This window comes from Maniola hyperantus, chromosome 15, assembly GCF_902806685.2.
Source record: "Maniola hyperantus chromosome 15, iAphHyp1.2, whole genome shotgun sequence".
NCBI lineage: Eukaryota > Metazoa > Arthropoda > Insecta > Lepidoptera > Nymphalidae > Maniola > Maniola hyperantus.
Genome location: NC_048550.1, coordinates 9,370,469 through 9,496,565, shown reverse-complemented (window position 1 = coordinate 9,496,565; position 126,097 = coordinate 9,370,469). Strand labels below are relative to the sequence as shown.

Here is a 126,097-nt window from a genome sequence, read left to right as displayed (position 1 = left end):
AATTGTTACTGACTCGGCTGCTACGACTTTTTGCGGAGTCTGATCATTCACTCTTTGTTTAGTGTTGGGTGTAGTATCGTCAGCCCAGCTCCGTCAATGGGTGCGCGGCAAGGCAGATTGTAAGCTGGAGCGGGTGATCCTAGCGGGCCAGGGCCACCGGCTGCTGGCGGAGGCGGAAGCCCTGCCTCTGTCGCGATACCTGACCAACTTGATCATCAAGTGTGATGCCCTGCATGCTGCCGTTGAAAAAGGTTCACTTCTGGAACTCCAGGTGGCATTGGTAGGTAACATTTTTTTAATTATTTTGTAGTTAAGTATAAGAAGTGGTAATAGTCTAGTGGTCAAGACATCGATCTCCTATTTAGAGGGTTAGGGGGTTCAATTACGGGCACGCACTTCTAACTTTTCGAAGTTATATGCTTTTAAGAAAATATTCACTTGAAAGAAAACATCAGGAGGAAAGCCGCATGGTGGAGTTCGTCATAATGTTCTCAAAGGTGTGATGTCTGCCAATCCGCACTTGGCCAGCGTAGTTGGGCTGTGGCCTAAACAGTTCAATAGTGGATCGGCGCTCTATACTCTCCGCAATTCACAGTAGCATTACATCTAAATTGCAACAGCATCAATTTACGTCTTAGGTTAGAACTTGTGTAGGCGTTCTGATTACTGAATGTTCTAACTTCTAACACTAGGGTTGTCATATTTTTTGAAAATATGTCAACATAATTTGCAAGAGGAACCTACAAGTTTTTTAAATTTCAACATCCAGCGGTTTGAGGTGCACGTTGATTTTTCAGTCTCAGTTAGTTTACCCATTAATATTATAATATTGAAAAGCGTCTATTGTAAATCATCATCACCGTCGTCATCGTCGTCATTGTTGTCAACTGGTTACTTACTAGTCGCTTCGTACGACACCCACTGGAAGAGGAGGTTTGGTGACAACTAATATTGTGATCTGCCGTCATCACACGGCACTTAAAATAATACTTAAGTAATATTGTAATGTTTTTCAATAAGCAATGTTATTAAATTTTATTTGGCAATACAGGAGCTGTTAGACCACGATCATAATCGCCACAAGTACGTGGCGTGCTTCGATGAAGCTGGCGTCGGTGTTCTCCACAAAGCGGTGTTCTACAGTTACATGGATATCGTGACGTGGCTCGTCGACAACTACCCTCAGTTGGTGCATCAAAGGGACTCTGTGAGGATTCTTCTGTAATGTCTATATATATAAAACGAAAAGGTGACTGACTGACTGACTGACTGATCTATCAACGCCCAGCTCAAACTACTGGACGGATTGGGCTAAAATTTGGCATGTAACACGACGCTGTGTCGCTTGTGTCCAGCGACTCCATTATCATATCAGTTAAGACGTCTCGGCAGCTTTTCGAGATTTCTTGATTCTGGGGACGCGCCTAAAACTTTTCGAAGCATTTTAACTTTTAAGCACTTGTTTTAACGAAGAAGGAAAAATCGAGAGGAATCCTCATTGTCTGAGAGTTCGCCATAATGTTCTGAAAAGTGTGTGAAGTCTACCAATCCGCACTTAGCCAGCGTGATAGGCTTTAGCCAAACCTTTTCTCATTCTGAGAGGAGACACGTGTTCAATAGTGTAGTAGATTGGTTGATGGTGATGAAATGGTAGGAGGGTCGCACTCCACTCCATTACACCGCCGCTTGCCGCGACGAGGCGGCGGCGGCAGCCCTGCTGGAGGGCGCGGGCGCGGCGCGGGGCGCGCGGGACGCGGGCGGACGCACGCTGGCCCACTACCGCGCCACGCGCACTCTGCTCGCGCTGCCCACAGTGCCCCGTGACGCCGACATGCCCGCCCGACCCAACGCCAACCCGCCCGGTGAGTGCTTAACTTAACTGTTTACTTACATATTTTAATTTATGTCTTTAAAATTCTAATTATTCTACACAAAAGGCATTATTCCAAATTTTAGTGAAAATAAATAAATTAATAGAAGTTTGTCTCCAGCAACAAAGTCTTATATAACAAAATAACTTAGGTAACAAAATAAACTAAACTAAACTTATTTACCATGTTCACCATAAGCTATATTTACATATTGTATTAGGCATGATTATATACAAGACATATATTAATTCTCAATGATTATAATAGAGTTTGTATTTTGTAATAGTAGTAGAGCCTGATAGAGTTTAGGTAGTTCCCTCTTTTTTATGTATGTACAGTACATACCATACCTACCATAGAATATATTTCTGAAGTTGAGTCTTTCTTTTTGATTTTTTTAATAGATTTTTTTGAAACAATAATACTTAAATTGTTTTTATTTCTTTCAGTGGTCATTTATTGTATGACATATAGATCATTTAACTATTCGCTTTTCCCCATTTTTCCCTCGCATGAAAAGTTAGAGGGCATAGGCGATGCATAGTGCTACGTCGCGTAGCCCGCGTAGCCAATTTTTACTTTTTCTGTGAATTTTCCTGGAACTTTTCATTACACGCAGATACCTACATATTTCGGTATAATATGTTACCAATATGCTTTTTTATTGACGGGTATTTTTAAAATCCCGTGGGAATCCTTTAATTTTCCAGAATAAGTGTAGCTACAAGTTAGGTAGGTACACTTATTTACATATTTTTTCAAAATCGGTTAGCACATAGACAGATAGACACACTATCGTAATTATAATATTACTTAGTAAGTATGGGTTATTTATCTTTGTGTCATGTAAAAGGCTTGGCTTTCAAAGGCTTGGTCAAATGTTGCGTGGTCATGAATATTATACTTTACGGCCTTTCACGGAATTGACGCCACGCCCATTATCGTGTCATATTAACTGACTTTTCATTTCGGACAATGATTTACTTTACTACGTAGGTGCTTATACCTTCAAGGTTGATTCCGAACCACGGAATTACAAATTTTCTTTTACAAACATACGTACCAACCTAAATATTTCTTCTTTCGATTTGAAGCTAGTTTTAGCTTAGAAAGTTCATTTGTTCATTCGTCTCAACCGATGTCACAGTTGGACATAATATCTTGTAGAGATTTCCACAATCCACATTTTTGTATCCTTGACTTGATGTAGACTTGAGTGACTCTTCTCCGTGTTTGATACCGTCTGTCAACCTAGTGGGGGTTACATTGCAACGTCGTGTCTCCTAATCTAGTTGTCCTCCCTTCTTTCTGTCTTCCTTGTAGGATCGCTATTTCAGTATCTAACCTCATTTCATTTACACGTACGAAACGTTTTGGTTCACCATTCCTCATACGCATGGCTAAGGTTTGGAATACTTTCCCGCGATTAATCCGGGTATCTTTAAAACAAGGGTGAATAGGCATCTCTAGGTAAACGCGCCAAATCCTAGGCCATATCATCACTTTCCATCTGCAGGTGTTGTGGTCAAACGTGTGCCTATAATGAATTAAAAAAATATAAGATTTAAGAATCCCAACATCCTCTGGCTCTCTAAGCTGCCGCTTCCATATCTACTCGTAATGCAAGTGCAACGCCGCCACCCTGCAATCCCTGGTCACCACCCTACCTTAAAGATCAGTTTAAATTCTTTAGCTCCTTTGAACGTAATCGCGGCCTGCGTTCCTGTTACGACTTAAGGTGACGCAGGACGCTCGACCGAAATTGGCAGCGCACGTGGATAACATGTTTGCTTTTCACTTGACATTGTATGAGAAAGTTGAGAGGCACGATGATTTTCACCGAAATCAAGCGCGCGAAAAGGGTTTAGGAAAAGCATTTTTGAGAAAAAACTGCTGAATTTATGTTTGCAAAGTAAAGTTATTTCAACTAATGAATAAATAAACTACGTCTATTGATAAATTGTTTTAGAATTTTCATATCCCTAATCTTATTTATTTACGCCCAAAGTTGTCATTAATTTAGTGTTAAAATAGGAATCTTTTGAGCGTCGTAACTTTTAAATCAATATTTTTTTCAATGTTTTATATATCAATAAACCTAGATAATGACGAGATAAATCGATATAATTCTTAGTTTTGTGCGTACAATATCGAATATTGTTGTAATTTCCCTCCTACGTTTGTATGAAGAAAGCACCGAACTGAGTCCCCTTAAAGCGACCAAATGTAATACGCATAGCTACGCGGAATCATTCACTGTAAAAGCAGCTTCGCTGTGGAATGCACTTCCGGTCGAAATAAGACGCTCCAAATCGCTGGCGATCTTTAAAAACCGTGTTAAGAAACACTATCTGTCACTGTAGATTTTCTGCGATAAGAATATGTACAGTTAGCTATGTATTATTGTTTAATTACATTACATTGATTTTATATATTATTTATATATATGTATATATTATATTATACTATATAACATTATATTGTATAGTATGTACCTATTAGAGTGTATGTTTATGTATGCCTATATATCTATTTATATATATAGGCATACATATTTATCTATTTATATATATATTTATAACTACATTGCGACTCCCCGTCTTACAGTTCTATAAGTTCTTAAGTATGGGTTGCCTGGAAGAGATCACTTTAGTGATAAGGTCGCCCTTTGTTTTTAAGTGTATCCTGTATTCTTACTCTCTGTAATTTTAGTAACAATAAAGTTGTTTTAAATTAAATTAAATTAAACGCCGCGTTGCAACTCATTGGCCTCTCCTTGTCGATTTTGTCTGTGACTCTGGTTCTACTACGTTGTTTTCTTTATTAAAACTACTAACACTCAGGTAATAAGTAGGTATACCTTATTAACTAAGACTAACCTAATAACCCCAACGGGGTGCTATTCATCACTACCCATATTATAAATGCGAAAGTGTGTAATTTGTATGTTGGATTGTTTGTTTATCCTTCGTCATCGCAACGGAGCAACCGATTGACGTGATTTTTGCATTGTTATAGTTAAAAATATGGAGAGTTATATTAAACTACTTGGTATCGCGAAAAATCAAAGAGTTCCCCGACTAACGACTAAAAACTAAAAACCTAAATCCATGTGGACGAAGTCGCGGGCATCAGCTAATATCCAGCATAAGTCAAAATTAAAAATAATAGGTAATTAAAATAAAGTAGGTACCGAAGTAATCATGTTGACCTTCACTGCTGTAAGTATTGAGCTACGTGATTATAAAATTCAATTTAGCCCAGTACCTATATTACCTCAATTTAATAAGAAAGTGATAACATTGTTAGTTATTTTCAATCCAATATAGCATTTGATCAGATCTTGATGGATAGCACATTTTCGATTGTTTTGGGTGTTTTAGAAAACCGCTTATGCTAATCGCGGTAATAATTCCGACCGCCAAACACGCGAACTTGTTGCTTCATTCAGCAATGTTTTTGAAAGTTCTGAAAATATTATTCAACACCAAAATAATATAATTTGTCTATATCTAAAAAGCTTTTTCATCATGATCAACCCATCGCCAGCTCACTATAGAGCACGGGTCTCCTCTCAGAGTGAGAAGGGTTTTGGCCATAGTCTACCACGCTGGCCAAGTGCGGATTGGGATTGGCAGACTACACACACAGAGACCATTATGGAGAACTCTCAGGCATGCAGTTTCCTCACGATGTTTTCCTTCACCGTTAAAGCAAGTGATATTTTTTTTAAAAAGCTTTTTACAAGTAGGTACGAGTATATCTAGCTTTAATTGTCTAACTTGTTATAAAACAAAAAATATTGCTGCTGAGTACTAATTCAGATTTTCAGATTCAGAACTTTCATTTGGTACTGTCGGCTACAGTTGAAGGCCTCATGGCCTATTAACTTCCATAAATTAATAGTCAATACCCAGATAATAAATGTCTATCGTGTAGGTCTGTTGGGTATGTGCGATCGATCCGTGGCGCGTCATTAAATATTAACAACGTGTCTGTCTGAACACCAGGTAACCTGACTGCGACCTTCATTGCACAACAATTTGGCCTTAATAATATAGTAAAGATAATGTTCTCTTAACCGAATTACAGCCACGACAGCCAATCGAAGACTAGTCAACTCCGCAGAAGATATAGTGCACAAGTATTTGAGCAAACACAGGTGTACCTACTCGATATTCTCTCCTAGTCAAATGGGATGGCAATCCGACACGATCGGAGAGAGATCTCTGAGGCGCGGTGGTGTAACTCCGTCAACTTTTTAACACCGGGTTTTGAATACATATTTTTTTTGAAGTTTTTGTGCAATAGTGGATTGCAGTATATTAATCCACAATAGCCGAAGCGAATGTAAAATAGAAGGAATAACATTTCACAACCAAGTACATCTGCTTGAGCGAGAGGGACTATAGTGGCCACGTTAGTTCCATATCTGTAGGTATACATATATCTGTGCTTTGTAGAGTATAATCAAAGAGGTTAATAATAGACCTAACCTTGAGCTTAAGTTCACTCGGGTTTAGTTAGATGAAATGACCCTTCAAAGTTTAGATTCAAATCTCTAATTGTATAGAACACGCATCTAAAAAGCAAACATGAGTGTGACATGATTCTGATAAAAAAATTAAAAAGCCATTGGCTTTCTTTTGGTTTTTATGATTTTATTTTTTTAATTCCTTTATGTAGGTACCCTAATAAAATTTACGAATGGCTGCCCTTCTTAGAATAGGGACAGTCAAACTTACATTATGAATAAAAAACCGGCCAAGTGCGAATCAGACTCGCGCACCGACTATTTGAGTATTTTATTCGACATTTTGCACGATAAATCAAAAACTATTAAAAAGCATAAAAATCTGTTGGAATGTACTACAGGTAAAGAGCTTATTTGTTCATGAACACATTGTAATTTTTTTTCAGATGTAACCACAAAATTTACTTGTGCTATAAGAACTAACTACCTGCCTCATGATTTTAGGTTAACGGGAAGTACCCTATAGGTTTTCTTGACAGACATGACAGACGGACAGGCAGACAGACAGACAGACAACGAAGTGATCCTATAAGGGTACCTTTTTCCGTTTGAGTTACGGATTCCCTAATAAGTATAATATAATTTATTTTTTGCATTGATACAAGTATTCGTAAGCCTTACACTATAAACTACGAAGCCAATCGGATTATTAGGAATTACAGGATTTACAGGTCATCATAGTAGTGTACTTCTATAGTTGCATCAACGATGCATTTGTTTTATTCTATCAAGGCTAAGTACCTATGCAAATTGTTTTTTTTTGTTTTCTTACCTAAAAACCTAACCTAACCTAAAAAAAATCCTCTCCAGAAAGACATTTGAATTATTTTACTTTTTGTCATAACACTATAATATAATATCATAACCCGGTTCCACCTCAGTGTACTTAGACCTAAAAACTCTGCCCACATAGATAATATAAAAGTGATACTTACTCGAGTTCGTCTTTCGGGGCCTACTTTTGCGGTTTCTACCAGAAGGGAAGGGAAGGCTACTGGCTATCTACTAGTTTTTTTTGAGCTGTACCTCATATAGCTGGATATTGACTTGTACCGTTAGTTTGTAATGTACCATTAGGGGCGATCAACGTACAATACGGCGACACAGACTGACTTGTAGCGTATGTTTGTAACTTATCATTCGTGCTCTTGGCTCAATTGTGCTCCATTTTTACTCAAAATGGCAGACCGTACTGTAACACTCAAAGGGAACACGCGAAACAACCGACAGTCGAGTGGACCACAAAATGATACATTACAAACTAACGTTAGAAATCAGTCTTCGGTTTGAGTTACAAAAACTCGATACATACCAAAATGTTAAAGTCAATCTCCAGCTTTATACAATAACTGTAACATGAATCGATTTGAATATCGAGGACAATCAACTAATCGTATGTGTCGAGAGTGACGCGGACCAAATTGACGGAAATCAATGGCGTCGATGAGCGTCGATGCTGAAAATACGTACCTACAACTACTTTCGATGAAAAATTAGTATAGTTCGTAAAAAATTACTCCTTCAGTAATTAGACCTACGTAAAAGATTATGGAGCCCACCGCATTATTCCCCCAAGAAATCCTCCATCATTATGTGAAAGGGGTCATGACCTTCAGCAATGTTATAGGACGCAGAAACACTAGACAGATGTGCTGACTAAGTTAACATTTACAAAGCGTAAAAATTTAACTTAATAAATTATTTTACTTTGCTTAAAAATTAGTAGATACCTACTTGGTAACTATGATCATTTGTGCCTAATACCTACCTAATTTTCGGAAAATTAAAGTCTATCGAGACGATTAGAAAATCTGTAATGTTTGCTATATTTACTTATCACCTGTTTCCCCTATTGTTGGCCACTTTACCTTGAACTTTTTAATCGATTGATAGTACCTACCAGGAAAACACAGGTCTGCCCGGTACAGAATACAGAATGATGGAAAACATCATTAGTTGATTGAACATCTGTTGATTTTAAAAGAAAAAAAAACCCGGCCGGGTGCGAGTCAGGCTCGCGCACCGAGGGTTCCGTACTACATAACTACAGTCGTAATTTTTCGACATTTTGCACGATAATTCAAAAACTATAATGCATAAAAATAAATAAAAATCTGTTTTAGATTGCAAAGGTGAAGCCCTTTCATAAAATATGATACCCCACTTAACATAGTTATCTTACTTCGAAAATAGAAAATTCTAATTATTAGTTCATGACCACAATTTAATTTTTTTTGTGTGATGTAACCACAAATTCACGGTTTTCACATTTTTCCCCTAATGTCTGCTATAAGACCTACCTATGTGCCAAATTTCATGATTCTAGGTCAACGGGAAGTACCCTGTAGGTTTCTTGACAGACCGACAGATAGACAGACAACAAAGTGATCCTATAAGGTTTCCGTTTTACCTTTTCAGGTACGGAACCCTAAAAATTGCGTAGACCGCGAATTTATTGTTAAGATAATATCTCAGTCTGTCCCTACTGTTATCTACACCAACGGGCCCTACATTGCGATGTCATCATCGATAGGCGATAGCTGTTCACAGCTGCAAAAGTGCACACATTAAGTATGTCTCGTAGCGACTTCTATGCACAATAGTCTTGCGCGTGTCACTTGAATCTATTGGTTCCCTGCAACTCGTTTGATTTCATCTAGAATTATATACACTGCCGGTATACTTTTTATGTTGTTTATGCATATTTATTTTGTAGGGTTGGTAATCAAGCGGCACAACATTCGGATATGGTGCCATGAGTGCGACATGGGCCGCTTGCAGCGAGTGGTGTGGGAGGGACAGGGAGCCAGGCTGCTCAGTGAAGTATCTAGCCAGCCCGTAGTCAAGAAGTTCCTTGAAGCTGTGCCTTATATTATGGTAAGAGCTTCCACTAAATTCATTGTGGTCTTTAGGGTTCTGACTAAAATGGTAACAAGGAACCGTAGTGATCTGTCTGTCTATCTCAGCTGCTTATTTCAATAATAACTTATGCTATCGACTTAGGAATTGTTTTGAATCATGCTTGTCCACCTGTCGCAAACAAAATTATTTTGATATTAAAGTGGTCGAATCATAACACGATACATGGTGCAAAGCTTATTTTTTTTACTAGAATTTCACCAAGTCTTCTAGTCTGAGTAAATCATTCATTTAAGAAATAACTATTTTTATATTAACTGCCCCATGATAAGAGAAGTTGAATAAAAAGGGAATTCCTAGTGCACGTTCCTTTTATTGATTGAATAAGGAGGAGGTTCTCAATTCGTCGGAATCTCTGTTTTTTTAATTTAATTTTTATGTATGTTCCCCGATTACTCGAAGACGCCTGGACCGAATGGATATAATATATTTTTTGGTTTGAAATGGTATACTTCCCAGGTAATATAAATTTGGTAAAAACCTGGATGAACATCTTCGAAGATAGATAGTGGAACTCCTCAACGGATAAGAGCAAATTGCGCGCGATCAGGTGTTAGTCATAAGTCAACAGGGCTTTTAACCAGGCATAGCATAGCATATTTTAATACATGGGGCCACTAAAAATACATTTTTTTTATATAAAAAAACCGACTTCAATAACTTACTAAAATTTTTGATTAATATAATTTATAACCGAATATATTATGTATACAAGAGTTAATATACTTAGTTCTATATATAATAATATTTTTTGGGGTCGGTGCCAATAAGGTGCGCCATTGTGGAGTCTAAAAAAAATATGAAGTATAGATGATTTGCGTAGCTAATAAGCTAATTGGCACCGACTCCAAAATATATTATTATAGAAGTAGGTATTTAACATGTATACATAATAATATTCGGTAATAAATTAAATTATTTTTAATTTTTAGTGTTTGTGGTACGGCGTTGGAGTCGGTTTTTATTGTTTTGTTTAAAAAAATTACATTTTAGTGTGTACTTACCTTACCTACTGTAGTTTTCAATATCCACTCGGTTTTACAGAATACGATACGCGACATCCACAGTGCTGTTATTCAAAACGATTTGGAAGGACTTTTGAAATTAACCAGCGATCCGGTACCACCTCAGGCTCTATCCAGCAGGGATGCTAACAACATGACAGCTATGCACAAAGTATGTTGTATTACAAAAATAATATCTAATTATTTAGTTCATAGATTCTTAATAAACACTTTAAGGTTCCTCCTGAATACCAGTAGCGCAGCAGCTTGCTGCGGCTTCGTGCTGAGTGGGAAACCCTATTTATTTGACGATTAATCGTACTTTTTTTTTAATTGTAAAAGGTTCGTCAACAAATATTTTTTTTATCTATCTATCATCATCATCTCAAATGAAGAATTGCACTATTATTATATTAGCACTTGGTATTAAATTATAAATTAATTAATTATTATGACTATTGTGAGATAAATAAGAATTAACATCCTAGTGTACGTAGTTGGTCTGCGTAAACATATTGTAACAAACAGCACCCTATATTAGGCAAAAATTCTAACAAAAACGATTTTTTACAATATGTTCTTGTTTTCTTTTTGACTCTTGACCATGGACTCCTACATGCGTGTCATATTGCCACAGACCACTATATATGACACACTTTACCAGTTTTCGTTAATTTTTATATACCTTCTGGCACTAGATGGTTAAGTAGATATGCCAAATTTACAATGCAGCATGATATTGTATAGGTACGCTATATTTACTTCATGTAAAAATAAATAATTCATGTTCATATTGACTATCATTTATCGACTATCAGCTGATGTCGTTTCTTCCTAACCTTCTGTTTTGCCCGACTTATCCTGTCTGTTCATAAAAAAATATGAGTAGGCTTTAGGTGTTATTCCCAAATCGATTAACCATTATTTTCTCAGGCTGCCGGCCTGGGTCATGGTGGTATTTTGAAGTATATCATAGAAAGATACCCCCAAGGGATCAGCGATGTTGATAACGATGGACGAACACCTTTGCATTATGCTGCGGTCGTAAAGGACGACCAACATACTTACAATACTCTTATTGGCGCAGGAGCTGACGAAAGCGCTGTTGATAATGTAAGTGTATTAGTGTTTAATACATCTAGGCATACATTTTTCATAATCCACACTCTATAATAAAAAAAATCCACACTCTTCTTTATCGTCGCTTATGATTGATTCTAACGATATTTATTACGTAAAAATGTTACGCACTTCACTTAAGTATTTTTAAGAAATAATTGGGCATTTAGGTTGAGGTAACAATACTTTTTATTTTATAGAAAAATAAAACCCCAGCTTATTATATCAATAGGACTCAAGATATTGATAAAAATCTAATGAAAGTATTGCCTGAGGCGCCAAGAACTCCTTCGAGTACGTACCCACCTTCATGGGACTGGAAAATATTAGATACCGAATTCATAGGAGAACTAAATACTAAAAAGATTAGAAAGAAAAATTTAAAGGTTTCGAGTGAAAATATTTCCTCAAAAAACAACACAAGTACAATAACGGATAGCGTAGAAAATAATAAAATAGCATCACTGAAAAATAGTAGCACGCATGAGTTGATTAGAGATTTACCAGATTTGAATGATAGTGAAAAACAAAATGTAAGCAATAACGAACCTAGGGAAGATCATACACAAAATACTAAGGTGAGCTTCGCATGTTACACTATTGCGGATGTCGTTTTAATTGATTTGCATTGCTTTCAAGCAAAAAGCATTTGCATGAATCATATTTTTACTTTTAGGAAACCACTGAGCCTAACGAAGCAAGTTACGAAGAAGAGGAGACGAAAAAGGTTAAGGAGAAAATTGAAGATGCTAAACACGTGTCCACTGATAACGGTGACGTAGAAAATGTATCACATGAACTTTTCCCTGAAGAAACTTCAAACGAGAATGTTGAGACAGAAAAAGAGGGAAACGAGATTGAAAATGCTGTGCAAGATCAGGAGAAAAATGAAAATAATGAGCAAAATAGGGTTTTAAAAGAAAACATTCACAAGAATTCAAAAGGAAACGCTGAAGAGACAGCACTAGAGAGTACTGAAACTGAGGAAATGAAAGAAAATGATATCCTAAACAGTAAACTTGCAGAAAATACAGATGAAAATAAAAGTGAAGACAATCATGAAGAAAATGAAAACGGTAATCCAATCGAAGAAGAAAATATTGATAAAACAGAAACACCACATGGAAGTATACATAATAGTCCATTAAAAATATCAGATGAAGAGAACTTGAAAGAAAGTGATTCAAAAGAGGAAAAATTAGAAAGCAATAACCATGATGATCATAATAGTAAACAAATGAATGGTCAAAATGATGAAGTTAAACTCGAGGATTCAAACGACCATGACAAAAGTACAAACGGAAATGAAATAGCCAATATTACATGTACAAAGCAAGAAGAAGGAGATACATCTGAAGGTAATACTAATCATGATAACAGTGAAGACGATGACGATGTACAAATACAAGGAATTTGTCAACCTGAGCATAGTGACATTTACACTAAAAGCGCTACATTAGAAAAAAATAACGGCAGTGCCAAAAGAGGTAGCCCTAATGCCTCTTCTGGCTCTACACATGAAATATAACCACTACATTTTAATTAATATAAAATAATGTGTATGGGGGTCCCTAACTAGTTCAATATTTTTGGTTGTTTTGCTAATTAAGGAAACGTCGCCAACAGCAGAAATATTCCAGAAAATCTAATAGAAGGTATTATTAGCAGTGAAGCTGAACAAGAAACACAAGACGCTAGTATAACTCAAAGAAACAACTCAGTTCACAGCAATAATGTTGTAGTAAGTACACAATAATATGTCATAAAAAATCAAAATTCGTCATGAATTTAAAGGTAATAAGTCAACTCAATAAAAACCTTCCTTGTGGTGTTATTAGTTTAGAACGAACAAAGCACCTCAAATACCTCACGTACACCTCAACACTCAAAGTCTTAGATTAATTTGCTAGCTTCTTAGAGTACATGTTGACATAGTCCGCGAATGCCTCACACGACTTTCCTAAATATTTAGAATTTTAATAACTTAACACATGTTTACCTACACAGGATAATGAAATCGATCCGGAAGTCACAGACTTAATAAATACAGCAAATATGGAAATGTTAGCTACGTTAGTATTAAACGGAGAAGGAGCTAGATTGATTGGCAGACGATCTGGCAATGTTGAGTTACAAGCTTTTTTAGATAATGTACCAAATTACATGGTAATATTTCATGTACCTAAAAATAATATAAAATTCTTAAAAATGAAATCATATATTCATACTCGATTTAATTTCGATTGCAGCAAAAAATAAATAGAGTTCACATAGCAGCCAGAGATGGTAACATAAGAGATTTGCAAGCAGCTTTAGACCGCAGAAAATTCGCAATCGCTCGAGACCCCATTTCAGCCAATGGCGCTACTCCCTTACATGTAGCTACGATACATGGAAAAACGAGTATAATTAAATATTTAGGAGGAAGGTAACTAGTTACAATGAAGTTGAATTATATCATGCCATATTTAGAATTATTTGTTTAATTATAAACGTCCTTTTAGATTTCCTGAAACATTATCTGCAGTAGACTTCGAAGGAAGAACAGCTTTACATTTTGCAGCAGTATTACCAGACAACGGGCACTATTACAACTTGTTACAACAATTGGGGGCTAATTCTAAAGATTTGGATGATGTAAGATCATGTTTGTCATTTCCCATTTGTTATAATTCCATTATTTACAGTAATTATAGATAAATAAATATATAATGTTGCAACTGCAAATGTTTATTTTAAGATTGGACGCTCTGCTGAAGATTATTACAAAAACCCGTCTCTACTACCATTCAGACAATTATTATCAGATTTCGGAATAAGTGAAGAGAAGGCTCAGACAATGTTCTCCGATCAGGGTAAGTACTTCATAGAATAATTAATTTTATTAAAGTGATGTAAAATTATTTAGTTTTAATGTCTAAAAAGTTATTGAAAATTACGTAAAGATCTTTTTATTATAATGTAATATGTACAGTACCAGAAGATCACGTCTCGTCCCGGCGTGTCTTGGATATACCTGAGGCACTAGACACTTTGGAACGGTGCTACAGGCTACTTGCATCAGCTAGACCGACACGAACGCCGCTATCTGCATCATCGAACAAAGCAACACCATCTCATGTTTTAGGAAGATTCCTTAAAAGACAGATATTTGATTTGATCAAATTTAGAATTACAAAACTTGACCATAATCTATTCGATGTGATATGGCCAGCTGTTAAAAAAATTCCGGATAACAAAAACGTTGTACAGATTGTAGAGGAAGATTTCCCCGGTGGAGTTACAGCTCCAGATTACTACGTGTATGAAGTGTTTACAGAGTTTATGACACCGCTAATAAAAGATCTTCACAATATTAATATTCAATCAGACTTGCCACAACATCCTGTTTCAGATTTTGTAAAAAACCCACCATTGTCAGAATCATCTGAACCATTAATTGAATTAAATATTGATACAAGCGATGAGTTTGTACTATCAGGTACAATGGAGTGTTCGAGGAATTTAGATGGATTTGAATTGCCGTTAAACCTTAAGATTGGAAAACTAGAGAATATTGAAAGAATAATAACAACAGTTTTGATGAGAGAAGAGTTTTCTGGAATTATTGAACAATTAAGCCCCGAATCTGACCAAAAAGGAGGCTCCTATTATACTCTTAATGAAATATTGGAAAAACCATCTGAAATAGGCGCTGCTTTAGCTGCATCGGGTGTATTAATTCCTCTCTGTGACAGAGATGAAATCGATGATTGCAATCGTCTTCACGGAAAGCAATGGCCTTATGGTCGCGGAGTATTTGTGAGCGACGATAAAACTGTGGCGGTTTGGATTAACGTTCACGATCATTTACGGGTCGTAACATCGACGCCGGCTGATGCTCCGGGAGAAATTGGTCTCACATATAGCAAATTATCGTACATTATGACGTATCTACATGAAAAACTTGATTTTGTGTTTCATGACAAGCTCGGTCATTTATCGAACAGGCCAACATTCTTAGGAGCTGGTATACGTTTTAGTCTAATAGTAAACTTTCCAGGGCTGGCGAAGGATACAGATAATATAAAGCACTTGTGTGCTGTGAGGGGATTGCAGTACAGAGAAACGTTAAGTACGGATATAGCTAGAATAAGCAACTACCAGTGCTTAAGCTTAACCGAATCAAGTTGTTTCAACGATTTTGCTACGGCAAGTTCTAATCTTTTACACCTAGAAAAAGATTTATCCATGCAAAGTTCCGCTCACATAACGACCATGCTGAGCAATATATTCCGAAGAAAAAGAAGCAGCTTGGCTGATATTCATGACGTAGAAAAGATAAAAAATTAAAAACGAATAGTTCCTTTAAACAATATTTATATAAGTATAGTATGTAGTAATAGTTGTAAAAGCACTATATATATTTTTTCTTTTTCTTTTCCTACTTTTTGATGAAATATTGACAAGACAAAGGTGCTCTGTGAGGAATATGCGGCCAAAGGATATCTTTTGTTTAAATAAAATATTCAACAAAAGCTTAGGTCAGTATCTACTAAATGTTACGTGTTCGTAGAAAGCTACCGTGTTCGTGTGAACATTTCTATTGAGTGACGTGTTTACTAAGCAATCGCTTCATCACCGTCAATTTTATAACAGCTAACGCTTTTGTAAATTCTAAAGCACTATGCAGCACAAGGCACCTTTGTCTCTCAATTGTACGTAGCTGTTTCACCTTATTAAGTTTTATTGTTTTAAGTCTTGCTTTTATTTTGTTCAGGTCTGTATAGGCATTTACAGGTAGTTTATACGGAGTTGGTAAAGTACGCTACGATTTTTTTCTTTTTTTCAGCAAAATTCAACAGTATTTACCTATTAGGTAGGATTTTTTTCGTTATTTCCGTTATCGGAAGATGATTTTTTCTATATTTCTTTTTTCTTGAAGGGCACAAGTAATATACGTACGCGTAGCAATCCGTAGATAAATGATATAAAACTCCGATGGTAATGATAATATAGTAGGGAATCCCATACACAGTGTAAATAAAATATAATGAATTTATTTTTAGGGGTTTTTAATATCCACTTCATTCGAGCCGTGCAGGTGTTAGCTATACGTACCTGCAAACACGAGCTTTCTTTTGAACGTCTCGCGTTATTACCTACGTCGAAGGCCAGCTTAATGAATAATTAAATAGTTTCAGGTATGAACCACGTCGCTAACGGCCATATGGACATTCCCATCTTTCACACCGAAGAAGGCAGATACCTCGCTCAGTGTAAGCAGTTTTTACCAAGTAAAATGGAAAACAATATATTTCAGTACGAGAGCGATGAACCGAATTCTATTTTTGCAGCACTCGGCGATCCTTTGATCAAAGGTCTGACCGAAGTGGCTAACGTTAAACCAAAGGATCCAGTTGCTTTCCTCGCGACGTTTCTTCATAATTTTCCCGAACAAGAGAAAACTCGATTGGGAACACAGGTGACCGCTTTATTACCTATATATATATTTTGTTGTTATTGTAAATTATTTATTCATTGTTTTCTGGTTATTATTAGTTTGAAAGTTGTCAAAAGTTCTACTAATATTAGCGTATGTTTATTTAATATGTCTTTTCTTTACATAATATGGGGGATAACGATCGTGTCGAACTAAGGTCAAATATTTATTGAATGATCGATATCAGATCGGCATCCGATATTGTAATAATTAGACCGCCTATCAGCCGAACTACTGACTTTAAATATTTTAAATAGGAAACGAGTATAATAGTAACAAAAGAGACGCCCGAAGCGGACAACGAACAACTCCCACTGGATCACGAGGATGTGGAAGAACCATCTATGGAAAAGGCAATAGATGATAGAGCTCGCACGGCCGCACGCACTGTCACACGAACTGCCACGCGTCCACGGCGGCCCATAGAGGTGATTGCTGTGGACTCGAACCAGGATACCAGCCCCGATGCGCCAGAAGCAGCATTCAGCAGTGCTAACAGGGTAAGATAGCAAAATTGATTAAAAGGCAAAATTGAAGATAGCTATAACATGGACCGTGGCACAGCCTTCTTTATTGTCTTACATAAAGAAGGCTGTGACCGTGGACAACATGTCGTACCCATTTGACATTTTTGGGCTCTTTGGGCGTTCAATACCAAAAGAAATTTTTATTTCAGTAGTACTTAATACCAATAATTAATCTATGAGTAGCCCTTTCATAGCATAACGAGTTACGAGACAAATTACACAAGAAAGTCGAATTGTCTCCCCGTGCGCGTTTATCGTAACAAATGTTGACCCTCCACAAGTGTTGACAAGAACTATCTAGTTAGCTCTTAGCATCTATCGTTGATCATCTATAGGTAGTGTTTCCATTACCAACAGATTAGCTAGGCGACTGGCTTCTATCATCGAGGTTGATTCCAAATGACACTTCATCTTGTATATTTTATCCATAATAATATTGCGTGCAAAAAGGAAAATAACCTAATTTCAACATCGTTCAACAACTTATCCTCTTTTCTATGCAGGATGAACATGGACAATCCATGCTACATTTCGCAGCAGCAAGAACTCACACCAACAATGCGTTATTCCAACTGTTGCAAGAATCAGACGTAAGCCTTGGGTATAGAGATGAATTGTACCGCACTGCTCGAGATGTCTCCATACAAGCCAATGTGTTGGAAAACACTACTGAAATCGACCGATGGGTTTTGCATCTGGCTGCTAGAGGTACCTACAAGTAACAAGAGTCCTACGGATATTTCCGTCACGTCAATATTGTACTTAGCTCCAAGTTTCAAGTTCTCTGTACTACTAAGTATACCTCATTGTATGAATTGGGATGATGACTGTGTCAAAAATAAATTATTTCTTAGAAACTATTAAATAGAAGGTCTTCCAAAATTCGTGAAATCCACGTCCGCTGTTAGTTTTTTTGCTAAGCATTTTAATATATATTTAATATAATAAGCACGATGGACCGACGATATAAAGAGGCTGGCGGGAAGTGGCTGGATGAGGAAGGCTGAGGACCGGGTGTGGTGGCGCTCTTTAGGGAAGGCCTATGTCCAACAGTGGACCTCCACAGGCTGATGATGATGATGATGATGATGATGATGATGATGATGATACTTTTGTTACATACGCTTAATTTTGGCAAAAATTATACGCGACGTCTCAAAATTCTGGTTACAATTCCAGTCGATGAATGCCCAATATGTTACAGGGAAAACTGATAAGATAATGGAGCTGCTTCTTCAAGGATACGACCATATTCTCGATGTGGTAGACGAAGAAGGCGTACCGATATCAGAAGTGGTAGCGCAGCGCGGTGACGACGAAATGATCAACTTGCTAACATCGATACCTTCTTTTGAAGTAATTAAAAGTAACCCAATTATCTTTTGACTTTTATCATCATGAAAGTTGTAAAATCTATCCTAATTCTCGAATCCCCGTTTTTTTGCTTGAAATGGAATATTCCTTAGAATAACGATATTCTAAAGGAACTCCATTATGATGAGATTGAGCGTATAAGAGCTCGTTAGCAGAATGCATGAACTTTATTTAAAACCCATTTTAAATAAATGATGAGGACCAGAGACGATAAATTGTAAACCACAGCAGCCATCTGCAGTAACCTACCTTAAAATACCGTATAAGGAGGTACCTACTCTAAGAGTTGAAACTAAGTATATGTGTGAAAAGATATAATGTGTAGAATGAAATACTGACCAGACGTTAAAAACTACGCAACTACGTATCATTGTAATAGTTTGTGTACTTTGTATAACCCAGGAGTCAAGAGAAACTCTTCACGGCGCAGTTCGTCGAGGAGACCTGGCCGCAGTGCAGGACTTGGTGAAAGCTGAAGGTGGTCGCACGCTCGCTCGAGCACAGAACACGTTCGGCAGAAACGCGCTCCATGTAGCTGTACTAGCCCAGCATGAAGACATCGTGGCTTACTTGGCTGAAAACTGCGTTGAGCTGCTTCGACTCGGGGATAATGTAAGTGTTATGTACACATGTACAGTAGGTACGCGGCCGAAAGTAATGTACATCGACCTTTAGAAGGAGATAGTAGGTTTGTATAGCATTGTCCTTGTCGTTGAGACCGACAAAACGTCATATAGGTATGAGCGACAGAGACAACACTTTACAAAGCCGAAATGTCATTCTAAAGGCCAATGTACATTACTTTCGGCCGCGTACTTTACAACCTTAAGCTCCAGGGCACAGATATCTGCAGAATATGTCAGGATTCTGTCGAGACTCCGATGCACATAATCTGCTATTGAATCGCTGAGATGCATAAACGTAGCATCCACCTAGGAACCTACTCTAATTCCAGTCAGGAAAGTCCTGTTGTATCTGGCAGTCACAAGTAATAGCACGGAACTGTAAAATTTGTACCTATCACAATATATCGGGGACTGTCGCATTGATACGGGGAATCCAAGGACCTGTATAGGTGCAAAGAACAAGATATATTTTTAAGAGTTTATTTGATCATCAACATCTCAACCCATAACCGTCCCACCATTCTGACCAAGTCTTTCCCAGAATGAGAAGGGTTTAGACCTGCTAGTCCACCAGACCACCACGCTGGCCAAGTGCGGATTTGCATACTTACTTCACACATCTTTGAGAACATTATGGAGAACTCTAATGCATGTAGCTTTCCTCACGATATATTCCTTCACCGTTAAAGCAACTGATAAGACTGAAAAGGCATTATTTCGAAGTCTCTAAACCTTTAGCCATGAAAGTATAAATTAAGTTATTATTTCCGTTACAGCTGGAACGTACTCCTCTACACTACGCAATGGGAGTCAATAAGATGGAATCATTAAGTCACTTGCTGATCCAAGCGGGCGCTAAGCGAGTCCTTAAAGACCTCAAAGGGCGTCAACCATCATATTATTTCATGAATAAATCCGATATACTACGTCTGAAGGAAGAAGAAGAAGCTTATTAGAGAAGGTTTAAATACAAAGAGTTAGGGCGGTTACGCACTCATCCGATCCGAGTCCGTGAAAATACATTCCGAAGTAGTCATAGAACTATTTGTATGGTAGCTTATGACATAATGACGTAGATATTTTTATATCCGTATTTTCACGCTTTCGGATCGGAAGAGTGCGTGATCGCTCTTAAAGATTTCGATGAAGAAAGAGTTCTTGTTACGTACCTACTAAACTCTAGACAAATGGTGTACGATTTAGTTCTTTCATTGAAGATCCTTAGTTTGGTACCGCAGTCTATAAAGTAGACAGGTAGGTACAATTAGACGGTGCATTTTTAGTGACGATAATAATATTAGCAAAATTAGCATTCTAAAAGAATATGAATAAAAAGATTTATAAAATTCACATAATACGGAATCAAAAAATAATGTAGGTAGGTATAACGGATAATATAATAATGGATCGTTTAATTGTGCCAAAACAGACGGCTATTGCTGGTGTAACATAAAATTCCAGCGTGATGTTTCATGCTAGAATAGGAAAAGTTCGGCAGTATATAAAAATAAATATACGCATACCTAAAACTTCTGAACCAACGTAGAATGTTAAATAATTAGGTAAAACGTAGCTCAATTTTTTTCTAAAAATTGTTATAGAAAGTAACTTTGGTGGTAGCTAAGTAGGCTTCAATACCAGACGTTATAAGTAACTACTTAACCAGAATTTAAAAAGAACCGTTAAGAATACTTTTATCAAACCCCAAAAACTTTCGAAAACTTTCGAGTGATCGTGAAACCAGAAGAGTATTTTTCACCAATTTTGTAAAATTAATACTTATTCATTAGCTTTAAATTAATATTATGTACTTGTAGGGACCCTTATAGTACACCGATATTTTATCTCTTGAATGTTTTCGTAAATAAAATAATAAAAAATATTTAATGTGTTTTATTGTAAGTATTATTTCTAAGTAAATCGACAAGGCACATTATTAAAAATTATATTTATTATTCTTCAAAAATAACATGATAAGAGAAAGATGGTACTCTCTAGGTAATAATAGTTAGGTACAAAACGCTGTTCTAAAAATTCAAAATTTAATCTAAAATAATAAATTTAAAAAGTTATAGAGTTTACCTCGTAAGTTTCATGCCAGAATCGTAATTTCGATTGGCGATATTAGTAATTATTGTGTCTACACTCAATGGTGAAATACAACTCTCCTAAAATGCCAAATCCTACAGAATTTCAGAATTTCAGAAATTACAGAATTTTGTTTACAATTATAAAGTTTTGGTAACATTTTACAAAGTGAAAATAATAATTTATGCAAGTACCTAATGCAAAACCGGTGCCGACATTTTTGAATCTGTATGGGAGATTCATAGTTGAGCTTCTTATCTTCATGTTGGAGACTGCCATGGGACCGGGTTTATATACATTTGAGAAACTGAACCACGCAGACCTTAAAAATAAATTTTATCATTTAGTTTTCTTGGCGCAAGACCACAATGTTGGCCCCTCTAATGTGTTGATTAGGTTGCTATTAAGTAAAAGTTAAATATACAGCTAGGTGTTTTTCAGTATTCGGGCGCAAATGTTCAAACCTAAAAAAATAGGATAACTAGCGAGTAGCGACTGTCAAAGGCTTCGCTCGGCAAAAAATATAAATCTTCTTTATTCCATATCCCGCAAAAATGTCGAAAAATCGGGCCGTATCTACAATAGAAGGGGAACCTCCATGCAAAATTTCAGTTTTCTAAGCCCAAAAGTTTGAGCTTGACGTTGATATAGGTCAACCTAGGTCTGATAGGTCTGACCTATCTATTAGTCAGTGAGTCAGGACTTTTCGTATCAGTACCTCAGTAGGTACCTACCCATATTATAAATGTGAAAGTGTGTTTGTTGATTTGTCCTTCAATCACGTTGTAACAGAATAACGGAGCAACGTGATTTTTTGCATGGGTATAGTTAAAGACTTGGAGAGTGACATAGCTACTTTTTATCCCGGGAAATCAAAGAGTTCCCACGGGATTTTAAAAATCCAAATCCAAAGTCGCGGGCATCAGCTAGTCATATAAGTATATTTAGATGGCAAAGATTTTACAAGATGGTTCAACAGCTGTTATCGATACTCAGTACTCACTAAGTTCTCCCTGGTTCAAAGGCACTGGTAGCGGTTTATTTTTGCTGGTTCGCAGCCAGTCGCGATACGCTCGCTCGCCCGCCACCCGGCGACGCTCTTCCTCTATGGCTGCGCGTGCAGCCTTGCGTTCGGCTCGAGTTTTCATTACTAGGCATTAACAAATAAGCAATTAGATATCACAGGAAAAGAGTTAAATAGATGTTTACTTATATTTTCATATTATCTGCCGACCGAGCCGACCTATTCTCGCTCCGCTCTGGTGTGGAATAGGTGGAATTTCTGAAAATTCTTTAGTGGAAATCTCCGATAGATAAAACCTACAAGCAATCTCAAGTTCCTAGCGGCCGATCAAGTCAGTAAGTATAGAGCTTAGATTAAGATCGTACAGCTTCTCCAAATATTCTAAACTGTGGAACCAACTCCCTTCGGCGTTCCCACTAGATTTCAACGGATTTATTCAAGGGACGGATCAACAAATTCCTGAAAGGTCGCGGCGGTTCCTCTGGTAGGTACTGCAAATGTTCATGGGCGGCGGTAATCACTTGGCCTGCTCGTTTTTTTTTTATTAAAAATTAAAACCATACAATCGCAAATTGCCGAGTCGTAGATGGACAAACCTATCTTATGGTCAGATGGTTTGACAGTGGTCGACTACCTACATAAACTACAGAACTCAGTAGGTAGCATGTTTGTGAGTGAATTAAATGTTCTAGCTGGTTTTTGAGGAAAATACACTATTTTTGTTTAAAACTACGGTTTAACTGAGTAGCATACCTGCCTACCTCACGAACCTTATTCTCAGATACACGGTAGGCCAGAGGCCTATGCTTAGGCCACAACGAACGATACTACAGTGAACATACATTTCATCTCCTCTTCTTTTTTCTTAATCCACTCTGCCAATTTCGCTTCTTTCTCCCTATGTCGTTTCTTGCATTCTTGCTCGCGTTGTTCATTGGAACGGTACTGCCGCATGATATCTTCTGCCTTGCGTCTCTCCATTTGCGTTCGCTTCTGCTCCAACCACTTCTTGAACGACTCCTCCCGTTGTTCGGGCGTTGTTGATGCCGCCACTTGCAGCTTCATCTTCTCGAGACGTGCTCTTTCTCGTTTCTAGATCAATAACTGTATGCTGAGACTAATGAAAAGCTTAGTCCAATATACCTATGCAACAGTTTCTAAAATTGGTCTTTAATTACAACTTTAAGATCATTTACTAAACTGTAGTTTCGCGTCACAAAGTTCCGTCCATTTACATAACTCAAAGTTTGAGTTTCAACAATCGTGACGCGAGCTGCACTCAATAATTGATTTTATCAAATCGTATAATGATACTTATTAGATATTTTCGACGAGGTCTATATATTTTATAGGAGAGATACCTACACGGTCTTATCATTATCATCATCATCAACAACACATGCACGGTTCACTACTTGAACGGCTCTCCTCTTAGAATGAGAAGAGTTGGGCTATAGTCTGCCATTTGAGAACATTAGGTTTTCTCACGATGTTTTCTTCAGCGTTATGCCAAGTGACATTTAACGCGATAACTCCGAAAAGTTGGAGATGTGTGCCCGGGATTGAACCCCCGACCTCCCGAATAGCAGACCGACGATTGAAAAATAAAATCGTACAAAATAGATAATAACCTCATGTTCTTTTCGTGCCAACCACTGCTCAAACGCTTCTCGTTTCTTCCTCTCATTTCGCTCGCGTTCTTCCTTAGCCGTGGCCGTAGTCGAAGCTGAGGCGACGGACAAGCGAAACGTGTCCGAACCATCTTCGCGATACGTGCGATATTCGCGCGGCGTCGCTTCTTCGCAACACGCTTCTTGACAAGCGAGACGACACGACTTGCGCTTCACGCTCCCAGATGAAGCACTAGATATACGCCCAGTCAGGAAAGGGGTGGAAAAACTCCTGTAAGAACTATGCGGATGCGGCGTGACTTCATCGAGGAAAGAAGAATCAGTTTGCAAAGATGTCGCGGAATGAGTAGATTCAACTGTTTCGATACAAATTGCTGGGTTGATGTACCGTGTTTTACTCTTCTTAGACCCTTGAGACTCAGTGTCGCTGTGGTAGTGCACATTTTCGCCAGCACCATCGAATACGTGGTTCGATTTTCTCACGTGCAATTCGTACTTTGACCGATTGCGAGCGCTATCGCCAAAGTTATCGATGTCGCTGCCCATAGCGTCAAAAATAAAAACGCATGCCTATTTTTAAAAATGAAGTCAATAAATTAAAATAGAAATAGCTATAAAATGGCTTCCAAAACAACTCAATTATTTTAACTTGAAAGTAGGTAATGAGTCATTCACATCATTCGTCATCAAAATCTCAATGGTCACTTATTATAAAAGTGGCCAGTATAACTCAAGAATTGTGTATACTATCTCTATGGTTTTAATCTTTAATCGCATACCTAGACAGTAGGATTCGTCTGCCAATGGTGCCACTAACTTATTTGTTCATGTGGGCAAAATTGGAACTAGGGCTGCGTCAACCGCCATTTCAAAATCCAAGCGAGAGAAGTCGTGGGTATAAGCTAGTATTGGAATACAATTTCTTAAAAATAACACTAACAAATTCTCCACTAGAGACGCTGCGCGCTGTCACGAACAGATCAGTTGGTGGCACTGTATGTACGTAGGTATTTAGTCCTATTCCTGTTCTTTACTTTAATGAACCATTTCAGTTTTCAGACTGTAATTTATACAAAGTTTTAGTTTTAAGTAGATATCCTCAGGAATAAATAATGAAATATATAAGTACATCCATTCGAATAAAACAACACCATTCATAGAAATGTAATTATTTTATTGATTATTATATCATAAATTATAATGGTATGAACATCTGATGCCAATCACATGTAACGATACGGGGAGAAATATTGTATCGCCTTTGTAGGCACGTCTCAAATGAAACTGGGAGTACAATAAATTAATTTTAATCAAATGTAAATACGATGCACTAAGCACTTAGGTACAGTAATGGTATAATGCATACCTACATTTTGAGATCTCACTCGCCATTTTAGCTCAGCTACGCGATTGAGGTAGAATGACAGCTACAATGTCACGATAGCAATCATCTCTGATAGATTGACGCTCGCTCACTATTGGCTACAATGCATTGTTGCAACAAGAGTAGCACAAATTCAGCCAATCACAACAATTGAGATTGTAATAATGATTGATGCCGGTTTTACGAAATCGCCCTAGTCAACATGTCATGTCAAAAGTAGACCATCTTTAAAATAACGACTAAAATAGTACTTATGACTAATGACATGACATGACAGTTGACACAGAGCCAAAATGTGAAATCTCAAAATGGTCGCAATATAAGGATTTTTTGGGTTCAACATGTAGTATTGTGATAGTACAATGTAGATACTAATAATAATCACAGTTCTGTAGCAAGATTAATTGCAAAATAATCTTTTTACTCAAATAAACCAAAAAAACCCTAGTAGGGTTCGCACACATCATATCGGTTTCGATATTACATCAAAGTAACCAACATACAGATTACAGAGCTATACAAGTCAGTAAAATAACCGAATTTTTAGGGTTCCGTATCTCCAGAGAAAAAGAAGATCCATTATAGGATCACTATGTTGTGTGTCTGTCAAGATCGGTCATGGGAATCAAAACCTATAAGGTATATATAATAGAATCATGAAACTTGGCAGGTAGCACTGTCTTAGGGATGATTTATGCCAGTATGTGGCGGGCGCGGACCCGCATACGAGGCTCGGATTCAAAACATCACGAACTTTTTGTAGGAAGCAGTTTATGCTTCACCGTGTAACGGCGCTTACTTATAGCCAAGTAAAAGGAAAAATCCGAAAACAGTCAAAAGTCAATTAGTGTTTTCTTGTACGGTGGTACGGAACCCTTCCTTTGCGAGTCCGATCGCACTTGACCGGTTTTCAGAACTATAAGTATAATGCATACATTTCGTGTTCTCACGTGCCATTTTAGCTTTGTGTCAAATTTTATGTAAAAAGTAAGAGAAGACGATTAATCCTTATTTTAAAGGTGAACCGTACTTTTGACATGACAGTTGACCCATAGAGTTAAAATGGCGCGTGAAAAGTCATTTTATATGGACTATATTCGTACTAGTCGTACATGTCAAGAAATATACATACCTACAATGTCAACAGATGAAAATAATAATTCTACAATTTTTGCATTAAAAATGTCGGAACCGTACCCGTTAAACGTAGGTTTAAAACAAACACACGTTTATCAGATAGCACTTGCTTAAATTATTTTTAATATCCAAGGTCCAATTACAATTTGTATTACTTATAGATATGTCAATAAATCATAATATGAAACTATCACAAAACGATAATAATGAATGATGTTTATGATGATGGTTGGGTTGATGTCGTCGGCCGTGCGTGATAATCGTGCGTAAAATGTAGGTGGAATCTAGGCTTTATACTTCTGATACTGTCAGTCTCACAGGATAATACAAATAATAGAAGTGTCGTCACTTTGGGTCGTATTGCCGTAGACTTGCTGGTTAGAGTGCCGATGCCGAGCGATAATTGCATGGGTAAAATACAAAAATCAAATCCATACTTATATTATAAATGCGAAAGTGTGTCTGTCTGTCTGTCTGTCTGCTAGCATTTCACGGCCCGACCGCTCAACCGATTTTGATGAAATTTGGTACAAAGTTACCTTATATCCCGGGGAAGGATATAGGCTACTTTTTATCCCGGAAAATTTAAGAGATCCCACCGGAATTTTAAAAACCTAAATCCACACGTACAAAGTCGCGGGCATTAGCTAGTAAATAAATAAATCATCAAATAGTTCATATATTATGTAGAAAATTAGATCGAATCTGGTCCAGAACGGATCTCCACCAATCAGTCTTGTCTGCCAGTGCCACCAAAGCCAGAAGCTCAAGGAGCTGAATGAAGCTGTAATGTATTAGTTATGTTTGGTGAAGCTGAATGAAGGGATGACAGAGCGAGTCTTCTAGCCGTTAAAAACTTAATACCCTTGAGTCCCCTGCTAATGACACTTGCAGTAGAATAGCAATGAAATACGCTATTTTGACTTTTTAGCGCGAACTATTTTTGTACCGAGCGGCATCCTATACAGTGCCTAGAGATGTGTAGGACGCCGATAATACCGGCAACGCAAACCAAAGTGATAGAATACCGAGTACCTATTGCTAAAGGCACCTCATACACTACCTACAATAATAGTCTTGCTACAAGACTGCAATAAGATGGATGCAAATTTTTTACTCACTAGTATGGGGGAAAAATCTAGCTATTCCTAATTTCAGATTCGACAGTCGCCTTTAATTGCTTATTACTTGTTAATTCTGACAAAATACATTTTATCTGTTAAGGATGAAACAAGCAAAGCGTGACGGCAGCGCAGCCAGAGTCACTTCGTAAGAGTTCGTCGAACATGTGCATAGCCCATACGCCGCGATAATTTTAAAAAAAAATGTCGGTTTTTTTTTTGAAATTTTTTTATTTCACAATTTTTAGTGGCCCCATCGTACTAAAATATGATATGGCTGGTTAAAAACCTACTGTTTACTAAGCTGTTACACTGATCACGAGCAATTTACTCTTATCTATTGAGGAGTTCTGTTCTCCATGTCCGAAGATATTCATCAGATCTTCACCAAAGTAAAATAGAACCACCTCTCAAGTACGATCTACCAAACAAAAAAAGAATCATTAAAATCGGTTCATATTTGGCGAAGAAATCGCGTAACAAACATACAAAAAGACATACATTCGAATTGAGAACCTCCTCCTTTTTTCAAGTCGGTTAAAAATATGCTATGCCTGGTTAAAACCCTACTGTTTGCAAAGCTATTACACTAATCGCGAGCAATTTACTCTTATTAATTGAGGAGTTCCGTTCTCCATCTCCGAAGATATTTATCAGATCTTTACCAAATTAAAATGAGACCACCTCTGAAGTATGTCCTACAGAACAAAAAAAGAATTATCAAAATCGGTTCATAATTGACGGAGTAATCGCGTAACAAACATACAAAAAAAAACAGTCGAATTGAGAACCTCCTCCTTTTTTTGAAGTCGGTTAAAAATTAAAAAACAATCGAAAATAATTTAAAAAAAACAATCGCAAACTATTTGATTTTTTTTTTATTGATACAAAAAATAATTTCAAATAGTTCGCGATTGTATAATACAATATATAGTATGTTGTATAGTACTTAACGCTGCGCCAGCGTCGCGTAGGAGCGGCTCTGCACTGCGCATAATATGTTCGACGATCGCCTACGTTGGACATTATTATTTTGTCCATATATAGGGGCGCTCCTAAGAGGCCCTTCACACTGGCGTTCAGTTCCTTGTATTACGACTTTTAAGAGCCGCGTGGTACACTTCCGTCACGCGTTGTAAGTGTTTCAGGCCCTAATCTGAATCAGTCTAAAAATATTCAGTTGAAATTGAGAACGCTAAACAAATAGCACTTGTGTTTGTGCTTGTACTAATATCTATGGAATACGATATCTCGACTTCAGATAAATATGTACAGTGAAATGAACTAGTGAATAAAAAACAAGATATAGTTAATGACCAAACTGTATAGCCGCTCGACAGTTGTGCAAACATTTGCAAACTATAAGGTTGTCACTGACTTTCCTCTTAAAAACAACTATAGTGTGTACAGTACAAGGCAGTAAATAATGTACATCGGCGTTTAGAATGACTTTTTTTTTAAAATTCAGATACAAGTTAGCCCTTGACTGCAATCTCACCTGGTGGTAAGTGATGATGCAGTCTAAGATGATAGCGGGCTAACCTGGAAGGGGTATGGCAGTTTTTATTAAACCCATACCCCTTTGGTTTCTACACGGCATCGTACCGGAACGCTAAATCGCTTGGCGGCACGGCTTTGCCGGTAGGGTGGTAACTAGCCACGGCCGAAGCCTCCCACCAGAAAATCTCATTTCGGCTTTGTAGAGCGTTGTCTCTCTCACTCATGCTTATATGACGTTTTGTCGGTCTCAACGACAGAGACAATGCTCTACAAATCCACTATCTCCTTTTAAAGGTCGATGTACATTATTTTCTGCCACGTACTGTACATTTTTTTTTTTTGGGATCTCAATCGCCATTTAAACTCGATGCGTCAACTGTCATTTCAAAACCACGGTTCACCTTTAAATGAAGGACTTAAATCGTACTTTTAACACGACAGGTGACACGTAGAGCTAAAATGGCGAGTGAGATCTTAAAATGTATGCATTATACACTGCATGATATTAAAACGAAATAGCTGATGTTCAATTACAGTACACGGCAGAAAATAATGTACATAGACCTTTAGAAGATAGCGGATTTATAGGGCATTGTCTGTCGTTGAGACCGACAAAACGTCATATTATAGGTATGAGTGAGAGACAACGCTCTACAAAGCAAAAATGTTATTCTAAGGACTGATGTACATTATTTTCTGCCGCGTACTGTACTTGTGTTGCCAGATATACGTATATACAGCAGCCCTAGCACCGTAATTTGCAAGCGCCAGTGTGATGATCACAATCGCCTATCAGATCAGTGACTACCTTAATTTTTGACCGGCCATTAAGTTTGGTGTGACCTATAAATTTCGGTAGATAACCTTTTAAAATTCACAAGGTCTAAGATTACTAGTTGAGATTAAGATTAGGACCTAGTATAGTGATTCTGTATTGGAGGAACGTGGCTTTTTAATTTTCTCTAGATTCTTGATCACAATGTCGTGTAGCGAGCAGTAGCGGTTGCGGATCTCGCACATCACAAGCCAAAGAGAAAGATATTCCTTCTCATCCAGTTCCTGAAACAAATAAAAATTCTCATTATAAGTCCAAATTGATATTGCGCTGGAACTATGTCTCATTATCATCGAAATGAAGTCAGCCGAAATAAAAATATACCATCAGCTCGAAACTTCAGCCTAGTGCTGACGTCACAAAACTGGCGGCCGCGCGCATTAGCAATTTGCGGGACTTATACTACCATGTTTTCACTATACTTTATTCAGGTTTAGTAAATAGTGAGTCACAGTTGTACACCGGCCTAGCTACGCACCCCGAGTAGTGATGTAACGAATGTCATATTTTGGACATTCGCGGATGCGAATGCGAATATCTACTGCCAACATTCGCGAATGCGAATGCGAATATTGAGTTTTTGTTTAAATTTGGCGCCATTTGTCTATTGCTTGGTGACCTTAGCGGCATAGTACCGTTACCAAATGATACAGAGAAGACTGATAATGTGATTACGAGTTTAAGTTTTTTTTACAATATTACATCAATTTTTTTTATATTCGCAAAACATTCGTATTAATTTCGCGGAATGCGAATATGCAAAAATATGCGAATATCCGCGAATGCGAATATTCATTACATCACTACTCCGACCAATCAGATCGCCTAAAATTATAAAGGCAAGTTTACGGTGAGTTATTTATTTAATGCGAAAGTGTGGTTGTTAGTTGGTTTGTCCTTCAATCTAGTAAATAATAATAGTAGAGATTATACTCACTCTCACTGCTCTCCTATAGTCGTCAATGTGTGGGTACTTAGCAACCTTTGAGACAATCTTGGCCCGTGATATGAAATACCGTGAGATCTGATCAAAGAATGCGGCAGCCTCCGACTCCACCGACTGTATCTCTGCGAGGGTGTCCTCTTGTATTGACACACCAAAGTTGTTGCCGTCTTCAATTTTAGGGATCATGAATGAAATCCACATTTTAAGCTGTAATTCAGAATCGCATTTAAAGTTTATCTGATACTAGTATAGCAACCCACAACCCACTTAGGCTTCGCGCGTGCCTAGTCACTCGGCAAGAATGTACACTACGCGGCCGAAAGTAATGTACATTGGCCTTTAGAATGACATTTCGGCTTTGTAGAGCGTTGTCTCTGTCACTCATACCTATATGACGTTTTGTCAGTCTCAACGACAGGGACAACGCTCTACAAATCTGCTATCTCCTTCAATGTCGACGTACATTTCTTTCGGCCGCGTACTGTAGCTTTCTATTGGTGAAAGAATTTACAAAATCCCTTCAGTAGTTCCAGAGATTACTTCCTACAAACAAACTTACCTCTTTATAATATTAATTAATAATTCATATAGATATGTGTTGCAGCCAGGGAAATGAGAATTCAGGTCTTTCGCAAATTCTCTCAGAATTACTTCATTTCACTAGACAAGTCTAGTTATATGACAAAATACTGAGCATAGTTTAAATAGGCTATGCCAGAAGACTTGTTCCAAAAAAAGAAGGTCAAGTAAGTGAAGCTGAATGAAGGGATGGCTTCACCTAATCACTAGAGGTTGCCAGTTCACTTTGCTGGCTACCATCCTCCTTCGATCTGGGCCTGCTTCATTCAACACCTCCTTTATGAGCTTTTAGCTTCATGCAACACTAAAACACTTCCATTAAAAATTGAACCTTATCAATTTTTATTTTATTAAGGAAAAAATTTAAACTACACTAAACTAGCGGCACGCTATGATGGCCGGTTTGACGTTTGTCCGCTCATGAAGTTCCGTATTAATTGATAACGACTTTGAAGGAAATAATTGTATTACTTTATTGACGATAGTGATGTGCAGAGATTCATAAATTTTATCGAATGTAGTTTTAGGTTTAGGACTCAAAATTTATTTATTAAATTGATTTCTTAAATGTATACAAGTGTAGAAAAATCAGTTTGCACCATTTAAGGGGTGAATGTACTTGTGAATATGAACAATTTTCACTATGTGGACAAACCTCTGAAATCGCAAAAAAATATCAATAAATTTTTAAAAATGGAATCTAATACGATCGTCACATAGGATCGCTGGCTAGCACAACTACTACCTCCGGCAAACTCGCGTCAATGCTCAATGCAAAACAAAGCAGTTTCGAATTGACGTTGCTTCGAAAAGTATAAACTGTCAGTGCAATGCGATTGTGATATAGTTTTGACCTGGCTTTGGATTTCAAATATTGATACTGCATTACTGTTGACCCTTGCTCGTTAATTTGGACTCTGTTCAAGCCCTTTGTTGTGGATTTCGTCGATATGACCGAACGTACGCAGAGAACTGTTCTAAATAGTCAGACACGTGAGTTCCTAATACGCCTTCGTAACTATTTCGATCGTGAAGCTCAAAATGGAGGGCCAATTTTACCTATAACGTCAGTGGTTGAACGCGTAGCTGATGCGCTTAATATTGGACAACGAACTGTTAGACGGATAACTAAAAAAAAATATGGCGAGACTGGCACAGAAGAAAATAAACTTCACACACCAAAAAAGAGAAAACGAGCAAAACCAGTCGTAGGCATCGATAGCTTTGATGCCGATGCTATCCGAAGACATGTTTACGGCTACTATTTACAGAAGGAGTATCCAACAAGAAAAAAGTTGGTGCATTCACTGAAGGAAGCTGGATTATTCTTCGGTGGGGAAAGTTCTTTAACGAAGATTTTGAAGACCATTGGATTTCGATACAAAAAATGTAACAAACGCAAAATATTGATGGAAAGATTTGATATAGCGATGGCAAGGTATACTTTTTTACGGCAAGTGAAAGAAATCAAAAATTGGCAAAATGTTGTGTTCTTGGATGAAACATGGCTTAATGCTAACCATACTGTAGGCCGTTCTTGGAACGATGACACAGCAGCATCTACTTCCAAAGTTCCTGTAGGAAAAGGATCGCGACTTATAATTTGTCACGCCGGAACCATCAACGGGTTTGTCGAAGGTTCTCTCATGGCTTTTGCGTCAAAAACCACTGGAGACTATCATGAAGACATGAATGGAGAAAAGTTTACTGAATGGTTTACCTCAATGTTGTGTAGCCTCCCTGAACCATCTATTATAATTATGGACAACGCCCCATACCACTCGATGCAAATTGACAAGCCACCTGCCCAATCCCAAAAGAAAGCTGATATCGTCGCATGGCTTCGTAAAAATGGCGTAGATGCAAACATGAATATGTTAAAAGCGGAATTAGTACGTCTTTTAAAAGAAAACAAACCAACCAAGATCCGATACGTCATTGACGAAATAGCATTAGAACATGGGCACAGAGTTATACGGTTACCGCCTTACCATTGTGAGTATAATGCGATTGAGTTGGTGTGGGCTCAAATTAAGGGATATGCTGCAAGACACAATACAGAACCCCCATTTACCACAAAAAAAATGCTAAAATTATTAGAAGAAGCTTGTGAACATGTGACTAAAGGAGACTGGGAAAAGGTTGTGAATAGAACTGTTAAATTAATAAGGGAAGATTATGAAAGAGATGTGAAAATAGATAATATTATAGAAAACGAACATATAATTATTAATGTATGTGATGATAGCAGTGACGACAGTGAAAATAGTAGTATGGACGAATCTGATTAATTATGGCCTTTTGTGGCACCTTTTTCGGTATCTTTTGTATTCATATGTTTCTTGTGTGCATATAAAGTATGTATATTCATTTTCGTTCAAATATTCAGTTCGTTCAAATAAATTAAATAAACATATACATTTTTGTTTTATTAAACCTATTTAATCAGGTACAAAAACAAAACTTAATTGTTTTTTGTTCGAGAATAAATTGACATTCCACATCACTATTGTAATGTGTCAAACCGGCCATCATAGCGTGCCGCTAGTGTAGTGGCAGATCTTTTTTTAAATTACTAAACAACCATTGTGTGTCCACACACTTCCTTGAAAAATCAGCTCTATATTTAAAAAAAACTTTAAAATATTGTACATATCAAGAGTTAGACAAGTAGAATGGGAATTTCCACCTTAATAACACCTTACCAAGTTTGAATCCTCAACAAGCTCTCTAATATGAGGTTTGACAAGATGAATCAGATCACTGAGTGGCTTGTTGCATGGCACAGTCCCATTCGGCAGGGCGTACACCTTCGTGCCTTCTACAGATGTGTTGCTCGATGCCTCCGATGAATCTACGCGTTGTCTTTTTGCATTGGGTTCATAAGAGAGCTGAGTTGGTGGGGGCACTGGAATGTTTAAGTCCTGAAATAATTTATAATTGGATTATATATAAACAAAAACTAAATTATGTAGAATCTGCAACATGTTGGGATGGCAATTGGAGTATGAGGCGGGGGAGCACCCCACAGACCTACACATCACCCACTCTATCCTGCACCAGTTTAGTGCGGGGCATCCGGACCCTGATTGCTATCTCGACCTATCGCATACTATGTATTTCCTTCATAGAAAACATTTTAAGCAGGCTATGAGAATCAGAGAAGTCTAACTATTTTTTTCAAATGTGACTTTAAAATAACTGTAAATTTAAAGTCATAGCCACTCAAAATTACTGTAAATACTGGCCTAAAACTAAATTATCATTTTTTTCCAGAGTAACATAGGTAGTAAATTAATTTAAAGTCAGTATGGTCAATGAGCTGTAAACTTACTGTTTACACTTGATTTACAGCAATCTTAATTCATAATATTACTTCTATAATAATTGAGTTTAGCCACTCTGGAGCTCATGGCCTTTATTTATCTCAAACACAAGACAAGTGGAAATATGAGAAATGATAAATTTTAATCAAATGTAGTGATCCACTTAAACAGCTTATTACATTTATGTTAAATTAGCCCCATTGAATTAATTCAAGTATCAAGGATAATGTCGTGAACATCGCGAGGAAACCTGCATGCCTGAGAGTTCTCCATAATGTTCTCAAAGGTGTGTGAAGTCTACCAATCCGCACATGGCCAGCATGGTAGACTATGGCCTTCTCACTCTGACAGGAGACCTGTGCTCCGTAATGAGCCAGAGATGGGTTGATCATGATGATCAAGGATAATAGTATATGACTGAATTGGAATTGAATATTTTACTTTACAAGTTATCCATACTCCAATAGACTTGGAGCATCTATTGAATAATAAAACTAAGTGAAATATTCACCTGATGAACATCTGAAAGATCTCGATTTTGGAAATTTGATGTTTCTAGAAGCTCATTCAACTTTACTATCTTCTCTGGAAAGCCTTTTATAATTAAGTGTTCTGCCTTCTGTTTTAGGGAATCCTTGTAGTCCTGAACCTAGAACAAAGGGATCTCCCTAAGAATAGCTCTTAATGACATTAGAAGCTAGAACCGACCGCCGAGTACATCATCGACGGTCGACCCCATGGCCGCATCAAGTTAGGTTATGTTATGTTGATCTTATAGCATGCTATTATTGGTTCAGATTGAGAATCGATTCGGGGAAACATTCAACATTTGAAACATACTTTCTACCAACGTAAGCGCTACGCAGTTTTCACCACAGGTTTTCGCAATACACAATATAGACAATTTGGTTGAATAATTTTATAGAAATGAAATACAAAATCAACGATTACCATTACCTTCTTTGCAACGTCTGCCATTTTATAGTAAACAAAATATGTTTGTTCTTTTTATATCTTATTAACTATGTAATCTTGAATTAAATACTATTGAATTAACAGTGTTAATTGTTGAAACCGCACGGCGCACAAGTCACAACCACGCACAACTTTTTACTCGATTTGATTTTTTGACGGATTTGGTTTTGGTTTGGTGGGGTGCGGGGTGGTTGGTGGTTTTAATCATAGGTTTTAGTTTGAGGAGGTTTGAGAATGAGGCTGAGGGGTTCGAGTTGGTTTGTCTTTTATTACTAGGGTCTGTGTCTGTGTTTTATAGAGTGTAGAGCACAGACGTAGACTGAGTAAAAAGCTAGACTAAAGTACTGTGTAACCGCGTCGGAGATAGCGATAGCAGGACGTAACGATGAATAACACAATTACCATTGTTTAGTATTCAATATTTGTATTAACCGATCAACAATATTTGTATTAAACGTTTTTTATGTGAAAACAAGTAAATAATTAATGAGTAATACAATGACGCCACGAATTCTCAAAGTTTGTTTTGCAACTAAAGTTGTAGTCCTTGAAAATACCAGTTACACGATAAGAAACAAAAAATAGCTTAGCTGCGTCTCTGTTTATTACATTATTAACTTTATCTGTGCTCTCTTTTTAATAGGAATGAGAAAGCAAAGGTTCCTTTATCTAGCTTTATTACACTATCTACGGTTTAAACCAAACATGTAAAAAGTGCCTACCTAGTACCTACTCTGTAAAGTGTGAACTAGAAAGAAATAGTGATCTGTGGTGTGAGCTAAACTCACAGAGTATGAGGCTCAAAAAGGCTAGAATCCAGAGCCGTAAAACAAGTTTTACAAAAAACCAAAAAGTATTTATGATAGACACAACATAAGAACGTAGGTAGGTACCTAGTGATTATATTCTCTTTGATGATAGACTGAAGTTATGCTGAAGTTGAACTTTAATAATTAAAAAAAATCAATGAGAAAATAGGTCATTGAAAAAAATTAAAAACGTGCTTGACCTGTTTTGAAATTGAATTTTCATTTTTCAAGTTTATTTAAAGTATTTAAACTTCTCTGTCTACGTTTAAACTGTTGTTGGATACAAGTAGTCTTATTGAAAAAGATACAAAACAAAATTATGGCTTCATTTAAATTTAATTTTTCGAACACCGAAGAGATTTCAGAAACTAAAGGTATAACAGTTAATACTGAATTAGAATTGAAAGGAAATAAGTACTCAATAAATGTTAAAAAACGTGAATAATTAAGTTTTGATCTTACCTTTTAAGATAATACAGATATTACATGGCTAAGCAGTGAAGAAATTGTCCCGAGCAATCAAATCAAAGATCTTGATGACTTAGTCAGTCGTGCTAGAATGTTCACATGTGGTGAGGTAGAAATTGGGCATGTTCTAGTCAATAACATAGCTTGTTCAAATGAAACTGGGTTGAAAAATTTAATTGAGCTTTCTGAGAAAGAACATAGTGATCTTGTTGCTGGCAAATATGAAGGTATTGGTTGGAATCATTTTTATATTGACTTGTAGTTTTATCTAGCTGAAGTCTGTAATACATAATATGTGTAATGAACAGTCTCATCCTGAGCATGCTGCAGGCTGCGTCTAATATTCATCTTTAGCAAGTTACATGTTATACAATGCAGCTAGCTGAAATCATAGCCGCTTTCTTGCCATACAATTGAATAAACTAGGCATGGCCCTGGCTACACCCAAAGGTGCTGCAGTTTAAATAGTTATTAATTAATTAATTGCTACAAAAGTAACTAAAAACAAACTAGCACATTGATTCTTAAGCAGATTTAAATAAATATATCCACAGATTAGGAATTCTCTAATCTGTGAATATTTCTATACATTATTTCTTGTGCTGCATTATTTTTATCTTGCTGTATAATCACAATAGTCTCCAATGCACACACCGCTTACACTGAAGCAGCTTTGAGCAGGGACACGTTACTGACACTGAAGTTCAAGTCACAACCCATGGCAGCATCTATACTTGTTCCAGGGTTGAGGCAGCCTCTAATGGAATCCCAGTTTGCCATGTAAATATAATTTTCAGGTGGTCTAAAAATTTGGGAGTGTACATATGATTTAATTGAGTACTTCGAAAAATATCCTGATGTAATAAACTTTAAAGATGCAAAAGTCTTGGATTTGGGATGTGGTGCTGGTATTTTAGGAATGTATGCATTTTTGAAAAAAGCATGTTTTGTGACTTTTCAAGACTATGTAAGTATTGTTATTTATTCGTTTAGGTTCAATACGTCGAAGACCCAAAAGAAATCTGTTTTTTTTGTTACTAAGCTGATCCTTTAATTTTCAGAACAAGGAGATTCTGGAATACTGTACAATTCCAAATGTTGTTTTAAATATAGACGAGGAGGAAAGAGAAAAAGAAATAGGAAGATGTAAATTTTATTCTGGAGATTGGACATCATTTGATAAATTACTTGATGAATCAGAAGTATTTGATATTATACTCACATCAGAAACAATTTATAACCAACAAAATTATGATAAGCTAATATCCCTATTTTATAATAGGTTAAGTGATAAAGGAACTGTATTCGTTGGAGCTAAAACTTATTACTTTGGTGTAGGAGGTGGTACCAGACAATTTGAAGCAGCTCTAGAGAATACAAATTTAAAAAGCGAAGTTATCATGAAAACAAGTAGTGGCATACAGAGAGAAATTATTAAAATAAACAAATCATGATGTTATTTTTATCTTTAATTTATAATATAACATTACCAAAACACCTTAATATATAAAACGGAAGACATTTTTATGTTGATTGCACATTACAGGCAAACTGTATGCAACTTTTGATTTCTGAAAATGGCATTCACCAGCACTGGAAAAGCACAGCCAGCCTCACATTGGACATTAGGTAAAGGAAAACATATCCCTGCATATCCCACATTAATTAGATGTATGCGACTAATGCTACTGTACCTACTCGTCTGTAAGCCACATTTTCAGCACTGAAAAATGCTTTGCTTCTGTGTGCAGTCAGCATTAACATGGTATAACAGCTACTAAAATGCTTATTGAAATAATCTTTGAAAAAATATCGTTAAGTATTTAAATATTATATTAAAATATTTTAGCATGTTAAGGAGAAAGTCTTTCATAAATCCATCCATCTTCACCTTCATGTAACACTTTACCATCCAGCACCTCTCCTTCTTTGGGTTTCCTAAACTTGATCCTGTCATGCAGTCTATCTCTTTGTCCTTGCCAGAATTCAACTGACCTGGGTTGAATTATGTAGCCACCCCTGCAGGTGATAAAATAAAAAATTGTTATCATATTGTATTAAGTCTCCACTAGCAATAATACCTTGCAGAAATCAGCTATGTGGGACCCATTAAAATGTACTTGCTGATTACAGATGAAGTCATCGACAAAGTCACTACCACTATTATAAAATATGTGAAAGTATGTTTGTTTGTCCTTCAATCAGGTCGCAACGGATCGACGTGATTTTTTGCATGGGTATAGTTTAAGACCTGGAGAGTGACATAGGCTACTTTTTATCCCGGAAAATCAAAAAGGTCCCACAGGATTTTTAAAACCTAAATCCACACATACAAAGTCGCGGGCATCAGCTAGTAAAAAATAAATTACCAAAAAGTTGGTTTAGGAATCTCCTTCCCAGGTATCATGTATTCTGCTTCCAAAACCTTTTCTCTTTCACAAAGCACATCTCTTGATTCAATTGGGGTACTCTGATAGCTAGTACAGGCTGCAATTTGGCTTGGCACTGGCCGCGAGTGGAAGTAAGTAGTAGACTCGCCTTCAGAGAGTCTTTCAATGGTACCCTCGATGCGAACAGATCTATTTAATATTTCCCAATAAAATGTAGCTGCTACATTAGGGTTTTCAGCCTGAAATAAAATAAATTTTTAGAAGGTGGCGAACGAAGAGCATAACAGACATCAAGTAGATAAATGAAGAAGTCTTACATGATAAGTAATGCCCTTGGAGTGTCACTTTATATAATTACTAGCTGATCCCCGCGGCTTCGCCCGCGTGTATATAATATAGCCTATGTCACTCAGGAATAATGTAGCTTTCTATTGGTGAAAGAATTTTCAAAATCGGTTCAGTAGTTCTAGAGATTACCCCCTACAAACAAACTTAACGACATTACCTCTTGATAATATGAGTATAGATACAGGTTTTGTGAATTAATATTTGTAGGCTCGCCGCCATTTAATTGTAAACACTTTGCTCATTGAACATCGCGTCATCGTCCCCACCGTCATTGTGAGATTATAAAATGAGATGCGCAGTGTGTCACGACACATTATTCGTGTGGCTCTTGCCGAGGGCACTTCTCAGTAGACACTATGTGTGTCGTACTGTAGGTTATTGTAATTGTTGTTGTGACCTAACGTGGTTTCAGTTGTTAAAGGTTAAAGTACTAGGTTGTGGAAAGTGATGTGATTGTGTGAATGATGGTATAGTGTGTGTTCACTAGCTGTTTATCTGGTAAGTCCATTTGTATCGTTCCAATTTGTATTAGACAAACGTGATTGTTGTAGTTGATGTTAATTGAACTAATCGTGGTGTGCTAGGTTAGCTGGTTGGTCTGGGGCCGGTATGGGGCCATGGTGGAGCCGGTCGCTAGGTAGGGTTAGGTTTAGCTACGTTACGTTACGCTAGTGGTTTCCACGTGTGATAAGTGAGTATTAAAATGATTGTAATTGAAATTACTACCTTCTGATGTCGGCCTTCCCCCTTGTTCTCCGACATATTTATATAATACCTCCTCTATTCCACTGGCTGCCCTTTTTGCACCTCTGATAATGTAAATTTTTACTGATATTGGTCAAAAATTTGAACATTACATATTTTTTTAAATTACAGGGCAGGGTTTGTGGAAGGGGAAACTCATACCCTCCCCCTGTACCTGCCTCAACCGTAGTGGAGGTTCCACATGTCAATACTTTTACAAGATAAGTAATGGTAGGAACTCCACAGACTTAACTCAATAACATTGTCAAATAATATGATATACCTACAGTACGCTGCAGAAAATGACGTACATGGACATTCATAATGAGATTTTGGCTTTGTAAAGCGTTGTCTCTGTCACTCATACCTATGTGACGTTTTGTTGGTCTCAACGACAGAGGCACAGCTCTACAAAACTGCTATCTCTTTCTAAAGGTTGATGTACATTATTTTCTGAATTCTGCCACATACTTGTACAACAAAAACACAAAAGTAAAATTATCATTAGTATCTATTATTATTTGCATTTTTGAAATAAAATAATGAAAAGAGTTACAAATACCATTTCTTTAGCTTTTCTGCTCCCATGATTGGTGAAAAACTTAAATCCGTCTTTTCCATAGCCCTTGCATAACACAAATCTTGCTGATGGATATCCATCCCTTAAAAACAACTAATAATAAGTACTTAATCAACCCTCAAATACTTATGAAGTGACCATTTTGTACAGCTAAGTTTAAAAACTTACCTATTTATGGTGCTCCTAACTTCACTTATTAGGGATAAAAGAGAATCCATACAATTATTATATAACATTTAATGCAAGTGTATCTATCTGTTACCTATTTACAGCCCATCTGTTAACTGATTTTGATGTATGGTACAGAGATAGCTTACATTCCATCCACCCACCAAACCTAAATCACATCTAGTAACAGGTGTTTTAGTATTCAACTTAAGGCTATTATTAATTTTCTAAATTCTAATTACAAATAGGTAGGTAATAAATTTTACTTTGTTGCAGTGGCAAGACACATAGCATTTGGTTCTAAAATTTCCTTTCTACTACAAGCTTCTTCAAACCAAGCTTTGAACTGGCCAAATGGTTCTTTTGCTACTAAATGCTTTTCCAAGAATGTTTCATCCTTATCCTTATATTTAATTCTCATACCTAGAATATAATAACTTTGGTCATCAACACATTACTACCTATAACTAACTACCTAGATTAGAATGCCTCTGGAAGCTAGCAATAAAAAAAAAGAAAACGTACCTCCAATGTTGATGCTCATTTTGCGTGAAAATGATTTACTTTCATAAAAGTACAACCGTAAACACCTCGTTCCCATGCGTTGTTGTTAGAGCAAGACTCTAAAGAATTTTGCCTGGTGTACTAATGCAAGATTTATCAGTTCTGGAATAGGAACACAGTTCACAGAAGTGGAATAACAAAGCTGAGTGAAGTAAGATGCCTCGTGAGCTTACACCTTGTTTCTTAAGCCTATGGCTTACACACACAGTTTACCTACACAAATTATTTAACTTTCTATTAGGTAACTAAATAGTAATGCATTCAATAAAATTATTGATTAGGACATAAGCATTGTACAATAGTAGGTTTTTTTTTTAAAGAGCAACCGCCGAGTTTCTTGCTGGTTCTTCTCGGCAGGAAAGGCATTCCGAACCAGTGGTAGATGCATCCGACTATTCGTAAGCACTTGTAAAAGTTTATACGAATAAAAAAGATTTTCATTTTCATTTAATTAAAGATAAATTAGTAGGTAAAAACAGACATAATTCAAGAAGTTATCAATTGCAAAAGAAATAGTTTCATGATATTTTATGGTTACCTACCTATTTGATGCTATGTCATCTTCGAAGAAATCTCTTCGGACTATAATAACTAGCGCCAACTAGTGGTCATAGACATTTTTATTTGCAAGTGTTGCTACATTTAAAAATTCAATTAATTTTTTTAGTGGCCACATTGTCATAATCGCCACTGCCGCCATTGTCCGGTAGGAGTAAGGCTTAGCGCGCACTGCGATGCGATTTTTGTCCACATGTTCAATGCAAAATTAAATCGCAATATTATTATTCCTACGCGCACCACGATTTATTTGCATACCACGAAAGACAGGGAGCCGAAATCAGTGAATACCTACTGTACCACCATGAAAACAAGACGTGAAGAACATTTAATAAATTATATCAAATAGAGTGAACATTTAAATATGGATTCAAAAAAGAAAATATGCATAATTTACTACTTAATATTACATAAAAGGAATTTGAAGAAGAAAAATACAAAACGTTACTGGGTCCATCCTTTAACAGCATTAAGGCTTCTAAAAGGCTTTTTTACGAACGATATTATTATAATGATCTTCGTGCATATAACAGGAAGTTCTTTGATTATTATCAAATTCGCATCGCACCGCAGTAACGAATATTAATCGCATGCGATTTTTTTCGCAGTGCGTGGATGATAATGTATTTTGATGGTTCACAGATTTGCGATTTTTTCGCAACGATTTATTTTCGCTGTGCGCGCTTAGCCTTATAGTGTTCTGACTCTGTGGTTGCCGCCCATGCCGCCATTTGTTTTTGTATCTGCTATCATGTAATCCGTGATTATTTTTCTAATAATTTTGGTGTGATTTCATTGCTAATTCGCGTCGAGTTGAACTATCCTCAAAAGTGTTCAGCGCACCAATTGTTTTAGAGATTTTGAACTACTTTTTATATTAAGTACGTAGGGTTAAATTCAGTGCACAAACTTGGACGAATATGTATATTACACAAACTGTTTTAGAGATTTCGGACTTCTTTTATTAAATTTAAGTACCTATTTAGTGTTAAGTTCAGTGCACAAACAGTTTTAGAGATTTTGGACTCATTTTCATATTTAAGTATAAGTATGTAAATATTATCAAGATGTCAAATTGCTTTGTTATACACGGACAAGGTAAATGTTTTGATTGTTTATTTTATTAACGGCTGAACTCAAGTAATACCTAATCACTCTACCTGTAATCTGTCGATAAGTTACTTAGCAAGCAAAGTCAAAAAAACCGGCCAAGTGCGAGTCAGACTCGCGTACGAACGGTTCCGTACCAGTATCTTTAATATCGGCAAAACAAGCATGTCTGTTGAATGGGAGCCCCCTTAAATATTTATTTTATTCTGTTTTTTAGTATTTGTTGCTATAGCAGCAACAAAAATACATCTGTGAAAATTTCAACTCTCTTACTATCACAGTTCATGAGATACAGTCTGGTGACAGACTGACAGACAGACGGACGGACGACGGATTGCATGCAGAATGCTAAGTGCGGATTAGCAGGCATGTAGGTTCCTCACAATGTTTTGCTTCACCTTCACCGAGCTGTGGAGTGGAAGTCTATCGGTTGAAACTAACATAATAATATAATTGTTAAGGTTTTGTACCAAATTTGTAAAAAAGCAATACTTATATTTTATTATTATGACTAAGTCTGTATGTCTGTCACACCTGCTTATTACAGTATCTACTTATGCTATTAACTTGAAATGACTATAGTTTTAAATAATGCAATGCAATTGCAAAATGTACGACTTTAAAGTGGAACATTATATGAAAGGGTTTAGTTTACATTCTCATAAATGGGTTTTTATTTATTTTTAAGCAAAGTTGGGAAATTAAGGTGTAACACCCCTGTACCTCTGATGACCACATACAGCTGTCTGTCCTGTTCCTGATCTCGCAGGAGTTAGTTGCGCAAAGATGGCCATAGGCAAAATTCGGTTAGCAGGATATTTAATTTTGAAAAAAATATTTTTTTTTTACAGTTTTGACGCCAAATGAACTGAAGCTGAAGGAAATAGGAAGTTGAAGAAACAAGTGCGCAGAAAACAAGATAGCAAACAAGTCTCTTAATGATACAATCAGGTTTCTTGCCACATAAAATTATTCCTGCACTTTCGGGATGATCGCATGAGTCTCGATGGATTGACGCTAATTCCCTGAAATCAGCGAAGGACCCTTAATATGGAACACAACATTGGCAGTGTCCTCTCCGAGAATTACATATTATTATTTGTCTCATTTGCTGTGGAGCTGGAGACCCTGAGGCCACGGCGTAGTGCCAGAAGTAAGGTTAGCCATAAGTGTTATTGTTAAATAAATCATAAAAAGTATCTATTGTTTTTGTTAATTTCCTTGATCCCTCCATTTTATTAATAATAATGATAAAGCCAGTCTAATGGAAACAGTGAAAATGGTGGGAAATCAAAAAAATAAGTTGTGTATTCCCAGATTAACTAGGGATAAAGTATCAAATACGTTTTCCTAGTTAATCCGATGTCACAACCTATTTTTTTTATTTCCCACCATTTTCACTGTTTGCATTAGATCTATAGTAGACATTTTTAGAGTATTCAATATAGTACGTAGGTATATACATATTTATCGAGTTTTGTCTATGACCACTAGATGGCGCTGCTTTCTAAGAAATAAAATTTGACGTGAGATGTACATCTATTTCAGGTATACATATTAATCTATGGTTGACATAGAAGACTCGAAGTTGAGATAACTGATAAAAGCGCAAAGAAGTTGGAAGTACTACCCATTACCTATGTCGATGTCATAGAGTAAAGTAATACACTGGAAATAGAGAGCAGAGAGCCTTCTCGTAACTTTTTAATGTCACCCATACTCCTAATGCGAACTTAGCGCCATCTGTTAGTTGGCAATCTACAACTATAACTGTGTAGTATACATACCTATACCTACATATATATATACTTACCATACCTATAGATAGATAGATATAGGTGGTACCTCCTACGTGCATTATATAGGTAATCCAAAACCACATAGACCTTTAACTTTTCAGTGTTTTATTGTGTTTCTAACTATTATTTTAACAATAATCATTAATTTAGAAACAGAATAAAACGCTGAAAAGTCAAAATTCCATGTGGTTTTGGATTATCTATTTAATGCACGCAGTGTAACAGGACCACCTATTTATCAGAACCGTAATTATTATAGGTTAATTGGAATAACAAAGGAATTACAACACTGATTGTGATTTACTTTTTATTTTTATAATGTTTATGTTTACTATAATATGTTTGTGCACAAATTTTAATTTCATCATCCCCATCATATGATATTTTGCCACACAAAATTCGGTTAATTGAGCGGCACCAACTGTAGACTGTCACATTTATCACAAGATCTTCGAATAATGTTCGAAGACCTTCCTTGTGAATATGACAGTCGAATATATTATTATCATTTACAAATATAGCATTAAATGTTTTGATATTTTGCTTTACATTTTTTATGTTAAAATTTTTCTTTAAAACATTAGTAGTGACATTTGAAATTTGATCAAAACATTTTATGCATTCTATTGAAGGATAGCATAGCCATTTTTTGGAGCAATATTCTTTTTCTGTTATATATGCATGAGCCGGTATATTTTTAGACGCAAATAATTTTGCTTTACAATTTTTGCAATTCTTTATAATTTTTGAGCATTTAGCAAGAACCCAACCACAAACATAGGTTTTTTGGCCAATGCCTTGTACGATAATATCATCATTGTCAAAATTCAGGAGCTCCTCATTTAATGGAATTTCTTCACATTTCTCGTTAATAAAAAATTGATTCGTCGATTCGTCGATTCGTTAATAAAAAAGTCTACAGATTGCAAAAATGTACAAACACCTTCTTCACAATTTGACTTAATTGAGTGTGATGAACTAAAATTATTCAAAAGAGGAGATTTAAGACCGGCAAGCGTTGATCGTCAAGCGAGGAACCATGTTCAAACTCAACTCGACGAAACTGCAGATCAACGAGAAGACGAAGGAGAAACCACTCGACTCAACGTACTTGTATTGTGTTGAATTTCCCTTTTGCCAAAACAGAAATAACCACCACCGTGCTATGCAAAACACAAATGGCAGCCATTTGCAATCTCTGTCACTAGACATTGACCGTTCTGAGTGCAAGCAATCATTTAGTTCAGGTGACCAAGTAATAGATGTCGCTAATAAAAACCACAATAGGCGATGCTATGCGACTTTCCGGCCCCTGGTCGATGTAAAAGCGTTATCACCACAGATTAATAGGGATACTACGTAGGTAGTTATCACAGAGTACATTGATGGTAGTTATCACCACAGTTGAACTTGATAGATATGTCAACTGATGGTCATATTATTATTACGGCAAAGAGTCATGTGGTAAAGAGATGGGTACAACTCAGTGTGGCCAGTGGCAGATAGTCAAATGTAACATGAGACAGTTCAAAAAGTACCTAACATTTTCACGTGAAAAGATACATTACCGGGTTTTCTTTAGTAATCAACCGCAGGAATTAAAGGGTGGGGGTCTAGGAGAAGGGGACGCCGGACGGGGGGTATCCTCCTATAGCATTTTCTCTCCTAGTTTTTGAAATATATTTTATTTATTTTATTACTAAACAGCGGATGGTGGAATTTTTATAGTTAGTTATGTTACCCTGTTTGCACAGAAATATGGACCCTAGTGTTATGTTTTTTTCTCAGGTCTATCTTTTTAATCAGTAAAAGCTTGGATCCCGGAAACATGCAATAGACTTTTTATCTCGTAAAATCAAAGAGTTCTTACGGGACTTTTGAACTCTAAAACAAAGCGGACAAAGTTGCAGGTGAGCATTAACTAATACAGAACAAAAGCACGAGCGAAGCGAGCGCGAAATTTTTGATATAATATTTACGAATAAATCTGTATAATGCGTATGCATCAGGTATTTGTTCTGAGGTAGATATGCATATTATTACAAAAAGAATGTAACTACGAGTCCAAAAAGAAAGCCAGTGTAAAAAAATAAAAAATACACATCTCACTCAAAGATTAAACATATATTTAGAAAAATGGGAGGCCAATCTGCATCTAATCCAAGCCTAGTAATTCAGAATTCCTGCGGCTGATTACTAAAGCCAACCCACATTATCTTAAAAACCAATAAACTTCATTAAAAACCTAACACGCAAATGATTTTTATCTCAGTTTTTTGTTTTTTATGCCATCAGTCAAAGAGAATATAAGGAATAATATAATCACCATATATCTTTCTTGGATGCGTTCCGTTTTACAATTTATTTATTTATTTTAATTATATTTTGTTTGCTGGAAAAAAATTGAATAATTTTATGAAGTCCTAAAAGTTACGTAAAAGTAACATTTTGAGTCGTGTAACATAGAGGTAACATGAGAGGGTCAAAAGTAACGTAAAATTTTACAAAAGTAACATTCTGGCAACGCTGGTACAACTATCTCTATGGGTACAGGGCTGGGCACTGGGCATTGGTCTTTATCGTCTTTATGCTCCAAACTCCAAAGAGTATAATTAGTAGATTATTAACCAAGGGGCAAGGGGATAAAGCAGTGTCATCTGTCGCGGGTGACGATTTAAATCACGAGTTATAGCGAGGGATTTAAGTTCACCCAAGACTGACAGCTTTATCACCGAGGAAAATACTCTACTTTTCGTACCTACCTTTTGCGAATAAATTAATACAATAATAATGTGAGATAAGCATTTATTAAACGTATTTTTAGACGTACGACATTTATTAAACGTATTTTTATTCAGAGAGTACTCTGAGCCAAAACAAAATGTTTTATATTCTAGATACCTTTTCTACCAAAGGTCTCAAAAGGAGGAAGAACCTTTTGACCAGTTTGTAAATGATCTCAAAAAACTAACAAAGGGTTGCAAGTTTGGTTCAGAAGAGGAGGCCATAAGAGATAGGTTAGTTTTTGGTACTACAGATAAAAAGACTCAGAAAAAGTTAATCAAGGAGGGTGATGTTTTATTAGATGATGTTATAAAAAGATTGAGACTGGCGGAGGTTGAGAATCAGCATGCTGCTGAAGTTCAAGGTACTTCGAATGTTCAGGTTAATAAAGTTAATAAAAATTTCATCGAAAAGAAGACATTGAACATGTTGATACGGTGCAAATGGTGTGGTGATGAGCATGAGCGGAAATTGCAACTCTGTCCAGCAAGAGGAAAACAGTGTGAAAAGTGTAATCGGTTTAACCATTTTTCTAAAGTGTGCCGTACTAGGCAAGTTAAAACAGTGGCTTTTAGTCAGTTTTCTGGAGGAGAATCTGACCATGAATTTTATTGTAATAGTGTAAATGTTAATATTTGTTCTATTGAGTGGACGGAGACACTCATTTTAGAAGATAAAGAGAGTTGTAAGTTTAAGTTGGATACAGGTTCAGATGTCAATTTGATTCCATATAATGTGTTTCATTCGTTATGCGAAAGTAAGAAGTTGAATTTAAAATGTTGTAAATTTAAATTGCATGCCTATAATCAGACAAATATTAGAGTATTCGGGAGTGTTTTATTGGAAGTGAGGTTAAAAGATAAGCACTTTTACATTGATTTCATAGTAACTGACTCGTGCTTTCAGCCAACTCTTGGCAAAGATGCTTGCATTATATTAGGCCTTATAGAACGAAAGAAACAGGTTAGTAGCGTAGATGTGGAAAATCTAAGTTCAGATAGCCCAGAAAAACAGATTCTTATAGATAAATATATTGATGTTTTTACTGGCTCAGGTAAATTCCCTAACGAATACAAAATTTTACTAAAAGAAGGATCTGTGCCTGTTTCTAAACCACCACATCGCATACCTTTAAAATTGAAGGAAAAGCTCAAATTTGAATTGGAACGGTTATGTAATAAGGGTGTCATATCTAAAGTGGATACTCCTACTGAATGGGTTAATAGGATAGTGGTTGTTGAAAAAGATGAAAATAACATTAGGGTGTGTTTAGATCCACGTGATTTGAACAAATGTATTTTGAAAAAATATTTTGAGATACCCACCATTAATGACCTGAAAGCTAAGATTGGTAATGCAAAATATATTTCAGTGTTGGATTTAAAAGAATCCTTTTGGCAAATTGGACTTGCAGAGTCTAGTAGAAAAATTTGTACTTTTTCCACTGCATTTGGAACTTATCAATTTAATGTGTTACCTTTTGGTCTTGATGTTTCCGCTGAAATTTTTCAAGAAACTTGTGAAACTTGTTTTAAAGGGATTGACAATGTATTTATTTATATTGATGATTTTTTGGTTTTTGGACATACAAAGGAGGAACATGATGTAAATCTAAAAAAAGTCTTAGATAGGGCTAGACAGTTAAATATAAAATTCAATTTGAAAAAATTTCAATATTTGCCAAAAGTTGTTAAGTATTTAGGACATGAAATAGTTAATGGCTGTTTGTTACCTGATAAGATGTTTGCTTCACATGGCATTCCAAAAATTCTCAGAGCTGATAATATGCCATTTAATTCGCAAGAATTTAAGGATTTCGCAAAACAATGGGGTTTTTCAGTGGTAACATCCAGCCCCTTATATCCAAAATCAAATGGTTTTATAGAAAGATTTGTAGGTGTTGCAAAGAGTATGCTTAAAAAGTGTAAAGAAGTGAAGTCAGATATTGAATTAATGCTATTAGAATACCGTAACAGCCCAGTGATTAATAGTCCATATTCGCCTTCACAACTATTGATGAGTAGAAATATCCGATCAATATTACCAATGCATGACAAATTATTGATACCAAGGGTCATATCTAATTTTACTGAGTTTCAAGTTAAAAGAAATGAAATAAATAAAAGAAACTATGACAGAAATGCTAAACAGTTTAATTATAATTTTAAAGAAGGGGACAAGATTATGTTTTTGAAAGATAATGTTTGGTTGCCAGCTATATTGTAAGCGCACATAGTTCTCCAAGATCCTTCATAATAAAGGATGATAAAGATAATTATATGAGAAGAAATACATCTCAACTAAAACCGTTTATCAAAGAAAGTGTAATTTTAGAAGAACAAACATTACAAGATTTGTCACCAGACAAATTATTGACCAAATTGGAGAACTATGAACGTCCCAAAAGACTCATAAGGCCCCCTAACTATTTGCAGTATTATGATACTTCATCGTAATTAATAATTATGACTTTTAGGTTTTAGGATTGTATTTGTAAGGAGAAAGATGTAGCATACTATCATAGAATAGTATCTGTGGTCGGGACTCGCTCTATGGGCTTGAGAGTCGGGAGTACTTACTAAAAATGTGGAATTGTTAAAAGTAACTAAATAAAATACAATATTGTGAGAATGTCTCTTTTATTTGTTTAAATAGTTACATGTAATTAATAAGTGTGATACAAATTGATACAGATATGTGTCTCCAAATTTCAGTGGGCCGGTCATTATCTGCTTTTGGGTTTTCAGCATACTTTCTGAAAAATTCTGCAGCAATGACAAGGGCATCAAATCTTCTTGTGTTGTACAGCTTGTGCAACACTGCCACGGGCAAATCTGGGCTTGTATTTAACAGCTTGCCTGATTGCTGCTGACATATTGATCTCTCTGTCAGTCATAACCATCAAACAGGCGTCATGGTACTTAGGAGGAACATCTAGAGCAGCCATTAAATCACTAAGATCTTTATCTGTTAGGGACAAAATCTTGGCAACTTGAGACGTTTTAGCCTCGTTAGCTTCAGCCATTTTTGATTGTCGCAATAAATAAATAAATTTAAATCTTGTATTTAAATTTTGCACTCGAAGACCTAAAACGAGTAATATTATACTACAATTATTTAGCTCGAAACAGCAAACACCATTTTAAAACGACTTCGTAGTTCGTATACACCACCGGTATTCACACTACCTCTACACAGTAAACAGTTCGTATTTAACTCAGGTCTCAGACTAATTCATGTTGATTCGGCTGAGGTATTTAACATCGTACAAGGGGAAAGCCCGTAGATAGAGTAATACTCAATTTACGGGAAAGCCCCTGTTTGCCTCTGTTTATGCCAACGTACCTTCCAACTCCTTTGGTTTATGCACACATTGCTTATGAGATATATTTTTTTAAACTGGTTTTACGGCTCTGGGTTCTAGCTTATTTGAGCCAAAGATAATATAACCACTACCACACTACACCACTACGTTGAGCTCAGACTAAGAATCAAAAAACTTGTCAGACGCGTATACCCGAAAGGGACAAAACAACCAAAGAAATAATACTTACGTATGAAAGGTTATGTTTCATAATAGTTTGCCTTCGCTACAACTTTTACACAGCAATGCACCATAAATGGCTTCTACACACCTTCAAACTTCAATACCCTAAATTTAAAACAGAAAACTAAAGAAAAACTCGTAATATTCGCAATAAATTACTATCACAGAGGTTTGTTGGGCACAAACTACAACGTGCCCAACAAAAAAAGCTAAACTATGACAAAGACAAAAAACTGTGTTTATATCTCTATCACTCTTCAGAGCTTTTCACGCCTAGCTTGTTCTAACAAGGTATTATTATACCTGAAGCTTGTTAGAGCAAGTCAAATTTTAATGCCAAATCTACCCTTGATTCGGATTCACGCTAATGAACGTGTCGGCAAAGTAACGTGTACCTCGCTTATTTTGGCCATTAGCGTAAGAGCCGGCACATGCCAGACCCTCCTCATTTTATAAAAGCTGAACGTTCATAGAGTAAAGTAATACACTGGAAATGAAAGTTTCTCTGCGTATTGCCCTCAAGACTGGGAGGAACGTGTGTTTGGATCATGGTGGCTTTGGGAGATAACATACCTGTTAAAGGTTACCATAAAGGTGTAAAAAATCTTACGTCAAATTATAGTCTATTTTTTTAAATTTTTCTTCGGAATAGTATTAGAAATCACATCATGCATTGCCAGACAGATTGTTGTTTTTAAAAACCATTCATGTGAAACCGACCAGAGGTATGGTAAAAATGCTATTGTAAGAGGAATGAATTTTTATATGCTCCACAGCACAGGTGGCTGTTGGACCCGGAGTGAGCTGGAATTTGGACTGATTAAAATAATTATCCAAATTGTTATGTATTTTTAATTTAATACTCTCTATCTTGGAAAATTATAAATTTTGCTAGTTTTTGTAACACGGTTTACTATCTATCTAGTTTAAATAAAACACCAAATAAATCAAATACCAAAATATTTATTTTTCACGTAATTTAAAATGAGAATTAGTCTTCATTTATATATGTACGTCTTACTGGCTGCACTGCATTGCACTCATATGAGTCATACTACACTCCTTGGTTCTAACTTTTAGCAACCCAATTTTAAAAAAACTATTTTAAATTTCGTTTAAATACCACAGATATGTCCAGATTTGCAACTAGCATGGCCCCTTCAGTCCCTCTCGCTCAAGCAGATTTTCTTACTTGTGAAATGTCATTCCTTCTACACTTCACGTTGTTTGTCAAATACTCACGTACAAATACATTTTGACAAACAAAAAAAAAGTGGCCACGGTGATAAGGACAAAACAATCATTTTGTCACGTTCTAACAAGAGCTTAAATGCATTTAGCTATCTCGCTCTAACAGTAAGTGTCACAATAGGGCTACTTCTAACGGTCCTTATTCTGAGTTAAATACACACCCTTGGTGAACAATGTGATCTTCGTAGAAGTTAATCTTTTTTTAGGGCGCATTATCGGAAACGTTCTCGCAAGGTGAAACTTAGTAGGTAACGTTCGTTCGTTCAAAAAAGTTTTATTTTAACGGCGCGTAGAGGTTACACAGTTCACTAATGTTTTTTTAAATTTTCGGGCTTTTTAAAAATTTACTTTTTTTTTTGAATTGAAAAAAAAACAAGACCGTTAGTCTTGTTTTTTTAAAGTTCTCAAATTACAAGTATGGCTGCCACCCGTGGAAGAGCCGGCACAGGTTGGCGGGGTCCGTGGCCTGGTGTACGAGGCGCGCCACGTGGCCCTGCACGGACACGCCGCCCGCCGCGCCGCCCTCCGCGCCGCACAGCTTACATCGCACCGCGAGCACGGCGCGCGCCGCCAGCCCGCCCGCTCCGTCGCCTTCAGCCCCGCTCGCTTTGGTGACGCTTGCCGCTGCGCCTTTTGCTGCTTTGCCACCGAGCGCGAGTTTACCTAAACCAGAAACAAAAACCCCATTTGTAAGTTGAAGTGGCAGTTTGTGGCATGCTTGTACAGTACTCGCCACGAAGATTGCAAATCAAACTAGAAAGAGATTTAAGCTTAGTAGAGCGTTGTCTCTGTCACTCATATTTGTGTGACGTTTTTTCGGTCTCAACGACAGACAACGCTCTACGAAACCGTTATCTCTTTCTAAAGTTCGATGAGCAATATTCCCTCCGATGGCCGTTCAAGCCGAAAAGTCCTTCTCGTCTCCGAGTGGAGACCGCATACTAGTAAGCGTAGCGGCTAAAGATAGGGTGTGGTGGCGCTCACTAAGGGAAGGCCTATAGGCATGAGAATAATAGAGCGCATTTAAATTATCCATGAAGTGGTGACAGACATTGTCGGTCTCCTACTCGGGGGCTCGGGAGTTCGGTCCTGGACACGAATTTCTAACTTTTCAGAGTTATGTGCTTTTCTAGCAATTAAGCGTCCCTTTCCTTCACAGTGAAGGAAATCATCGTGAGGAAACCTGCCTGCCCGAGAGTTCTATCATCATCATCATCATCATCAACCAATAGACGTCCACTGCTGGACATAGGTCTCTTGTAGGGACTTCCACACGCCACGGTCTTGCGCCACCTGGATCTAGTGTGGGGTCTTCCAACGCAACCCGTTGAGCTATGTCGGTTACTCCAGTTCTCCTACGGATCTCCTCATTCCTGATTTGATCATGTAGAGAAACTCCAAGCATAGCTCTCTCCATCACTTCTACATAATCAGGATGGATTAAAAAGTGATAAGTCTGTTGATTGATAGTCTTGGACAGTGTGGGCTATGGCCCGAGCTCTTCTCTTTCAGACTTGTGCTCAGTAGAGCGCCGGTGATGGGTGATGATGATGATGATGGGTGATAATAAATGAGTTTGTTGTGGGCTCTTCTCAGACCTGGGCGCGTTTGGAACCCTCGTAGCTTTAGTTTTAAGTTCGCGTAAAAATTATCACCACTATATCATCATCTTACAAAATATGCAAACCAACTATTAAAAAGCGTATTTTACCTAGTTTGAATAAACGTTTTGACTATGACTTTGACTTTTAATTTTGATCTTACTTCGCGCATTGGTGGCTTTCGCTTTGGTGGAGGTGGACACTATCCACAGGTACAGAGGGTCGCACAGCAAAACTTCCAAAATTGTAAGCAAGGTCTCCTGATTGTCGCGAAGCAACTGTAAAGTTTTCTCACAGCACCTAAATACAGAACAAAATAGGATTTCAAAAAGGTTCCCAAAAATAGGTTTTTAGATGACAGTCTTTTAAGTACTCCTAAGTCGTCCTTCCTAACTCTAAGTTAAACTGTACTTTAATGAACCACGTAACGTGCACAATCTCAGTAATGCTTGCAATATTATGTATAACATGTAATTCCTCGTTTTATAATTTAATCCAGCGTAATGTTAAGAGTACAATATGAGATGATGTCATATCATTCTAGTATCAAAATTAACCGAAGATAATATTATTATTAGTTAGGTAAAATTTTAACATAGCTTTTCATATAATTGGGATGTTTTAGTATAATGTAGTGTATAATGACGGCGTAGTGGCAAGCGGACGTCTCGCGAGCGGAGATGTCGTGGCAATAATAATACTCTACTTAGGTAGATATTTATTACTAGCTGATGCCCGCGACTTCGTCCGCGTGGAATAAGGTTTTTTAGAAATGCAGGGAGCTGTGATTTGCCGGGATAACAAGTAGCCTATGTCACTCTCCAGGTCTTTATCTATACCCATGCAAAAAATCACGTCAATCCGTTGCACCGTTGCGACGTGACGACATGACGTACACACTTTCGCATTTATAATAAGGGTACTGATAAGTGGTGTCTGAAATAGCCTAGTGGTTACGTCTGCCTTCCAGTCGGGGCCCGGGGGTACAATCCAGGGCTCGCTGACATATCTCCAACTTTTCGGCGGTATGTGCGTTTAAACTAAATTAAATATCATTTGCTCTAACAGTGAAGGAAAACATCGCGAGGAAACCTGCATGCCTGAGAGTTTTTTTAAAATTCAGATACAAGTTAGCCCTTGACTGCAATCTCACCCGGTGGTAAGTGATGATGCAGTCTAAGATGGAAGCGGGCTAACCTGGAAGGGGTATAACAGTTTTTATTATAGCCTTTTGGTTTCTACACAGCATTGTATCGGAACGCTCAATCGCTTGGCGGCACGGCTCCATAAATAAAAGAAACTATGACAGAAATGCTAAACAGTTTAATTATAATTTTAAAGAAGGGGACAAGATTATGTTTTTGAAAGATAATGTTTGGTTGCCAGCTATATTGTAAGCGCACATAGTTCTCCAAGATCCTTCATAATAAAGGATGATAAAGATAATTATATGAGAAGAAATACATCTCAACTAAAACCGTTTATCAAAGAAAGTGTAATTTTAGAAGAACAAACATTACAAGATTTGTCACCAGACAAATTATTGACCAAATTGGAGAACTATGAACGTCCCAAAAGACTCATAAGGCCCCCTAACTATTTGCAGTATTATGATACTTCATCGTAATTAATAATTATGAATTTTAGGTTTTAGGATTGTATTTGTAAGGAGAAAGATGTAGCATACTATCATAGAATAGTATCTGTGGTCGGGACTCGCTCTATGGGCTTGAGAGTCGGGAGTACTTACTAAAAATGTGGAATTGTTAAAAGTAACTAAATAAAATACAATATTGTGAGAATGTCTCTTTTATTTGTTTAAATAGTTACATGTAATTAATAAGTGTGATACAAATTGATACAGATATGTGTCTCCAAATTTCAGTGGGCCGGTCATTATCTGCTTTTGGGTTTTCAGCATACTTTCTGAAAAATTCTGCAGCAATGACAAGGGCATCAAATCTTCTTGTGTTGTACAGCTTGTGCAACACTGCCACGGGCAAATCTGGGCTTGTATTTAACAGCTTGCCTGATTGCTGCTGACATATTGATCTCTCTGTCAGTCATAACCATCAAACAGGCGTCATGGTACTTAGGAGGAACATCTAGAGCAGCCATTAAATCACTAAGATCTTTATCTGTTAGGGACAAAATCTTGGCAACTTGAGAAGTTTTAGCCTCGTTAGCTTCAGCCATTTTTGATTGTCGCAATAAATAAATAAATTTAAATCTTGAATTTAAATTTTGCACTCGAAGACCTAAAACGAGTAATATTATACTACAATTATTTAGCTCGAAACAGCAAACACCATTTTAAAACGACTTCGTAGTTCGTATACACCACCGGTATTCACACTACCTCTACACAGTAAACAGTTCGTATTTAACTCAGGTCTCAGACTAATTCATGTTGATTCGGCTGAGGTATTTAACATCGTACAAGGGGAAAGCCCGTAGATAGAGTAATACTCAATTTACGGGAAAGCCCCTGTTTGCCTCTGTTTATGCCAACGTACCTTCCAACTCCTTTGGTTTATGCACACATTGCTTATGAGATATATTTTTTTAAACTGGTTTTACGGCTCTGGGTTCTAGCTTATTTGAGCCAAAGATAATATAACCACTACCACACTACACCACTACGTTGAGCTCAGACTAAGAATCAAAAAACTTGTCAGACGCGTATACCCGAAAGGGACAAAACAACCAAAGAAATAATACTTACGTATGAAAGGTTATGTTTCATAATAGTTTGCCTTCGCTACAACTTTTACACAGCAATGCACCATAAATGGCTTCTACACACCTTCAAACTTCAATACCCTAAATTTAAAACAGAAAACTAAAGAAAAACTCGTAATATTCGCAATAAATTACTATCACAGAGGTTTGTTGGGCACAAACTACAACGTGCCCAACAAAAAAAGCTAAACTATGACAAAGACAAAAAACTGTGTTTATATCTCTATCACTCTTCAGAGCTTTTCACGCCTAGCTTGTTCTAACAAGGTATTATTATACCTGAAGCTTGTTAGAGCAAGTCAAATTTTAATGCCAAATCTACCCTTGATTCGGATTCACGCTAATGAACGTGTCGGCAAAGTAACGTGTACCTCGCTTATTTTGGCCATTAGCGTAAGAGCCGGCACATGCCAGACCCTCCTCATTTTATAAAAGCTGAACGTTCATAGAGTAAAGTAATACACTGGAAATGAAAGTTTCTCTGCGTATTGCCCTCAAGACTGGGAGGAACGTGTGTTTGGATCATGGTGGCTTTGGGAGATAACATACCTGTTAAAGGTTACCATAAAGGTGTAAAAAATCTTACGTCAAATTATAGTCTATTTTTTTAAATTTTTCTTCGGAATAGTATTAGAAATCACATCATGCATTGCCAGACAGATTGTTGTTTTTAAAAACCATTCATGTGAAACCGACCAGAGGTATGGTAAAAATGCTATTGTAAGAGGAATGAATTTTATATGCTCCACAGCACAGGTGGCTGTTGGACCCGGAGTGAGCTGGAATTTGGACTGATTAAAATAATTATCCAAATTGTTATGTATTTTTAATTTAATACTCTCTATCTTGGAAAATTATAAATTTTGCTAGTTTTTGTAACACGGTTTACTATCTATCTAGTTTAAATAAAACACCAAATAAATCAAATACCAAAATATTTATTTTTCACGTAATTTAAAATGAGAATTAGTCTTCATTTATATATGTACGTCTTACTGGCTGCACTGCATTGCACTCATATGAGTCATACTACACTCCTTGGTTCTAACTTTTAGCAACCCAATTTAAAAAAACTATTTTAAATTTCGTTTAAATACCACAGATATGTCCAGATTTGCAACTAGCATGGCCCCTTCAGTCCCTCTCGCTCAAGCAGATTTTCTTACTTGTGAAATGTCATTCCTTCTACACTTCACGTTGTTTGTCAAATACTCACGTACAAATACATTTTGACAAACAAAAAAAAAGTGGCCACGGTGATAAGGACAAAACAATCATTTTGTCACGTTCTAACAAGAGCTTAAATGCATTTAGCTATCTCGCTCTAACAGTAAGTGTCACAATAGGGCTACTTCTAACGGTCCTTATTCTGAGTTAAATACACACCCTTGGTGAACAATGTGATCTTCGTAGAAGTTAATCTTTTTTTAGGGCGCATTATCGGAAACGTTCTCGCAAGGTGAAACTTAGTAGGTAACGTTCGTTCGTTCAAAAAAGTTTTATTTTAACGGCGCGTAGAGGTTACACAGTTCACTAATGTTTTTTTAAATTTTCGGGCTTTTTTAAAAATTTACTTTTTTTTTTGAATTGAAAAAAAAACAAGACCGTTAGTCTTGTTTTTTTAAAGTTCTCAAATTACAAGTATGGCTGCCACCCGTGGAAGAGCCAGCACAGGTTGGCGGGGTCCGTGGCCTGGTGTACGAGGCGCGCCACGTGGCCCTGCACGGACACGCCGCCCGCCGCGCCGCCCTCCGCGCCGCACAGCTTACATCGCACCGCGAGCACGGCGCGCGCCGCCAGCCCGCCCGCTCCGTCGCCTTCAGCCCCGCTCGCTTTGGTGACGCTTGCCGCTGCGCCTTTTGCTGCTTTGCCACCGAGCGCGAGTTTACCTAAACCAGAAACAAAACCCCATTTGTAAGTTGAAGTGGCAGTTTGTGGCATGCTTGTACAGTACTCGCCACGAAGATTGCAAATCAAACTAGAAAGAGATTTAAGCTTAGTAGAGCGTTGTCTCTGTCACTCATATTTGTGTGACGTTTTTTCGGTCTCAACGACAGACAACGCTCTACGAAACCGTTATCTCTTTCTAAAGTTCGATGAGCAATATTCCCTCCGATGGCCGTTCAAGCCGAAAAGTCCTTCTCGTCTCCGAGTGGAGACCGCATACTAGTAAGCGTAGCGGCTAAAGATAGGGTGTGGTGGCGCTCACTAAGGGAAGGCCTATAGGCATGAGAATAATAGAGCGCATTTAAATTATCCATGAAGTGGTGACAGACATTGTCGGTCTCCTACTCGGGGGCTCGGGAGTTCGGTCCTGGACACGAATTTCTAACTTTTCAGAGTTATGTGCTTTTCTAGCAATTAAGCGTCCCTTTCCTTCACAGTGAAGGAAATCATCGTGAGGAAACCTGCCTGCCCGAGAGTTCTATCATCATCATCATCATCATCAACCAATAGACGTCCACTGCTGGACATAGGTCTCTTGTAGGGACTTCCACACGCCACGGTCTTGCGCCGCCTGGATCTAGTGTGGGGTCTTCCAACGCAACCCGTTGAGCTATGTCGGTTACTCCAGTTCTCCTACGGATCTCCTCATTCCTGATTTGATCATGTAGAGAAACTCCAAGCATAGCTCTCTCCATCACTTCTACATAATCAGGATGGATTAAAAGTGATAAGTCTGTTGATTGATAGTCTTGGACAGTGTGGGCTATGGCCCGAGCTCTTCTCTTTCAGACTTGTGCTCAGTAGAGCGCCGGTGATGGGTGATGATGATGATGATGGGTGATAATAAATGAGTTTGTTGTGGGCTCTTCTCAGACCTGGGCGCGTTTGGAACCCTCGTAGCTTTAGTTTTAAGTTCGCGTAAAAATTATCACCACTATATCATCATCTTACAAAATATGCAAACCAACTATTAAAAAGCGTATTTTACCTAGTTTGAATAAACGTTTTGACTATGACTTTGACTTTTAATTTTGATCTTACTTCGCGCATTGGTGGCTTTCGCTTTGGTGGAGGTGGACACTATCCACAGGTACAGAGGGTCGCACAGCAAAACTTCCAAAATTGTAAGCAAGGTCTCCTGATTGTCGCGAAGCAACTGTAAAGTTTTCTCACAGCACCTAAATACAGAACAAAATAGGATTTCAAAAAGGTTCCCAAAAATAGGTTTTTAGATGACAGTCTTTTAAGTACTCCTAAGTCGTCCTTCCTAACTCTAAGTTAAACTGTACTTTAATGAACCACGTAACGTGCACAATCTCAGTAATGCTTGCAATATTATGTATAACATGTAATTCCTCGTTTTATAATTTAATCCAGCGTAATGTTAAGAGTACAATATGAGATGATGTCATATCATTCTAGTATCAAAATTAACCGAAGATAATATTATTATTAGTTAGGTAAAATTTTAACATAGCTTTTCATATAATTGGGATGTTTTAGTATAATGTAGTGTATAATGACGGCGTAGTGGCAAGCGGACGTCTCGCGAGCGGAGATGTCGTGGCAATAATAATACTCTACTTAGGTAGATATTTATTACTAGCTGATGCCCGCGACTTCGTCCGCGTGGAATAAGGTTTTTTAGAAATGCAGGGAGCTGTGATTTGCCGGGATAACAAGTAGCCTATGTCACTCTCCAGGTCTTTATCTATACCCATGCAAAAAATCACGTCAATCCGTTGCACCGTTGCGACGTGACGACATGACGTACACACTTTCGCATTTATAATAAGGGTACTGATAAGTGGTGTCTGAAATAGCCTAGTGGTTACGTCTGCCTTCCAGTCGGGGCCCGGGGGTACAATCCAGGGCTCGCTGACATATCTCCAACTTTTCGGCGGTATGTGCGTTTAAACTAAATTAAATATCATTTGCTCTAACAGTGAAGGAAAACATCGCGAGGAAACCTGCATGCCTGAGAGTTTTTTTAAAATTCAGATACAAGTTAGCCCTTGACTGCAATCTCACCCGGTGGTAAGTGATGATGCAGTCTAAGATGGAAGCGGGCTAACCTGGAAGGGGTATAACAGTTTTTATTATAGCCTTTTGGTTTCTACACAGCATTGTATCGGAACGCTCAATCGCTTGGCGGCACGGCTCCATAAATAAAAGAAACTATGACAGAAATGCTAAACAGTTTAATTATAATTTTAAAGAAGGGGACAAGATTATGTTTTTGAAAGATAATGTTTGGTTGCCAGCTATATTGTAAGCGCACATAGTTCTCCAAGATCCTTCATAATAAAGGATGATAAAGATAATTATATGAGAAGAAATACATCTCAACTAAAACCGTTTATCAAAGAAAGTGTAATTTTAGAAGAACAAACATTACAAGATTTGTCACCAGACAAATTATTGACCAAATTGGAGAACTATGAACGTCCCAAAAGACTCATAAGGCCCCCTAACTATTTGCAGTATTATGATACTTCATCGTAATTAATAATTATGAATTTTAGGTTTTAGGATTGTATTTGTAAGGAGAAAGATGTAGCATACTATCATAGAATAGTATCTGTGGTCGGGACTCGCTCTATGGGCTTGAGAGTCGGGAGTACTTACTAAAAATGTGGAATTGTTAAAAGTAACTAAATAAAATACAATATTGTGAGAATGTCTCTTTTATTTGTTTAAATAGTTACATGTAATTAATAAGTGTGATACAAATTGATACAGATATGTGTCTCCAAATTTCAGTGGGCCGGTCATTATCTGCTTTTGGGTTTTCAGCATACTTTCTGAAAAATTCTGCAGCAATGACAAGGGCATCAAATCTTCTTGTGTTGTACAGCTTGTGCAACACTGCCACGGGCAAATCTGGGCTTGTATTTAACAGCTTGCCTGATTGCTGCTGACATATTGATCTCTCTGTCAGTCATAACCATCAAACAGGCGTCATGGTACTTAGGAGGAACATCTAGAGCAGCCATTAAATCACTAAGATCTTTATCTGTTAGGGACAAAATCTTGGCAACTTGAGACGTTTTAGCCTCGTTAGCTTCAGCCATTTTTGATTGTCGCAATAAATAAATAAATTTAAATCTTGAATTTAAATTTTGCACTCGAAGACCTAAAACGAGTAATATTATACTACAATTATTTAGCTCGAAACAGCAAACACCATTTTAAAACGACTTCGTAGTTCGTATACACCACCGGTATTCACACTACCTCTACACAGTAAACAGTTCGTATTTAACTCAGGTCTCAGACTAATTCATGTTGATTCGGCTGAGGTATTTAACATCGTACAAGGGGAAAGCCCGTAGATAGAGTAATACTCAATTTACGGGAAAGCCCCTGTTTGCCTCTGTTTATGCCAACGTACCTTCCAACTCCTTTGGTTTATGCACACATTGCTTATGAGATATATTTTTTTAAACTGGTTTTACGGCTCTGGGTTCTAGCTTATTTGAGCCAAAGATAATATAACCACTACCACACTACACCACTACGTTGAGCTCAGACTAAGAATCAAAAAACTTGTCAGACGCGTATACCCGAAAGGGACAAAACAACCAAAGAAATAATACTTACGTATGAAAGGTTATGTTTCATAATAGTTTGCCTTCGCTACAACTTTTACACAGCAATGCACCATAAATGGCTTCTACACACCTTCAAACTTCAATACCCTAAATTTAAAACAGAAAACTAAAGAAAAACTCGTAATATTCGCAATAAATTACTATCACAGAGGTTTGTTGGGCACAAACTACAACGTGCCCAACAAAAAAAGCTAAACTATGACAAAGACAAAAAACTGTGTTTATATCTCTATCACTCTTCAGAGCTTTTCACGCCTAGCTTGTTCTAACAAGGTATTATTATACCTGAAGCTTGTTAGAGCAAGTCAAATTTTAATGCCAAATCTACCCTTGATTCGGATTCACGCTAATGAACGTGTCGGCAAAGTAACGTGTACCTCGCTTATTTTGGCCATTAGCGTAAGAGCCGGCACATGCCAGACCCTCCTCATTTTATAAAAGCTGAACGTTCATAGAGTAAAGTAATACACTGGAAATGAAAGTTTCTCTGCGTATTGCCCTCAAGACTGGGAGGAACGTGTGTTTGGATCATGGTGGCTTTGGGAGATAACATACCTGTTAAAGGTTACCATAAAGGTGTAAAAAATCTTACGTCAAATTATAGTCTATTTTTTTAAATTTTTCTTCGGAATAGTATTAGAAATCACATCATGCATTGCCAGACAGATTGTTGTTTTTAAAAACCATTCATGTGAAACCGACCAGAGGTATGGTAAAAATGCTATTGTAAGAGGAATGAATTTTTATATGCTCCACAGCACAGGTGGCTGTTGGACCCGGAGTGAGCTGGAATTTGGACTGATTAAAATAATTATCCAAATTGTTATGTATTTTTAATTTAATACTCTCTATCTTGGAAAATTATAAATTTTGCTAGTTTTTGTAACACGGTTTACTATCTATCTAGTTTAAATAAAACACCAAATAAATCAAATACCAAAATATTTATTTTTCACGTAATTTAAAATGAGAATTAGTCTTCATTTATATATGTACGTCTTACTGGCTGCACTGCATTGCACTCATATGAGTCATACTACACTCCTTGGTTCTAACTTTTAGCAACCCAATTTTAAAAAAACTATTTTAAATTTCGTTTAAATACCACAGATATGTCCAGATTTGCAACTAGCATGGCCCCTTCAGTCCCTCTCGCTCAAGCAGATTTTCTTACTTGTGAAATGTCATTCCTTCTACACTTCACGTTGTTTGTCAAATACTCACGTACAAATACATTTTGACAAACAAAAAAAAAGTGGCCACGGTGATAAGGACAAAACAATCATTTTGTCACGTTCTAACAAGAGCTTAAATGCATTTAGCTATCTCGCTCTAACAGTAAGTGTCACAATAGGGCTACTTCTAACGGTCCTTATTCTGAGTTAAATACACACCCTTGGTGAACAATGTGATCTTCGTAGAAGTTAATCTTTTTTTAGGGCGCATTATCGGAAACGTTCTCGCAAGGTGAAACTTAGTAGGTAACGTTCGTTCGTTCAAAAAAGTTTTATTTTAACGGCGCGTAGAGGTTACACAGTTCACTAATGTTTTTTTAAATTTTCGGGCTTTTTAAAAATTTACTTTTTTTTTTGAATTGAAAAAAAAACAAGACCGTTAGTCTTGTTTTTTTAAAGTTCTCAAATTACAAGTATGGCTGCCACCCGTGGAAGAGCCGGCACAGGTTGGCGGGGTCCGTGGCCTGGTGTACGAGGCGCGCCACGTGGCCCTGCACGGACACGCCGCCCGCCGCGCCGCCCTCCGCGCCGCACAGCTTACATCGCACCGCGAGCACGGCGCGCGCCGCCAGCCCGCCCGCTCCGTCGCCTTCAGCCCCGCTCGCTTTGGTGACGCTTGCCGCTGCGCCTTTTGCTGCTTTGCCACCGAGCGCGAGTTTACCTAAACCAGAAACAAAAACCCCATTTGTAAGTTGAAGTGGCAGTTTGTGGCATGCTTGTACAGTACTCGCCACGAAGATTGCAAATCAAACTAGAAAGAGATTTAAGCTTAGTAGAGCGTTGTCTCTGTCACTCATATTTGTGTGACGTTTTTTCGGTCTCAACGACAGACAACGCTCTACGAAACCGTTATCTCTTTCTAAAGTTCGATGAGCAATATTCCCTCCGATGGCCGTTCAAGCCGAAAAGTCCTTCTCGTCTCCGAGTGGAGACCGCATACTAGTAAGCGTAGCGGCTAAAGATAGGGTGTGGTGGCGCTCACTAAGGGAAGGCCTATAGGCATGAGAATAATAGAGCGCATTTAAATTATCCATGAAGTGGTGACAGACATTGTCGGTCTCCTACTCGGGGGCTCGGGAGTTCGGTCCTGGACACGAATTTCTAACTTTTCAGAGTTATGTGCTTTTCTAGCAATTAAGCGTCCCTTTCCTTCACAGTGAAGGAAATCATCGTGAGGAAACCTGCCTGCCCGAGAGTTCTATCATCATCATCATCATCATCAACCAATAGACGTCCACTGCTGGACATAGGTCTCTTGTAGGGACTTCCACACGCCACGGTCTTGCGCCGCCTGGATCTAGTGTGGGGTCTTCCAACGCAACCCGTTGAGCTATGTCGGTTACTCCAGTTCTCCTACGGATCTCCTCATTCCTGATTTGATCATGTAGAGAAACTCCAAGCATAGCTCTCTCCATCACTTCTACATAATCAGGATGGATTAAAAAGTGATAAGTCTGTTGATTGATAGTCTTGGACAGTGTGGGCTATGGCCCGAGCTCTTCTCTTTCAGACTTGTGCTCAGTAGAGCGCCGGTGATGGGTGATGATGATGATGATGGGTGATAATAAATGAGTTTGTTGTGGGCTCTTCTCAGACCTGGGCGCGTTTGGAACCCTCGTAGCTTTAGTTTTAAGTTCGCGTAAAAATTATCACCACTATATCATCATCTTACAAAATATGCAAACCAACTATTAAAAAGCGTATTTTACCTAGTTTGAATAAACGTTTTGACTATGACTTTGACTTTTAATTTTGATCTTACTTCGCGCATTGGTGGCTTTCGCTTTGGTGGAGGTGGACACTATCCACAGGTACAGAGGGTCGCACAGCAAAACTTCCAAAATTGTAAGCAAGGTCTCCTGATTGTCGCGAAGCAACTGTAAAGTTTTCTCACAGCACCTAAATACAGAACAAAATAGGATTTCAAAAAGGTTCCCAAAAATAGGTTTTTAGATGACAGTCTTTTAAGTACTCCTAAGTCGTCCTTCCTAACTCTAAGTTAAACTGTACTTTAATGAACCACGTAACGTGCACAATCTCAGTAATGCTTGCAATATTATGTATAACATGTAATTCCTCGTTTTATAATTTAATCCAGCGTAATGTTAAGAGTACAATATGAGATGATGTCATATCATTCTAGTATCAAAATTAACCGAAGATAATATTATTATTAGTTAGGTAAAATTTTAACATAGCTTTTCATATAATTGGGATGTTTTAGTATAATGTAGTGTATAATGACGGCGTAGTGGCAAGCGGACGTCTCGCGAGCGGAGATGTCGTGGCAATAATAATACTCTACTTAGGTAGATATTTATTACTAGCTGATGCCCGCGACTTCGTCCGCGTGGAATAAGGTTTTTTAGAAATGCAGGGAGCTGTGATTTGCCGGGATAACAAGTAGCCTATGTCACTCTCCAGGTCTTTATCTATACCCATGCAAAAAATCACGTCAATCCGTTGCACCGTTGCGACGTGACGACATGACGTACACACTTTCGCATTTATAATAAGGGTACTGATAAGTGGTGTCTGAAATAGCCTAGTGGTTACGTCTGCCTTCCAGTCGGGGCCCGGGGGTACAATCCAGGGCTCGCTGACATATCTCCAACTTTTCGGCGGTATGTGCGTTTAAACTAAATTAAATATCATTTGCTCTAACAGTGAAGGAAAACATCGCGAGGAAACCTGCATGCCTGAGAGTTTTTTTAAAATTCAGATACAAGTTAGCCCTTGACTGCAATCTCACCCGGTGGTAAGTGATGATGCAGTCTAAGATGGAAGCGGGCTAACCTGGAAGGGGTATAACAGTTTTTATTATAGCCTTTTGGTTTCTACACAGCATTGTATCGGAACGCTCAATCGCTTGGCGGCACGGCTCCATAATATTATCAAAGGTGAGTGAAGTCTGCCGTAACTACTATTATTATTTATTTATTTATTATTTAATTAGAACGGCCATAAAGCCCAATTACACTAATTAAACTACGAGTACTAACTAACATAAATATACTTACAAAAAATTATTAAAATGACAATTATTAATAATAAAGTCATGTCAAAAAGCAAAATTATGAATTTTCACGTCGCGTAGTATTCGTCGCTCACGCAGGACACCGCGTCATACTTAAAGGAGACCTGTGACCTAGTGGTACACACTCTATTCGGGACGAGGACGTCTTTACCACTAGACTATCACGGCTTCACGATCTTTTTTACCATGTGAAAACTTTTTAATCCTGGGTAACAGACTGTACCTTCTGAAATTCCCCTCCACGCCACTGGATCCGAAGCCGGCAACGATGTCTTGCGTCAAACGGAACGGAATAGTCTCTGGCGTAGGCAACACTTTCCCTTGGTCAAACGCAATGCCTGAAAATATCAAGTCACATATTTTGCCAAATTATGGGTATATATCAGATAGTACTTACTACATTGTAAAAAATGGACTAAGAGCCAGTGCGTGCTAGACCTTCGTTATTTTATAAAAGCTGAAAGTTTCTCTGCGTATTGTCCTCAACACAGGGAGGAACGATCAGCGACTATGAAGTTTGGAACATGGTGGCTTTGGAAGATAATAGGTTATAAAGGTGTCAAAAATCGTACGTCAAAGTATAGTCATAAAATAACGAAGGTCTGGCACGCGCTGGCTTTAAAGAAAGAGAGACAGCGCGTGCAGTAAAGGCTTATCGAAATGTAAATACAGAAAAACGTTGAGTTTCAAGCATCTGTAGAGATTTGTGTAGAAATAAATAGGCACCGTGTATATCCATACATGTCTGTCTGCTAGCTTTTCACGGCTCAACAGTTTAACCGATTTTGATGAAAGATACAGAGTTAGATTACATCCCGGGGACGGACATACGCTACTTTTCATCCCAGAAAGTCAAAGAATTCCCACGGGATTTTTACGTACGAAGTACGAAGTCGCGGGCATCATCTAGTTATCATATAAAAATATTAATATTTTATTTACCGAAATCAATATGTATAACTTCCGCAGTAGTCTTGTCAATAAGAATATTTTGCACATGTCTGTCGCCCAATCCTAATATGTATCCCACCATAGATGACGTGGCAACACTGAAATTTTATTAATAAATAATTATGAGAATATACCATAAAATTATATATAACGAATTGTTTATTTTTGTATTACAACTTTCAGATATAAAATCTAAAAAACTAGTATTTATCATTTAAATAAAGATAAAACCTTTTCCGAGAAACGTAAGCTATGCGTGTTTTATTCTTGTTTCAAACGTTCTTGTGTTTGGTTTTTTAAACGTATCAGAATTTCATCTAAATATATAAAATAAAAAGCTGACTGACTGACTAAGTGACTGAATGATCTATCAACTGACTATGAATGATCTATGACTGACGGATCGGGCTGCTGTCGATAGCTTACCTACTTACATACCGTTCACTATAACTTTTCCCTGACATAATGTTGCGTTGGCACCATTGCAAATCACACAATAATAAACCCTAAGCACGGATCTATGCTTTAGTATAAATCCGTGACCCTAAAAAAATATTTCTATAGTAAAGCAATGGTGCCAACATGACGGCAGGGGACATCACATACATCATATATAGAGAGCCTTGTCGCCCTGTACATACCGTTTAGTATACAGCGACAAGGCTCTCTTGGAACTTGAATGACATTGACAGGGGGGCGCTGTTGGAGAACAAAGGCTTAGAATATTCAAACAAGAACCAAGGGAACACTTGACGGCAACGTTAGTTCCGATTTTCGCCACTCGCCAAGATAGCCTTGTCGCACTGTAGCGAGTTGTTATTTGTCAAAAATTGTATGGTCTTTTGAAACAGATTACAGATAGATTGATTGTTAATTTCGGCCGTTAGTTAGTTGAGGAAAAATATATTGTAAGTATATAAGTTACCTTCTGGTGTAGGCGAGTCGTCGTTCATACCACGTGACAGGATCGAGGTAGTGCTCCGTGAAGAAGTAGTGGAACACGGGCCTAAATTCTTTCAGAATGGCGTTGAACACTTCGAGCTTGCGTTTCGTGGGCCTTTTATTGTCGTGGCAATCTTTTAGCTTCAATCGCGCCTTTGATGGTGTGATGTCCTGAAAAATATTATATGCATAATATTTAGGTAACTTGCGTGCGGGTATCAGTTATCAATGAAATTGACGCTGGAAGACGTGTGCCAGACAAAATGACAGTTATTTTTGGTATCCATTCGAAGTGCCCGCCTCACCGAGCGTACCGGGAATAGTGTCTTGGACTGTAGTAAGAAAATAATGTGATATTTTCTATTGTAGTAACTCATGTATGAGTATTTAATTATAGTGTATAAATATCGGCTCGACCATCTCACTATCCACGTCTTCACTGTGCGGCGGTTCGAGCCCAGGGTGCGTAAACTTAGATCAAAAAGTAGGGAAATGTATTGCGTACTATACTGCAAAATTAGATAGTACGCAAAATTATGGGTTGTTACTTATTTAACAAGTATTTTTAATTTAGCAGTATTATAATCAAGTAATTCAAAAATTCAAGTTCAGAGGGCAGTAGTGCTGCGTATGTTTTCCAATGTCGTCAATAGATGGCGGTATGTCTCATTCCATGATTATACCAGCACAAAAAAAACAACTAAAGTAGTAGGTAGCTTTTATTAAAAGCGTTATTTTATATTTAATTTTTTATTAAAAGTAATTAACTTGTATTCAAAAGAAAAGAAAAAGTAAAATAACAATTATCACGTTGTTTCTCTACTAAATATACATTGACGGAATCTTTGCGAATCACAAAACGACGGTATAAAGAGCCGAATAGAAGAAAAAAAGAAGAAGTTAAGTATAAATTTTTTTGTATAGCTTTTTTCGTAGTTCTTTCTAAGAAGTTAAAAATAAAATATTTTGAATTTATCTTTATTTAGTTGAATTTCTGCTAAATCACACTGGCAGCACTGGTCATTGACAAAAACAACAAAAGTCAATAAATGAAAATCATGTTATTGGTCTGTGATGAAAATGTCGGACGCGTGAGTTGTGTTGTATTTTTTGGATTAAATAACCTAATCTAAGATTTTTGGTACGTGCGAAATGTGAATTTGCCTGAGGCCTTTAAGTTGGGCTTTAGTTCATGCGGTCAGGTTCATTACAGTGATATTTGCGCAACTGTTTACTGTCTTTGTTCTGCGCGTGGAACACTAGACAGGATTTGTTAGTAGGTATAGTCAGTGTATTTTATTCATTGTATTAAACTTTTAGTGCATATTTAGTGTATTAAAGTTACTTCTAGTGTAAATTATAGTGTAGTCATGTCATCAGCAAAACATTTTACGATGTAAATAATCAATTTTGTTTTCATTAAGTATAGAAAATAATATAACCTACATTATTTTAAAAATAACTTTGTTTTATTCAGGGCTGATTTTTTCAATCGTCAAATAAAACTCACAAAATCAAAAATCCATCGTTATTTGACGATTGAAAAATCAGCCAAGTAACCCAAATCTAGAATAATAATAAGAAAGTAGGATAATATAGGTACCTAGTACCTACGTACCTATATTATACGTATAAATGTATATAGTACCATAGGTACTATATACTATATATCTATATCTACGTATATATTACATATATACGTATATATTACATATATACGTAGATATAGATTCAATCACTATAGTTCCAAATTTCAAATCTAGGGGCGCTTGTGATGCATTTCCAATTTTAGGCTCGAAGTTTGGTCTCTATTTCATATATTACAAAGTACTCTGTGGTTCGAGCCCGACTGCCTGCGACTGCCTGCCTCAGTACGATTACCGTCCCACGCACACTGCGTGGGGTGAGACTCGAGACGACATCGACAGTGTCTTGAATGTAGTAGGTACATGTGTTAGTATGAATGTAAGTTTGTATGTATTATTGGCCTGTATGCTACATGTATAGCGGTAGTTTATGGAGCTAGAACTCATTATTAAAGAGATTAAAAAATATAGTTCTTTCGTTATTTTTAACATAATTAATTATTAACGTCACGCTGTACGGTAGGCGATTAATGACGTCACAAGGCGTAAACGACAAATGTTTTGAATTTTTTCAACATAAAAGATATTTTCCCGCAGAAATTAATCTGTTTATATTAAAAATTGAACTCCGTGCGTTGATAGATCAGTCAGTCACCTTTTCCTTTTATATGTTTAGACTAGCTTATACCCGCGACTTCGTCCAGGTGGACTACACAAATTTCAAACCCCTGTTTTATCCCTTTAGGGATTGAATTTTCAAAAATCCTTTTTTAGTGGATGTCTACGTCATAATAGCTATCTACATGCCAAATTTCAGTCCGATCCGTCCAGTAGTTCTAGCCCAGTCAGTCAGCTTTTCCTTTTGTAGATAGAAGAAGGAAGATAAGCAACTGCAAAACAAAATTATGTATGAGGATAGCTAAAGGTATGCAAACTTACTTGAGGTCTATACTTTGGATGGGCAGTGCCAAGGTAGGCTCCTATAGGCATAGTTCCCACGCACCACTCCAACACTCCGGAACGACGAGACATTGGAACTACCTACAAAATAAATCGCTCAGTAATATGCTATTGTAAAAGCGGCATGTAAAATATAGGATCTATTGATGGCATCCATATATAATTTAAAATGATTAGCAAACTTAACACTAACAGCGTTCGTGGATTTTACGAAAAACCCTCTATTTAATAGTTCCTAAGAAGGAATTTATTTATGACATAGAAATATCCCGATTATGATGTTTCAACAAAAACTGCAAAGATATTCTTACCTTGTAAGTACGAATATGCAATTTATTCCTGTATGTGATAGGACTGTTCTCCAGTAAAGAGTTCACGATATTGAACACTTGCTGCATCACTGCATCTTGTCTTAGGTCATCCTCTCCCTGAAAATTAGCAAAATGGAAGAAATATGTATAGTACGCGGCAGAAAGTAATGTACATCGGTCTTTAGAATGACATTTCGGCATTGTAGAGCGTTGTCACTCTCTTGTCACTCATACCTATATGACGTTTTGTTGGTCTCAATGACAGGGACAATGCTCTACAAATCTGCTATCTCCTTCTAAATGACGATGTACATTACTTTCGTAGTGTACTTTGTTATCAGAAGTGGGATTGTGATTAAAGATCTCCTAGTGCAGTGGCCTTACAAGTTGGAAGGCTGGGGTTCCATTCACGGCTGGGTAAATGGAATAGCTACGGGTGCGGGTGCATTTCCACTGACGCGGAACTGAGTGGAGCGTAGAAGAGCGGTGAAAAGCGGCAAGTGTGTCCTGCTACCTTTGTGCCCTCCGCTCAGCACCACAGCCTGTTCAAATTGGCCCCGAGCCAGACATTTCATATCTTTTATTTGTGTGTAGTAACAAATCAAATCAAATCTATACTATACCTTTACGAGCAAGATTCTCTTTCCTCCATCAGAACTTAGACATGATATTTTCTTCGGATAATTGATACCTCCAACCAGCTCGAAATGCTTATCAAATGACGACAGAGCTAAAACAAGTTGCAAAAAAAATCTCAATAAATCTCTCAATAATTGGAAATAATGCAATTTCGAATAATATTAATAAGTATGGTTTTTAGTGATCATTTCTAATAAAACTTTATTATAATGAATCGCTTAAATTAATATAATCTTTCTAATATTATCAATGTGAAGGTTTGGATGTTTGTTATTCCTTCACGCCACAGACTGAACTGATTTTGGGGAAATTTTGGAAAGGAGAAAGCTTATCCCTGAATTAAGATTATGACTATGTCAAAAATAGATTATTTCTTAGAAACTATTAAATAGAGAGTCTGCCAAAATTCGTAGAATCCACATCCGCTGTTAGTTTTAAATTTGCTAACCATTTAAAATTATCGATTTAACTAAAAAAAGTAAGTCAAATTACGTGAAACGTTTATGACGTCACATCTGTGTGTACAAGCTCCCTTACTAAGCCAGCGTTTTGTGATAAAAAGTCGCTGATTTGACTAGTAGTCATGATCCCTACTAACACATAGGCTACGAGTTCCCGCGGGATTTTAAAAATCTATATCCACGCGGAAGTCACGATCATCATCTAGTAGACACAAATATAAGCCTTAAACATATTGTAATAAGCCATTTTTAGAAGTTGCTAAAAACAAAAGAATAAATGCTAATAACTTACTGCTTAGCTTGGAGTAGTCAAAGTCCTTACGAATGGGTATATTGTCAGTGGGAATGGGTATGGCGTTAAGGTCGCACAGATGGGATATAGATTGAGACCGTGGTATGTTTTGTGGCCTCGTGTCCTTGGACTCCGGCACGTAGTACGCAAACTTTATTGTAGCTGTAAACATTGAGTACATTATCGAAAATAAATTATCAATTATTTTGTAATCTAAATATATAAAAGGAAAAGGTGACTGACTGATCTATCAACGCACAGCTCAAATTACTGGACGGATCGGGCTGATATTTGGCATGCAAAAATTGTGAGCTTTCATTCAAGCTGAATGGTTTAAAATGAGCAAACAAACAATTACCATCACAGATGAGCTCCATTTGCGCAACAATTCTTGCTAACTCGTCACTCCCACTCGCCACAGGCCGCAAGTATGCGCGGCTCTTGAAAGATTGCGAGCTTTCACTCAAGCTGAATGGTTTAATATGTGCAAACATAACAATTACCATCACAGATGAGCTCCATTTGCGCAACAATTCTTGCTAACTCGTCACTCCCAGTCGCCACCTCGCGAATAAGCGCAGTGGCCGCAAGTATTCGCGGCTCTTGAGAGTTTGTTTGGGAACTTTCGCCTGCGCTGCGAATGTTCTGGTCTTTGTCAGAGTTTTTCAGGTTGAAAAGAATCGGCAGCGTGTGATGCGGATGCTGGATCGCACATGTTTCTAATGAAAAGGAATAAATTCTAATAAACATTTAGGAAACTATGTACATATCGAAAATTAAGAATGCAGAAGGCATTCCTAATCTTTTTTGGTAATAAAATTATTCTTTACCTACAAATGCCCGCTGTCCCCAATCTACAAGTTAACATGGTCAAAGAGAAAATACTTAGTGTTTATTTATCTTATATATTTTTTTTTGATATTTCATATGAAAAGTAACTTTCTAAATATTAATACGATCAACTTACTTATAATTTGCTTTAAATGGCAAGCAAATGAGGTATTTTCGTTTGTCAATCTAGGAGCAAGCTGCGGTAGTACAGTAATGAACTTCCATGAAGGGATAGCGTGGAGGAGTTTTCCGAGGGGACCGCTATCCGAATCTTTTTCTTCTAAGTTGAGGCCAGGGTTGTCCACCCATAAGGATATCACTCGGAATACCGACAAATTACTTTCATCACACTGCGATAAAGATAATAGGTAGTACCTGGAATTACATTATAATATTATAATCTATTTTCAAAACAAAATTTTATTTTATATTTAAAATTTTAATTAAATTATTTTATTTATCCTCAATTGGATGTGTTTAATTATTTATTTTTATTTTTTATTCCACTTATCTGTCGTATATTCCTCTCTCTTAGTTACTGTTATATATTTATTTTTATACATATACATATGTATATTATGTGTATTTACTTTATTTAATTAGTACACCCCTTCCGCTTTCTTTAATTTTTATTATATGCTCTACCTTAAGGTTGACTGAAAGAGATTGCTATTTTAGCGATAGGGCCGGCTATTGTACTTGCAAACATCTTTGTTATATTTTTATTGTTATGGTTTTGGTGTACAATAAAGAATATTTTACTTTACTTTATAATAGTAGTGGCAATGAGCAGGGCACATAGTTCGAGAAACGATAGAGGCTGGGGCCCAAGGTGGTAGAATGGCGACCTCGCACCGGAAAGCACTACGTTGGAAGTCCCTACAAGAGACCTACTATGTCCAAAAGTGGACGTCTATCGATTGATAATGATGATGATTATTATATGCAACCAGCGCGTCACGCAGTCCTCCTGGGCGCCGCGTCGCGTACACTGGGCCATTGAATAAAGACCACGGCCGGGTTCAAAACTAGTCAGGCATACTCCGACAAACAAGCGAGTTGTAACTGGTTCAACAGTTATTTATTTTATTTTATTTTATTTGGAAAACCAACAGCTTAATTTAACCTATTATAATCTCAAAAATTAAATAACTAGAAGCTAATAATAGGTTCTAGTTATAGAAATAATCACCACATACAAAAAATACAAACAAAGTTATTCATGCAGTTCTAGAAAAAAAGATTTATTTGAGGTGGTAAATTAATTTCTAAATATCCGTTCACAAATTTCGTTGCAAGATACAGTATCCTGGGTGGGCAAATCTAACTCACTATTGTCCGGTTCTTTTAATTGCCTACCTCATGGCTAACTTCAGAGCGCTTTCTTTTTCAGCCCTTGTATTGTCGATTTCTGCTTTGTCAAGACGACTAAATGCGTTGCTTGTCATTAATGCCTTCTTTTCATCCCTGCAAAATAAAGTAAACAAAGTATGCAAAATAAAGTCTCTTAATAATATTTACATATTATCTAATAGACTTGTAGTAAAAAAATAGTTAATCTACGTGATAAAATCAGAAATGAGGAGATTCGTAGGAGAACTAGAGTAACCGAGCTTATTGATGAAGCTGAAGTGACAATTGGCAGTACACATAGTTCAAAAACCGATAGACGTTGGGGTCCCAAGGTGTTGGAATGGCGAGCCCGCACCGCAAGCGCAGCATTGGAAGATGCCCCACTAGGTGGATTTACCTAAGATACGGTACGGTAGACGGTGGTAAGACCCAATAGAATTTGCACAACTTTAGCTATTTGTACCTTGTCAGATTGTTTTGTGATTGCACCAATGACGCTGCTGTATCCTCCATGTTTTCCATACATTTCACTTTATTCTCGAAAACGGACGAGTTCATATAATCAACTACCTGAAAGAATATCATGTTTTATTCAGTTCAGATCTCAGTTAAGTGATACACCTATAATATAGTAAGTAGAGTAGCCGGCAAGAAATATTAGATAATAATAATAGAGCGTTGTCTCTATCACTTATACCTATTTGATGTTTTGTCGGTTTCAACGACAGAGATAAAGCTCTACGAAAGCGCTATCTCTTTCTAAAGGTCGATGTACAATATTTTCGGCCGCATACTGTAGTATTAATTATTTAAAAAAATACCTGTGTGTATTCTGCGTCAGCAAATTTAGCAATGTCGGAGTAAATTTTGAGCCTTGTCACCAAGTCGTCATTATAGCTCAATGTCTTTAGACTGCTTTCTAAATACTTGTGTATAATGTCTTTGCCGTTCTCACGTTTGCATTCCGCCATCCATAGCCCGTATTGCCTTTATTTACAGACAAAAGTACAAAATTTTCATTAGATAAGTTTAAACATTTAATGAGGACAAGGGACTCTCCCAATTGTGATGTATGTGGTAAATAAAATGATGTTTCACGTCTCGTTATTGGCCAATCAAAATTTAAGAGAAGCATTAAAATTTTATGAATTTTCAACTGTATTTTTAACAAACCTTTGAGCATTTGGACAATGAAAGTGTATGAATTTGTTAGTGATTCTCTTAATTATTAGATTTAAATTTAATAACAGTTTGAATTTTATTTAGTTTTAAATAATTTAATCGTAGCTAATATGCCACAACGTCAAAGAAGACTTCTACTTTTTTCAGATACAATTAAGTTTGTTGCTTATTTTCTAAATCATGCAAAACATTGTTACCGTAACGACATCGCATTGAGCCGCTGATTTTCGGATTCCTTTGTAACAATCTCATTAAGCAAAGACAGCGCTATGTCCTTATGTCCTTTAGCCCACGATATTTGGCTCTCCAATAGAGCAACTTGGCTCGTCGTTTCGTCATGCTTCACGGCCGCTACCAGTCGCTGAGCCATTTGAATTCTTTGATTTGATAGGCCGAATTCTAAAACCCAATTTTTCTATAAATCTCTGCACAAATCCCCCACTTAATGTTATAAAGAAAGGCTTTCACATCGTACGACAATCGTACGATTTTGATATACGGCACAAAAGTAGTCTGCATTTTGAAGGCGAATATAATATTATACTAACTTTTATGATGGGAAAACATAATATTATGTTAACTTGCACCCTCAGGAAAAGCCGCATAAGCAACATAACAAAAAAAAATCAAAAGGCAAGCACGCTATCTATTTCAAATTCAAATAACCTAGGTAAATCCACAAACTTAAAAGGCCTGTGTAAGTTTTTTACTTACCCGCATATTGTAACTGTAAGTCGTCAACTTTGGGCAAAGATGAAAAATCGTTTTTGGAAATATGCTCCAACATCAAGCTCCGTTGAGATATTAAGGCTTCGAGATAATTAAAATCGTTAAAGGTTGGGAGATTCTCAATTCTCCACTCATTCAAGAGTACTGGAACGGTCATTTTACCGCATCTGACAGAAAAATAAGTCTCAATATCGCGAAACAAATGTAAATTTGACACGATTCGGTACACGTTTTGACAGTTTTCCATGTTGAGGCTCCGACATAACCTCGCAGTGGCCAGTTTGGCTCTATTCAAAGGCTTTTCGAGTTTCGTTTCCGCTTCTATGGTCGTTCGCAAATTCATGCAATCTTTTAGGCACGCGTAACGTATCGCTTTGATTATAGGATCTTGCCTACAGAGTCCCCTTTTAGATTTTTCTTCTAACTCTTGTGTGTCAACGAAATCACTCCAATCGCCTAGAAATACAAAACAATATGATTTAAGTTTGTGTAGAGGTTCTAGAATCAAAATCATAGTTTCAATTTTTATTTACACCAAAGTTTACGCCCCTATTCATAAACTTTAATAAGACGTGCACGGGGTAGATACTTTAAAGGTGAAAGTTTAACATACATGCTGCGTAACAAGCCTGCCTGCACACTATATTTCAATAGTTTTAGACTTCTGTACTTGTACGTAGCGTGTATGTGATGCGTTCATATGCACCAGGGAACCTCTACCTTAATCAACATACAACATAAGAATAGCGGGCTAGTACCGTTATTAAAGCTCATATTAATATTTTTGAATAGGGTGTCACTGGTTAGTGGTAGGAGTCGAGACTAGTTACCGGCTTGGCGACACGGCTTTTCCAGTAGACACCGGCAAAGCCAAGCCATTTAGCGTTCCGGTGCGATACCGTATAGAAACCAAAAAGGTATGGGTTTAATAAAAACTGCCATACCCTTTCCAGGTTAGCTCGCTTCCATCTTAGACTGCATCACCATTTACTACCAGATGAGATTGCATGCAAGGGCTAACTTGTATCTGAATAAATGAATAAAAAGTCATATTCGAGGAACTCACCTAAATAGGACAAACAGTCGTACTTAACATCGTCCAACTCCTCATTTTCCGGATAAGATTTAATATATCGCAAAGCGAGGTGATGCATGCCCGATTTGTGGAGTGAAGTAATAGCCCCATAAAGGATATCTTCGTCGGGAGCTCCCCGCGAGAGGGCAATATCGTGTAAGAATAGTGCATCGGAAAATTGGCCGGTGTGAATGAGGTGTTTGCGTTTTTCGCGCTCGCTCGTTAGGTGAGCGTTGCCGCAACCGTCTATTGCGTCCATTTCACCTATCGATACAAAACACTGGAACCAAATTGAATCGTCATAAAATCATGTCCCTTCTTTAGGACAGAGGGTAAACTCTTCTCAAAACGAATACTATCGTTATCGGTTATGCTTCAACTCTACCCAAGGAAGACCGACCTTTATTGTCTCCTCTGAACAACATCTGAGATTGCTTTGGTTGTCCAAATAGGATAACAAAATTCCAGAAGTTTGTGTAATTAACGAGTTTTTAATTTTTAATGCATAATGTTTAGGTGTTTAGAAACGTCCAAAAATATCGAAGATAGTTGACAAGAATTAGTATCTAAATAATCCACGCAATTTCTAAAGATTAAAAAAAATTGTGAAGAAGATGCTGCTGATCTAGATGCAACCTGCAGTATTAGATACTGTAGATAATAGCGATTACAGCAATAATACTGGAACCTAGAATGTATAGCCCTCAGCAATCTTTATGGCTGCTCTGAATGTGGTAGCGCTTCGATGCACAGAACGCAAATTTCAGGTATCAGTGGAATGAAATCCCCGCACACGCAAGCACGGGCAAGTTCAAGATCGTTTATTGGGTGATTCAACTCTCCGCGTGGTTCAGAGGGGCTAAAAAGATTGCTCACAGGACTCTACTTACCCTTCTAAATATTTTCTGCACATGTTCCCCGTTGTCTAGCGCAGTAGTGGCCTCGGGTGAAGACGGTGGCACGTTGCCATTTTTAGCAGAGGCCCATAATTCACCGTAGTATAAGGCCGCTAGACTGCGCTCAGTCACCGCAGCGCCCCAGGAGACCCACAAGTAATCGAGATTCAGATAGTTTAAAGTATCTGCTGTTCGCCCTCTTGTGCTGAAATGGATAATACATTTTATTTTATTTTTATTTTTATTTATTAAATTAACTAACGGCTACTTACACTAATACATTTTTTAAAAAAACTTAATTCTGAAAATATTACTTACTAAATGTAGTCGCCAATTATAAGTTAATACAACATTTACAAACATATGTGACAAAATAAAAATACAAACATCAATAAGATTACAGATAATACTTCCTACTCAAGACTTCCAATATGCAAAGATGTTTTCCCGAAACCTATACAAAGAGTCAGAATTAATGTCAATGATAGAGCTGTGGTGGTTAAGAGTTTTACATAATCTTTTACATAGTTATTCTTATGTTTAAAAATAAGTCTAATTCAACAGAATGTTAACAAATCGGTAGGATGTGTGGCGCGGGTATTTTTCTACGAATTTTTTTACTGTCCCATCTCAAAATGACCCATGTTAAACTCTTGGATCACACGTGAAGCGCCGGTTCGAGCTTATCGAATTCATGATTTTCGAAGTTTGACGTTTGAAGTTGTAATTTCGCAGTAAACGATCCGAACCGTTAGGAGTTTTGCCTTTTTTAAAGTCCTCCTAGATTTTGGACATGCGGTGCATACAATCGGTTTACGAGAGGAATAAAACAGAAAAGGTGTATGCAAAAAAAAAGTAATAAAGGTTATTTGAAAACATTTTTTAAAATGTTTGTATGACTTACTGAGACTTGTAATGATTTCTCTGCATGCGCAGAAAATCTACTACATCCAACAAGTTCTGAACAATCATCTTCTGGTCGTGGTTTATTTTGGTAGATATTTTGGTACCGCCGTCAACTTCGCTGCTGTCGAAGCTGTCATTGAAGCTTAAGTTCCAAATGTACTTGAAGACTTCATTAATTTGCTTTTCGAATACTTCCACGTGCGTATCGGTGGCACAGTCGAGTACTAACCCCATAAGAGAAGGCAAAATTTTTCCACAGATTGTCGGCTAAAATTTATTTTATTAGATAATATTTTATTCTGTTATTAGGGAGTCCTAGTGACCTTCCATCTCCATCATAAAGCTCTTGTTATTGTATTTCTTGAAAAGTACTCATGAAAACAAAGCGAATGAGTTCAAATTCAACTGTTCTGCCATATGCTATGAGAAACTAATTAGAACCAATTATTAGAAGCTTATAAAACAGCAATAAAATATGTCCAAGATCTTACCTTTAGGACACACAAAGCTCGCAGAAAAATAATGAATTTCACACTGGACCCTAATAGATCTAGTAAGGCCATAGTTATGCGAATAACCCATTGTGAGTGACTTTCGTTGTTGATCGGTATCCAATAATCGATTGACTTGCATATGTCAAATTTAACATTATTAATTTTGTAATCAACAAAATTTTCGCAGCTCGGTGTTACGAGAAATTGCAAAATTTCTGTGTTGGCATCCATGAGTTCTAAAAAGCGTACAAAATTTTAAGTTAATTTACTAATTTAGTTCACGTACTAGCGTACTTCATCGGAGCCGCATTGTCCCATGTCTCTGTCCCTTTCTGTCCCTCAGGGGTATCGTTGGCTAAAGCGAGTAAGATCGCTTACAACAGTCGTCCGCAATATCGTAGAGTGCGGGCAATTGTAATCCATCTTTTTTCGTTAGTGAACGATTTTCTATGCGACAGAAATGAATAGAGATACTGGAAAAAACGGTCCTGCCCTTATGTACAAAAGACGGTCGTCTTTTGTGTGAAAAAAGGCTAGACCGTTTTTGTCAAAATATATGTCCGTGCAACACTTACGCTGCTAGCCTCTGTATAAAAAGCGTTTGAAGAGATTATCGATGAAGTAAAATGACTCACCTAAAGCTGCTTGACCATCGCGGAATTTCAAGATCCAACACAAAGCTTTGGTGACCTTATTGCTCACGGTTGGATCCTCGTTAAAAAGATGCTCCGTGAGGCACGATATCACTGTTTGCGCAAAATACTGCTTAGGATTCAAGTTTAAAATTTTTGTTGTATCCATGGGTGGTACTGTCACAAGCGTTTTGATGTCATAAGTACCGATTTCTGCTAGGCAGTTACAAGCGTCGATTATGATCTGAGGGAATAGACCAAATTCATTATTATAAATGTTTTTTAAGTGAAAGGAATATGAACCTAATCGAGCGAAAATAAGTTCTTCGCTTCGCTCGCTATGGAGTAAAACATACCAATTTTTTTTGAAATAAATATCTTTAAACGGATTTACCTTCTCCTCGGTAGCATTTTTCAGGATGTTATTCAAAGAAAGAATAACTTGATGTACTAAACTAGTTTGACAAATTTCAGAAAAACCGTTTCTATTTATATCTGCGTAAAGTCCTTTCACATACTCTCGGTTTTGTTTCAAAAAACTATACATTCTTGAAAGGGTGTCGTGGCTGAAAAAGTAAAGTGATTACTGGATGTCCCATTGGACAAAAAGAAAGTAGAAAAGTTACTACGCGGTCGAATAAATCTTATTGAGATTTCTTCAACGCCATAACGTTGTGGTACAAATTTTATTACCTTGGGTTAGACAAATTCAGTGTATAAGTTTTAAGTTTATGCTCAAAATCGATTCTTGAAGAGCTGGGACAACTTTCTTCTTCTTTAAATTCAGTTATAAATTTAACGAAATCAACGACATCCGCGCTCCCAGTCAAATAATTCTTCATATCCTCTGTCAGGTATTTCAGTAAAGATCTGCATTCTGATGCGAATCCTTCCTCGGTTTTGATGATTAATATGGAGACAATTTTAGGCAGAACCGACGTTTGAATATTATCGACACTTTTAGGCGATTCGGTTAAAATTTTCGTAATAACCATCATCAGTGCATCAACGAATATTTTGATCACTTCTTTACTTTTTGATCCTTTAATGCCATGAGCGATACTGTCACAGGCCAAATTGCATAAAATGGCATCTGTCGTTTGACCCAAGGGAATATTCTTGATGAAAGAGATATAAGCGTGAAGATGCAGGACTTTAAACTCGAAAACGTGCTCATGCAACGTATTGTTCCACAATTTAAACAGAATATTTAAAATGACCAATGGTTGGTGTTCGCACATATACTGCATAATATTTTCATTGATAAGTGCCTAAAATAAAATAAAATAAATAAATAAATAAAACGTTTATTTTTCAATCATATAGTTACACACATACATGGGTTTGATCTTGAACAATTAGTGCTTAATATTATGAATGTTACAAGATCAAGAACTGGCTATCCTAGCTAGATTTTTAGATCTGTGTTAAGGATAGCCAGCCCTCTCCCTCGGTTATCTAAAAAGTAATAAATAAATAAATTTTTTGTAGAAAGTTGTTAATCTATAACGTTTTACATTTAAATAAACGTATGAACCTAGATTGTTGCAAAGGAAATCTATGGGTGTGTGTGTGTGTGTTTGTGTGTGTGTGTGTGTGTGTGTGTGTGTGTGTGTGTGTGTGTGTGTGTGTGTGAGTAAGTGTAAATGTGTAGGGGTGGGTTATGTGTATATTAAGTAATGTTGTGTAAGTAAATTAAAATAATAAATAATTAAAAAATAAATAAATTATATTTATTTCTATTCACTTTAGTTATTATTATTTATTGAGAATATAGTAGATGTACTGATAGATTGTAAGAAATCTTCTGTTTCGTCATAAGATTTATTCAACAAAAAGGATATAACTTTCTTTTTACACTGAGTAAGCGGCAACTTAAAGATGGGTAATTCTGCATTAATCTTATTATATAGAAATGGGCCAAGATAGTAGTAGAATCGCTTTGTAAAGGCTAATTTAGGCGCACGTAAGGTGCAGATCTTATCTTGACGCCGCTTTTCAATATATCTGTATGGAGTATTTTTGTGCTGGTGTATAATTATATTTAAAATAAAAAGCTTTCTGACACTAAGGACGCCACAATCCTTATACAATAACGTAGTAGGAAAGAGGATAGGCCGAAAAGTTGCCACCTTTAGTATAGCCCGCTGAGCAATTTCAAGGGGCTTTAAAATAGTTTTAGCAGTGCCACCCCAACATGTGATGCAGTATAGAATTATTGATTGGCAAAGAGCATAATACACATTACGGATCACAGTAGAATTTGCAATGCTTCGTAGATTTTTGAAAATAAAAATTAATTTTCGCACCCTGCTAGTGAGTAAGTCGACGTGGTCTTTAAAGTTTAATTTTTGATCCAGAACAATACCGAGATATTTAATTTTATCAGTAGAAGCTATGGAGTCACAATGACAGTTGGCATTTAGCCTATTGGAGCAAGAGTGAACTTTGATGGTTAAAGGAGTTGTAGGCTGTGAATTAGAACGTATTGAGTAGGTCATAAATTTGGTTTTGGTAACGTTGAGAGTTAAAAAATGAGAAAGTAGCCAGTCGTGGACAGTGTTGAAACCAAGTTGAGCGGCTTTTTCAAGTCCAGTCCAAGATTTAGCATGAAAGGTAACTGCTGTGTCATCGGCGAAGGAGACTATTTGGGCATTTGGAATTTGAAGGTTGCAGAGGTCGTTGATAAAGACAAGAAAGAGAGTCGGGCCAAGTATGCTACCTTGCGGGACGCCATAAGAAACTGGTAGCTCATTACTCAAGTTATTATCGATTTTTGTCGTTTGTGTTCGCCCAGTAAGGTAGCTACGGAAGAATTTCAATTGATTACCACGAATACCCATTCCTTCTAACTTGACTAAGAGAGTAGGAATGGGAACTGTGTCAAAGGCCTTCGCAAGGTCCAAGAATATGGTTAGAACTTTGTCACGATTATTTAGATGGCTAATAACGTTATTTGTGAGTTCGAGAACAGCATCGTTTGTACTTTTATTTTTTCTGAACCCGAATTGTTGGGTGGAAATCAAGTTGTAGTGCTCAAGGTAATGGACTAGTATTGTGCAAACCAAACGTTCTAGGATTTTTGACAGTGCCGTAAGTATCGCAATCGGCCGGTAATTATTTATAGATTTTTCATCACCACTTTTGAAAATTGGAATTATAATTGCCTTTTTAAAGGCTGTTGGAAACAGACCTAAAGCAAAACTTTGATTAAATATGTAACATAGAATAGGGGCCAAAATTTGTGAGTATCTTTTTAATATTATTGGAGGAATCCCATCCCAACCAGTGGCAGCGTTAGATTTCAACGATTTAATAACAGAAATAACTTCCTCAGTGTCTGTTTGATCTAATACAAATGAAGACAAACAATTAACAGAGGTCGAGACTGTTCTAAAAGTTGTAGTTGCTGAACTTTGACTAATTTTGTCAGCAAGTTCTTTGGCTATATTTACGAAGAAAGAATTAGCATCATTACAAGATTGAAGAGTAGTACAGTCAGAACTTAACAATTGTGGGCTGTGTTGTTTAGGTTTTGAAGTGAAGCATATTTTTTTAAGCGTATCCCACAACTGTTTTATATTATTTCCTGCTCTATCTATTTCTTGTGAGTCATATAAGCGTTTCGCTTTTTTTAAAACCTTAGAACAAAAATTCCTGTACCGTTTGTAGGTAAGTTTAAGGACTTCATTATCTGGAAACTTTTTGACTTGTTTATGCATCGAATCTCTATTTCGCATACATCTTAATAACCCTTGGGTAATCCAGGGTTTTAAGGTTCTCTTTTTATTGGGGAGTCTTAAGATAGTTGTATTTTCGGAGATAGCTTGGGTCAGTGACTTAATAAGACAGTCAGTAGCTTTGTCAGGATTTAGTATAGTATAAATATATGATAAATCTAGTTTACCAATAGCTTTATCTAAACTTTCGTAGTTAACTTTTGTAAGTGTATTGTATGCTGAAGATGTGCGTATATGTTTGACAAGGGCTATTAAAGTTGAAAAATGATCAGTAACAGAAGTATCAAGAATAAGCGTTATAGCTGGCGTTTTAGTACGCAGAATGACATGATCTAGACAGTTGTTGCCTCGCGTTGCTGAAGTGTGGGCTGGTAAATAGCCATAAAAAGCGAGCGTATTAAGGTAATCTTGAGAACGAGAATCTATAAAACCGGACTTGATGTCCAAATTTAAATCACCTGTAATTACTACTGTTTTAAATTTGGCAAGGGAGCTAAGTATGTTGCTAAGAGCAACAATAAATGTATCAATATTATCATTCGAGGGGGATCGATAGATACAAAGAATTGCAATGTCGTAGTTTAGTTTTATAATCAATCCTGAGGCTGAAAGTTGAAAATCTGGCTCTTCAATGGTATGTTGTATATCAGCATCAATAAAAACGACAACACCGTCACTCTGATTAAGGTGCTTAGTAGTGTGGCGCGTAGAGTAGTTTTGAATGGCTGGTATAATTTGATTATTATTACACGGTAGCCAGCATTCAGTTAAAACTATGATGTCATTATCAAACATTAAACGCTTTAAGAGTGTTAAAAAACTATTAAAATTGCAATTTATAGATCTAATATTTTGAGCTAAAATTTTAAGATATTTTTCCGGGTTTTGTAGGTAGGTATGTGCTAGTTCAGGAGTAGATGTGTAAAATCTAAGTTTAATACCAATATTATGTTGAAATTGTTTGAAGAAAAGGTATTTGGCACCATTATTTGTTATATAATTTTGGCTAAAGGACTCGCAAATTAAACAATGGGGGGAGAGTAATGAACTAGAACTTAGATCCTACTTATTCTTATTATTCAAGCTTATTATTCAAATCTTTATGGTTCAAGATAAATTATATCAAGTATCCCAGGAAGCAGTTTTTTATTAAATAAAATAGCAATGTAGATTTGGCTAATATTCCCCTTTCCCCTCCAACTAAAAGTAAAACTTGTGCTAGAAGTAATTTAATTTGTTGTTAAGTTAATTTGAATTAAACCCAATTTCCGGGTTGAGAAGTATAAGGAGAATCCGGCAATATAATTTATTATTAAAACAGTGTCGATTCAGTGAATTTAAAGCAAATCTTAATATGATTTGTGACTTGGCGACATCCACTTTTCTTTGGATTGAATCTTCTTGCGGCCTAGTCTGCTCATTTAAATACACATACTAGCACATACACAAAACAGCCCCCCAATTGTGTAAGAATAACCATTTCATGGCTATCGCAATCGTCAAGAATTCTGCCCCTTGATTGGCTGTGAAAAAATGTAAACAGCGAATCAACCAATGGTTATTCTTACACAATTGGGGGGCAGAATACCATTAATACCGATCAGGCAAATTGCTTGATTTGAAGGTGATTTTGCACATGTTGAGTACTGACTGAATAGGTCACTTCATGGTTCGGACGACCCAAGGCTGTTTTGATCAACCACTGCAGGTCACCGAATAGCGCATTTCACTATGGACCCCAGAATGGGAAATTTCTGTAGAGGTGACGCAGTGCGCAGTGTCGAAACAGTGGGATAACTCACTTACCCCAAAATATTTGAGTATAGCCGAAAACACATTTGGAGAATATGTAAAAGGGTCAGCATTGTCGACAAGCTGCACGCCGTAAAGTTCAGAAGCACCAACGCAATCTCTCACATGCGTAGCAGATATCAGCATTATTTCACCCAAATTTTCAGCGAACAAATTACTCCATTTCTCTTTCTTTAGAATCCCACTTGTTAGTTGAAACATTCTATGGGCATTCGCTGTTTCTCTCGAACTGAAATGTTCCGCGTCTTCGAGTTTGTACTTTTCAATGACGATGTGAGGCAAGCACAAGGCGATTAAGTTGCAAAAGCATGCCTGAAAAATAATAAATCTGTTTCAACTTGAAGTCAGGTGTTAATTTGCTTAAACAAAGGAAAGTTTAATGCTCGCTTTACATAATAGCTATTCAGTAATTTCATTCTAGCGTTGAACTTGAAAGGACAATATCGCTGTCCACATTTTCGGCTTTCTATTCATTTACAGGACTGGACTGGATTTCTCACTAGATTAGTACTGTACTAGGCGTAAATGTTGTTGACATTATTAGAGTAGTTTATTTTATTTATCCAGCTTAGGATTAAATCATTAGAATAGTAGGTATGATATTGAAAGCCTGAGAACACATTAGGTAAACTATAAAAAAATATGCTTAATATATGCATACATAATTTACCTCAATTATTTTTTCAGTAGACACCGAAGTTGTCTCTGTTACATATTTTAAAACGTTACTATCGGCCACTATCCCGTTATGGCTCCAAAGAATATCGGCAGGAACGAGCCAATTTACATGATTTGCTAGCAGGCCATCCATGTCGTCGAAACCAAACAAATACAACGGCAATTTTTTAAAGTTAATGTTTTCTTTAAACCAATATTGTAGTATTCGCAATACATTGTTTTTCATATATACTTCAATAGTATTATCTGTAACCACTTCGGTCAGCATGTTTAGAACTTTTTTGACCATATGAGCTTCCATCGGTTTTTCATTTTGAAATTTTAGTACTTTTAATATTATTTTGTGTATCGCCGACTTTTTGGTTTTGCCTAATATGAAGAAAGTATGCAAAACTGTGGATGTTCTGTTAAGTTTTTCGTCTTTCAGTACTGTTTCATTATTTTCAGCTACCTAGAAAAGACATAAAACTTCACAACTTTTCAAAATCAATAATTTATAAACATATTCTAGTTTCTCAAAATACTCACGTCAATAGTAAATATGTTCAACAAATTCTCGGCCAGAAGGTATATATCGGAGTCGGAAAAATGATGGCCTAATATGCTCAGGAGATGGGAACAGTACAATCTAATTTTGTGTTCACTATTTTCCACTATTTTTTTTAAAAGTGTCTGTTTAAAGGAATCAATGATATCCAGATCATGAGTACCGTTCAATTGGATAATTTTCGCCAAACATTCGTAAACTAAAGCGGCGACATTTGGTGGGTAATAGTTCTCGGAGCACCGTTGAAGATAGCTTTTTATCATGATAATACAATTCTGTCGGATTATATCGTCATTCTGACTCCATATTCGCTCGAGCATTCCAGAAAGTATTTCAAGCAAACGCCGTGTGATTTTTGGGTTTCTGAACAATTCCTTGCACATATTTAGCATCAACCCAAATATTAGTTCTGAAAATTTAATTAATTTATGAAATAATCCTATCAAATTTATTCGATTGTGGTGACTAACAATCAACGAAGAGTTTTATTCAGTTAAAAAAGCATTAAAATTTAGAATTAGGAATATTATTTGACGGTAAAAATTATTACCTAAAGGTGGTTGTTCCACTGTTGAATCATTTAAAATATTAATACAATGGAAGGCATATTCAAAATTTGTGGTAAATCTGTACAAATCCCTGTCAAGAACACATTTAAGAACCTCATCTGTATAGCTGCAATGTTTTCTGCAATATGCTACCAACACATAAATGCAATTCTGTTTTAATCCAATTATATTAAATTCGTCCTCACTTTCTTCACAATAATCATCTTCTAAATTTATATTTTGCTTTATGATGTCGTTAAGACAATGAAAGCAACTATCTCGGATGTGGGAACGAATTTCGACATTTAATATTGGATCGTATTCTTTTAGAAGCATATCTTGAACACCTTTCAGAAGTAAGACTTTGTCTCGTATTTGTACATCACTTTTTAAAGTTCGTGTTAGTGTTTCGTATAGGATTTTTAAGGCGATTTGAAATTTGGTATAAAGCGACATTTCCTTTACTTCAGTGTTTATTTTAAATTTGTACTTTAGGAGTGCATCGAAAAATATAATTATAATTTGTACATATTTGATATACTCTATTAATTTGAGATTATTTGCATCTAACTGTAGTGTATTATCAGCCAGGATTTTTTCAAAGTATACCTGTATCACATTATACATAACAGAATTTATTTCAACACTCTCTACATCATTTTCGGTGGCAACCTTTGCTATTTCAGTAATCTTATATTCGAAATCGCTATACAATATACTATCATCGGTGGTATTAAACAAAACCTTATAAACATCATTGTGGTTTAAAATATCACAGTTCGATTTCAGGGGTATATTATCATTTATCAAAAGCCTTAACAAAAAAGAATTTAAATTCGAGATATCTATAGAAGTTACACTCCCATATTTTAGCCACGCAAAACATTTTTCCCTTATGTCTGTATAACACGATTTCCTGTAGAATTTGTGGAATAAACAATTCAGCGTTACTATAGTATGATCATTTACTGGCATCCCTTTTTCAATGTACGGGACTAGTAATGGTTTCACGTTTTCATATTTCAATGGCACTAAATGTAGAATGACTTGCAAAACTGAATGTATGGCTTTTTGTGCTGCACTGGTGACTGCAGCATTTCTGAAATAAATATTTGTCATTCAAGATAGGAAAATGAGGTGAAATGCACTACACTATGTGCCACGAAAAAATAATATAATCTTAGGTCACGCCACCTCTCTTAATGAGCTTAGCTATAAAAGCTGAGCGCGCGCGAGCACTGGGCTCATTTCGCTACTGATTTTTGTGCTGTATTCATCGTGGTCTGGTTTGAATTATGTTTTTCTTTATTACTGACTTTTACTTTTTGTGTCTTTCGTGTTAAATTTTGTTCCAATCATTAAAAGTTTGATAATTGTAAAAGTATTTGGTTTTGTGTTAATAAATTGTGTTTTTTTAATTGAATTTTACTTCTGTACCTAAATATAAATTAAATTAAATACTAATCGGAATCCACAAGGAAAAAATGAAAGCGCAAGGGGTAAACCTATAGATCGGTTAACAAGAGCTGATACGGTCACAGTACTCAGTACGGTCAGTATCTGCGACACAGAAAGAAGCGTAAAAGAAATACGCTGTGGGTAGGTACATCCTTATAATCAACAGAAGTACCCCAAAGATGAAACTAGTTTCACGTAATTACCGCAAGTCGGTTTCAATGCATCAGTGACGAGTGATTGATTTGTGTTGTGTGTTCTAGGCCTAATGGTTCAGGTTTCATAGTGTGTACAAAACATTCCTTACCTTACACACGTATTCCACAGGGGTAGGAAAACACTGTAATTTCCTGAATCGACATCGTCTGAGCCGGATAGGGATAGCATATTTTTTATCGTCAAACAAGTTAGCTCATCTAACCGTTCCCAGTTCACATTTTTTTTTGTATCTGATATAGTTTTCTCTAGAACACCTATTAGCGATAAATACTGGATATACGTAATAGATTGACCGAAATGTTTTACGTACATTTGTATTATTCCAACCCTGTAAACAAAATAAGAAAGTATTTAGAAAAAATGTTTTAGGGCGACATGAATCTTTTTCTCGTAGAACTTCTGTAGGGTTAGTAGTTTTAAAGTTAACTGTTATTTTTTTAATGTTTTAAATTTCTTTATTTCAACCAAATAATAAATATACATTTTCCGCTTGACATCCAGAATCTCTCTTGAGACTATTTAACTCTTAACCCTACAGAATAGAGAGAGAAACTCTCTGTCTATTCTGTAGGGTTAGTATGAGATTTTATATCTCCTATGAGACGAATTCGAACGTTAAAACACTTTAATGTCAGAGTAAAATGGATCTAAAATTCATGCTTTCAATAACATCAAGATTTATTTCACCAGATTTAAATAAAATGGACAGCAAACGAGCAGGCCGGTCACCTGATGTTAAGTAATTACCGCCGCTCATAAACATTTGCAGCACCAGAGTAACCGCCAATGCGTTGCCGGTCGTTCAGGGGTTTGTTGATCCGGCCCTTAAATAACCCCATGTTGAAATCTAGTGGAAACACCGCCGAAGGGAGTTGGTTCCACAGTTTGCATGTGCGTGGAATGAATTTCTAGGTTGGCGGGATGTAAAATCTCACACTAACCCTATGAGCGGTTTCGCACTGCATCCGATCTGAATCCGCGAAAATATGGATATAAAAAAACCCGGATCGAATCCGGATATATTGCTTATGCACTAATCCGATCTCTGATCCAAATCCACGCTATTACATTATCCGAGGTAATGCGAAAGCGTTCGTACAAACAGTACGAACGGTTACTTCGGTCGGAATTTCTTCCAAATTGGAGACTCACGGATGACGGAGAGAAACCGGATGACAGAAGTCGGGTGTAATGCGTAAACTACCACACAAATAGTTCTAGGACTACTTTGGAACGTATTTTCACGGATTCGGATCGTATGCAGTGCGTAACCGCCCTTACAGTTTCAATATTCATGGCATGTTATATTACTTACCATGGAACAGGGTTAGCCCGAAGCTGATCTTCAATAAGATCATTAAATGATTTACTTGTGTTAAAAGATAATCTCAGCTTTTTTGCTGAAGGTACTGCCTCATCTACGTTCTCTTTTTCTGGCGTATAATTAAAAATCTGTAAAAGAAGTAAGTACATAAGTTGTTCCATACATCTCTTTGTGCCAGAAAAAAACACATATGGTGATTTTTTCAGATGGTTTGGCAAAAAATATGTAAAGCATTTTGCATACAGTACGCGGCAGAAATTAATATACGAGTACATCGACATTTAGGAGGAGATTGCAGATTTTTAGAGCGTTGTCCCTGTCATTGAGACGGACAAAACGTCATATAGGTATGAGTGACAGAGACAACGCTCTACAAAGCCGAAATGTCATTCTAAAGGCCGATGTACATTATTTTCTGTCGCGTACTGTACTCAACTTTTAGCACACTACAAAAAGTAAATGTCAATAAAACAGTTATTTATGGGAAAAATACAATTTTAAAAGCTTTGGATGGTAACAGATCCAGACAGATCGTAGCAAACTCAACATGATGAATTTGAGATAAAGAGTTACAGTCGACGATTGATACTACAAAAAGTAGAGAAAATGGATGGATTGACGAAATTGTGAACATCATCTAGTCTAGCAATGGGCGATTGTTGCAAAAAAACAATCAAATGAATCGAACAATCGATTGTCGATTTATTCATTTTGACAAAAAAATCCCATAAAAATCGAATCGATTGTTCAATTGTTTGATTAATTCATTGCTAAGTCTACAGTCTTGAACAAATAAATCTAAAATCTGAATCAATTGCGCAATCGCATATAATTTTCGATTCATTCGTACCAGGACCCAGACCCGCGCGGCAAGTAACAATTGAACCAGGGGCATGCGCAGCTTTTGCAATTATTGAACAATGGAAAAAAACGTTTGTTTTTGACTGTTCAATTGTTATCGAATAATGCGATTGTTATTCTAATGAATGGCCCATCGCTAATCTAGTCTAGTAATAAATACCTGATAAAAGGTCGATGCAGCGACATGATAAAAATACTCGCAATTCATCGAATTTTCGTTCTTTTTCCGCATTTTTTGCACGTAATTGACTTCTAAATAGACAATTTCCAACATGCTGTGCAAATGCTTGTTCCATACGTCCCAATTAAACGCTAAAGTGCCATTTGAATTTTGTAATCTGCCCCTTGGCTGATGGATGGCTATTGCAGTTTTGAACAGCTTAAATAATAAGGACTGGAACAACAGAAAAAAAACCGGTCAAGTGCGAGTCAGACTCACACACTAACATACATACAACGTACATAACACTAACATACATAGCACTAACATAAGAAATAACACTTTGTTCAGTTTTCCGTACTACAAGTCTCGCAAATTGCTATTGCGCTGGAACCATGCCTCATTAACATCGAAATGACGTCATTTTGACGTCAGCCGAAATAAAAATATACCATCAGCTCGAAACTTCAGTCTAGTGCTGACGTCACTAAAATGACGGCCACGCACATTAGCAATTTGCGGGACTTATAACATGTTTCGTACGGAAAACTTTAGGCTCGTTGGTCACTCAAAATGGTTAACGCCCGCTGACTTTTTGTCTTTGTCATTTGTACGGGATTATGTAACAGAGAGAGCCCTATATTAACTTCTCTCCGTGTATGCAAAATAAAACAACCTTACCTTGTTTTTCTCCTCCATACTTGGTTCGTACAGCTTCAATAGCGATGGTAAAATACTTTCACTGAATTCACACATTGTGAGACGAACTTCTGTAGATAGCTTAAATGAAAATATAAGGCTGTTTGAACACAACAATCAAGTTTAAAACAACACACATAACATAGTATTAAATATATTTAGTTTATTAAGAATGTATACTTCCATACTAATAATATCATAAATGCGAAATGTTTGTCTGCTAGCTTTTTACGGCGAATCCGCTTAACTGATTTTGACAAAAGACACAACGATAGCTTGCGTCCTGGGGAACGTCATAGACTACTTTTGTTCCCGGAAAATCAAAGTGTTCCTACAGGATTTTCAGATATAACCTAAACCCACACAGAAGTCGCAAACATCTATTTGGTGAAGAAATAGCTTAGGTACATCCCGAAGACGCATATAGGGTATTTTTTTATCCCAGAAGATCATCTAGTATTCATCATCATCATCATGAGCAACCCCTCGCCAGTTCACTACAGAGCACGTGTCTCCTCTCAGAGTGAGAAGGGTTTTGGCCATAGTCTACCACGCTGGCCACGTGCGGATTGGTAGACTTCACACGCCTTTGAGAACATTATGGGGAACTCTCAGGCATGCAGGTTTCCTCACGATGTTTTCCTTCACCGTTAAAGCTAGTGATATTTAATTAAAACGCACATAACTCGAACGAAAAGTTAAGGTGGGTGCCCGGGATCGAACCCCCAACCTCCGATTAGAAGGCGGATGTCCTAACCACTGGGCTATCACAGCTTTTATCTAGTATTATAACTATATAAATAAAGGAAAAAATTACCGTTTCAAGTACCGAAAGCACAATTTTAATGACAAACTCTTGCACTCTTTTGTCAAGTAACACTATGTTGCAGCATTTCTTGAGCGTTAATAGGGAGTCCCGCAGCGCATTGGTGAAATGGCAATAGGCGATGGCGTTCTTTACAACGAGCCACAGGAGCCTTATTTTGATTAGGTCGTCCAAAGTACGATTAGAAAGACATGCGGTCATGGCGATATCTAATAAATCTAAAAAAAATCCATGATAAATTTTTAAATACAGTAGAAACTCGATTATCCGGCCCTCGGTTATACGGATTCGCGATTATCCGGACTACCAACCGAATATTGTTCGGCCAAGTGCGAGTCAGATTCGCGCACCGAGGGTTCCATACTCGGGTATTTTTTCCGCCATTTTGTACGATAAATCAAAAACGATTATGCATAAAAATCTGTTTTAGAATGTACAGGCAAAGCCCTTTCATATGATATCCCACTTGGTATAGTTATCTTACTTTGAAAATTGAAAATACTATTATAATGAACTAGATAATATGCACAAAACCCGCTTTTTAAATTTACACAGCAGCCATTTTGGAATTTGTTTTTATAGCAGCAATAGATAAACCTACACATACCTACTGTGAGAATTTTCAACTATTACAGTGCAAATAAACTATAACAAATAAAATAGTGCAAAAAAAATGTTTACAATACAAGAATTTCACGATTTTATCATCTCAGAAGTATTTTACTTACTCTCCCAAACAGCTGGTACTATAAAACCCAGATAGTTATCAACAGGCAGAACATGTTTGTATAGTAAACTTAAATATGCATCTCCAATAGCTTCCCTCATTTGTCTGTTGTTCAGCACATGCAAGCATGCATCCATAATTAGTTTACACTTAATATAAGCTTGACCTAAAATAGGAATAGGTTTTATTTAATTTTTTTCTGCATAAGTACACCTAGTGGCTCAGACATTTGCCTCATATAAGTCGCGGCACGTATAAGTCTAGCGCTGAACGAAACGTGGACGGGATAGCTGCGCATGGGTACTGTTGCGCACGCAAAACAATTAACTTTAATTAATTAATAGTATTTGGCTATTATTTAAGCAACAAATTTAATTTAAAAAACAATAAAAAATTTATTGAACAACAAAAATTAACAGCAATAGCAATACAATTCAGAACGCGACTGTACACTGGAAGTGCGTGGCTATCCCCTCCACGTTTCGTTTAGCGCTAGACTTACGTGCCGCAACTTATACTCGGGGGCCCAGGGTTCACTTCTGGGCATGAGTCTATAATTTTTCCAACTTATGTGTGTTTTAAGCAATTGATTATTATTTTAAAAGTTTTGTACTTAGTTCACTTGGAAGGGAAAAGGAAAGGCAAAAAGATATTCTTTAAACTATAAACACTTGTATAAATACATGAACAATGGTGTTGTCAACTAATTTTGTAAGTTTTACTCACCAATTAGTTATGTGAGTAAAACTTACAGGTGTAATCACAGCCTATAAGTATGCTTGTAAGTTGTAATACAAGCTGCAGGACGAATAGTTTACCTTTATTGGCACCAGCAACACATGAATGCAACAGAGTCGTACAAAGAGGTACTGTAACTTTATCAAAACTCTTTGTATCATGCTTTTCAGTCTCCTGCAAAGGAAAAATAGATAACTTTAGTTATAGTAGCTACAAAATCTGTATATATAAAATTCAAAGTCCTGACTGAATAACTGACATATATCAACGCACAGCCTAAACCGCTGGTCCTAGAGACATGTAATTTGGAGGATGTGTTCTTTGTAAAGTGTAGGTGTCCACTAAGAAAGGATTTTTCATTATTCCACCCCTAAGTGGGTCAAATGGGGGTTTGAAATTCGTGTGGTCCACGTGGCCAAAGTCGCGAGCATAAGCTAGTATAAAATAAAGTAGTATCTTTTCTATTTATTTATTGACAAAGCAAACAGGTTACAATTCAAGCCAATTTAAGAAAATGAAAAATAGGTATTCTACATAGTTGTAGATCCACTTAGAGGATAATGCTAGATGCTACAGCTAGTGATACAATTAATATGATAATTACTATGTCTTCAAATTTTAAAATATGAATGTATGGGCTTTGCCTATCTCGAGTCATAATATATTTGATTGCAATACATCACAACACAATTGTATGTCTATAGATATTAGATACATAGTAATTATATACCTTTATAATAAAATCATGGATATCACCAAATACATGATTCCAACTATAACCAGACTTCTTCCGAGTGTTGCTGCTTAGCAACGCAGGCACAGCATTTTGTGTAAGGAAATCTTTTAATATGAATGCGCTTTTTTTTCTGTCCGTGAAACGAACAGATGTCAAACTGGAACATGTTTGTCTCACAGTATCTTCTAAAGACATGTTTATGATTATTTAAAGTCAGGTATCATAAGACTGTTAGGGATACTGCATTATACAATCTGAAAAAAATCTTAAATATTACTAAATATGAAATGTTTTTTACACAGAAATCATTGATTAAGATATAAGAACTGTAAAGATGTTATTTATTAATGAACAGAGGGCATACTTAGTAAACAATAGGCTGCCCACTCTACTTTATAATCCTGTTTCCACTAGCCTATACAATAAACAAAAACCTTGTTATAAAGTCTTAACAAGTTATATGACACATAGTCAGGCCGTGTGTACCTTATTTGTATATGATTCGACTAGTTTAACACTTAATACTTTGTTTAGCAAACTATAGCAACTAGTGGAAACAGTTAAAATGAGTAGTTCCGTAAAATAAACGTAAATGAACACTGTATTATAATGTCATTGAAATCCAAATGCAATATGCTTAAATCTCAGGCATATAACGTTTGGATTATTCATTTATATTAAGTTAGATAAATCATAAATAAGTTTTAGGCGTGGATAGTTTATTAAACATGTAAATATTGTGTAAAGAAAGGTCCTGGTTGAGGTGTTTACTGACAACAGATACATACTTACAGAAATTGTTAAATCTATTATAAAAAAGAAAATATAATGATCGGATTCTGAAAATTCTACTATACCTGCGAAAATTCAAAATTGGGAAAAACCAAATCAAAATTGAAAATTCCGGCCGCTGCCGCTGGCGCAAAATTCTTATTGACAGTTGACATTGACATTTGAGTTTTTTTATTTTATTAGTTTTCAATAGGTCTGAATTCTAGCTTTATAATTGGAGAGTAATGGAAGATTTACACCGTGCGTGTAACCTGAAGTCAACCACAAGACTGTGCAAATCTGGGAAAATTCAGAAATTATCTTTCAGGAACAAATATGAAGTAAATGAGTATTTACAAAAAAACCGGAGGGCTGGCAGTTACCTCGGTCAGCATATTAGTCTGGCCATTCAACGAGGTAACGCTACCAGCGTTCTGGGCACCCTGCCTCGTTGCGGTGGTTTAGATGATATTATTTTCGATCTATTTTTTACGTTCATATTATAATTAAAAAATAAATACCATCTAATAGCTGGTAAACCATACACGTCGCCTGGTTCTAGGGTTCAAGGTTCTAAGGCTGGCAATACACGTCAGGTTTTTCCCTCCAGTTTGCCAGTTTGCATCCTAGCGTTGGCTCTGAGTGGACGTATAGTTGTGGTTCAGATAATGGAAAAATTATGATATTGAGCCGCTTATTGTAACTTTTTGGTTGAATTTCAATATATACATAGCGAAATGCCATTTTTATTAATTACATAGATAATTATTATGAAGGCTATTCGGGCAGATAAACACATTAAAAAAATTTATTCTATTGAACTTTTACTAGTTCTTTTGAATCGTCAAATGCATCTACTACCTACTGGTTCGGAATGCCTTTCCTACCTTAGAAGAACCAGCAAGAAACACGGCAGTTCTTTTTGCTCCGTACACATGCACACGTGACGTGTATCGCCGTGCCTTCAGGTAACCTGACTGTATCGGACCTGATGAAAAAACCTGACGTGTATTGCCGGCCTAAGGGTTCTAAAATAAAATCTCTATCTACGGTCTCTGGTCACGTCAGTGATGTGAACGTCACTGACACCACAGAGTACTTTGTAATATAACAGACCATTAACATATAGGGGTCACTGAAAATTAAAATTTGTTATAGGTAGCTGTAAAATTTGGTAAAATTTAAATTATTGTTGTATATTGTAATTTCTAATAAGAAGGTTCAGTAATTACACCATGGAGACCGAAAAAGATGTTATTAAGGAAACCATCAATACTGAACCCATGTTACAAGATCCATTGTACATAACCTTACTAAGTGTGGTCGTGCTTTTAGTTACTCTCCGTAAGTTATATAGGGATAAATATGCAACTATTCTATCCAAATCTCATGTTTATTGATATTGAGTGTAAAATTGAATTCTTTCTTGTTTTTTACAGTATTTTGGTGGTTTTTATCGTCACGTCGCCATTTGCGTCGGTCGGTGTTATTCACCGGTCTTTCAGACGCCGGCAAGACATCCCTGTTTGTTAGACTTGCATATTCTGAATTCAGGCAAACGTTCACGTCTATGAAAGAAAATATTGAGGACTATGATACATCGAATAATGTAAGTGAAAGTAACATCTAAAAAAGTAGGTATAAAAACGTACGTTTTTTATAACACCAAGCACTGGTGTCATTGACTTATTGGACCCCATTTTGGTAAAGAAACAGATAATGTCACTGTGAAATAAATCAGATCAACAACTATATTATATTTCCGAGCATGTACTTACTACCTACTGTTATTATAAATATTTGATGTAGTCAACATAATTGTTTTAAATAAATGCTGTCATTGAACCTGTGACCCTGAACAAAAATAAATCAAATGTGCTGGGTTCCCAGATACTTTTGCATACAACTCGAATAAGAGAAAGAGATTTCAACTCTTAGGTTTTACTATTATTTTCAGAATTAGTAATAACTATAACTGACTACTTAACTCCTCTCTGAGGAAATCAAAAGTCCAAAATCTGTCACCCATCCAGTTACTGGTTTGGGTCAATGTTGCTTAGCTATCACAATCGTTGATATGCATAATAGACCACATACATGTGTAACATGCATAATAACACAAAAATGTGTAGTGTTATAACTATTAGCTTATTATAGGTAATGCATACATTTTGAGATCTCACTCACCATTTTAGCTCTATGTGTCTACCGTCATGTTGAAAGTATGACTTTAGTCCATAATCTAAAAGGGAACCATACTTTTGACAAGACAGTTGACACAATATGGAGCTAAAATGGTGAGTGAGATCTCAAAATGTATGCATTATACATAGTTTTACAATTAGCAGGTACATACTGAGAATATTTGCCATTTGCTTTCAGAAAACACTGAGGATTGTAGATCTGCCTGGTCAAGAGCGCCTCAGGAACAAGTTCTTTGATCAATATAAACACAGTGCTAAAGCCATTGTATATGTTGTGGATTCTGTTTCTATACAGAAGGAGATTAGGGATGTGGCTGAGTAAATAATTCTTTTATTTTTGTTCATTAATCAAAGTCAAATTATTTATTCAAATTGGGTACCTTTGTACACTATGGGCAGGGCACATAGTTTGTAAAACCGTATATAATAGATGGTGGGGTCCCAAGGTGCTGGAATGGTGACTTCGCACCAGAAGACGCAGAGTTGAAAGACCCCCTACTAGGTGGACGGACGACATCAGACTAGTCGCAGGAAGCTGCCGGATTCAGGCGGCGCAAGACCATGGCGTGTGGAAGTCCCTACAAGAGACCTATGTCCAGTAGTGGACATCTATCGGGTGATGACGATGATGATGATGATGTGCACTTTTTGATTGTCAATTTTTGAATTTGTAAGATAGTAATGTAATGGCGATATAATTAATTACATAAACTTAAAGTAAAACTAAAGCTGCAAGGGTTCCAAACGTGCCCAGATCTGAGAAGAGCTCATACCAAATTTTATAATACTGTAGAATTGCATCATCAACCCATCGTCGGCTCACTACTGAGCACAGGTATCCTCTCAAAATGCGTATGCTGTAATGTACAGCATTGGTTTTTGTTTGTCTAAAACCATCTTCGCATTATTGCCTTTCTGATGAAACTGGTTTGGGGCACATCGGTTGAATGCATGATTTCAAAGTCTATAATGGACATACTTGGGTAGAAACATCTTTTGTGTTTTATATTATATTACTAGCTGATGCCCGCGACTTCGTACGCGTGGATTTACGTTTTTAAAAATCCTGTGGGAACTCTTAAATTTTACAGGATAAAAAGTACCCTATGTCCTTCCCCGGGTTGCAAGCTACCTCTGTACCAAATTTCGTCAAAATCGGTTGAACGGTTGAGCCGTGAAAAGCTAGCAGACAGACAGACACACTTTCGCATTTATAATATTAGTATGGATTAAGAAGTTTATATTGGATAAAGTAACTTTCTAATTTTGAAAGAATTATTGAAGTTGGTTTAGTAGTTTCAGAGCATACTGATTACAAACAAACAAATAATATTAGTACATATAGACTAATCTAGTCAATTATATTTATAACATGCTTTTGTCTCATCTTACAGACATAAAATGTTTATTTCTAGATACTTGTACACGATACTTGTGGATCCTGTAATTCAGAGGAACTGCCCCCCTCTACTAATTCTGTGCAACAAGCAAGATCTACCAATGGCGAAAGGAGGGCAACTCATCAAGAGCTTACTTGAGAAGGAAATGTAAGAGGTTTATTATTTACTAATACCATTATGAAATAACTAGGCAGTTGATGCCTGCGACTTCGTACGCGTGGATTTAGTTCTCTAAAAATCCTGTGGGTACTCTTTGATTTCCCGGGAAAAAAGTAGCCTATCACTCTCCAGGTCTTTAAATATACCCATGCAAATAATCACGTCGATCCGTTGCTCTGTTGTGACGTGATTGAAGGACAAACCAATAAACAAACACTTTCGCATTTGTAATATGGGTAGGGGTACTGATTTTTAAAATGTTTGTGACACACAAACAAACAAGACTAGACGAAACTAAGAATACATTGTTGACGTAACTAGATTAAGACACTGACTTAAAATTAAAGAAATGGTCAAGTGCGAGCCTGAAGAAAATAAGAAATAGGTTACTCTGAAAATTTTAACTACAAGAAATGGGTTAGTCAAAGTCAAAGTCAAATGATTTATTCAAAATAGGTAATAAATTATTCTTTTCGATTGTCAGTTGTTGGATTTGTAAGATATAGTGGTGATAATTATTTCGCAAACTTAATACTAAAGCTACGAGGGTTCCAAACGCGCCCAGGCCTGAGAAGAGCCCACAACAAACTCAGCCGGGTATTCTTTTTATTATCACCCCTTTAAGAAATCATAAATTAACTATCACAAAGCCGTTAAGCAACCCATTCCCAAGCTTGCTTATCATTTAAATAATCCTTTACATTGTAATAGGATTTTTTCAATTAGTTTACGTTTTATGAAAACTTTGAACTTGTTAATTGTGAAAATTTTAACTACCTATTACGGTTCACGAAGTCCATCCTGCTGGTAGACAGACAGACGGACGGACAGCGGTAGTAATAGGGTCCTGTTGTAGGGAACTCTAAAAATGAGTTAAAAGAGGACTATTCAGGCGGCGCAAGACCGTGGCGTGTGGAAGTCCCTACAAGAGACCTATGTCTAGCAGTGGACGTCTATTGGTTGATGATGATGATGATGATGATGATGATGATGATTCTGGTTTTGTTCACCAGCTCCTCAATTTTATTGTTACAGAAACCTAGTCCGTGTGACCAAATCCAGCCAGTTGGAGTCAGTGGATCCTTCTCAGACCAATAACATGACATATCTCGGAAAGGCCGGAAAAGACTTCGAGTTTTCCCACCTCAGCTGCAAAGTGGATGTTCTGGAGAGTTCCATAAATATGGGTGATCAAGACGATGATCCCATAGAAATGCAGGGCATACATGATTGGATTGCCAAACTGTAAAAAGTATTCCATAATAATGGAATAAACTCATTTTCTGTCCTATGTTCTCATTTTTTCCTAAAGCCAAGTGTCTACACTATACCCTATCTACGGAAAGAAATTAGCATAGCGCCCTCTCTGTTACGTAATCCTATACAAATGATAAGAGGCAAAGATCTAAGTGGGAGTTAACCATATTGAGCTACCAACCAATCACGAACATTTTTTCAAAAAAACATTCGAAATTCAATTGGAAAACAAAGTTCCGTTTACGACGTGTTCGTTCGTGGCTTTAGTTTTAATTTTACGTAATCAATTATTATCAGTAAGACAAAAAGAGTACTGCAGTACCTACTTTGAATAAATGATTTAACTTTGACTATAACTTTTTTCCGCGGATAGGGTATATACTAGCAATAAAACTTGCAGAAGTCAGATATCATTATCATGTCAAACTCTAGTTGACTTGCCTCGAGTCTTCACACAGTGCAAGTGACTTGCCAAAGCTTCTGCAAGTTTTGCTAGAAGGCACTTGGCATAATAAACGCTTGAAGACTTAACATGCGCTAGACATGAGTAATTTGTAAGACTTGATTGTTAAATTTATGCATTTTGAACCTATTTTTGTAAGAAATATTTTATGAATAAAAACGTTTAAAATAATATAACTTATTCTTATTTAAATTTCCAATGATTTTCCTACCGTTGTTCATCACTATTACTTTCTAAACAAGTACAGTAGGTACGCGGCAGATAATAATTATGTAGATTGGTTTCGTAAAGCGTTGTCTCTATCGTCGAGACCGACAAAACGTCACGTCGTCGTATTGAATGAATTCTAGCTGAAGGGATCGCTCGACCATAGGGTAGTAAAGGTACGGCGTTACACCGAACGCATTGTAAACTCGGTAGATGTGACCTAAGTCATGACAATCGGGGAGGGAACGCCCCGCACAGCCCCAGCGCTAACCTGGTGCAGGCGAGCGTGTGGGTGTGCGGGGCGTCCCCCGCCTCATACCCCGATTTACATCTCGACCTATCGCTGTCGCGGACTTGCGAGAGTGTTCAACCGAACTTTCAGGAATAGGATACTTTTTATCCCGGAAAATCAAAGAGTTCCCACGGGATTTTTAAAAAACCGAAATCCTGTTAAATGTCGCTATGTACCTACCTACCGGTTTCTAAGAGGAACTAACATCCAGGTGCAGTGTATAGTTTAGATATGGCTATTGATGTTTTTAACCCTCTAAAATGGCAGTGACAAAGAAAGATGGCCAAGCAAAATAATTACTGAAACATGACTCGGTATAGCACGACTAAAGCAAATAAATGATTATCTTAATTGTTATTTTTGCATATTCATAAGTTATCGACAGTACCGACCTATTCAATAACGTTTTTATCGGATATCGCGAAAGGGGTGAAAGGTTAATTGAAAAACGTAACAATAAAAATATATTGTCGAGCGATATTTTGAGATAGTGCAAGGTGCAAATATGCATATTCATGACTGTCATTATTTCGTTGCTTTAACAACGAATGTCCTACCCTTTCATCGATTTTTATTAATTAATCATTTATCGTGTGCCGCCTCTTTAATATTATTTTTCTACAGATACATAGGTATACCTAAGTAGGTACGCGACAGGTTGAGATGGCAATCAGGTTATGAGGCGGGCGGACGCGCTGCAGTCCGCACACCCGCGCCCGCACCATGTTAGCGCAGAGGCTGTGCGGAGCGTTCCCTCCCCGATTGCCATCTTGACCTGTCGAGGACTATAAAATAAATAAATAAAAAAGCAGCATTAGCATTATTTCGACATTTTGTCGATAGCATTAGTAGTTACTGAAATAAGCAGTTGTGACGGATGGATGAACAAACAGCTGAAGTCACAAACGTTTTATAGCATTTTGAGAAGGAACCTTAAAACATGCCATGAGCGCGTTGATGTCTTCTATAGGGAAGTAAGAGCTTTCTTATACAATGAACAAAAAGTTTAATGTGATATACCTAATCTGAGTTTAACGTAAAACTAATTTTATTGCGTATCTGATTATTAAAAGTCTCCTTTAGGTAATTCTTATAATAGCAGTGATAGCCTCGTGGTTAAGGCGTCGGCCTCCCGCCTCGTATTCGTGGGGTCGGGGCTTTGATTCCGAGCACGCACCTCTGAGTAAACCTCATCCGGAGTAATGTGTATGATAAGCAAATTAAACATCACTTGCTTTAGTAGTGAAGAAAACATTGTGAGGAAACCTGCATGCCTGAGAGTTCTCCGTAATATCTGAAAAATGTGTAAAGTCTGCCAATCCGCACTTGGCCCGCATAATGGACTATGGCCAAAATCCTTCTTATTCTGAGAGGAGACTCGTGCTTAGTGGGCTAGCGATGGGTTGGTGATGATGATGTTTAATTATTACATCCAGTAGATCGGTAGGTAAGACAATATATTGTACCTACGGTAAAACCAAATAGTATACTAATTAGTAGCTCTAATTTAGAATACCTGCATCGGTTAATGGTTTACTGACCTGCCCCCCGATTGTGTAAGAATAACCATTTCATGGCTATCGCAATCGTCAAGAAATTCTGCCCATTGATTGGTTGATTCGCTGTTTACATTTTTTCACAGCCAATCAAAGGGCAGAAATTCTTGACGATTGCGATAGCCATGAAATGGTTATTCTTACACAATCGGGGGGCTGATATTTGTTTGCAAAAATACCTAATTACCTCAATGCAATTGGAGGCAATTACTTTTTTTTCTAAAGTGACTTGTTCACGTACCAGGAAGACGTGCAAGCATAATGAGGCAACGTACATCGACGCAATTTATGAACATTACCAAATGCATCCCATTACGCTAAATTATGATTGCATTCATTACTCGGAAGATAAATGAAGTCACAATCGAACGTTTCTGTGTTCCGGATGCAAGTGGGGTGAATTGATGTATTGCTTATAATGCGAAATTGCTTAATCATAGTGCTTTTGAATTGGTTATCGGTTCTTGATACTAAGAGCGGTTACGCATCCGATCCGAGTCCGCGAAAATACGGATATAAAAAACTTGGACCGAACTCGGATATTGCTTACGCTCTAATGCGATCTGATCCAAATCCAAGTTATACAATGGAATTCTTTGACATTATGTACGTCATACCTCCGATTTGAATCCGAGGCACATCTCATGCTTGAGAATTTTCCATAATGTTCCCAAAAGTGTGTGTGTGTGTGTGTAGATTATGGCCAAGTTCTTTTGATTCAAAGACGGACCCGCGCTCAGTAGTAAGCTTGCGATGCGTAGGGCCTTCTTACTAGGTAGTAGGTAGGTAGGTCTTTTTCTTCTTAGGCACCACAGTTTTGGTATACCTTATACCTACTAGATTTTTAGTTGTCAATTCAGCTTCGGCTCGCTTGACAATCCATCTCCATTATTCTCCCTGAATGACGGGTGCCTCTTTTGTACACTCCCTACCTACCTAAGTATACTTGGCATGCATTTTTGACGTGTAAGTATATCTACTTAACTTACTTATGTATGTATTATTGGTTATGTTCCCACGGTAAGCTTTAATAACAACCTACCCACGCTCATAGCCGAGCAGCTCCTGTCGTCCCATTCATTCGCTGTGGGCACAAAGGAAGGAAGCCTGTGACGTCGACAAATTCAATGTCCACACAATGTGGCGTTTGTAGCATTGAAAAATGGAAGAGTTAATTCAATCACTTTCTCTGGGCACAATTTGTATTTTACAATAGATTTAATATACAATACACAACAATCAACTATTTTAAATAATAGAGCCGTGGAGCCGTGATAACCTGGTTAAAACTTCCGCCTGCTATTCGAGAGGTAGGGGTTTCGATCCCGGGCACGCACCTCTAACTTATCGGAGTTAAATTGGATGCAAACCCATATATGTAAACTGTATTGGGGGCGGAGGTTGACTGAAAGGTGGCAAGCGAAACCTACCTACGCGAAGAGTACGCGTTGTTGAATGCTTGATCTAAAATACATAGGTACCTAAATAACATATTATATCTAATATGGGAGGCAATCAGTCAGCTCCAAACTATTTGCCTAGTGAGTAGAGAAAATGTAATAAACTGTTAAAAATATACTTAGCAAAGCTAGCCTTGCTTCATGACCTATTACTTATTTCACTGATTATGACTAACTTGAAATAAAACATCGTCGTTTACTGCGATAAAACAGCTCTCTACTCTGCATAATTAATATATTATAAACTTTGTTTATCTTGCATATCTAGACAGGTAGATTACCTTACGTTTCTCCTTGCTTTAGCACGTTTTAGTGGTGAATTAACCTTTATCAATGGATCTTAAACGGCGGGTTAATTATCTCGATCCCGCGGTTGGATGGCAGGTTATGACTTCGAACGTACAAGTAAAACTGATCGCACATTACCTGAAAGCTGAAACTGCGTTGTCTGCGTCATTTGCGCCGAGCACGTCTTATTATTTAATGAAGAATAATATTAAAAAGTACACTCGTCAAAATACATATAGGTGACTGGTGACGTCATCAGTAGCCTATCTCTATCATACCTTTGAAAACTACTACCATTACAGAAGTGCTTTACAGGAGGATTTAATATGTAATGGTAAGTACTTATTACTTATCTGTACATTAACCTGGACTAGCGAACATTGTATAACCCAATGGTATAACCATGTCGTTCTTTTTGTCATTTACTAAATTGGCGCTGCCGCTGCTTTTACTGTACCCAGAGATGAGTTTCTCTCATCTTTGACTGTACCTATGTCAATAATAGCATTTTCTCGGGAGTTTTTGACGGTGCACCTTCATGGCATCGTGCATCTGATTGCCCATATCACTTTGATATGCAGTGTGTACGATACGATAAGCAAAGAAGCATCAAAAGTTGGTTCGCGTGTAAAATAATTAATAGGCGTTCAGCTTTAAAGCCGCTCGTAACAATTTTTCATACCACTATTGCTACCGGATGGGCAGGTACATTTACATTACTTTACACGCAGATAAGATAAGTGTTTTTTGTACGATGTACGCCTCATAACTTTAGATTTTTAGTGCGACTGAAAAAAAAGTTAGCACTGTTTCAACAATAATAATTCAAATTGAATTTTACAAGTGAACTAGTGAAGATTATGATAGGGAGACTCCTCCTCCTTTGCAGTAGGAAGGGTACGGCTGACGGACAAAGCTCGTCATAGGCCCAAGCGGCATCACTAAATGAGGCTTTCATTCTCTATTTTTGTCGATTTGAAATTTGAATTTATCCCTAAAGGAAATAATGAATCAATAATGTTATTTAGAGACCAATAATCAAACTATGGTTAGGGATATCTGAAACTGCATTGTGTGCAACTCATGTGATATAAGTGCGAGCAAAGCGAGCGTGAAATATTTTCCTTAATCTTATAAATATAATTTTTTAGGTCTCCAAATTGCTCTAAATTTTAGCGTTTACTACTGACTCCTTTGAAAAAGGACCCCGGATGGGTTCGTAACTAGTCGGGCTAACGTCGACTAAACACGTGAGTACAGCCGGGACAGATATTATATATACTTACTCTAAATTACTGAAAATATTTGGCATTTTTAAAAGGATCTTTTCTTTTTTTTAGTTACAAAAATTTTCAATGTCTGGAGGCCCCCGCAGTTCTCCGAGGCTCAGAGCTGAGTCTCCTTCGCCCCACCATTAGTCTGCCACTGTCTCAGCTATCCTTGTTTGTTTGTAGTTTTGTACTCATGGATCAGTTAGTCCCAGATCCACAGAGTATAATAATATAATAGTATCTACTACGCCAGAGTAGAGAGCCGCTACAGCATTAGCTGAAGCTGCGTGTCTAGTCAAGAAGTTATTTTCCCTACCGCATAAGTCCTATACAATTTTAGAATAGAATATAATAGATTTATTGGCTGATCCAACACATAAACGCAGTCACACTTTTACAAAAATAACGCCTTAAAATTATTAAACTACTTATTAGGAAATATTCTGTTATTACCAATAACTACGCGTTAATCTATCAACTAATCTAAATGTTGAACCATTTTATTAGGGATTGAGCTATTCGAGATTCGCTAAAACATTATAAGACTTGGTAAAGGCGAAATCTGCAACATAGTACCGTATAGACGGTATCCATACTTAGGTGAGCTTAATTTAATTTTTGCGCATAATCGTAAACCCCTTTGATGATATTCAGGTGGGTGTCGTCACAGGTGAGCGGCGAACCGTAAAAATATCGCGCAATATCGTGGGCAGTTCAAAAGTGCCGCTCCGTGTGTGGTCCGACATGAAAACGCTTGCAAATTTTCAATATTTATCAACAAATGAGAGCTCATTGCTTCCACAGATATGCAATATTGAATATTCATATAGCTTTCGTAAGTCAGTTTCGTTGCAGGTTTTGCATGTTTACGACAGAGCAGAGAACATCCACTTAATGAATATTAAATACGCTAAAGTACTAATTCAATTCGATTAATACAATTTTATGAGATTGCGGCAATGATAATATCACGATAATATTATGGTAAATAGGTAGGCACTGGTAGGATTAAAGTATAGGTAAGTAGAGCTTATATCTTAGCTTTAATATTATTTTGTCTTTAAACCAGAGCATAAACCATTACCTGACCATTACATTAGAATTTGTTTGTGCAATCATAACATACGTAATACTGAGAAAGTCGGTCTTAACCGGTAATTTTTTCTGTTCACAGAAATAGTCACAAGCCGAGCCTAAAATTATGCTTTTAGATTAAGAAAGAATTTTTATATATAAAAATGTTGCCAGGGCATAAAAATTGTCGAAAAAAGTGCAAGCAACAAGGCAATCATTTTCCCTGACTCGTTAAGGGTGCGCAATTAACCGATTATTTTGAAATAACCGTGGCGGGCCGCGCATGCCCGGGCGCAGGTCTTTGTCGGCGCGAGCCCTCGTTGACATTTTGTGGGGCAAATCTTCGTGCCGCGGCGGCTTTCATCTCAACTTATAATCGCTCGTTTGATGGATGCTCATACGTTTATAAATTGCGTAGCCTGGTAGGTAAATAAGTTTAATTGACGTACCTACTATTTTTAAGTGGATCTGCGATGATTAAGTTTAAGGAACTGGGACATGTCATGGTTGAATTAAACAAGTGATCTATGATTTTCACACCTTTTCCATAGTAACTATATTTGAAAAATCCGTCATAAGCTTTTAAAACGAAATAAGTACCTTCCTACCTAACAAATACTTAAACGAAATTGGAGCAAAATAAACGACGAGAAGCAATTATAGGTACTTATTTCGACTATTACATATTATTATTGTTGTAGCTCTACATTTATCGAGCTAAGACGAAAATAGAGTTAATGGGAAGTTAAGAATGCAATCGGTATGAACACCTACCGTTTTTACATCAAAACTTTTATTGGTTACCAACAAGTTTACTGAATATTTTCATAATTTTATTAACTGATATCTGTAAAAAGTTAACTTGGATCCGCCTCTAAAGAAGTTCACCTCAAACCTATCTTCTTATTGGCTGATGGTAAAGTCGGTTACTTGTTTGTTTCTTCTCGTCATTGTTTTTGCGCATGTCACCTACAATACAAGACGCTGAACTTGTTGCCTGTTGCTACTACGCTGAATACCAAAATACTTTATATTTTATTTTTTAAATTGCATTCATAATAAATTATTCCATGTTCAACTACTTTTTGTCTGTCGCTCGTAATTATTTTGGTTTATTGTGGTCGAATACAATACCTATGTTGGTTTATAATAACAATTTATTTTATAGTTCCCTAATGGTATCTACTTCAGTTTGTGTTGAAAACCTGTAAGTAATTAGGTACTTAAGTTCTGTTTTTAATTATATCCTCATACAACTGACAAATAAATTACCATATTGTTACCTCTTTCATCGAAGTCTTACGTCTTTACCCTAATTTATTAGGCAACTCAGATGCATACACAACATCTTTCGCCTATAAAGTAGGTATAGTGACTGACCTAGCATGTAGACATAATAATAACGACCGCTCATTTTCAAAATTCTGGCCTTGTTCCTTGACTAAATTATAAATTTTATACTTCTGTATAAAATATCAGCTTTCTAGGTGCAAAAGGGGTTGGGCTGGGCGTTGATGAGTCAGTCGGGACTTTCTGTTTAAGTTTACTTAAACTTATATTATTCTTAAGTTCTAAACGTAACATACAGGCATATCAATGCCTGTGGACTTGAACATCTCACTTATTTCAAATACGACCACCTCAATAAGAAGAAACAATACAATTTTTTTGCATGATGGTGATTAAGAAGCCAATACACATTCTTCAATGTTTTCCCTTCAAGCAATCCCATTCTTTATTTAATTTGTATGCATCCCATCTGGGAGTTATTTGATTTTTATTAATTGAACTGCCAACCGGGACGTGATCGCGGCAAGAACAACGGGGTACATCTGCCCCATTTATTAATACCAGCGGCAATAAAACATTTGAGACACGTTCTTACGAATCAATACTCGCGTCTCTCCGGTATGAATTATTTATATATTTTATTGTCGCTTTATCGCCCGTATCGCTGCAGCGGATGCAGGGCGTCTTGAAATAATAATCTTGATATAATTTTTATTTTTGACAAATAACTGGTCAGCATTGGGTGTACCTATATGCAGGTTTTTGCGCGACCGGGTGCGTCTTGATACGCTCGGGCCATTGCAATGTTGAGGATCCTGGCTCTTGTTATATTAATTACTTATTGTACTGAGTATAAGACGACGCCGTTGGTATGTTACCTTCAGATAATTATCCTGTTATACTGCTTACAGCTTACAAGGTCCTGAAGCTGCGCAGTTACTTTTTTCTATTGACCATTATAATTAATTTAATTCTTTCTTCATGCCGAAATATTTACAAGTAGGTACTTCATAATTATTATTGTTCTTACAATTCTGTCAATTAATACAAAGGCTCCTACATACCTACCTACGCTATATTCAACAACCGCTTTTGCTATATATGTTTACCATTCACTTAATAGGTTATATATTATATAAGTATACGCGTGATATCCAGGGGCTTACCTACCTATTAAGTATTTAGAGACATGATTGGGAGTTGAGATCCATACCTCCCTAGGCTAATTGTATTTTTTTCAATTAGAAGTTGATATCATCATCAGAATCATGATCGACCCATCACCGGCTCACTACAGAGCACGGGTCTCCTCTCAGAGTGAGAAGGGTTTTGGCCATAGTCTACCACGCTGGCCATGTGTGGATTGGTAGACTTCCCACACCTTTGAGAACATTATGGAGAACTCTCAAGCATGCAGGTTTCCTCACGATGTTTTCCTTCACCGTTAAAGCAAGTGATATTAATTAATAAAAAACGCACATGACTCTGAAAAGTTAGAGGTGCGTGCCCGGGATCGAACCCCCGACCTCCGATTAGAAGGCGGACGTCCACCACTAGGCTATCACAGCTAAGTTGATATAGTTAGCTATAAATTGTAATAATATTATGTACCCATATAACCAGCACTTGGCATTTTCCCATCAAGTTACAATGTCGAAAGTAACGCCCAGCAAGTAGGTACGAGAGGTGTGCTGTTAAACACATCCGTAATGTGCACATTCGTCAGTGTCATGTCAAAAAATGGCAATGGCTTGTACCTACATGCTGGTAACAAAATCACCATAAATTCTGTTGGTCCCCCTTGGCTATAGGTAAGTATCTACCTTCATTAACATTACGATGACTGATCGATACATTGATATACCTACACGAGGGAGACCTTCTGACATGCAGTTTGTTATCATCATCTATTGTGTGCTAGAATAAATCTCCATTAACCAACTTAATTTAGATTAATGCGGTCCAGAATAGATTTCAATATTTAAGTGACATCAATAAATGCTCGCAATTTTCGAATAAGTAGTTTTTTTCCTTAATTTTTGTGTAATAAAAAAACTGCCCGCTAATCTAGGTAAGTAGCTAAGTAACTTAGTATAATCTTACAGAAAATTAATCCTTAAACACAAAGTTAAACTTGACATTATTGAAAATATCTTAAATTAAGGAATAAAAACACTTCTTAAACCAGCCGTACCTAACTGTTATCCGACGAAATAAGAATGCTCCCCGAAAATTCTTATGCATTGTAAACGAACAAAATTAATATGTATCTGCATCCTACACAGGAAGTTGGAAGTCTCAATACACGCACATTGTATTGTAAGAAAAAGAGAATTCTAAAGAAATAAATGCGGATTTCATAAGGCATTGACTCGACGAGGAGGACTTTAATGAGAGTTCATTGTCGATCCGCTGACAGTTGAGGAGCGTATGCAAAATGCGACCTACCGGGTGCAACAAAATTGATGTATATGTATGTAATCTTTAAATATATAAAAGGAAAAGGTGACTGACTGACTGACTGACTGATCTATCAACGCACAGCTCAAACTACTGGACGGATCGGGCTGAAATTTTGCATGCAGATAGCTATTATGATGTAGGCATCGTAGGCATCATAGGCAGGTAGCGTGGACTACACAAATTTTAAACCCCTATTTCACCACTTAGGGGTTGTATTTTCAAAAGTCCTTTCTTAGCGGATGTCTACGTCATAAGAGCTATCTGCTTGCCAAATTTCAATCCGATCAATAGGCAAAAGGCAATAAGCTCGTGGACTTTGTGTAGGTACTTAATCTTAGTACAAAGCTTTTGTTTTTGTCTAATCGTAGTTTATACAAAATTTTGTAATTATATTATAATATCATAATAATTATCCTAATAATGACTTAAATAATTATATGTAGCCCCTTATACCTATTTTCATTATTTTCATCTTCCTGATTTTCACGTCTTTGAAGTACCTATATACATAGTACTGTAGACGCCTGCAGTAGTTTTACAGAATTGGGGATAAAAATGAACTTGGTAGACAACTAAATATACCTACTTACTTACTTATTTTAGAAACATTTCGCAAAGATCTTTAATTACAAAATAAACCTGTCAGTAACAGTACTAACACACGAGATGTGGTACGGCTATGCTAAGATTGAAGGGGACGCAAACGGAAAGCGAGCGCGTGCTCTCTCCGAAACTGCGCCGTGGCTGGCCTGTGCGTGCATTATTCAATACATTTCTGCCAATAAATTAATGCTCACGCTGGGCTCTCGCCGCACATACTAATGGCGACACGCGGCACGCCGCTTTTTGCGCAGCCGCCTCCATTCAGCTTTCCATTGATACGGGATATACAAAAAGTACCCGGGCCTCTTGTCCATCCTACGAACTAACATTACCACTTTTTATCCCCGACAAGGACGTGATCGGTTCTGTTTCGGCGAGGTGATGAGAATCCGTAATTGCACTGTCAATTGCCCGGACGTGGACTGACGCGAATACTAATACGGTGTCACAGTTAATTTCTGCTAATAGCCGTGGCTTATAGAGATATCATACTCCTGCTTAGGTTTGCCATCTTTGAAAAACTAATTCTTGAAACGTTGAGCACTGAAATTTTGGGACTCTACATAAAAGCCTTTTCAGTAAGTAGATATTCATCATCTTTATCATCAATCCATTGCCGGCTCACTACTGAGAACAGGAGTTTGGCCATAGTCCACTATGCCTGTCGAATTTGGATTGACAGACTTCACACAACCTTGAGAGGTAAAACGCACGAACTCCGAAAAGTTAGTGGCGCGTGTCCGGGATACAACCCCCAACCACCCGCGTAGGAGACCGACGTCTTAACCATTAGGCTATCACCGCTCCAAGTAGACATTATAAAGTAAAATAAAGCTTTACTTCGGGTATGTAGCTATACGTCAATCAGCACAGCATAGCACATCAAAATAAATTGTTTGCGTAAGTAATCAATTTGAAAGAATTCAAGATAAATCGCACGCCAACTCCATTGAATCTTAAAAGCAGGTTTGATTCCACCCCACTTGGCAGGACATGAGAATGAGACACAATCATGATTGTAATCGAGACATATATCCTGCTAATATCAGCTCAGTTGACAACCCTATATAGATGCATCAGCTCCTAGATGCTGTTGATCTTTTTGTAATGAACTACAATTACGAAGGAGAAATTATTAATAGCAGCTTCATTATTTGTCTTAATTGGCGTCCAGTAATCGACGAGAAGAGGTACGTTTTATTAATAGTCTTACTGTAGTTATGTTTGAGTTTATTAAAACCAGTAACTAAAATAAATTACACACCGAAATATATCATCTAAATGAAGAAGCTATTAGTGGTACGGTTTTTATGGTAGGTATGAGTCTCAATATTTTTATGATGAATAAAGTATGAAAGTTACTTCTCTCAAAATAGTCGTAAATTGCTACACGTTTTATGTTCCCTTCTAGTATATCACACGCGTAATGGCGGTCATTAAAACGAGAAGGCTCTGCTGAAACACGGTGAGTAAACGTCAGTATCAACCCTTTAAGCGCCATACGCTGCTAAAACATGGTTAAAACAGGTATAAAATTAATAACGACATGAAGGGGCTTATTACAGCGTACACGAAAAGCGATGGAAGCGATAAAGTTGCCATTAAAAAGGTGAAATATCGCGGAGGATGCCACCGTGTGTGCTGCGGTGGCAGGGATGATTCAGGAAAAGATACTGATGACAGTGCAGAAATTGTTTTTTTGCTACTTAAAAATCCACTCTCATAACTTCTTCCTAAAATAAAAGCAGCCTGGACTTTATAAAAATAATTTTCTTGATCATTATTTTTAGTAAGCGATTTTTTATCAAGTACTAAAATTAGGGTTATGGTCTATACAAATATTCCTTCTCTTCCCATTTTGGCGGACTTTATTTTTGACTTTGACTACACCATCTGCAATAATTCTGCAATGATAGCTGATGTCATTATAAAAATATCAAACATCAATAATTATAAAAATAAATGACATTTAAAAATTAATGATAGATGTAGAGACAGAGAGAAGTCTGATGAAAACAGATGGAAAATAAATACGCACTTTTGGCTTAGAAGTTATTTAGGTTGGAACATCTTGATATTAAGATAAGTACAAATTTGTGATGATTAACCTATCGCCAACTTACTACTGAAAACGGCTCTCCTCTCAGAATGAAAAGAGTTTGGTCATAGTCGCACCTCCACCACGCGCTGGCCAACTGCGAAGTGCGAATTAGCAGACTTCAGACATCTTTGGAAATATTAGAGAGATCTCTCAGGCATGCAGTATTCCTTACGAGGTTTTCCTTCATCGTTAAAGCAAGTGATATATTATGATTGCTTAAAACGCACATGACTCCGAAAAGTCAGAGGTGCGTATCCGGGACCGAACCCCGACTCGTGTGCCCGAACCCCCAACAACAGGAGAGCCGGTACGTTTTAACCACTAGGCTATCACCGCGATTACATTCTATAGACCTAAGTAATAACAATTGTCGTCCTATTTAAGACCTCGGTTCTTATAATCCAGTTTATTGACAACGAACAAATTAATGTGCAATGTCCCATTATTATTTCCATTCAGATGGTAAATGAGACAGTTGAATTCAGTTAAGTTACATTACAAAATCAATAATGGGATCGAAAGTTAATTCAATTGAAAAATACCGAAGTAACGGGTTGTCTAATTGAATTCAGCGGTGGCTAACTCGCATTATATCAATAAGAAAGGGCAGGCTGCGGCGCCGGAGCAAATTGCGCCTACCTCGCATTCTCCTTTTGTGTTTCCACGTCCAAGACAGTCATTGGTCCATTTTAATGAGCTACGATCAATGGGCGTAATTATTTCTTGTATCATTCTTTGTTGGCATCGAGTCTGCAATGTCATCGCATATGGAAAATCTGCAGGCAGTTCGAAAATACCAGCATTTTTTAAACTTTTTTGTAACTTGTAGGTATAGTGATTATCTCAGAAACCTACTTAGTTAATTTATTTTAGGTAGGTACACTACATACTAAATTTTTTTGCTGTTGGATCAATTTTAAATCATATTGGATTTTCCTACATTTATTAAAGAACTAGGTACCTATAACTGTATTCATTGTTAGAAAATACTTAAAATTAAAATAAATTGTGAAGTTAGACTTGTTTTAGAATCAACGATAGTTAAAATAATATACATATAATTAATTTTTGTACATAGAAACAGCTAAAGCACAGTATGTTTGTGAGCCTTTAGGTTAAAAACACTCGTATATATTTTATTTACTTATTTTGTGCCATTAGGTATTTGCGTAACCTTTTGGTCAATTTCCGTATATAGATGCGTCTGTTCCTCCCAATTATAGTCAGTATGTATGGGACGAAGCCACCGAACAATGTAAGTATAAGTAACAAGCTATCCCTTTACCGATTGCTGTATAAGTATCTTGTTTTCATGTCACTTTAATGAGATGCCTGCCGACATGCCCCTTTGAGCATCAAAATGGGTGTTCAAAATGATCACTTTTATTTTTAACGCGACTTCATCCGCGCGGTCTAGGTACACTAATTTCGAACACCTATTTTACTCCCTTAGGGGTTGAATTTTCAAAAATCCTTTCTTAGCGGATGTCTAATATCCATAATACCTAGATGTCTGCATGTCCAGGCCGATCCATCCAGTAGTTTGAGCTGTGCGTTGATAGATCAGTCAATGGTCTTTTCCTTTTACCTATATATAATTCTATTTCTTATTATTTCAATGGTAAAGTCTGACTGCAGAATTTTCCTTGATCGGTTTTTATGCGGCATCGTATCGGAACGCTAAAAATTACTTGGCACTTGGCAGCAAGGTCTTGCCGGTACGGTGGTAACTAGCCACAGCCGAAGACTCGCACCAGACCAGACCAGAGACAATTTAGAAATTATAAATTCCCAAATTACCCCTGCTGGGAATCGAACCCGGTACCTCTCACTTATAAGACCACTGCGCCAGGGAGGTCGTTGTCGTCGGTACTATAATTAGTAAAGGTAAGGTACACATTGATACACATGCAAGTTTACTCTTTAGTAGAGACACGAGCTTACTCTATTTAGTTTCCCATGACCAAGGCATTTAACGACATAGAAACCTGAAGTATAAAACGCTTTCACATAAAAATAAAATAAACATAATTATACTGGACATGTCATTCAAAGGCCCTAAAGACTACCAGTTACTTTCTTTTTCTTTTACAAAACCACCGTAATCAGCGCCTGTTCGCCCATTATGTTTAATTCCTTAATCATCTTAATTGAAATGTTAAGCCGGACTAAGATAACTCATTAATGCACGTGTCGGCTTATACAAACATTTCAGAGCTCCCTAGCGAACTGTTAAACAAAAACGTTCATTACTTTATAGATTGCTTCAAAGAGAATAGACCTACTTTTTGAAAATACTTGTTTATGTAGTTTTGTATCTTTAATCTTAGTAGATAGTAAATAAATGAGGCTCAAATATCTGCATCTAAATTTTATTGCACTATGCGACTATGCCTCGTAGTAGGGAGAAATATTGAATGCTCTTGAATCTGGATGCACATAACATCTCACTTGACTGACTAACCTGATTAAGAAGAATTTTAACCTATTGAATCTAGTTTACATACATGAAAATTTTATGAGCAAAGACCTGACTAACTCATTCATAAGCTTCCTAAGTATGTAGGTAAATAGTTTAAAACAGGTAATTATAAATTTAACCTTAAATTTAACCTAAATATATAAAAGGAAAAGGTGACTGACTGACTGACTGATTGATTGACTGACTGACTGACTGACTGACTGACTGACTGACTGACTGACTGACTGACTGACTGACTGACTGACTGATCAACGCACAGCTCAAACTACTGGACAGATCGGGCTGAAATTTGGCATGCAACTAGCTATTATGACGTAGGCATCCGCTAAGAAAGGATTTTTAAAAATTTAACCCCTAAGGAGTGAAATAGGGGTTCGAAATGTATGTTGTCCACGTAGCTGAAATCGCGAGCATAAGCTAGTTAGAAAAATATATACTTATCCCCTAATTGCTACGGAACCCTGTAAAAACTACTTACTTATTTTGTTTTAAAGCATAATGGCATGAACATGCGCTTTGTGAGTAAAAATAAACAATTTATTTTAATTCAATTCGCCCGCAACTTGGACTATTTACGTAGGGTTATTTTTAGCGAGGCGGCCAATTTGGGATCGGTTAAAGTGCTTAGGTATGTAGAGAAGGAATCTACTGGTTTGTATAAATGTATCTAGATGCCCGTTAAATTCTACAAGCAGAAAGAAGACTAGGTAATACCTACCTATATTGACTGAAAATTTATGATTTTTTTATTAAGAGTTAACAGACGAGATGATAGTGTCTATCTGAGGAATGTGCTACTTAGTAGTGTGACTATGGTCTTTGGGTAAATTAGGCAGTTCTTCAACCGCCGCGGCCGACTGTTATCGAGAAATGAGTTGATCTACAAACTAGAAGTGAGCATCAGTGAGAAGCAATTGTACATACCTAATTGGCATAGTTTTGTCGCTGGACTATGAGCATAATATGAGCGAGTGCGACAGGCCAGGAAGCACTAGTGGGGCACTTCGAATCAGCACAAAAAATGACATTTTGTATGGCACTCCATTTTCAGCGTTGTAATATTATGTCCATTTCAGTGGAGAAAATTATTGTCGATTAGTAGAGATAGCAAGTCGCTTCCTGGTTGGCGGTAGGGCGGTGAGCTGATGCTGTGTGAGTGTGACACGAAAATAATTGCAATTTACAAGTGATCTTTGTGCGCTATAATTAAACGAAATTTAGCCTATAATTAATCAAACAGCGTCATTCTCAATCAATACCCAATCAGATATCTCAATTTATTTCAGCTCTGAATAATATATGGCGATTCGAAACCTAATCATTAATAACTGGACCCGCCAAAGGGCCGATGTCGGATTCATACACGTGTAGATAATCTTGACTTTACGGAATTTAATATAAATTATCCTATGTAAGTACGAGCCTTACTTTTCTTATTTTAACCAAAGGCATGTAATGATAATGTACCTACATAAATAGGTACCTACCTACAACAGACGAGGAAAGTCGAGAATTTGAAAGAAGTAAACGACAGAATTACTTAGTAGGTATGTTACCTATATCTTTTTTTTTAATACATGCAATTAATTAATTATAAAGAGTTGTAACCATTGTCTATACCAATTAGATAAAGCCCACAACTTCGTCTTATTTGTTGTGTGGCGTGAGTGTAGAGCATGTGTGGTAAATGTATAGAGCGTGTGTGGAGCGTGGCGGGGTGAGTGCGCGGCGCGTGCGTGGAACGCGTGTGGTGCGTGTGTGGAACAAGTGTGGTGCGTGAAACGTGTACCTACTGAGCGTGGAGTGGAGCATATGGGGTACGTGTATGAAGTGTGTGTGAAGAGTACGTGGTGCGTTAGCAAAGCGTGTGTGGTGTTTGTGTGTGTGTGGCGCACGTGATGTGCGTTTGTGAAGCGTGTGTGCAGCACGCGTTGTGCGTATATGAAGCGTGTTTGGTAAGTGTGATAGAGTGTGCGTGGTGCGTGTGTGGTGCTTGTGTGGAGTGCCGTGGTGCTTGTGTGGAGCATGTGTGAAGGGTGCCAGAAACGTAGGACGTTTGTGCTAGCTGTAGAAACCAAAACTACTGCTACAATTAAATATTAATTGGTAAAATTCATTTCATTTTCAAAGAACGATTTATCTGTTGTGTGTAGGTCTAGGTACATTTCTATTGCAGATATTATGTTGGTAATAAAAAAGGCTTTTGTTTCTAATTGGTTTGATGCTATGCCGTGGCATGGTCGAGCGCTCTACGCGAGACCGTTTCCCGCCGCGGCGTTTCCATTGTTCTACTGCTAATTGAATCGATGCCACTGATAGATTGTGTCCTGTTAACGCGCCCGGTCACACTGTAAACTGTTAACTGTTTTTTAACCTTGTGTCCAAAGATATTAAAAACTCCTGCTATGCAATTCTCATACAATAGTCACAGTTTCTGTTGCTACTATAACAACAAAATATACTTTTGAAAAAAAATTAAAAGTAAGATCTTCTAAGATGTGTTACGGAACCCTACATGTGAGAGTCCTACTCGTATTTTACCGGTTTTTATCCAGATATTTATTATTAGGATACGATTAGTTACACTGCAGTGCAGCATATCGGGTAGGTTTTTGATCTAAGTATTTAATTGGTTTTTCTGACCGTCGTGTGACTAGCCTAGAGAAACTAGAGTATAGTAGGTAGAGGTAATAGTAGTATACCTAGTAGTTGTCTTTGGTTATTGTAGGGTATTATTAAACCCATCATTACGACTACGTTTTAGCATAATTTACAAACCATGGAATTGTTTAAAAAATTAATCTGAGATTAACAGTAAACCTGGGCCTTCTCACAAACAAATTGTTAGCGCTACATAAAACGTACAAATCGAATCTGTCTTAGCGCCCGCGCACCACTGACCGTATCGCAATCTACGCCGACGCTGGACAGACCGTATCATAGATTTTCTACTTGTACCTACCGTATCATAGATTGTACAATTTCCCCTCGGCCACTTATTATAAAACGGCTTTTGTATGGAGCTTTTCTCTAAAATATGAGGGTGGTTTCTACTTTTTTCTATTTCTTTATCTTCTAGACCTAGACCTTTTCTTTTAATTTAACTATCAAACTCTTTTTTAAATCTCTGTGACTCTCTTGATCCCATAATATACGGATTTACCTACCTACCTTCTATTTTATGGTGTATTAAGGTAAGTCTTATTGCATGATAGGTAGGTAAGCGATACTACATACCTACTCAACTTAAAAAAACATAGGGAATATTTAAATACGCCTCTACTTATTAATTAATGCTGACTTGTTAAAATTGCTCCCGTAACAAATCATTACGGTAAATGTAAAGTTAGGTCGCGATTGTACCTGTAAGTTTTACTCTCGTAAGTACCTTATATAATCAATTGAGAACTTTACTAAGTACATATTATGACTTATGAGTGTTTACATTAGTAAATTTGTTGTAAGTTAATCACGCAAGCTACTTACGTGAGTTAAACTTGCCTGCGGCCTTATAGCACGTTACTATAGGTACAGCCTACAGGTAAAGTCTACTACGTGGGTACAAGCATCTAATGAAGATGCTCAATAGTAAATTTGCTATTACTTTAGTTTATTACCACTTAATTATTCCACGTCTATGTCTGAACGTTACAAACACTCATTGCGTTTAATAACGTAATTTTGAGCTGTTATTACTACTTTAATTACTAGCTATTCAACCGAATGAGTTCTGAATTGGTATGTTAAGAGTTATAGCCGAGCTTAATTGAGGTCTCACTTACAGGCAAGTAGTTACATGTTTGTTGTTCCAATATATAAGTGTAAGGTAAGTGGTCAGATACCTCATCATGATCGTGGCCGGCTCACTACAAAGCACGCGACTTCTCTGAGTATGAGTTGGGTTTGGCCACCCATAATCCTACACACCACAGTCTCGCGCTTCCTGAATCCAGCGGTTCCCTACGACTCGTTTGATATCGTCTGTCCACCAAAGTGGTGGGGGTCCTCGGTCTGTCGGTCGGCTTCGCAACCTGTTTAGCTATGTCGGTTACATGATTCTCCTACGGATCTCCTCATTTCTGATTTGATCACGTACAGGAACTCCAAGCATAGCACTCTTTTAGAGAGACAATTATGTAATAACACATCATCATCATGATCAACCCATCGCGCGCCGGCTCACTACAGAGCACGGGTCTCCTCTCAGAGAGAAGGGTTTTGGCCATAGTCTATACCACGCTGGTCATGTGCGGATTGGTAGACTTCACACACCTTTGAGAACATTATAGAGAACTCTTAGGCATGCAGTTAAGTAATTACATATACCTACCTAATACCTATTATGCAAATAGTTTCTAACTGTAAGTACAATACAAAAGTACCTACCTATTGTTTTTTTTTACTTTTAATTTAGATATATAGGTAAAAAATAATTTCTTTGTATACCGTTGGCTTCCTATTAAATAATCTTATTTCCAGAATAATAAAAAAGAACCTATATTTTATATTGTACTCACATACCTAACAAACTTAGGTATCTATCTAATAACCTAAAAATAAATGTTCGTTTTCAAATGTAAATGTAAGGGTTAAAAAGCCTCGAGAAACTGTTTTTACTTTTTATGCATAATTAAAACATCATCATTGCGTTGTAACCTGTAATTACCGAAGTTTTCAACCCCTCATTACGGTGATCAGGAAACGCTTGTTCAAACCAGATTGTTATCTGCTCAAGTTGTCTTATTTCAAACCTCATACATCGTTGACGTGTACATAAGGTGTGGACAAACAGAACCAGCGACGGAAAAGCAACGTGTCAATTCCTAGAATTTGTTAAAAAAAAATCGGCCAAGTGCGAGTCAGACTCGCGCACCTAGGGCGCCGCGACTCCAGTTGCCGCGCTGGCCCTAAAAATTAGGCTTTTACATTGCGAAACGTGCATTGAAAGCTAGAAGCTGTGCTGCCGTCGTACCTTCGGCCTACGTGTCGCACTATACACAGCATAGAGGTAAATCAGTCTGACCACCTTTACAGGGCGTTGGAACACCACGCGTCACAGCACAGCCGTCGCGCGACATATCTGTCCAAGTGTTTACTGGCAGCCAGCCACGAGGTAGGATGGGACCACCGTGTGAGAACCTTGACGGCTCAGAGATTTATGCCGACAACTCAATGTGTCTTTGTGTAGGCCCAGCATTACAGGCTACAGCACTAAGCGTTTGTTAAATATTTAACGTTGATGCCACTTGCCTTGGAGGCGTTTTCGTGGGAGATCATCCACCGATTGTTTGTTTTAGTGATTCGCTGATCAGTGCAGCAGATCGTAAGCACACATAATATCTACTCGTGTGTCGTAAGTGTAGTTTGAAGATATTTTTGAAGATTTTCGTTTTATTTTTTATTCAAATAATAACATAACACAGCGTTTGTTGGATTCTTAAAAGGTTAAACTTATGACTAAAATGAAGCTCGATAGGATTACATTATATTTTAAATTAACTATTCCTGTTGATGTTGAAAATTGAGATGATATATACAATTAGGTACATACATTACTTAATTTACATATTTGATGAATAACTAGATAAGTAAGTATTTATACCTACATTTTTTTCTTAGTCTTGCTTCAAACTAAAAACTGCGTTACTGACGATTGGTCGTCACTTTTCAAATGCTTTTCTATCAAAAAATTATGGATCGTGACCATAAATTTACACAGACACAATTAATGATAACGATATATCTAGGTACTTATGTCCGCGACAGGGCAAGATGGCAATCGGGATATGAGGCGGGGGGTCACGTTCTAATAAGAGCTTAAATGCATTTAGCTATCTCTCTAACAGTAAGTGTCAGGGCTACTTCTAATTGTTCTTGTTCTGAGGTAACTGCGGTTCGTTTGGTTCGAAAAATAAATAATAATCAAAGCGGCACATCTCAAATGGCTGACCATAAAAAGACACCTACCTACCGCTTAGCCGGCGGCGCGGCGAGTTTTTTTATTTTTTAAACATCGAAATTCTAACAATAACAACGACAAACTAACCAGTCGTAAAACATGTCCAAGGTCCGCTCCATTAGGCACGCTCGGCCCGAAGCAAAGGTGTGAATCGACATTTAATAAAATTATTTATCGGATGCTGATGCGTTTTTAATGACCGAGAGGCAAGCGACCAACGGCAGCCTTTTTGTCATACGACAACTGCAATTTAATAGTCGCGAAACAGTTACTTTGCATGAAAATGAGGAATAAAACGTGTTATCAGCCCCGAACGTGTGCTAAGGAAATAATTATAGGATACTTAATTTTGCATGCAATTATAAACAAACATAAGCGAACGCCCGTCGCACTTTTACTGCTCTATAAATTATAAAACAAGTAAGTACAACGTACTTATTAAACATTCTTTTAATTGGTAACAAACTTGGTGTTTTATGGTATCGTATTAGTTTGAAACAAATTGAATAAAATGTTGCCTTAGCGCCAGCGCATACAGGCGGATAAATCCAGTGATTTATGGAGGAAAAATCCAAAATCTATGACTTCGTGGTTACCTACATCACAAGAAAAAAATTAAAAGGTTAAAAAAAAAATTAAAAATTAAAAATGAACAAATATTGGTATTTTCAACTTTTAAAGTAAGATAACATTTTAAAACAAATTTTTAAGTACAATAGTTTTTACTGAAAACAAAATTACATAGTGAGTTTGAAATACGTAAAATGATTTTATTTATTTCATGTAGAACAGAATGTGCCACTTATGATTTATGTCAACACTCTAGCACCGATTCGGAAAACAAATTCTACAGAGAAGAGCAGGCCTTGAGCCGACAAGAAACTCAGCAGTACTCTTTTCATTTTACATAGGAGACTCGAAGGACACTCGGTGTAACAGCTGGGGGGGAGAAACCCCACCTTTAGATATGCCAACGTTATAAAAAAAAACGTCACACCACGGCTTCACTCCAATCTGCTGATGTGCATTGCGCCTTAGAGGTTAAAACTTTGCGTGTGCAATTAATAAAAAGATAGTTAGGTACTAACTTAATATATATAATATATAAACTCTCGCATCTCGATTATTAACATGAAATCTTACTTGTAAGAAACTCGTTAAAACCTAATAGAATTAATTATAATTAAAATTGAAAGTCGCGATGCAAGTGTTCCGATACCGCCGTATCGAGGTACAATCAATTTTATTGCATTCGCAATTCGATTATTGATTTCGTAATTAAAACGCACTGAAAACGTACGAGAGTCATAAATAACTTGGCAAAAATTCCAAATTATGTACTCTAATAAAGTCGTCATATTAATAAATGATAGGTAGCAAGTACTATGTATCAGACTTAATTTATTCGATAAAATTAATATTAAGTACCTACCAATGTTATCTTCTACCAGTTAAATGATCTGCGATGTGTTTCTTTATTTTTACTGTGTACGAAACTTAGGTGGTATCACTGTCTTCCTAAGTGCCTAGGTTGCTGTAGGCACGTTGTAGTATCTAGGTCCGTATTTTCCAGAAAAAATAACAATAATAGTGGATTATTCAACATGGGGGTATTTTTGTGTCCTACGTCACGGGCGCCGGGATAAATCCCAAGCGTAACGAGGGATTTTAGAGTAGGTAACTGCCGAGCCTAGCGAGAGTGTTGAATGAGAAGCGCGGGTTTTATAGGGGCGCCCAAGACTAAGACAGTATTACCCCCCAAGTTCAATAGTAGACTTTTCACACCTCGCAAGACAATAAAATCAAAATCTTCGTATGTTAAATTACTGCTCCCTCGACATCTTAATTTCAAATTAAAGAAAGAAATAATTATTTTCAATAAGTAACACGCGTCGATGGTAACACCACAATACAACGTTTCGGAGATAGTTTTAGAGGGAGTTTTCAATAACACTAGTTTACAAAATTTTAATTTTTGTCTGTTGCCGGGATAGTCACCATAGATAGCCTCATAGATTATAATCTATAAAGCTATGGTGGCGTACTTTATCCTTAGCTAAACAGACCTGTTAAGGCATTCTAGAGCGAGTGGGGTGAAAAATATATTGTGCTCTTTTTTAAATAAATAGGTACCTACTTATACATCAATGGCTGGCTATGGCTATGAAACACGTATGGAGGTAAGAAAG

At 37.0% G+C, this 126,097-nt stretch overlaps 9 protein-coding genes across 12 annotated transcripts; 4 read left to right on the top strand and 5 right to left on the bottom strand.

Moving 5' to 3' along the window:
- Nucleotides 1-1,132: 1,132 nt before the first annotated feature.
- LOC117989223 (uncharacterized) lies at nucleotides 1,133-15,799 on the top strand. Its single transcript, XM_034976557.2, has 13 exons — nucleotides 1,133-1,207; nucleotides 1,655-1,862; nucleotides 9,122-9,282; nucleotides 10,369-10,500; nucleotides 11,262-11,441; nucleotides 11,648-12,025; nucleotides 12,124-12,805; nucleotides 13,058-13,188; nucleotides 13,455-13,613; nucleotides 13,697-13,875; nucleotides 13,952-14,084; nucleotides 14,188-14,302; nucleotides 14,422-15,799. Exons 1-13 carry the CDS (start codon nucleotides 1,148-1,150, stop codon nucleotides 15,777-15,779), a joined length of 3,876 nt encoding a protein of 1,291 aa, XP_034832448.2. The 5' UTR covers nucleotides 1,133-1,147; the 3' UTR covers nucleotides 15,780-15,799.
- A 43-nt stretch (nucleotides 15,800-15,842) lies between these two features.
- On the top strand, nucleotides 15,843-21,330 carry LOC117989224 (uncharacterized). Of its 2 annotated transcripts, XM_034976560.2 has the most exons (8): nucleotides 15,843-15,970; nucleotides 16,625-16,705; nucleotides 16,784-16,911; nucleotides 17,187-17,429; nucleotides 17,960-18,164; nucleotides 18,661-18,812; nucleotides 19,233-19,442; nucleotides 20,233-21,330. In XM_034976560.2, the coding sequence occupies exons 1-8, from the start codon at nucleotides 15,919-15,921 to the stop codon at nucleotides 20,410-20,412; spliced, it is 1,251 nt and encodes a 416-aa protein (XP_034832451.2). In that variant the 5' UTR covers nucleotides 15,843-15,918; the 3' UTR covers nucleotides 20,413-21,330. The 2 variants fall into 2 exon arrangements, with proteins under 2 accessions (XP_034832451.2, XP_069359300.1); XM_069503199.1 differs by lacking the exon at nucleotides 15,843-15,970 and having other exon boundaries at nucleotides 16,356-16,705.
- A 376-nt stretch (nucleotides 21,331-21,706) lies between these two features.
- Nucleotides 21,707-24,872, bottom strand: LOC117989225 (coiled-coil domain-containing protein 34-like). Its single transcript, XM_034976561.2, has 4 exons — nucleotides 24,200-24,872; nucleotides 23,411-23,660; nucleotides 22,548-22,694; nucleotides 21,707-21,866 (listed from the first exon to the last, which is right to left on the bottom strand). The coding sequence occupies exons 1-4, from the start codon at nucleotides 24,743-24,745 to the stop codon at nucleotides 21,805-21,807; spliced, it is 1,005 nt and encodes a 334-aa protein (XP_034832452.1). The 5' UTR covers nucleotides 24,746-24,872; the 3' UTR covers nucleotides 21,707-21,804.
- A 480-nt stretch (nucleotides 24,873-25,352) lies between these two features.
- On the bottom strand, nucleotides 25,353-36,193 carry REG (proteasome regulator gamma). 2 transcript variants are annotated; one of them, XM_034976565.2, is made up of 5 exons: nucleotides 35,985-36,193; nucleotides 35,539-35,670; nucleotides 34,407-34,625; nucleotides 31,114-31,329; nucleotides 25,353-30,400 (listed from the first exon to the last, which is right to left on the bottom strand). In XM_034976565.2, exons 1-5 carry the CDS (start codon nucleotides 36,003-36,005, stop codon nucleotides 30,257-30,259), a joined length of 732 nt encoding a protein of 243 aa, XP_034832456.1. In that variant the 5' UTR covers nucleotides 36,006-36,193; the 3' UTR covers nucleotides 25,353-30,256. The 2 variants fall into 2 exon arrangements, with proteins under 2 accessions (XP_034832456.1, XP_034832455.1); XM_034976564.2 differs by having other exon boundaries at nucleotides 35,539-35,676; nucleotides 35,985-36,192.
- Nucleotides 36,194-36,910: 717 nt separating this feature from the next.
- On the top strand, nucleotides 36,911-38,738 carry LOC117989226 (histidine protein methyltransferase 1 homolog). Its single transcript, XM_034976562.2, has 4 exons — nucleotides 36,911-37,185; nucleotides 37,282-37,506; nucleotides 38,077-38,246; nucleotides 38,341-38,738. The coding sequence occupies exons 1-4, from the start codon at nucleotides 37,131-37,133 to the stop codon at nucleotides 38,731-38,733; spliced, it is 843 nt and encodes a 280-aa protein (XP_034832453.1). The 5' UTR covers nucleotides 36,911-37,130; the 3' UTR covers nucleotides 38,734-38,738.
- LOC117989227 (pyridoxine/pyridoxamine 5'-phosphate oxidase-like) lies at nucleotides 38,728-42,717 on the bottom strand. Of its 2 annotated transcripts, XM_069503592.1 has the most exons (6): nucleotides 42,616-42,717; nucleotides 42,035-42,175; nucleotides 41,776-41,932; nucleotides 41,324-41,423; nucleotides 39,649-39,908; nucleotides 38,728-39,298 (listed from the first exon to the last, which is right to left on the bottom strand). In XM_069503592.1, exons 2-6 carry the CDS (start codon nucleotides 42,108-42,110, stop codon nucleotides 39,133-39,135), a joined length of 759 nt encoding a protein of 252 aa, XP_069359693.1. In that variant the 5' UTR covers nucleotides 42,111-42,175; nucleotides 42,616-42,717; the 3' UTR covers nucleotides 38,728-39,132. The 2 variants fall into 2 exon arrangements, with proteins under 2 accessions (XP_069359693.1, XP_034832454.1); XM_034976563.2 differs by lacking the exon at nucleotides 42,616-42,717 and having other exon boundaries at nucleotides 42,035-42,598.
- Nucleotides 42,718-52,818: 10,101 nt separating this feature from the next.
- On the bottom strand, nucleotides 52,819-63,919 carry LOC117989230 (serine/threonine-protein kinase ATM-like). The gene is made up of 6 exons (XM_069503321.1): nucleotides 63,582-63,919; nucleotides 63,016-63,113; nucleotides 60,454-60,590; nucleotides 59,235-59,354; nucleotides 54,887-55,023; nucleotides 52,819-53,785 (listed from the first exon to the last, which is right to left on the bottom strand). Coding segments are annotated over exons 4-6 (393 nt in total). The 5' UTR covers nucleotides 59,237-59,354; nucleotides 60,454-60,590; nucleotides 63,016-63,113; nucleotides 63,582-63,919; the 3' UTR covers nucleotides 52,819-53,531.
- Nucleotides 63,920-63,955: 36 nt separating this feature from the next.
- LOC117988679 (serine-protein kinase ATM-like) lies at nucleotides 63,956-97,532 on the bottom strand. The gene is made up of 36 exons (XM_034975846.2): nucleotides 97,466-97,532; nucleotides 96,603-96,862; nucleotides 95,953-96,046; nucleotides 95,136-95,300; nucleotides 94,399-94,625; nucleotides 93,564-93,662; nucleotides 92,883-93,116; nucleotides 91,853-91,989; nucleotides 90,626-90,865; nucleotides 88,866-89,962; nucleotides 88,297-88,724; nucleotides 87,761-88,219; nucleotides 87,085-87,402; nucleotides 82,232-82,809; nucleotides 81,933-82,104; nucleotides 81,542-81,782; nucleotides 80,904-81,142; nucleotides 80,411-80,679; nucleotides 79,501-79,711; nucleotides 78,602-78,890; nucleotides 77,521-77,991; nucleotides 77,004-77,205; nucleotides 76,446-76,611; nucleotides 76,088-76,194; nucleotides 75,631-75,738; nucleotides 74,408-74,646; nucleotides 73,944-74,159; nucleotides 73,441-73,602; nucleotides 72,672-72,778; nucleotides 72,049-72,165; nucleotides 71,717-71,818; nucleotides 69,175-69,362; nucleotides 68,241-68,347; nucleotides 67,522-67,636; nucleotides 66,024-66,160; nucleotides 63,956-64,922 (listed from the first exon to the last, which is right to left on the bottom strand). The coding sequence occupies exons 2-36, from the start codon at nucleotides 96,801-96,803 to the stop codon at nucleotides 64,669-64,671; spliced, it is 8,496 nt and encodes a 2,831-aa protein (XP_034831737.1). The 5' UTR covers nucleotides 96,804-96,862; nucleotides 97,466-97,532; the 3' UTR covers nucleotides 63,956-64,668.
- Nucleotides 97,533-98,479: 947 nt separating this feature from the next.
- SrpRbeta (signal recognition particle receptor beta) lies at nucleotides 98,480-103,032 on the top strand. The gene is made up of 5 exons (XM_069503310.1): nucleotides 98,480-98,723; nucleotides 98,819-98,988; nucleotides 99,762-99,901; nucleotides 100,999-101,130; nucleotides 102,178-103,032. The coding sequence occupies exons 1-5, from the start codon at nucleotides 98,615-98,617 to the stop codon at nucleotides 102,389-102,391; spliced, it is 765 nt and encodes a 254-aa protein (XP_069359411.1). The 5' UTR covers nucleotides 98,480-98,614; the 3' UTR covers nucleotides 102,392-103,032.
- Nucleotides 103,033-126,097: the final 23,065 nt, after the last annotated feature.

Coding starts and splice junctions, on each gene's coding strand:
- LOC117989223 (XM_034976557.2), top strand. CDS start 1,148: ATGGATATCGTGACGTGGCTCGTCGACAACTACCCTCAGTTGGTGCAT. Junction 9,283..10,368: donor AAGCTGTGCCTTATATTATG/GTAAGAGCTTCC, acceptor TCGGTTTTACAG/AATACGATACGCGACATCCA. Junction 13,189..13,454: donor TTCACAGCAATAATGTTGTA/GTAAGTACACAA, acceptor TTACCTACACAG/GATAATGAAATCGATCCGGA.
- LOC117989224 (XM_034976560.2), top strand. CDS start 15,919: ATGCGGCCAAAGGATATCTTTTGTTTAAATAAAATATTCAACAAAAGC. Junction 16,706..16,783: donor AGGCAGATACCTCGCTCAGT/GTAAGCAGTTTT, acceptor CTATTTTTGCAG/CACTCGGCGATCCTTTGATC. Junction 18,165..18,660: donor TTTGCATCTGGCTGCTAGAG/GTACCTACAAGT, acceptor AATATGTTACAG/GGAAAACTGATAAGATAATG.
- LOC117989225 (XM_034976561.2), bottom strand. CDS start 24,745: ATGGGCAGCGACATCGATAACTTTGGCGATAGCGCTCGCAATCGGTCA. Junction 23,661..24,199: donor TGGCACGAAAAGAACATGAG/GTTATTATCTAT, acceptor TTATTGATCTAG/AAACGAGAAAGAGCACGTCT. Junction 21,867..22,547: donor TTTGAACCAGGGAGAACTTA/GTGAGTACTGAG, acceptor TTTATTTTTAAG/GTCTGCGTGGTTCAGTTTCT.
- REG (XM_034976564.2), bottom strand. CDS start 36,005: ATGGCAGACGTTGCAAAGAAG. Junction 34,626..35,538: donor ATCTTTCAGATGTTCATCAG/GTGAATATTTCA, acceptor AAATTATTTCAG/GACTTAAACATTCCAGTGCC. Junction 30,401..31,113: donor ACTATAGGAGAGCAGTGAGA/GTGAGTATAATC, acceptor TATTTGTTTCAG/GAACTGGATGAGAAGGAATA.
- LOC117989226 (XM_034976562.2), top strand. CDS start 37,131: ATGGCTTCATTTAAATTTAATTTTTCGAACACCGAAGAGATTTCAGAA. Junction 37,186..37,281: donor AGAGATTTCAGAAACTAAAG/GTATAACAGTTA, acceptor TTACCTTTTAAG/ATAATACAGATATTACATGG. Junction 37,507..38,076: donor TGTTGCTGGCAAATATGAAG/GTATTGGTTGGA, acceptor TATAATTTTCAG/GTGGTCTAAAAATTTGGGAG.
- LOC117989227 (XM_069503592.1), bottom strand. CDS start 42,110: ATGGGAACGAGGTGTTTACGGTTGTACTTTTATGAAAGTAAATCATTT. Junction 41,933..42,034: donor AATGAGCATCAACATTGGAG/GTACGTTTTCTT, acceptor ATTATATTCTAG/GTATGAGAATTAAATATAAG. Junction 39,909..41,323: donor GCAGAAAAGCTAAAGAAATG/GTATTTGTAACT, acceptor ATTTTATTTCAG/GCTGAAAACCCTAATGTAGC.
- LOC117989230 (XM_069503321.1), bottom strand. Junction 53,786..54,886: donor GAAAGCCACCAATGCGCGAA/GTAAGATCAAAA, acceptor TTTCTGGTTTAG/GTAAACTCGCGCTCGGTGGC.
- LOC117988679 (XM_034975846.2), bottom strand. CDS start 96,803: ATGTCTTTAGAAGATACTGTGAGACAAACATGTTCCAGTTTGACATCT. Junction 68,348..69,174: donor CGACTCGCCTACACCAGAAG/GTAACTTATATA, acceptor ATAAAATTTCAG/TGTTGCCACGTCATCTATGG. Junction 66,161..67,521: donor GTGGAGGGGAATTTCAGAAG/GTACAGTCTGTT, acceptor TTCTGTATTTAG/GTGCTGTGAGAAAACTTTAC.
- SrpRbeta (XM_069503310.1), top strand. CDS start 98,615: ATGGAGACCGAAAAAGATGTTATTAAGGAAACCATCAATACTGAACCC. Junction 98,724..98,818: donor CGTGCTTTTAGTTACTCTCC/GTAAGTTATATA, acceptor TGTTTTTTACAG/TATTTTGGTGGTTTTTATCG. Junction 99,902..100,998: donor GAGATTAGGGATGTGGCTGA/GTAAATAATTCT, acceptor GTTTATTTCTAG/ATACTTGTACACGATACTTG.